General features: G+C 37.3%; 2 long non-coding RNA genes across 3 annotated transcripts; one reads left to right on the top strand and one right to left on the bottom strand.

The window, feature by feature from the left end:
* Positions 1-57045: 57045 nt before the first annotated feature.
* Positions 57046-118851, bottom strand: LOC137856913 (uncharacterized). 2 transcript variants are annotated; one of them, XR_011096870.1, is made up of 4 exons: positions 118769-118851; positions 87772-87854; positions 79347-79441; positions 57046-58919 (listed from the first exon to the last, which is right to left on the bottom strand). It is a non-coding gene; the product is annotated as an uncharacterized lncRNA (long non-coding RNA). The 2 variants fall into 2 exon arrangements; XR_011096869.1 differs by lacking the exon at positions 57046-58919 and adding an exon at positions 60927-62753.
* LOC137856914 (uncharacterized) lies at positions 68213-136277 on the top strand. The gene is made up of 4 exons (XR_011096871.1): positions 68213-68451; positions 69551-69634; positions 123785-123897; positions 135226-136277. It is a non-coding gene; the product is annotated as an uncharacterized lncRNA (long non-coding RNA).
* Positions 136278-144179: the final 7902 nt, after the last annotated feature.

The raw sequence follows: 144179 nt of genomic DNA, 5'->3' as shown, positions 1-144179 counted from the left end.
TTAAATAGAATTTAGCGTAATCATCTTTTTAAACCAATATTTTGAAATTGTTCTCTATTCTGTTTAGTAACATCACATGTCTCTGAAGGTGTGATTTATCAGGTGTATCCAGTACCATAAGGTCCTGATTTGAGAAATCCAAAGCCGTGAGATATTTGGGCAGATCTTAGCTGAGCCACTAACCTCTTTCAAGTCAAAAAAGAAACATCCTTTAGTGACATCACTTGTCAGAGCTCTTCTGTACTCAGTGAATAACATTTTGTGCATTTTACTGAAGACTATTCGCCCAGGAAATATCTTTGTCAGAATATCCTCTTCTCTGTATGTGCACAGATTTTCTCGGAGCTGACTATTGTTTAAATGTGGAACACTAAATGCAATGCAATTTAGAGCCCAGAAAGACATTGAACAGAATATGACTGAGGATTCTTGTGATGTAAGAAGCAGAGGCACCAGAATGATATATTACCAGTGCAAGCTTTAGACATAGACAAAATAGTTGCTTTTTCTCTTCCCAAGCAGAAAAAGCTGGGTGTTGGCTTTTCTGGAGCAGTGTGGCCCCATTCCTACACCTCTCTGCTCAGAGTATGCTGGAGGACAGAAACCAGTGGGGCAGGCAGAGTGGAGTTTCACTTTGGAAAGGGTGCAAAAAAATGACTTGTGAGGGGGGAAGGAAGCTGGAGAGAATGTTTGCTGAAAAGCAAAGGTACATAGATCTGCAGGGTGAGGAAATGAAGGGAAAAAAGATGAAGGAAGAATCCTGTGCTCTAAAATGTTCTGAGGAAGAGAAGGCTGCTGGGAGATGTGAACCTGAAAGAGGTGAAGAAAGAGGTGAAGAGAGTGATAAACCCTTGCTGGCACACACATACCTCTAAAACTTCCATAGCTCTCTACAGTAATTAGCACTATGTTATCAATTTCTAAAACTTTACTCAGGTACGACAACAAAATTACTTTTGCAGTCTGAACAGGAAGAAAACATGCTCTTTTGTCTGTTCATAGCCTGTACTATGAACAACCTGGGAACTCTGCTGCAGGTCAATGCCTCATTTCTCAGCCAACCCTCAGTGCACTCACAGAAGCAAAACAATACTTAGTGAATAAGGAAAAGTTCAGGAAGAGAAATCACTGCCAGAAGAATCTGAGAGGGAACAATCTGCAGTCCTCCAAAAGAAATACTGTGTGATTTTCTGTGTGGGAACATGCTTTCACCTCAAGTGCCTATATTCCCATCTAAATTCCTAAGATCTCACCCATGGATTTAAAGACATAGGCATTTATGTGATAAACAGAAGGATGTTTGTCTGATACAATGATAGATCAAATAACAGTTTCAGAACCCGATTTTATAATATTGCATTCACTGATGGATAAACTTTGAGGTATCGAACAATACAATAAAATAATTAAAGTCCAAATGGACTGAGATTAAGAAAAAGAAGATAGTAATTTGAGAGTCTTGTTTTCCATCTGCTCATACCAGAAGAATAAAAAGGGAAGGTAGGGATCATGTACACTAAACAGTCAAGCAAAGGGTCAACTTACTCATTTTAATGCATCTGAAATTAAAAAAAAAAAAAAAAAAAAAAAAAAAAAAAAAGTATGGATATATTCCTTTGTTTTTAAAACCAAAAAAAGGCAGATCTGTTTGAATAAATACCTGATAAGTAAAAATCTACTGTTTTTTGTTGTTGTTGTGTTTGTTTGTTTTTTATCAGATCAAATGTGGTTTTGCAAAGACATATCCAGTAGCAGTTAAAAATTTTTAAAGAGAGGGAAAAAATATATATATATATTTTTAGCCTAAAAATAATATTTTTACCCAGAACCTTGCATTTAGTTTAACAAAGCATCAAAAATTGTAAGAACAGATTTTTGGTGAGGACCTTTATATTTTGGTTATACATGGTAGAAAGCAGAAATGTTTGTTAGATTAGCAGAGGGAGTGCAATTTTACCTAAGAGCTTGGTAGTTTGTACATTAGGGGGGGGTTGATGTCCTAAGTTCTGAAGTAGCTTAGGGAGATAGTTTTTAACAGAGCCCATGGGACTTGAAAAACAGGGGGTCTTGAGATCAGAAACATGAAAATGGCTTTAAAAATATCAAATATTTACCATGAGATTTTATATATTTTTTTTTTCCTTTAAGCTCAAACAATGAAAATATTTAGAGTGGGTATATGCGTTATGATGATGACCCCAAACCTCCATTCTGGTAAAATTACATGAAGTTTAAATTTAAACTGAGTCTCCCTCTTTTGCAAAATTGCTCAGCACGAATCTAGCTGGGATAAGCAGTGTCTTATCACCAGTTTGACTTGAAATGGGAAAACATGTGAAAGGACCTAATTTTGCCACTCCTTAATAACGATGCAGTTTAGCTCTGTCAGCTGAAGAAGATATTCCAGTAAAACAGGATTAGTGAAAGGAAATTAGCATATTTTTTTTTCTATTAACACATTGCATTTTGGGTTAGACCCAAACAAACAGCAGAGCTCTTTCCCAATTGTCCTAGGTTGTACAGATTTGATGTTCATGGTTTTGAAACCAGACAAAGCAGTTTTAAAGTTCAGCATGCACTTTTTTCACTGTATCAAATATATTCATAAACTGAAAAGACTGTGAGAAATGCGCAAATTTAATGATATAATACTTTCCAGCAGCTTGAGGTCAAGAAGACAATGGACATAGTTGATATAAGTAGCTTCATTACTCTCTCATAGATGGCTGTTATCAGATATGGGTCTGATAATAATTATGAGATTTATCAAAGAGCAGATTGACATCCTAACAGTCATTATTTTCATTTCATGTTCGGCTGGGAGCCTCTGGAATACATATTGTTAACCTTTTTTTTTTTTTTTTTTCTTCTTTTTTTCCATCTCTCTCAACTCTATCCTCAAATTATTCAGCCCCTATGTATGCTTTTGTGGGAAAATCTTAACTTCATCTGTATAGCAGATGAGGCAGACAATTCTTTTGTGTGTGTGTGTGTGTTTTAACTGGTTTTAATCCAAACAAATCACACAATTATTATCTATCATCAGCAGTTGGGATGGAAGCTCAGAAAACAGATGCATACTATTAGTTTGTGTTACTTAGCATAAGCTGGGCAATGATCTAAAGTAAACCTTCTTATCATGAAAATAAATGTACTTTTCTGTTCTGCATAGCAGTAAGCACTATGTCTCTTCTTGAAACACTGCAAAGCATAAACCCAAGTGTGGGTTTGACAGAAACTCTATCACTTCTCTCCTGGGCCTCAGGTGGCTGAAATGAGTTTGGATTGTTTACCAGAATACAGTGTTTTTTTACAGTTACAGGGACATCTACTTTCTCAAGTACATCTCTGGTGTTGGTTGGAAGGCAATCTGGATTGTTTTTCCTTCTGCTATTTTTTCATTTGTACTAGACTTTACAGATAGGTGTACATGGCCCATAGTATAGATCATTTGTTAATGTAAGCCTCAAGTACCTGCTCCAGGCTAACAGGCCTCTATTTCCTCCAACATGACCACTATTTTCTCAATCATGTGCTGATTCTACCCTAAGGCTGAGTTAAAGCAAACAAATAAAAACTTATTTTTTACAACAGGGTAGGGATCTCTAGGTTTAGGCCAGAAGAGTGTACAACCTTCGTCTAAGACAAAATCCTCCTACCTAACATGGCTGGGGATGTTTTACTTCTGTAAAATAAATTTTATATCTGATAAAGAGTGTGGGATAGGTTGTTTGCTTTGGAATTTAAATTAGGAGTTTCTGTGAAGCCTGGGACTTTGCTTTATGAGTGTTCACTGAGGTTTACAAACCCATTCAGCAAAAGTCATGGCTGGTGAGTGAAACTGTGCCCCTCAGAGCTTCAACCCACTGCTGAGACATGAGGAGCTCTATGAGGCACACAGAAGCATTTAGTAGAAATGTTGCTGGTATTAATTACTAGAAGAAAACCAACTTGCATTTTTTAGGTTAGATCGTAAACCCTCCAGCTGCTGAACACATCTATAGGTATCTTCCTACTGCATTTATTTGCCTCCTAAAGTAGCACAATGCTGAGAAAATGGCAAGAATTAAAATGAAGTAAAGTAAATTCTTGCATCTGGATGGCAACTGAGAGTCCAGATAAATAAAGCCATGAAGAGTTTTTTAAAAATTCAGCTTCTGCGGTTGTTTATTCAGCAGCAGTTTAGGCACCAGGCAAACTAATTGTTTCTCTCTAATGCCTTAAATTAAACTACAGACATCAGTGACCTCAGGGTAAGGAATAGACTTTTACCAAACTTACAGACTCCAGAAGTGAATAGAATTCCTTGCTGCTGCTGTGAAGGAAGCTGTATGCCAGAGTGTCATGCTCAAGAGGAGTTTCAGGATGGGAGAGGAGGGGAGGAAAAAAAATGCTAAGAAAAATCCCTAAATAAGGATTAATTCTGGTTTATTAGAAGTAGGTTCAGAACAGAGAAAAAAGGGAAAAGAAGAGAAAGGAAGAGAGGAAAGGAAAGGAAAGGAAAGGAAAGGAAAGGAAAGGAAAGGAAAGGAAAGGAAAGGAAAGGAAAGGAAAGGAAAGGAAAGGAAAGGAAAGGAAAGGAAAGGAAAGGAAAGGAAAGGAAAGGAAAGGAAAGGAAAGGAAAGGAAAGGAAAGGAAAGGAAAGGAAAGGAAAGAAAGGAAAGGAAAGGAAAGGAAAGGAAAGGAAAGGAAAGGAAAGGAAAGGAAAGGAAAGGAAAGGAAAGGAAAGGAAAGGAAAGGAAAGGAAAGGAAAGGAAAGGAAAGGAAAGGAAAGGAAGGAAAGGAAAGGAAAGGAAAGGAAAGAAAAGAAAAGAAAAGAAAAGAAAAGAAAAGAAAGAAAAGAAAAGAAAAGAAAAGAAAAGAAAAGAAAAGAAAAGAAAAGAAAAGAAAAGAAAAGAAAAGAAAGAAAAGAAAAAGAGAGAAAAGTGGAAAGAATAAAAGTTTGTTAGAGATTCAGATCTGTCCTCTCACTCCCACCCTGCAGTGAATTTTTTAGTCCTTTCCATTCAGCTTTAAAGCAATACAAATGAAAAATCTATTCATTTTCACAAAGCAAAACTGTCTTCTTGCATCTCCAGTTATGGCTGATATATGTAGAAAAGGACACCAGAAACCCCGCTACTCGGCGAGGGGTAGAGTTTCTGGGTCTCCCCAGCGTGTCCCCATCCTCCTCCGATGAAAACGCAGGAGCAGCTGAGTGGGATCTGCTGCCTTTGTGCAAGTGAGGCTGAACATCTGCTTCAACCAGGCGGTTTCCTGTGTCGTCCTGCAAGCACTCTGTAAAAGAAGCCCCTAGAAAGGGAGTCAGGCCCAGATTCTAGATGGAAGATAAGATGCTTAGATAAGAGCATAACCTCCTTGTTTCTGCTGCCCGCTTGATGATCTTACATAAGGCTGATCCTCTCACTTAACAGTGATGAAAATTTCATCAACAAAAATTTGCTTTTGCTTTGCCAAGTCATGACAACCTCAATTAGAGCAGAGCTACAGAGGTTTTTGGGTGATTACATCAGTCCAACTGGATGTCCTCTTCTCCCTGTGATGGCTCTTTCTGTGACATTCTCTGGGTATTTGATCTTCCTATCTGGATTAGGGCAGCTGAGGAGTGAGAGGAAATACAGAGTAGCTAAAACATTTCAAAAGAATCTGCCCACAATCATGACTTTCATTCTTCGTTCATTTTTTAAGCTGTAAGTAAAACATGCTCTAAACCACATGGCAGTCAGATCCAATTTTGCTAGGTCTTTGTTGAAAGCTTGATAATTCTGATGAATGCAACAAAGAAAATGCATTATATAAAGCCTAACTTCCTCAGAAAGGTCTGCAGAGATGGTCAAGTGATCTTATTTTTCTTTTCCCTGCTATCAACAGTGTTTCCTTAATCTTTTCTTGTACTTAGATATTATGTTTTTTAGTTTATTTTAGAAGTTCCATTCCACAAATCATTTAACATTACTGAATATTTAGCTTTTAATCAACGGTTTATATGAGGGTCTAGTGAAATACTGACACATGGAACAGAAGGTAACAGAAGGATTTGAACCATTAATATTTCTTTCCTGCAAACAAACCAGGGAAATAATGATTTGTAATGAAAAATGAATGAAGTGATAGTCATCAACATATATTTTAATTTAGTGTTCATCTTTAAAATTGTAATTCTCTTAAAACTGAGTGAACCTCAAACTCACGAGAAGGTATAAATGGCAAATGAGAGAAAGAGAATGAAAGAGAGAAACTGAAGAAATTTGCTTTAGATATCTTTGCATTATTCTTGCTTTATTTTTCATTTTAGGTCTGCTTTCTTAGAGAGATGAAACTAATATGGTCAGCCTTATGTCTGTTCCTGCACAATAACCTTAAATTAAACAATTGAGAATTTCAAATAAATTTGAAAGATGAGGTGAAATTTGAAAGATAATTAAATCCCTACAACTTTTGTGAAAATTCACAAATAGCTAGGGGAAAAAAACACACAAGAAATGCCTCTAGTGAAGTAAATATGGATACAATTCAGCTATTACACCTTCTGTCAGCAACAATTAGCCAGCCAAAGAGTAGAAAAAAAATAGGCTCATCAGTCAGGGCATGTATGTTCATACTACTGCAGTTACTGCATTGTCACAGTACACAGGTGCATTTATTGCAGGTAGAACAAGGAACATTTTTAGAGTACAAGTGACATGCATTCATAAGAAAACAGGTTTTAGTAGTTCAGATGCTCGCAAAGTTAGTCTTCTGTCTTCACAACAGCACCTCTGAACATTCTTCTATGTTGATAGAAATTTAATTTTTCTTTTACCACAGTGCTTAGGTTTTCATTCGAGTCTCTGTGAGGAAAATAGCCATTTGTAAACTTGCATCCCCAAATCTGTGCTTCTGTTCTTACAGATAATTCTTTTTTTCCTAGATTTAATTGTAACATGAGTAGCTCTTATAAGCTCTTCTCATTGCAAAGCCAAATTAAAAAGTGCTGTGTCTTACAAATCATTTGTCACTGTAGACATCTGGATGGGGTAAAGAAAATCTAGTTATATAACCACATCTTCAGAAAATATTTTCCTCAGGCAAAGGTTTTTTGGAGCTCAGATCTGTACAAATCACAGTAACTGCAGTAGAAACCTGTACCCACTCTTAAGCTCCAGAGTTTGATGGACTTATATTTACAGTTATCTTACACAGTTGTTTGAAATAGCCATTGACTGGGCTAGGTGACTAATTAGGCTCATTTTAGATAAGTTAGAGAGGCTGAATGAAAAGCTGAGGTAATGGTTAAAGTATTAAAGAATGGGTCTTACAGTGAAAGGTTCAAGAAGCTCAGTCTGTTCCATTTATAAAAGGTTAAAGGACCTTTTGTTCACAATCAATCATTTCTTTACATAGGAAAAATAATAACAAATTACTTTAATCTTAAAAAAAAAAAAAGAGAGAGAGAGAGATAAAATGATCTAAAGGTTGAATATTGTAGTTATGTTACTGAGGTCAGAAATAAAGAATGTTTTTAATGATGAAATGATTAGTCACTTCACCAAAGACTACTGCTGAGGCACCAGATACTGACCTGCACCCAAATTAACAGAACCGCCTGACAGTCAGCTTTGTTGAACTCATGCAGTAAAACACTATAGGTTTAGCCTCACTTTATCAACAAATTCAAGAATATTATAAGACCTGAATTTAAACATTCACATTACCACTCTCTTCACAGGCTGTCCACAGGAATATTTTTGCATTCACTTTGGATTCACACTTTACAAAAGACACATAGCTGATCAACTAAAAGTTTTACCCTTACTTGCTTCTGTCAGATAATCACTAATTTATTCCCCCCACTCATTTTCCCAGCCTTCCATCCCCAGAGCAATAGAAGAACACCACAATAGTCTAGGAACTTCATGCATATCCACATCCTCTGTAGGTGAACTGTTACTACTTAAATTCCGTTTCCTGTCCTCATGAGCAAAAAGTGTAATAGTCTCCTGAACACTAGTTGGCTGAGACATAAAAGCCCAAAGGTGTGTCCACCTTATAATTCATTCAGTGTTTTTCTTTCTTTTTTTTTTTTTAAATGCATTGATGACCCCAAGTCAGACAACTGAAAAAAATAAAATAAAATAAAAAATCTGCTATTGCCTCTGCAAATTCACCTTCATGAGGAAAATAAAAGCTGGAATTAATGTGGTTGTTGCCTCTACACCTGGTCTCCTTTGAAAAAACCTTTGGGTTGATTGCTTATAGCTTCTAGACAAAATCTTTTCCCCTCATCCTAACCCTTGAGATATTCCTATATTTAGGAATAAATCCTGCTTGGCGAAGCATGGGTCCAGAACAGAAGGAAAGCAAGAAAGGACAGAAGCACCTCCCCTTCTTTCTGAAGGCAAAATACTCTAAATAGAAGACTCTAAGTGCAAGGAACAGGCTATAAGTAGTATTGCTGGTGGCTTCCTCTGGTCAAAATGAGATTGCTAGGGGACTGAGATCTTAGTTATTAGAAGCAGTACCTAAATTCTTAGACAGCATATATTTATTTTGCCATCATCAGGCATCTTTTCCATTCCCACTCCTGCCTCTACAGGTAAAAGACATGTTTCTGCAAGAACAATTCTGCTACAGGTATAAACATTTTGGCCTGCAGTCCCTTAAGCTTTTGCTACATAAAAAAATTCCCTGAGATGATGCAGAAAACCAGCACTACCGCTTTGCTCCTGCCACGAGCAGGATTAGGAAAAGGACACAATTTTCCCTAAGGGTTAATAATCATCCTACTGTATAGCTTATTTGTCCTTCTCTGAAGCTGCCATTGCTAGATAAGCAGAAGCAATAGCTTCTGTTTGCACTGAAATTCTGCACTTCTGTAGCCGTACAATATCAACAGCAACTGAGAGGCTGTGCAAGGCCCAGTGTGTACAAGCATGACCGTCTTCGTCCACTCTGCATCTCTCTTCAATCTCTTCTTTGTCTCCATTAAGGGAAATGTGTGTCCTGCAGCCAACATAACCTATAAAGCAACTTTTACTTTCAGTTTTTAAAACCAGAAGTCAAAGCCACGACCAACTCCCATTTTGAGTGTTTGTATCAAACAGAAATATTATACTAGACTGGAGGCTTGCATGTGTTTTTAAAGTCATAATGACTGCCATAATCACTGGCACTAGGCATCCTAATGTAGAATCATAGAATCACAAGAGTGCCTACAAAAAAAAAAAAAAAAGGGCAACAGATCTCTGGCTGTCCTCTACTTGTTAAGCCACCTACTTCCTCTATTAAAAGACAACCTACTTGCCTACTTCGTAATGCCTAATCAGCTCTGACCCCAAATCTTTTACAGTTTAAAGGTCCTATACCTGTAAAATGTGCTAGCCACCACCCTTCCTGATAAGAGCCCCCAGCCAGATGCTTGCCAGATGTCAGTCTCTCAGTACAATAAAAAGGACCCTGAATTACTCTACTTTCATTCTCTTTCATGAGCAAAAAAAAACAGAAAGAAATGTGTTTTATAGGTACAGAAGTCCAGCTGTGAGGAAGTGGCTATCAGTCTCCGACAATGCTGTTGAAGTTGAAAGACCAGCTTCCCTGTATAGCCAGGATAAGAAGGACTGGCCCAATGGAGAAATATTCCTACATGGTAGTTGGGAATGTGATGAGACAGCGCAGAAGGAGAATGGCACTCGCATACATCCAGGAAGGATACAGTTGCTCGTTAATGCACAGGAGCCATCTCTAGAATTTTTAGTCTTGCAATTAGGAATGAGTGAGTCCCCATGGAAATATTTAAAAAAAGAATTGAAACTGGTTTTAAAACTATGAATAACATACCTCTTGTCAGGCCCCTGAAGAATGATTTCTGTGTGTTTTTCTTCATAATCTAAAGTTACAAGCATAAATACATTATTTTTAGACTCTAGACTGTATTACAGATCCCACTATGGCGTAGGACTTGTGAAGGTTGGACCCCTAAAATGTCCAAAATATATTTTTTGTACTCCATGAAGTTTCACTAAAGCCACTCTGGTAGCGCAGGTAATGTCATGCTTGAATTTAAGGAGGTTTGATACTTTTTTTCCCAATGGTAAGTATGCATGATGTAATAGCTTAATGCTAAGTAAACTAAATGTGTCATCTTTTTCAATCAAGAGATTTTTAAGGTCATATATATATATTTTTATTTTTTTTCTGTTATATGTAACTTAAAGACTCTAACAAGAAAGTCTGCATTTCATTTGAGAAATCCTTCCTTCCTATAGCATGAACAGATGATGAGAATAAATTTCTGACAAATCTAGATTTCATTATATTCACATATTTAACACAAACATTGTTGACATTCTTCAGACTATCATATTAATTATTTGTAAAAGTTAGTAAATATTAAAAGTCCTCTTCTACAACTGTCTGTTAAGTTCAGAAAATCACATCTTAGAAAAAGAACAGGTTCATTTCTATCAGTTCTACACCTATTTAAAGACTGTCAAATGAGTTTCTAGAGAAATAGAAGAAATATTTTTGATTGTATTAATAAAGTAATTTCAAAGTGTAGACTTGATAAAGTATATTTCCATTTAAAATGCATTTGTGCCACAAGGTAAACTCAGGACGGGAAAAGATTTTATATTCCTGGTTTACTCACAGGTATAACTAAGGCTCTAATGCATCAATACAGAGCTTAGAAAATGCTTAATAGTGTCATGGATTTACTGCTCTGCTTACAGTCTGGCTTCAACCATGTTCACTTTTTCAAGGTCTTCATTCTCTGAGCATACGTACGAAGAGCAGACCTGTTTTGTTCAACTCAAGCAGGGCTTCTGCAGAGATAAAAACTACTATTAAATGTCTTAATGCACATAGTTTAAATGACAAAACCAAAAAACTCAGTTCAGCACAACTGTGTAAACTGATGTCCTTTATTAAAATACAGGCATGGGAGGACTCTGAAATGGGTAAAGACTAAATTAGTCTTCTCGCCAGATGAGTGATCCTTTCAAGTCTAGGTTTAAGTTCACCAGTGCCGCAATGGGAGTGAGCCATTCCTGTACAGTACCTCATCTAAAGACAGATAAATCTTCAGAGCTCTGCAGGGAGACCAGGTGCCATGGTATATTTTATCATCACTCTATAAACCATGCTCTGCGTCCATGCCTTTATAATGAGCACAAGGACATGAAGACGAAGAGCCTTGCTGCATATGCATCATGTAAATCTATCAGTTTCATTCCTAATTTTGAGCAATTCTGCTAAGGTCAGTCTGTGTATCAGCATCTCTGTCTTCCTCTGTGTTTACAGAGATTGAGAATGAGCTTTCTGTTGTCTGTTATGGAACACAGTATATTCAAATAAGTTTTTATCATCTGCTATGCTTTGCAATAGAAAAGCATTCTGCACCAGAAAAGGATCTCTCTTTCTCTCTTTCTCTCTCTCTCTCTCTTTCTTTCTTATGTTCATTCATTCTTTTGTTCTTTCTCTCTCTTTTATTCTCTCTCCCTCTCTCTCTTTCTTTCTCTTTCCTTCTTTCCTTCTTTCCTTCTTTATTTCCTTCTTTCCTTCCTCCTTTCCTCCTTCCTTTCCTCCTTCCTTCCTTCCTTCCTTCCTTCCTTCCTTCCTTCCTTCCTTTCTTCCTTCCTTCCTTCCTTCCTTCCTTCCTTCCTTCCTTCCTTCCTTCCTCCCTCCTTCCCTCCCTCCCTCCCTCCCTCCCTCTTTCTTTTTAAGTGGTAGAAAATGTTACATACTATATGTCAGAGCACAAAATGTCTAAATAACTCCTGAGCCTGAATATTGCCTCAGCCTTGTCTCTCCTTTACATGGCCCAATCCCAAATGTGATCCCAGACTGATCAGAGAGTGAGAAAATAGCTTACAAAGCAGAGGCATTAGCAGAAAGATACCAGGGAAGATGAGTTAACAAGTCAGTCTAATCTGAGAGGGAAAAGTCATAATGAAAAAGATACTATGCCTCTTTGAAAAGATGTGTCACCCTGCCTCCCGCACCAGGGCCGACAGCCTGCCGTACTCCACACCGTGTGCTCTGACACCACCTCCGACTGCTGCTGACATCCTTAATGTCAAAACTTTTTTAGACTGAATGTGGAAAGCAGTTGATAATTGGAGTTTCTATGAAACTAATGCTAAAAAAAAAAAAAAAAAAAAAAAAAAAAAAAACCTGCAGGAAAGATTGTTGTCAATATCCTTTTTTGTTTTTTATTTTCTTTCTTTTCTTTTTTTTTTTTAATGATTAATATTAGTAGTATGACTTGTATGACAGATGTTACCACAGCTCCCAGTCAGCTCCCAATTATAGCAGGCCAAATAGCATCATTTCATTCATGGGAGACTTAACAGTTATTGAGATAGAGAGAGAGAGAGAGAGAGAGAGAGAGAGAGAGAGAGAGAGAGAGATAGAAATAATCTCTCTCCCCACAGCTATTAGGATTTCTTTTCATTCCACATTTGACAAAAAATGATCCTTTTCAAAATCTCTCATGATAATCTCCTTGTGTTTGAAGACCCACACTTGGGTTTCCAGGGGCTTTGTTTGCAGCACCATGCTCAGGTACTGGGATGGATACTAGGACAGGGACATGAGCAGGGGCTGCTTCCCTAGGTACATAGCCCTGGATGGGGCCATAACCCCAGTAGCCCAGGCTGGCACCTCTGCAGCATCATTCTGAGCACTGTCAGGTTAGGGTAACCATATAAAAAGAACTGCATGAGGTACTTCTGCACCCAGAATTTAGATGCTAGCCATAGAAAGCTAAATCTAACTGCAAATCTCTAATCTAGACACTTTTCAAACTGTATGTGTATTTTTTTAAGGGATGTGTGGTGGGATGTCTCTTCCCTTTACATTTCTTTTAATGAGATAGATGAACACCAGAGACCTCGATAGAAACAGCTTCCTTAGGGTAGCAAGAAATCTTACACTGAAGCTACATTGTATTTTATTATCAGACACAAGATTTTAATTTATTTTACTGTTGCTTAAGTGCCCAGGGTCCCATTCTCAAGGGATTTACTTATTTATTCTAGTCAAGGATAACTGAATTCTTTGGTGGTATCTTTGCCCTGTGCCCCTCAGTTAAGTCAAGGTGTTTACTTTCCTTTGTTTGCTTGTGTATCAGCTGAATACTTTTTAATCTCCATCATCTTAGGGCTTTTTGTTCAAATCTTCCTGAAGTATGACTGTCTTCCTGCTATCTCTGTCAGGAAATAATGGCTACAAGGCCATGCAAGGTAGCCATGTTGAGAGACTTGGTAAGTGCTCTGCACCACTGCAAGGATAAAGCAGGCTGAAGGAAAACATCAGAGCAGGAAAGAAATGGCTCCTCACCCAGATTTAAAGGGGTGAGCAGCTGCCAAAGCCCAGATGGGCAGGATGCTTCTTGCCCTGGCCATGGTAATCCAACTCCTGGGAAAAGATAGGAGTCAGAAAGATGGGATAAAAGAGTCACGAGGATTTTAGGTGGAAAAAAGAACAGTATTTTGGATTCCATTCAAGAGATAAGTAGTACCAAAGCACATGACTGGACCCCCTTTGCTTTATCTGAAGTGGCAAGAAGAGACAGAGCCTTGAAAATAAGGAATAGTTTTGAGTAGGTGACAGCCTGAGTTAAGATCCGTTTGCTGATTATAATGAGCCTGTGAAGTACACCTAAAAGAGCCTTGAGTGTACTCCTTAGTTATATTGGCTCTCTGCAGTGATTATCTGTTTGTCATCTGTGTCTATTTTGGAAAATTATATTTTAGTTACTGCAAGTTAGTCAGCAGCTTGCACAATAAACAGCTAGTCACAATGAGAGTGTCAGACTCCTACTGGGTCCAGTTACAGAAATGTTTCCACCAACAGGATTTATAAATGAAGCACACAGAAATCCAGCCTTTTAAACACAGGTTTGTGGTAAGTCTGTTCAGTGCAGCAGTGGAAGGAGCAATTGTTTGGAAAAGGCTAAACAGAGAGTTGAACTGGACTTTTCTCAAAAACTGTTTGGATTCTGGAAGTCTGGGACAAGGGGGAGGTGGCAGGAGAGAGACCATCAGTTCAGGAACAACAGGAAGGATTAGTTTTGCATAACACTGCTTGAGGGAAAGAGCATAACAAAATAGCAGGGAGGTAGCAATACGATCCAGCGCTGTTTCCAGGGAAAGCAAGATCTGTATTTCTCTTCCATGTGCTCCCAGTACTTATCACCAGTACGGTTTTGATCCATGAATCAGTCTTTTAGGAACTGCTGCAATACAAATGAATCATTGCAATCTATTCTGGACAAAAGATGTCAATAAAATCCCTGTAATATTACTGTTATCTGCTTATTTTGGCCTGTCACATATTGCATTGACTACTTTAGAAGTGATTCATCCAATTCAGAAGCCAGTGGCACTAACTTGAGATTGAAGCATTTTCCAAGGACTGTGAGGAGATGGAGGAAGCAATACTGTGCCTATGTGTGCTCATGGACTCTAGATGAGGGAGAAAAATCCTACTGAAAATAGGTGACCTGAAATAATTTTCAAGCAGTCATTTTGTTAACATCCCTCAAAAGTGCAACGTCTTTCTTAAAGATTTCATCTGTGCCACATCCTGTTAATAACACATCTCATTACCACAATGGTAACAGCCACTTGATGCTCATTTAACAGAAATCTTTCAAAACAACAGTATTCAATTTTCACAGTTGGCTCTGTATGATACACGTTAGCAGCTTCTTAGCTCTGCTTTCTTAGCATAATTACATAATTTAGAATTAGTCACTTGTGTTGACCTTTAATATAATCAAGTATTCAACATTCATTTTAGATAGTTTTGTTGTTGTTGTTGTTGTTTGTTATCATTAGCAAACAGTGATCTGCCGTGAACATTTCTGCCACTGGCTGACAGTATCATAGTGGCCATGTAAGAGTCGAGGTGAGGTGCAACATCTGTACTAGTTATGCCCATCCTTTGAACGACCTGGGTTCTCACCAGCACTCACATCTGTTAAAGTCCAGTCTTATCCTCTGAAAGAAGTAGTTTTCATCCTTTCATCAGAAGCAGAATCGACATGTTTACAAACATAATGATTTTACATACAGCAGATGAAGAGATAAATTCGACCCTGGAATACGTCTTGCCAAGCTTCTGCAGTTACAGTTTGTATATATATGGAGGATGGTAAATCTGAGCTGTGCATATTGAAGTTCTTTTATCTCAAAAGTTTTCCACAGGCAGAAAGCACTCTGACCACCAAGAAAGTTGCCCCACATCTGTGATGGAATTCAGCAGCTGTTTGCATTTTTGTGCTTAGTTACCTGGCTGCACCCTCTTGGAAATCAAAAAGGTTGTTCTGGGGTAACAGAAAGCAGAATGTTGCCTGTAGCTTTTAGCTACTCCAATCCACAGTGCAAATATCCCACACACAGTGGTTTGAGAAAAACAGGAAGAAGCAAGATAAGCCAAAGCCTCGGTGACTGTAAAATACACCTTAGTAAGTCCCTAACTGATACTGCCTCTTATCAGATGAAATGCCTTAGTATTAATTCCCTTTAATTAAATTCATACTTGATTCTCTTTCGTGTATATTTAAAGGTACTCTTCACTGTGGTGTGGTGAACTGTGAGTTACAGAACTGCTTAGAGCTTTGAGATGGGCATTGAAATACGTGTTACAAAAACATGAATAGGGGTGTATGTATCTAAGTATACACAAACACATTTGCATCCATACAAACATATCGGCATCACATGCAATACAAGACTAGACACTGTGTAGATTTACTGACTGCTAATTTTACTCTCTCAGGACACTTTCTGTCTCTTTTAGTATTTAATGTGTTCTTTTATGGATGAGGTCAAATTGCATAATAGCTTGCTGATAAATTGTAAGGTGCTTGTGAGGAAGACAATCTTTACCAATAATTATCAACTTTTGACACACAGAAAATATTAAACGATCATGAGGCTAAGGAATGACATGACAATGCTGAAAGAACCATAGCAAAAGCAAAACACATACAAAATTTGGATTTCTTTTTTTATTCTTATTTCGTGCAGTGAGATTTTGTGAAGCATTGAATGTTTCTTTTTGTCTTCCAGTCACAATGTAACTTTGTCTTAAGAAAAAAAAAAAAAAAAAGGAAGATGCAGGAAATTTGTTTGCAGATCTGATACCTGTCACTGACAGATCAAAATGTGCTTAAGATCTTTTTATAAATATACTAAATATTTTTTTTAATGTGTGAAGGAATAATTATGTATTTTATCTTGTTAAGATGCATCCTATGCAAATAACACCACATGTAACAGCACACTATATTTTCCTGTTTGGTTGCTAAAGCAAGTGAGTTACAAAACTCACATTTTATTCATCCTCACCTTAGCAAGGTATGTTCTGTTGTCTAGATGGACTAGTGGTCCTGATCCTGGCAAATTTTCAGAGAACTATCATCTCTAGATCAAAATTTCTCAATGTACCATCTACTGCTACAACTACAAAAGTCTTGTTTAATGTTATTACAAGTAATAGAAAAGAAATTATACTACACATATTGCTGACCAGCAATATGATAAGCAAACCAATTCCACTTCTAATATCCTCCACAATGAGTCAGTGTTATGTAGAAAGGTTAATCATGGTTAAGCACTATTATTCTGTGGCCAGAAGACCATACTTATCCCCATCATTTGTGGCTGTTTTTAAAAGGGACTCTATGATGGTCCTGGCTAAAGCCTTATCATTGTGGTTTGTGGTCAGATGGGCCAGCTGGAGCACCGATCAGAATGTATTCTGGTGAGATTTCCTACAAAAAAAAAAAAAAAAAAAAAAAAAAAACAGTTAAACCAGCTGTTAAAGAAGCAAATAATTCCTAAGGTTAAAAAAAAAATAAAAAATATTTGTGAAAATAACACTGTCCCTGTTTGGGAATGGGAACAATCTGGATCAAATATGCAAAATATAAAAATATGATCCAACTCCATTATTCCTTAGCACACTATCAATTCACTGTGGCAAAGGAATAAATTAGAAATGTAAAATTAGAAATGTGCAGCCAGCCTACAACCCATCCTTTTTTTTTTTTTTTTTACAAAATACTTTTTTGTTCCAGAAAATGCCACTTTACAAAACTCATATCTTTCCTCAGTAGTTTATCAATTTCAGTAGAACTTCCACCAAAAAAAAAAAAAAAAAGAAGGTCTCAGGACCAAAAATGGGACTGTAAAACCTGCCTTACAGAAATGTAAGTATGAGATCTTTCACCTTGTGTATTGGTGCTGTGGATTGGAATTCCAAATGAGGGAATGCAGAAATTCATAATACAGATGTAGACAAAAGGTGAAGGGTGAAGTAACCATTACTAAAAAATCCCACAAATTCTTTAGTATTCACTCTGTTGAAATACAAAACCAAAATAAGTCGTCCCAACTTGAGATTCCAGTTTTCTAGTCATCTTTAGCATGCACCTCCCAGTAGAAATTTATCTTAATGCCAAACTGGTACTTTTGAGAAACCTGCCTGCATCCTGAAGAGGAACTTGCTTTCTCATTGTGCAGGCAATCAAGTCTGTACCTCAGCATCTGCAATTCAGCTTTCTAGAGGAATGCTGAAAAGTATTAGTCATCTTTGGTGGCTCTTACCAGGCTGGATATTTTAATTTTTTTGAGCTCGTAAACTTGCCTCATATTTAGGTGAACACAAATTGCAAAATAAATATATATAGAAACAAAGAGCTCCTGTCACCCTGACTTAGTGTAGTTTAAGTTATCGGAGGAACTTTCTCTGTGTGTGAATGTTCTGAAGGCACAGATTTTGGAGAACTGAGGCAATTTCTACCTATGAAGAAAGCTCATCCATTTTAGAAACCACTGGCGCTCATTCTGGAGAACTTCTGAAATAAATCAAGGCTTTCTGTAAGTCCATCAAAACAAACTGAAGCAGTAAGCACTGAATCAGATATTTCAGAACACCTATGTTCAACACTGAGGGCAGTCAAAGCGGTTTCAGGCAGCAGTGTATTCCCAGGGGCCAACATAGTTAAAAGAAAGCAAGTCTTACTGCCAGCATGCCCCAGTTGGGTGATTAGCAACCACATAGTCTGCTTTTGTGCTTATATCATTTCATCTCACAGCGCATTTTCTGAGGGTGCTGGTCAGTGTTTAATGTACACGGTGACACCTGGAAAACATTTCTTTTGCAGGGAGATAATTGTCTATAAATCCCAGCTAAATAGTAGGCAAAGAGATTTCTGATGAGTACCTAACAAATTATGTAAGGAATTCCTAGGACCATGTTTAAAAATTTGAAGACTAATGCATCTATACGTGTTTCACATGGCCAGACACTTTTCAGTGTAATAGTGAAACTCTGAAAATCTCATCTTTACCTGACAGAATTCAATACAACTCTGTAAGTGTTATGACTACCTTTTACAAAATATCTTGGGTATATTTGCTATATTCATACATATCTGTGAAGGAGAGAAGCATGTCTATGCTCCATAGAAATTATATTCTGTGAAGGAGAAGCAAGCCTTTTGTTTCAGCCTTGTGTAGGTATTGGCATGTAGCATCTGTGCTCTGGGAGAAGCCCTGAAGGAATGGTGATGCGACAGTGAGTCAGAGAATTCCCATCTCCTCTCTCATCTCCTAAGGGAGTCATTTGTTTTAGTTCTTTGCTGATTGCAATTAATTTGTCTCTTCCACCCACTTCCTGCCAACCTGCCTGCCCTTTACACAGAAATCTAAAGACTGGGCTCCCCATCCATTCCCACTGACTGCTACTCACCTGTGGATGTTCTCACATATGTGCCTGGCATCCTTTATGGGCAATGGCAGCAAAAGATGGTAGAGACTACCAGTGCAAATAAGAAAATAGGAGATGTTTATGACAAGAAAGGACATATTTTGCATTTAAAGAATCAGCACTCCAGATGCTCACATCAGCTCAATCAACAATACTTACAGAAAGTATCCTTTCATAGAAGGAAAGAAATGTCCCTAATGAGATGTTATTATACCCATTTTATAGATGTATTTCGGTTGCCTGAAATTCCAGGACACCTGAGTTTATATGAAAAATTACAGAGTTTAACAATTTGTCTCATCTTTTTCTTGGTTGGAAACGTAGATACAGTGCATGTAAAATAAAGGTGTAGTTGTTCACATGCAGTGTGGTGGTTCTTGATAGGTTACCTTTTGAAAAGCTGCCAAAGGACACAGAAATTTTGCCAAAGCTACTGATAATATTAGGTCCAGGAATCCTTAATCCCAGCCCCCTAATATTAACTACTACCTCATACTCCCTCTTGTGTTCATTCATACGTTGCTCATGGTTATGTAGGACAGAGATTTTTCCTGAAAAACTTCCAAAACTTCTGCATTTCAGTAAAATCAGAAGAGGTCACTCATTTATTAAAGGGAGTAAAATGACCCATCCCCAAACTCTTTGGTTAACTTTAGAATCATGGGAAAGTCAGTAAAAGGGCTGGTTCCCTACTTTTGGGCACAGCTAAGGAGACAATATAATAATGACTCTGGGGTCATTATAAGGATGGCATCCAAAAACTAAAAATACATGAATGACAGCACAGGAAGAGGATACGGTTTGCAAGGCTAACTTTTATTCTCTAAATTAGCACAGTAAAGGAAAGAGAATTCAGCATTTTAGGAAATTATTTATGAAATGTAGATGGGCCTTCAGTTGGGAATAGGGCTGGGCAAAATGTTAGTGGTTCTTTGTTCTTGCAGCTGGCCTGTCGAATTACACAGAGCCAGCACAGTAAATAATACTACTATTGTCTGCCTGTGTCAGAGACAGACAGAAGGTACATTTGGACTTGGTCCAAACACCACAAGGGCCACTCATAGCCACAGTGTCCAATTACTGCTTGCTTGACTATAAAATGCACTTTTTTGCTGAGCTAATTTAAGAATGGAAGCTTTTAATGGGGTTTGTTTTAAAAGGGGACTGCTGCTCTGGCTTTTGCCTGTAAAAAAAGTTATACACTGTACAGGAAGCATGAAATATATATACGGTGAAAATAATCAGAGTATGATAACATTTGAATAGCAATAACAACAGTGATAGCAATGTCAGTGCTTTGCAAATAAATAAATAAATAAATAAATAAATAAATAAATAAATATTGAGCCCTTCTTGAAAGAGCCCTATGCAAAACATTAAAAAAAAAAAAAAGCACTATCTAGAATGACGAAACAAGTGCAACCACCCTAGTTCTCTGCAGATGCACACATATTGCGTAACTTCTTTCAGTCTTTCAAAGAATAAGTGACCACAGATTTCACAGTCTTTGCACAGATACTTTTCTTCAAATTTCAGTTGCACTCATTTTTGCTCTCATTGCCAAATGGTTTGGAGATCAGTAAACTGTATGTTCCATTTTGCAAATGGCCAAAAATTATTTGTATTAGGAATAAAATATTTTAAATATATTTATAGAAGATTATTTCTACAGGAGAAAGATCCCATGAGATTAGTGATTCAGAAGCTCTCCGCTCCACAGAAAGTGCATATCAGGGCTTTGATTTTCTTTGCCTATCTATTAGCTAGAGATAAATTTAGGTCTCCTGTTTAGAGCAATCTGCCTACAGTGCACAAAAGATCAGTAGTTGTCAATGATCTATGAAGACTTACTGTGTTTCTCTCCTCTGCCATGCTGACAAGGTGTTAATTTCTTTCTTGGAATAGCAAGTAAAAAAAAAAAAAAAAAAAAAAAAAAAACAGCAAACTGATAAATTTAGGCAAAGCTCAGGCAAAGACCACATCACTTTTTAAGGCTTCTTGCTACCATCATGGGAGTTTTACAAGTCTTTCATAAGAATCAATAACAGAATATGATTATTCTCTAACTTTAAAATCTTGTTCCTTTCTGTGTTGGTTTTTTTTTGTTGTTGTTGTTTTTTTGTTTTTGTTTTTTTTTAATATATACACACTTGCATATGCACACATGCTATAAGTGGTCACAAAGGTATTTTCACTCTCAATTGGAGAAGGGTTTTAAAATATATGCCACAGGTACAGAAATGTTATCAATCAAAATGTTAAAGCCTTCATAAAGTTCTATGTAGGTGAGTTCATTCTCCTTCTCTTTTATCTATGGATGTCTTGCAGAGTACTTCATTTGGAGAAAGACCTAAAAGCCACACTGGGTAACAAGAAGGGATAAAAGGGTAAACCTGTCTGTTCATATTTGCCAGTCTTCAACATGGAGAACACAGCAAGCATTCTGTCAAGGAAAATGAGGATATTCTTTTTTGCTTCTTTGAATCCTCAAAAGATGCATCTTCTTTGTAATAGAAAAAAAGTATCTCAATACTTAAGTCAAAATAGCAAACTTTTCAAAGGCCAGAAACTTGGAGCTGGTCATGCGACTTGTGAATTGCATACTGTAGGTTTGTTTGATATGGCATAAAACAGAGAGAACCTGAAAAATTTCATCTTCAAAATGATGGATATGGACAGTCCTTTCTCCACAAAGCAACCTTCAATTATTAACAGCAGGACTTGTGCTGAGTAAAAAAAGTCTTCCCACTATCTAGAGTGAAGCTCCCTCCAACAGTCATGGTTGATTCTCTTTCTCTTATCTTATACAGAGACATTAATTCTTCCCTAGCACATAAAACTACTCACATAGAGAGAACTCTTCACCTACAGAGAAATATTCACATACACACTGTTAAAGTCAGGTTAAGGATGTCACTTTCCCAGATACACTCACATACAAAAACAGAGAGGTTCAGTGTTACAGCACCTGCTTGTTCCTTAATTCATGCTTTTGCAGGAAAACATATTGGTCTGTGGGTTACATAAGCTGACTTATAACACCAAGACATTTGTGGTGCTGTGAGTGAGCATGAAGACTAAGGATAGTATCCTCATAAATGAGGTTAAAGGAATTACTCCCATGCAACTAGCTGTGAATCCAGCCATTAGGATTATATGACAAGTTAGTTTGTCCTCATATTTTATTTATTTATGGGCTTAAGAAATAAAGGAAGATTTTTATTTATTTATTTATTTAGTCTGTGTTAATCTTTTTAATTAAATCTCAGGTGGAGCTCTTATTCTTTTCAGATACAATATTCAACAATTCCTGTGTATGGACTATCTAGTAATGTAAATACCACTCAATATATACCAAGTCCATGTTCTGTAATGTCAAGGACTATGGTACCACGGGGGCCCCTTAGTATGCAAATTATTGACACAATAGAACATAACAACTCTTTTGAAGTCCTTATGTTTTATTGTGTCAGAGTCTAGTTGAGGACTCTTTAATCTAAGGATTCTTGAGAAGATAAAATCTAATAGTTCCTCTGGAGCTATAAAGGTCTCTGATGTCATAGGCTATTTGGACACTCCTTATTACAGTATAAAGATTATTAATACACTGTGTATAATGACTTTGTGACTCCTTTGTGGTCTATTATGTCAATCTAGAGTTTTATAAGGCTAGTCAACACCATAGTATGTGAGTCTTCACCAGTCTTCACCACAAATTTAAAACCAAAAAAGCTTCCTCTTTCTTTCCCTTTGCCATCCACCTTGTATGGATACAGTAACATTTTGCTGGTCCATAGATTTAAAAGCAAAGAAATGTAAACATCATAATTGGAAAAAACAAACAAACAAACAATCAACAGATATAGCAAAGTGTATAAAGTAGTGTTTTCAAATACTTTACAAGAAATTTGAGTCAAACAGATTCACTTTGCATTTAGCTTTGAGAGACTGTGGTGGCCAAACATATTTCATCTGATGGTGTCAGTGGAAACTTGCCCAGTGTAACACTCTTCCCAGGCAAAGCAACTTCACTAATTCTTTTTATGGAAATTACTTGCAGTATTGTCCGGGTGTCCGTGTCTGTGCATGTCAACATGAATGTTTTACTACTATTAACTGCAAGTTTCCCTCCAGATCAGACACTGAGGAGAGTAATAACTAAAAAAGGAAAACCAAATACAGCAATTTGCATTTCACACTGATGATCTGCCTCAAAACCAGAAGCTCTGAACTCTGTTCCATCTCATAAGCTCTAGGAGCTCTTGCTGCGTTTCCCCAGTGAATCTGGAATTTGCATAGCTATGGAATCACAACCCTTGGCTTACCCTATCCTAAATCTCTTTGGGACTGATACTCAGCTGAGAGCCAGGATTACTAGGATTTAAATATATATAAAATGCGAAAGTGAGGAGGTGCAGCAATTTCTACAGCAGCTCTACGGAGTGAACTTTCATGATGTGTGACAACAGAGCCTCTGCCATTTCTCAGCTGGAGAGATATAGGGTACGATTTTTTCATGAGTCAATAAGTGGACCAGTATGTGTATAAAACTGTTTTGTTTGTTTGTTTTCTCTTTTCATTATTGTTGTCCTTTACTCAGCTTGCACTCTGAACATATACAATTTTAAAATTTTAATGTTTACAAAATATATTCAATTTTGTGCTGATTTTTTAATTGTTTTACCCAGGGTGAAGTCTAAAAACACACAGGCATTACTAAAAATTTATTATTTACATACTACCATGTGAACTCATTGTTCTCTGTGCTCCACAAACAGACAATCAAAAAGACAGTCTCAGAGATCAACAACAACAGGACAAAGAGAAGTGGTAATATTAGCCAGCAAGACAAGAGATACCTGGTATGCACCAGCACCTTCCTTGGCTTTATGTTTTCAGTAGACATTAAAGCAAGTGTCTTCAAGAAAAGATTTGAAAGAGCACTATGTGAACACCTGAAACACATTAACCAGGCAGGAAAGGCAGAAGGAAGGACATGTGTTCCACTTTAAATAGCAACTGATGGGCATGACTTTCTGGGCCAGGGACAACATCCCAAAAGAGAAACCCAGGAGGTTTTGGAAGTCATGAGAAAGAGCTTACATTTGACTGAGCATAGAGAAATTTATTGGCAGGATCCAAAGAAAGTGGGGACATGAACAGTGCATTCATTTCAAAAAACAATCTCCAAGAGTCATTTTACATGAATATTGGCCTTGCAAGATTATATTTGTCAAAGACAGAAACACATATGCTGCATTAAAACAGAGTGCAAAATAATAAGAACATCAATGAGAGCTTCATTGTGTGAATAGCAAGGAGCGGTAATAGTCTTAAGATATTATGAAAAAGTGTATGCAAGATTTGAACCAGATTTAAAAGATTTTACACAGATTTTAATGATTTAGTACAGCTAGAGAATGAGGTGGTCATTTCTTTTTCTGTGTAAGCCTTTTTTGTTTTGCAGAGTTTGGATAGGGTGCTAAACTGAGTCCTTTTTTTGTGACCTGCAAAGACAGCACTTTCAAACTGCTGAATCTTTGTGTAGTACTGAGAATCCAAGGTGACAGTTGCAGCTTCTTTTCAAGAAGAGCTGTGCACAGTTGCTTCGGGAAGCAAGGAGTGTGTGTGTCTATTGTGATTTCAAACTTAAGACACTTTTCAGCTGGTAGCTGAAGCACACCAGCAAACTACTGTCTTATCAATATACGATAGGAACTGTCAATGTCTTTTGCAAACATTCCTCAACATAACCCCTAAACCACTTCCACTTGTATTATATCCACTTAAATATGCACATTACATATATAAAAGCATTAGGAAGTTAGTGTTCAGTCACAGAGCAAAATTGTCTTATTATGAAGAAAATGAATAAAATCCCTTTGAATATTTTTCAAGCCATTTAGTGGCATTCATAGCACTGTATATTTGGAAAACTTCCAAAGCAGCAGCATGCACACACTGCATGTGCTTTAGTGTCAATATAATCCTTATTTCTTGTGCAAAGGTCAACAGATATCTTAATGTTGATAAAATTCAACATATATTATATGGATATATATTTAGGTTCTTACCTGCTCTATATGCTGGCTTTAAAAGTTTTCTAGTTTTTAAATATTACCAAATTTATGATGCATCACTGAAGTTAATGTCAGTTTTACCTGTCCCTTCTTTGTCAGTGAAGCAGCTGTCCTTGAGACCAGTTCTGTATAAACTCAAATTCTATCTGTTCATAAACTGTCAGAGCCATCAGAATCAGGACACTTATAAAATAAAATAAAATAAAATAAAATAAAATAAAATAAAATATAATAAAATAAAATAATAAAATAAAATAAAATAAAATAAAATAAAATAAAATAAAATAAAATAAATAATAAAATGAAATAAATTGTATCCTTCTTTCATGACCAGTTCCAGATAAATAGGTTCAGCATTTCTTCAAACTACTTAATTTTGGATTATGCAGATATTTTGATAATGGGTGGGAGGGGCTGGGGGGTGGGGGTTGTTTGTTTGTTTTCCCCCAGCAGGAATATACTTCATTTTTCAAGATCTCTAGATTCAGTGTGTGATAAACTTACATTTTCTATCATGAAAAATTATCCTCTGGTTGAGTTAACAACATTTGCTTCCTCTCAAGCTGTGCTTATTTTGATTAAAAGTATTTTTCAATGATAGACCAAGAACTAAAAGTGAACTTGTATAACCAATATATAATTCAGGTGATGCACAGAAGTTAAACTTGCAACTCTTTGTCCCTGAGATGAGGACGATTGTCTTTTAGTAGTTGTGTTTCAAGTTGTTTAGTATTTTCTGCTCTAATATTTAATTTCTTAGATTTAATCTGGGTGACATGGATCATGTCACTACTCAAGGTAATAACTTAAATGAAGGCTGGATGAACCAACAACACCCAAGACAAACCATTCCAATTCCTGGCTCCTTTCTTTTCTGCTCCTCCTTAACTTATAAGTAATAACACATGAGTGAAGGATATTTTGTATGTTTCCAGATCCGATACTCTAGAAAAAAATATTTCCATTTATATTTTCTAGTTTCTCATACAGAAAAAGAATATATAGAACTGATAGTCTAAATTATTTTCCATTCAAAACAGAGGCCGAACCTCTTCTAGACACCGAAGGACAGATTGTTGAAGACTCCACCACAGTCTTCAACATATCACCATAAATTCAATGGGTTGAGACATTATATGAGGTGCTCTCTCTGAATCAAACCTGTTTCTAATAATTTTAAACTAGCCATCTGAGACCTGAGAAATGATACCATAAAGATACACCCTTCTCTTTGGTAAGTGTAAAAGGCACTGGAGTCTAGATTTGGATAGTCCAAATTTGTGTACCCACTTTTTAGAAAATTGAACCAGATGAAAAAAGCTTCACTTCATACCTTGTGTGCAAGGTAAGGTCAATTCAAACCAATTAAAATCAAGCCTTGTGTGCTGCTTGAGGAGAGGAGAGGAGAGGAGAGGAGAGGAGAGGAGAGGAGAGGAGAGGAGAGGAGAGGAGAGGAGAGGAGAGGAGAGGAGAGGAGAGGAGAGGAGAGGAGAGGAGAGGAGAGGAGAGGAGAGGAGAGGAGAGGAGAGGAGAGGAGAGGAGAGGAGAGGAGAGGAGAGGAGAGGAGAGGAGAGGAGAGGAGAGGAGAGGAGAGGAGAGGAGAGGAGAGGAGAGGAGAGGAGAGGAGAGGAGAGGAGAGGAGAGGAGAGGAGAGGAGAGGAGAGGAGAGGAGAGGAGAGGAGAGGAGAGGAGAGGAGAGGAGAGGAGAGGAATACCCTGCAAAATCATACATTGCAGGAGGTGTGGCATAAATAAAAACGAATTATCAAGAAGTCTTCTTTTCCGGCAATGATGTTAGGAAGAACTTCTTTACTGAAAGGATTGTTAGACACTGGAACAGGCTGCCCAGGGAGGTGGTGGAGTCACCATCCCTGGAAGTCTTTAAAAAGACGTTTAGATGTAGAGCTTAGGGATATGGTTTAGGGATATGGGACTGTTAGTGTTAGGTTAGAGGCTGGACTCGATGATCTTGAGGTCTCTTCCAACCTAGAAATTCTGTGATTCTGTGATTCTGTGATAGCAAGTGGCCCAGAGGAGACCAACCAGTTAAAAGAAAACTGATAAAATAGTTTAATTGTATACAATCACCTACATCTTAAAATTAAACTTTTAAAATTAGTACACTGATGTGTTAATAAATAAATATAAATATTAATTAAATTAATTGTGGATAATTAAATTAGAATAAAATAATAGTCAAAGTAATAGAAGATATATGCAAGCAAATGAAAAACATCCATTCTTACCACATTAAAAATACTGCATTTGCAGGAACAAAACCCGCTAATGCTATGAAAACAAAAACTAATCTTTAAGAGAAGAAAAAGATACTGACTGTGTAGAGCAGTGCATGCACTGGAAGAATTAAACACGAATAAGGGTGCTGGCAGCTATAAGACTTCACAAATTTGTGGGAAAAGGCATGCTTTTATAACACTGCATGTTTAAAACAGAATATCAGGAACAAACAGAAAACATATCTCTTTTTTTTTTCTTTTTCTTTTTTTTTTATTGAAAACATCCCAGTGTTGTGGGCTTTTAACACCAATGAATATATTTTCATCAGGTAACCCATGAAATCAAGAAAAACATTAACAGTTTTCAATCAAATCTACTGTAGACACAAACTTATCCATAGAAGAATGACACAATAAAGCAACCACACAATACACAATTTTAGGGTTGAAGAAATGTAAACTTCTGAATCCTTAAATAAAACTTCAAAACTATAAAGTATCCCAGAGACACAGTTCTGCATGTGTTGTAGACTTTGGTAAATCATGTGGCAATGCAGTACTCTGTCCCTTCTTCACTGAACAAGGGTAGCAATACATAAATATTAGATTAAGAGAAAAAGACCCTCTGATATCTTGGAAAATAAAATTTAAAAAGGGGGGGGGTGGGCAAAATTGATATTGTGCAGCAACTTATTCAGTCTTTTAAAGTAAAGAAATATTCTTTCCTTTGTCAGTTTTGAATGCAATTATTCTTTTTTTTTTTTTTTTTATTTCAGCTGTGCCTTGGGGTCCTAAGTGAGATCAGATCCCCTTTGCAAACACAGTCAGAAAGTTCTTGTCTCAAAGATTTTTCAGTCTAAATAGACTATGCAAAGAACAGAGGCATTGTGGTGTGCTACAGCAGAGCTGCCAACAGATTTAAGGTTTCTGCCCCTATATTTGCAACTTTGACCAGGTTGTCTCAAGAATAATGTTCTCTCACATTGAACTGCAAATATACATGGCAGTATAATACTGAAATTTAATGTGAACCATGCCTCTGGTGAGAGCCCATATTCATACACATGAGCAACGTAAGTTTCACGTGGTCATAAGCATTTTCAATTTAGGAAAAAAAAAAATAGTGTTACAGGCTTTATCCTTTTAGCATTCAGCTGTTATAGCTTGTTTATAAAGCGGCTGCTGAATCTCAAAATGACACTTGGAGCTCAGAGTACCAGTAGCAAGCAAAGATTTGCTTGCAAATAAAGCCAATTGATTCCTACGGGGTTCTCTTTGAGCACTGTATAAGTCAGTCTTGTTATGTGGCAAAAAGTTTGCACATTTATTTACAAATGGTTAACTCCATAAGTTCACACTTGATCACAATGCAGTTTGAAGAGATCATAAATGTAAGTTTTCTTATAAGCCACAGCTATATCAGATAATTTTTCTTTTGTTCATAAAACACATGACAATGAGTGACAGATTTTTCAAATTTTGTACAGAAAATGCTTTATACATTATTAAGAACTAAATATCGACACTTCTCTCACTCTAGGGCCTGTGGCCTCACTGAAAAAAATCCTCAAGTTAAATTCAGTAGACTGTTTTTTTTGAATATGACTTTATATGAAGCAAATGTATTATAACCTAAATTTGTAGCAGTGCTTTACAATTAGTGTTATCCTTTCCATATTAGGAAGACTGGCAAGATGCATTTCTGTAAAGTATTTGTGTTACATTGTGCCTTAAGAACAAAGCCTATAAAGTTCTAAAAAGGACCAAAGGAAAGGATTTGCAAGCTGAGAAAATAGCCAATCAGCAATTAGAAAGTTAAAGGCTGAAAACACAAACTACATCGGGTGGCATACCTTGCAAGAAAAGCTTTTTTTTTTTTTTGACTTGCCTCCTTAGATTATTGGGTTTAATGAGGTGTCTTTGTTAGCCACAAAAATTTACTAGATTTCATTAAGGAAGTCCCAGAATAACCCAAAAACACAAAAAAGGGAAAGGCATATCTCTGTGCCTGAGCTGTGCACTGTCAGCTCCCACTGGTTCCAGGAGGTGCTCAGAATCAGGAAAAAGATAATCATCACCTTGCAGGAATGGGACTTTTCACTGGAATGCTGAGGCTGGCTCTCAAGGAGTCAAAATCTCCACCCAGGTTACTCCCTGAATTCAGCCTACAGCTTTATCTAGAACTGGTTATTCCAAACTCAGCACTGGAGGATAAAGCCTCCCTTTTTCTTATTTCCCCTATTAAGTACTCCTGTGTACTTTTCCCAGACTAAACAAGCAACCCTGACCTGCAGCCATTTACTCTAACACAAACAATTAACTTAAAGCATTTGTCCTAACATGAATTCTGGCTCCACAACAACCCAGCATTCCTATGGGAAACAGCCCAAATTAATAACAGCCTTCTTTCTGCAATACCTGGAGTGCCCTCTCTTAAAAGAAAAAGATAAGAACACTTTTTTTTTTTCTTTCATTTCTCTTTCTCCTTTGGATTAAATAATTGTTTTTAGACCTAGAATGGCCTCCTACAGAACACTTGTGATATCACTGTATTGAATACAGCCATCATTTATGTCCCTGTATCACATTGCTGTTTTCCCTAAGAAAACATGAGACTTAAGGTATTCATTTGATTTCCAATATAAGAACCCATTTCCACATGCTCTCACTTGTCATTACATTGTTTATGTGGACTCTATCCAAAAGAGATGTAAATGTGATGGGTTTGTTTCCCCCCACCTCCTTCAAAATTTGAGACAGGTCCTTTTGGCATTTCAAAGCACATCATAGCAGATGATAACAGCCATGTATTTGTTCCCATCATTTTAAAAACAATTTCAAAATTGTTCTATTTCTCTAAATAAGTCTGCTTGCCTAAACACATCAGTAGCATCTGCCAGGCCCCATGAGATGAGCACAAAGCCAATGTATCTCTGAGGTGCTGATGTTACTGAGAGAGGTCTTCTCCTTCTGAGCACTCCTTGGGTGCACATAAACTCACAGTTCAATTGTAGGCTCATGAACATTGCAGAAGCATGGGTGTCAGAGAAAATGGCTGATCTTCACTTCCCCACTGTAAGCTATAAACTCTCTGTCTTCCCATTAAAGCACATTATAAAACTACAGATATGAGAATCCTCTGCCTTCAGCTATCTTCAAATCCCTTAGTGCAGCATCAGCACTTTCTTCTTCTGTGCTTCTACTGAAAAATGATATGTCCTCTGCACTCACCACAGACAAATTCAGATTTGTACCATTCTTTTCCATCTCTTAGTAAAGCCTAGGAATGACCCTCAGCATGGGGTAATAAGAACAGGTAATTTCCTGCTTCTTAGTAGATAGAATATGCTTATCTTGCTGTTTTTATTCAGCTGCTGCCAATGAACCTCTTCTGGCTCTCAGTCTGTTGAGGTAAGGAGTGCTTAAAAGTCCAGGACATGATTGTGTGAACTTTAGACTGGATTATTCTTACTACTGCTCTGAGTTCTGCTGATTTCAAAACCTCACAATGGCCACATAACATGTGTTGAAGCTTTTACACCAATACCTGCCAGTGTGGTCCACCATGAATGGTGAAAAGAGCTGAGAAAGAACCCGGAGCTCCCCATTATGTGCTGGGATGTATGAAGGTTTCCTTTCCTGCAGAAGGCACCATTTGCCGTCATACTATCACTCAGCCATGACACAAAACATAGTGTCATAAAGGGCAAATCTCCCTCCTTAGGTGGAGGGCCAAGAACTAGACACTGGGGATGGGATCTGGGAGCAGTTCTTATTACCTGTACCTTCCTTCCAAGACCACAGATTAACAGGGAAGAGAACTCACTTGTGAACCAAGACCTCGTTGTTCAGGGTACGCAACACAGGCAATGAAATCTTTAACAATATGCATCAAGAAGGTTTAAAATGAGATGGTTTGCGTAACTCAGTCACAAAACAAATGGAAAAATTAGAAAATTAATCTTCAGTTCCTTGTTCAGAGTTACTTAGGTAAATTCCAGGAAACATCAGAGGTGTTTCTGGAGGTAAAAGTTTCCAGTTTGTCCATTTGTTGTAATTGCTACTGCTACAGAATTACAATAAAAATGTAAAATAATACGACTCCTTTGGTGGTGTTAATTCAGATGCCTGAGCTTCTAGAAAGTTTTTTCCTCATTTTCAAAAATCCCACTATACATACCCTATATAACACAGAATGTTTCCATATGCCAACTAAATACTGCTTTGCCAGACTTTGCTTTCGTGTCTCCTAATACCTTAATTTATCTATATAACCTTAAGTTTGCATTCCCATATATGTGTGTGTGTGTATATATATAGTTTTTTAATTCAACATATTAAAATCCTGCTCCAGGCTTCTCCTGTGATCATCCTCTTCCCATTTATCTTTCAGACAGCAATAAAAATATGTAAATATTAGCCACAAAAACTGTATTACTGTAATGTTAAGGATGTGACTAACACCCACAAAACGCCAGAGGTTTCAAAGTCAAGGCTGCATGTCGAGCCTGACTCTTTCAACACTCATGTTAAGTAAAATTCAATTAAAAAAGCTCTGATGAGTTGCAGATAAGATTATTTTACTACCACTATTACTTGTAATAGTTGAATTATGGGAATGCTAGTAACATTAGTAACGTCCATGTACCATCGATCAGAACCACAGCTTCAGCTGAAATGAAAACAGACTAGACTTGAGTGAAACTGCAAAAAATGAATAAGTAGCCATCACCCCATGTCTTTGTGATTCTACTGAGCACAGGGTCAGCAGAAAACAGCTTTTATTTCCACCAATTCAAAAACCTCAGAAAAACATAAGGATCAGTAGTGGATGGGTGAAAGCTAGCAACATCTTTTTCCAAACTGAGGGTTTGCACCACTAGGAGGTATTCACTGGACACGAAAACAGCGTTCATTTAATGGACAGGATAGCTTGATAGGGAAACTTCCCCAATACATTGTACTGAAGCTTTACATACAGGCAGTGAGAAGAAATTAGAAGCACCTGGACTCTTCTGCATGCACACCTGAGTGTTCATTTATACCCATGCAAAGTAAGCCCATATAAAAGGTCTTAATGCTAATAAGTGTGAGTGGTAAAGTGCAATACTCTATATAGCTATCTTATATGCTTTACAATATTAACTGATTAAGCCTCCACAGAACATTTGCAAGGATATGTTATTATCTGCAATTTACAAAGATGGTTTTAAGTGACTTGCCCAAGGCTGCAAAACTAGATTGGCTCAATCAAATATTCTATCCCAGACAGTATATGACAGTACCTTGCTGGGTAGAGTAGTGTAATGAGAAACAAAATTTTGCTATGCTCCTTTCTATTTTGAACCATCTCCAAAACCCTCTGTGGAAAATAATGGGATTGCTTAAGGAATGATGTGTAAGAAACTTTCCAGAAGAAAACTAAAGGAGAATCTTTCCCAAAACAGTAACATTTGAGGCTAGGTTGATAATTAAAATCTGATTTTCCAAAGTATGTTACAGATCTAGCAGCCCTATTACGGAATTTTGTTCAGGTTTAAGTAGGTGAGCAGAATTCTTCCTGATGAGGTGAGCCATATGAATTTTAATTTTCCTAAGTGGCTTATTGGTAGATTGAAAAACACACTTCCTTCTTCCCTGGAAAGCAACTGTAATCAACACAGAAAAATTGCTGAAAATATCTGTAGATAATTAAAAATATAAAGCTAGTGAAAATGCAATTGTTTCATTTACTCTTAAAGGAATTATCAATATAAGAGGTTAACACTTATCTGTTGTTTGCAATTTACTACAAACTGCCCTCTTCATTGGAGGGAAAGCTTTGCAGAATCAAGCTAAAGATAATAATTTATTGCTTTTTATCAGCCATCTTTGAAAATCAGGCCCCAAAGTCCTAATTAACTAACATTAGTGGTTTAGTACCTCTTGGAGCAAACAATATCAGATCTGAATTACAAATGGGTATACCTCTGCCCCAAACCTATGTTCGATCTCTGATAAAGAGTGAAGTTGTAAAGACAATAATGAATTAAATTAAGGTGTTTTCATTATAAAGTTCTCTTGTGCTATGAGTTCTTAGTGAGAAACAGACCCTTTCCTTTCCTTATCCTTTCCTTTCCTTTTCCTTCTTTCCTTTCCTTTCCTTTCCTTTCCTTCCTTTCCTTTCCTTTCCTTTCCTTTCCTTTCCTTTCCTTTCCTTTCCTTTCCTTTCCTTTCCTTTCCTTTCTTTCCTTTCCTTTCCTTTCCTTTCCTTTCCTTTCCTTTCCTTTCCTTTCCCCTTCTTTTTTCTTTTTTCTTTTTCTTTTTTCTTTTTTCTTTTTTCTTTTTTCTTTTTTCTTTTTTCTTTTTCTTTTTTTTTTCTTTTTTTCTTTTTTCTTTTTTCTTTTCTTTTCTTTTTTCTTTTCTTTTCCAATGTAAAAATGTACCAAAAAGCAAGGAAAATTGGATTTCAAGTAGTAATAATTATTCCTCTATAATCTTTATGTTACTTTTGATACTTGCACTGTGGAAACACTTCTAGTATAAAGGAAAGCTGAACAATGATATGTGAAGCAAACAACTAATTCAAAGCAGTCACATGGAAGTCTGTGTCTAAGAGTCAGCAAATTGTAGGCACTACTAGTTTCTGCTGTCAGATGCAGAGAATAGCAACATGTTCTTGAAAACTGCTTTATCTACAGAAGGAAAAGAGGCAGCAACACAGATTGGTCCATAGGTATAGCGTTCTGCCATTCTCTGCTACCCCTCCACCTAAGAAACCCCCCATTAGCTGAGCCCAATAGCCTTACAGGCAGAACAGTGACATACAGTCTCTATCTATCTACTTATAATTTGTTTATTTATTTTTCTACTGCCTCATTTTCAGCAGGAAAACTGGCATGCAAATTCTCATTTTGATAGGTGATTAACATTTAAATGTGGAGACATATGTAGTAGCAACCAGGTACGGACCAGTAGCTATGCAATCACTCATCTCACAAAAGAATATTATTACAAGAGGACTTCTTTTATCAGTGCTCAGATGATACAGCTATAGACCTGTAAGCTATATCAAACAGAAGAGTTATTCCATCAGTTAAAACAGTGTGTTAATTTGCCTTGAAATATAAACAAAATATATGAGGGAGGAGTCAGTTTGCAATGACTTCTTTTAAATTCCTTCCCCAACAATCCCACACAATGCACAGTTATTGGCATTGTAGTGGATTAATCTTGTCTGTTCTCAAACCACAATAAATATCTTGGTCATGACCTTAATGAAGTACATAGTTCTGATTTTGATCTTATATTAACTTTTCACAAATCAGGAGTTCCTTTTGTTTTAAGCTAGGATGTAGGGAGATCAGAGTCAGATATTTATCTAGAAATCTGTTATAGATCTCTCTGGGCATAATTCAACACTGCACAAAGATATACATGTTGTTGGGGGAGTGGGAGAGACGTTTTTGAGTTTTTTGTTGTTGTTGTTGTTGTTGTTGTTCTGGCAACCATTGTGGTCTCCTTCATAAAAGGTTGTGAGAGGACATAGATTCAGACATGCTGGAATGTAGTCTAATCTCTTCATTTTGATCTTTAGAAAATAGAGATGTCTTTATTTACTTTTCTTTTTTATATACATTGTCGTTCAAAATATAAATACTTTAAAAGAAGCAGAGAGAGGTTGGAAATCTACAAAAAAAAAAAAAGACATTGTTTTAATTGTCTAATCATCTCAACCTTTGGGAGAACAACCCTAACCCTTGGACAGATGCCAACAACTGCCATTTAGGTATTTACATATGTTTATCCTCTCAGTCAAATGTCTTTTATCTTAGGTTTGACATGGGAGTACAAATGTTCTGACCCCTACAAGCAGTTCTCAAACATTGGATAAAAGACTTCTTTTCCCCTTTTCTAAAAGGATGAACACATACTTTTACCCTCCCTAATTCTTCTTTACCAGTTCTGTTTACGTGTGTGACTAGAATTTCTCAAAGGCTGGACTTTGCAACTAGGCAAAGTTAACCCTCTACAAGTCTATCTGTAGTCTTCAACTATGCTTTTACTTTCAAAATCACATCATTGTGTTAATATTTCCATATATAATATACAAAACTTAGGTCCCTCTTTGGGGAAAATGGTTGTGAGATCTAGAAGTATATCTGGAAAGAAATTCCACATAAGTACATATCCAGGGGCTTTCTTCTTAAAAAATATAGTATATATAAATAAATCACTTTTGTTCACTGTGCCTGTCTTTTTCTGTCCACATGTAATTCAAGAGATAGTTAAGGCAGTAAAAAATAATTATCGGAAATGGCAGCCTTTGTGATCCCTCTATTCCCTGGCATAAAAACTGGATTTTTCTGCTTAGGTACACCACCTTGCCACTAAAAAAGCCATCATTTAAGTAAGTAAATAATCATAACTCTATTGTGGTTTTAAAGAACTCAGTGAATATCATGTTTCAGCAATCACTGATGTTTTCTTCAGGTTAGGTATGAAACACAGCAATAAAGTTATCTCTCAGCTTTATAGAACCCAAACTATTTGATGGTGTCTCTGTAAGATCAAATGGAAATTAAAATCTGCGGAGGAAGTTCAAATGAAGCTTCCAGCTAGAACTGCAACATAAAAAGCTCAAAGTTAATTGATAAACTCCAGGCAGAGAAAGAAGCCTCTAGGCTTGGCTTGGCTGTTCTCTCAAACTACAGTAGTTCCAATGACTGCTTGGCTTTAATCATACATCTAGTCGGAAGGAGGACCAGGAGGTCTACCTGAGCTCTGCACCTACAGGCTGCCTACAGAGCCTGACAGAAGGTAATTTTGGTAAGGTTTTCAGGGCTACCCTCTACAGTCAGTAGGTCTCACCTTTCTGTCTAGGGAGGAAAGAAAAATGTTTCTTACATTGGTAACATCAGTGCAAACTCTTTGCAAACTTTGCCAAAGTTTTCACAGGAAAATCTACTACAATTCACAATTTAATTTTCATAAACAATCAGCATGGAAATTTATTCCCAGATAAGATTTTTTTTAAATCAAGAATTTAGAGAATATGGTCCACAGCACAATAAACCTTCTTTTTTTTTTTTTTTTATTAGAAGGTCCTAGCAAGAAACTTAGCTGACAGAGTTCTTGATTTTTTTTGTTTTGTTTTGTTTTGTATTTTTTCCAACTCAAATGTTGCTCATGTAAATATATAAAAATTTTCATTTCTAATTTCATATTTACCATGATGTTGAAGATGTCAGTGACAAATGCTGGCCAGAAAAAAAAAAACATAAAATTGTTTTTTATGGTGGAAATGTGGTTTCTTACTACAAGATCCCATCAGTTGCACTGGCTATCTTTGAACTCAGAGAAAGCAAAAAGTGCAGTTAGCAGGGTATTCACCCTATACAAACCAGCGTCCTAGGATCTCTCTGTGGTCCAAAATAACATGAATTTTCATTTTCCTAGTTGAGAGTCACACTCCTCACCAGACCATGTGTCTGGTGAATAGAGTTCTCAGAAGAGTCTATACTCCAGCAATATGCTGGAGTTCAGTTTGTGGTGGTTTGGTGTTTTTCTGTCTGTGTGTGTGTTTGTGTGTAAGTACTGGTTTTATTTTTTTATTATTTTTTGAAAATTTTGCCAGGAGAGGAAAGTTAATTGAAATGTGGAGTTACTTCTGTCATTTAATAATTAGCAAGCACTCAGAAAATATATTATTCATTTTTTTAAAACATAAATAATTAAGATGTAATAATGACACTTTTATAATATTTCATTCTCTGTGAATACTCTCCAGGATTTCCTTACATGCTAAACCTACACTTGCTCCCAGCTAGTAAATGTCTTTTCTGCAACATTCACTTTAAGCAAATGGGGCAAAGGGATCTCAACTTCCTTCCCATTTAAATATCTGTAAGAACATCTTTAAGAGCTCCCCCTTCTCACCCCCCCCATACCTAGAAAATTAGTCCTTTTTAAGTATCCAGACTTTTAGGCATTCTTATTATGCAACTAGAATGAGTTACAACCAGAATGCATCTGAAAGTGTGGGGTTTTGTTTGTTTGTTTTTTTGTTTTGTTTTTATCATGTTTAAGCACGTAAGCATTACACACCTATAATTTTGGAAGCCCAGAGTTTAAGACTAATGAAATGGGTTATGACTAAAAGTGACAGGTCCATGTTTCAGTTAAAGACTCTGTAGTTTGTTTGGCTTATTTAGAAATTAATATTATATAAAGACACAGCTAGGCAGAATTCCAGGAAAGCATGTTCTCTTACTTTATGGTCAAAGATCCAAGTCCTGCAGACAGCAACTGCTGGGTAGAGTTCCGGCATGTTCCAGTCTCCTCTCTCTTCCACACATGTAAGGCCATTGAACCTGAAACTATGGCCTTCTTCATGCTGCAGTGGCAGCATGAATATACAGTGCTTCAGAGCAGTACAATAAAGCTACAGCATAAATGAAAATAATCCCAACCACTTAGTATTTTTTTTCCTGATTTAGACTGTTGTAAATACAAGGAAATCAGGCCTAGTTACTTTCTGGGAATATTTGTGGTTGTAAACCCTTTAGAATTTATTCTTCTCTTTTCTGATAGTATAAAGCAGAGTTAAAGCCAATGCAAATGTAATTTACATTAAGAAACTTTCCTCTGTCAGTCTTATGTAAGCATATATTAGCATAAATGGGAAGCACAAAAACTGCAAGTGCAAGCTTTACTGTACTATGTCATGAATCAACTGTATATTTTTGTTAAGTTCTCTTATTCTTAATTTAAAATAACTTTTTAGTATCTAAACTGAAACAAGTAAAATCAGTGGGTAGATTTGCCCACTAACCAAAGTGCTTGAAACTCTCCAGTGAATGCTGAAAAACACCAGTAAGGATTCATGAAAACTCCTCCAGAGGAAATAATAATAATAATAATAATAATAATAATAATAATAATAATAATAATAATAATAATGTTAGGAGAGGAGAGATTACAGGGTCTGCTGCTGCAAGGCACAAAGAGCCTAGGAAATCTGACAAGGACATGCCCAAGTTGAATCAGTGAACCATGAGTGTTAAGGTTAACAAGAACCAAAACCAGAGGATCAGACTGCCATGGCCAATAGCCAAATTAATGCCTTGCAGAAAACAACAAAAGGATGCAGAGGAAAAGTTTGCCAATAATCAACTGAATGATGACTGCAGTCTTGGTGAAGCTCTGTCTAGCCCAACCAAATGGATTGCTTCACTGATGCCAGCTACTTTATCAGGTATATCAGTAACCATATCAGTTGTAACATGTACAGAATTGCTGAGATCAACAGAAACCCAGCTCTTGGAAAGAGTTAAAACACATGATTAGACACAGGGCCAAAATCAAAGGGCCTTCTCCCATCCTACGGGTGGTGCTATCTCAAAGTATAATCTCACGCTGGGGTGGCATAATGTTATTTATCAACTAACTTGCCTATATTTGAGATGGGCAAGACAGAGACTTCTGTTTAGCATGCATTTAAATGCTGCCAAGCAAGAACTGTGGCCGTGACAACCGTCTTGTAAAGTTCTCAATAGGAAAACAAGAAAGGAATGAATCAATGAATATAAGGTGTGTGAATATGTGGACACATGGTGTAATATACCCCTGTCATAAACACTCAGCACTGAATGAGAGTAGGATCAGAGAGAAGAAACAAGAGGAGTTGTAGAAGTGGGTGATCTAAAGCTTTTACCCACTTTTCTACACCTGTGCTACCTCCTCAGCAAACTAATGGTCTACTAATGTGCTACCTCCCCAGCAACTAGTGGTCTACTAGTTAGTGATACATAAATATGCCAGCCACGACTGAGTTACAGAAAAGAACATAGTTCATTCTCCTCTTCTTCTGGTCTGATCTGCAGTGACAAAAGGGAAAGGAAACTGTAAGAAATCCTTTGCCTTCGCATGCTGCCATGAGATGTGCCTCATGTTACCAGTTATATTAACTTTACAGTCAGGTTCAGCACAAAGCTGTCAGAATATCTCTTTTAAAGGTGTGTGTTGAGAAATAAGTAGCAAGACTCCAAACCTTTCAACAACTCCTTCAGAATTTTGCCTGAAGAAGACAATGAGTGGAGTGGGCAAAGCTGAAAAATCCAAATGGTGAAAGGTATTAGTATAAACAGCACCTGCCTCACCAAAAAAGAGAAAGAGACAATAAAATATATAATAATAATAATAATAATAATAATAATAATAATAATAATAATAATAATAATAATAATAATAATAATAAACAACTTTAATTTTCAAAGTGCGTTGGCATATTGTGTAATTTGATGCCATAATAGGTCACCAAGTCAAATACCGTAACTGGATTTTTTTAAAGGGTTGTATGTTTCATGACAACTAGCAACATTTGAAGCTATCTGAACTAAAATAATGAGGATAATCAAATCTCATGCTTCAGTCTACAAAATGACCACCTATAGTAGTTGAACAAGGATTTTTCTTCCATGTGCTAAGTGCATAGTGGTTAGGTTGATTTATTTCCTTGCAAAGAGGAAGGTTTCCTTTTCCTCTGCCGCACTGGATATTTCCTGTGATGAGAAGAGGATACCAGCTCACTTTGCCAGGTATGCCAAAGATTATTTAGAAATCTAACTTGTAAGGAAAATCCACTGCATGTGAATTTAAGCTAATACATTTTTTCTTGCAAATTGGGTAGAATAAGAGAGCGTACACAGTTGGTTACAGCAAGTCAGCTGACAGGCACTAACTTGTTAAGCTGCCGTAATGCAATCATATATCACACTGTGCCTGTATCCTGAGGAGAAGTGGGACAAATAGCTGAGCATGCTAAGATGCCGTGAAGTAAAGCCAGTTTTTTGCTTTATAGGCTTTGTCTTTTTTTTTGTCTTTTTTTTTTTTTCTTTTTCCACACACTTTTTGGATTTTCACAGACTGCCTACAATGTACAAACAAGTGCTTTTGCCATTACTTTTTAAAAGCTAACTGCTATGTAATTTTGGAGTCTTCCTGTTCTTCTTCTCCATTTCTTCTTATAAAAATATACACAAACAAACACACTCTTATGAAAATAAATCCCAAATAGCTGTATATCTTTCTCTAAACTGTCTGATGAGGTGAATATTAAAACTCAGATGGAAATTCTCCTTTTGGTGAATTCTGCACAAGTGTTGGAAATTCTTTGCACACATGTCCACAACATCCACAGCTCCACTGACAGACCCAGGTAGGCTGAAAGAGCAATCAGGATACCATCTGTGTTTGGCAGAAGATTTCTAACCACTTTGCTGCTTTCTCTCTCTCATCTCCCTTAGTGTGAAGAGACGGAGGAACCCATGGAGATTCGGTGAGAATTTAAACAGAACATATTGAAGGCTGCACTGACAACTGTGGATTCAAAGCAGATGAAATATGAGTGCTGGAGCAGCAATGGTGCTATGGATTCAAAAGATATCTCAGAAGTGGCTAGCACAGACACCAGCTATAAGGGCTCAGCATGCTCTCCTTGTGCTCCCACATCCCCAGATCTACTTTTGTATGCAAGGTTTTACTGTTCATAGAAGCTTATTGCTGTTGATACTAACATGAGCAACTCCCTAAAGTACACTATGAAGCAAACATCATGTACCTTGAATGAAGAATGTTGAATTCATTCACTTTCTGAAAATATACATATTTCTCTACCTATTTTCATTTACCTTTAAAAAGGTGCCATCAATTTAAATAATACAGAATGTGTTTTTTTGTTTGTTTGTTTTTTTCTTTTTTGCCTGTTGTCTGTCATGCTAGTATCATGCACATATAATCCTCACATTTTCCATAGCTGTGCACGATTACTTTATTTTGCATAACTAAAAACTGGGTCGTGTTTTTGAGTTTCTTCTGGACAGACTTGATCTAGATGGACACAGATCCACTGTTGTCACTGGAATGATGATCTCTGATACCCCAGACATAAATGTAATACTCTACCTAGGAAAATACCTACAGAACTATAGAAAAGAGGATAAGGACAATAAACAGATGGAAAACCTTATCTTCTTTGTAGCTTTCTAGACGCAAACTTTTATGTCATGCCAGTAGGACATTGGTGTTGAATTCAAAATAGATATTTATTTTTTTAAGGGGGGTGGGGGGGAGGAGGAGGAGGAAGAACAAACTTATTTTTGTAATAGTGAATTACTTTTCAATACATCTGCCAGCCTCAGAGTATCATAGCATATGCAAGTTAACATTACTGCATTACTTGGCAAATATATGCACGTAGCTTGTATGTGTGGTGTTTTGCCAAGGCTTTTAGGGTTGAAGAAGACCAGAAATTTAAACAAAATGTCCTGCAACCCAAATCGGTCATGATATGTCCATTAATTTAGAGTCTTTTGAATTATATGATTCCATTTGTCGTTCTGTTGGGAAACGCATACAGTTTGTGTGATTATAGCTAGAAATGTGACTCTGTAAAAGGGGCCAGAAAATGGTAAGATCAAGCCAGTTCTTGTTCTGCTTCCTCAGCAAAAATGTCAAACTCTGATTGCAAAATTTTTATTGGGCGTTGTTTTCTTATTTATTTATTAAAATATTATAAGTCAAATTGAGATGGGCTGTAAAGAGATCAGCAAAGCTCACCAAACTAATAATAAAAAAGTCAAAAAATGTACTAGGGATGTGGCCTATCTAGCCCAAAGTAATGTTTTTCTTTCCAAATAATTATTTTAATAACCTGCAATATCAAAACTCCTTACTACCCTTAAGGTAGGAGGAGAGGGGTAAAAGACAGAGAACAGTTTTATTTTTGAGATACCTGCCTGAATTTGCAGAATGGATGACTTGAGAACATATCAGTTTGCTACAGTGCATAATTGATCCAGACATCTTAACACTTAGGATGCTGTTAAGTATTTTATAGGGAGTCAAAAAGATACAATACTGTCCCAAAGATGCTAATGTTTCCATGAAATGAGAAAACCAATCTGAAAATTACTGAAAGTAATAACAACCTTCCAAACATCATTTTCAGAGTTTTTTGTGTTGTTTTTTGTTGTTGTTGTGTTTTTATTTTCCTTCTGAGATAAATTAAAACACTATAGCCTGCTTACCTCATACTCATATTAAAAACAAAATTTTGAGGTTGCAGCATCCACAAGGCTGAACAGGTTTTAAACCCCATTCCATTTTAAATTTATTTATATATAGATGGGAGACTGTTTAATGATGTTGCACTTATTTGAAAAATTGGCCCAGAGTGCTATAATCAGAAATTACTGAGAACTAAGTACCTTTGAAAATCTGCTTTTTATTTAAGTACCTATGTGGGAGTTGAGCTTGTTAAAAATCATTTTGGTTGCTTAGCAGATGCAAAGGCCAAAAACTTCACTGAGATTTTACAAAATACACGCTATCAAAATTTCCCAAATTGGTGTCTTCGATTTTTTTTTTTTTTTTTTTTTAAGAACCCCTTACAAATCTTCCAAAATAAATGGAACGCCATTGTGAAATTAAGTTTATGTGCAACAAGTGTTTTTTTGTTTGTTTGTTTGCTTGTTTGTTTGTTTTTTGTTTCTTAAACTCCTCAGAGTCTAAGAAAAACACAAAAAGTATTTGGACTACATACTGAAACAGGTATAAAACAGAAGTTAGGAGTTAATGTTCTTGCAAAGGAAGAGATCAACTCTGAAATTCTGCAGAAATCAGCATATGTCAATGCATTCAATGATAACATGGCAAAAGGGGTAAATGCTGGGGTGATGAAATGTGCTATATGTAGATACATATAAAATGAAATGTTGAGAAAAACATTCTTACATACAATACTTTACTACTCAATGAATAAAGCTTGCATTTAAAATAGAAAATTCTATGAAAAATATCAGCTCGCTAGTTATTATGAAAGAAAATGAAGTATTCAGTATCTTTAGGAAGAGACTGGAGAACAAAAAGAAAACCTCATCATACCAGAGTATAAATCCAGGATTGGCCAATTCCTTGAGTTTTCAGGGTTCAGATTCCAACCCATAAAAATAATATGTTAAAATGGTAAAAGATTATGACACAAGTCAGAAGGATTTCAGCGTGGAATAGCTTTTCTATAGGAATGCCTGAGGATGTAAGAACTATTCTGCCTGGAAATTGGGTAACATAGGGAGGACAGGTAGAGGTTTACAAAATCCTAGTTGTCCTGGAGATGTTGGGTAATGATCAGCTATTTCCTATTATCTTCCTGTTCAAAGGACCTTTAAAGAAACCACCCTCTAAACAAACAGAAAGTATTTCCTTATGCAGCAGATAGCAGCTTTGTGGAGTTCCTTGCCAAAAAAGGCTGAAAAGCATTTACATGGGTTCAAGGGATAGAAGAAAGATCTGCCACCTACTAGACAGAGATCAGGCTCAGGAAATCCTTTAACATAAGAAGGATCTTAATTTGAACATAAGAGGATTCTTGAGGCATATGACAGTGGAAGATTATATATGTTTCCCATGTCTTATGGTATGTTCTTATATTTGCACTTACATCTACTGTTTGATAAAGCATACTGTGTTGAATAGACCCTTAGAATGACCCACTATGGATTTATTTTTTTATTTACAGTCTATTAATGCAACAAGTCTCTACTTAAGACACTCATGACTGGTCATTTAATGTATACAGTGTGATGCCCAGGAGAGTGTTGCAAAACCATATTTGTTGAGAGTTTTGTGAAATGTCTTGTGTCAGATACCAAAATGAAAGCAATTGCAGTATCGAGCTTTTGTTTAAGCATAATTTCTTTGAACATAATGGAAGAATACAGAAAAGAGTGAGAGGTGTCTATTGTTAATATAAAGCATACTTTATTGGAACTCCCATGGTTAGATACCGTAGCAGTACAATTCATCTCACAGACTATGATGGAAAGAGCTAATACACTATACAGAAGAACAATTAGTGAACTAACCAAAAGGTGTATATTACAATGTTTTTGTGCAAAACGTGGAACTTGGCACTTCACAGGGAGGTAAGAATGTCTCTTTGTATTTATTAGGTGCATTAAAAAAGTCAGTCTCAAAAAAAAAAATAGTTTTTTCTGTGACCAGTATAGTAGTCAATCAGACGGAATACAGCAGAAACATTTCTAAATAATATAGTTGTTTCTGAATAATTTCTCCAATTTACCCACTTTTCAATGAATTTCAGAATAGCTACCAAAGTTGAATAGCTATGGGTTTCATGTCATCCTTGTATTGATGCAATGGCAGCTGCATAATACTGCCTGGTGCTGCAATATGTAATTTAAATTAGTTCTTAAGAATTTACTAATATAACCCTTTGTTTAAGTTCATGGGCTAGCTTCACCCCTGATGGCAACCCAATGAAAGCACTGAATTTGAATAATGTTAACATTATGCGTTGATTTAAAGATGTTGACAGGATAGCATTTCTGACATCAAAATCACAGAAGTTGGAGAAAGAGTTCTGGAAATGTCAAAAATGGAGAACTGCCAGTGTTCATTGGATTAGCAGCATTTGCAAACCACTACCCGGCCAACAAGAGGCATTATGAAGAAATTTGTGATCAAAAGAAATCTCCTGGCTTAATCAGCTAAAATCCTATATGACTAATGGCAGAAGTTCTTTCTCATGCACTCAAAAATATTGATAGTTCCATGATTGAAAATAAGTTTGATTTTTTTTCATTTCATTCACATTGTGACTTGAACAATTCTGAATTGTAAGCAGGCTGGGACAACAATGATAGAGAGAGAAAATTAAATAAAATTCAACTTTGAAATATAAATAAATGTCTGAGCTAAGACACCTGAGAATGATATGGGAATGCCTTCTGCCTATTCCCTTGCCATCTCACAAACATGAGGTTACAGATTTACAAAGGAACTTGAAAAGTTTGAGGTTACATTTTCAGCTGTCTCTGATGTTGTTCAAGTTCAAAACTTCTCGCACTTCTCCCTTGTCCTCATTAGATCTCACTGATCTAGATAGCAAAAAAAAGTTATATTACCACACTTGAACACACTGGAAATTTGAATTAACCTTCCTTTGAAAAACAGTAGTAAAATTTAGAGAATACTCATCTTAAAAAAACACCAAATTATTAACGTTAACAAGGTTGCATCAATCTCCAAATACCATCGCATTTTCCCATAAATGATAATGTCTTACTTCATTTCATCATGTTGCTAAAGCATTCTGAACTTGGAATTAATTGTAATCTAGTTCCTTGTTAGCTCAGCATCAGTTACTGGAAAAAAGGGAAGGGAAGGGAAGGGAAGGGAAGGGAAGGGAAGGGAAGGGAAGGGAAGGGAAGGGAAGGGAAGGGAAGGGAAGGGAAGGGAAGGGAAGGGAAGGCAAGGCAAGGCAAGGCAAGGCAAGGCAAGGCAAGGCAAGGCAAGGCAAGGCAAGGCAAGGCAAGGCAAGGCAAGGATATTTTCAGTGCTGCAAAGTTGTGTTTTATCACAACTTTGTTGAAAGTGAGACAGTCATAACATACACAGAGATATAATGTATATATATGTGTTTGAATTGTCATAATATATATATTATATACATGTGTGTATTTGAATTGCCTCAGTGAGGAAGAATAACATGGTGTGCAGAGAAAAGGGAAGTAACAAACATGGTGGTTAACCCACACACTAAGAATACTCTGAGTGTTCTGGTTAATTACAGAGAAGCCAATTGTTTCATCTGAAAGATGGCTCATTATTTAAGTATATTCAGAAAATGGTTAATTAGTTTACTTAACCAACTGTACTTTTACTTCACCTTATTCTTTGTGTTCTGAATGATGTTAAACGTATTTTACTTAATCCATGCAATTTGATTCATTTCCCTTTAATTTTGTTACAAAGTATCAATGTGAATCATTGAAACATCTAACTACATATCTCTCTTTGGGGTGAAAAATAAGCAAAGGAAAGAAAAGTAATTTAATTTAGCCTTAATAAGCTGCAGACTGATGTTTACAATAAATCAGCCACTATTACCATCCTTAATAGTTGTGAATGAGACAGAGCAGATGTGGATACTTCTTTTCTCTTCTTTTTCTTATTCTTAGGGGCTGAATCTTACTTACATTCTTCTAAAATGAGCACATGTGTTACTCAAGCTGGTGTAGAACAGGACTATTTTATAAAATAAGTATCAAGGCCAACAGTCTTTTAGTTCTTCAGGTTTGTTTTCTTAAAAAGAAGATGGATGTTCAGTTTCCTTGCAACATTTAAACAGACGTGACAGTCTATAAACAGCAGGAAAAGTGAAGAAAAGATCCTTACAGGTTAAGTGTTTTCATTCAACTTGTGAGTAATATCCTTATACAATAAGACAGTTCCTTAGAACAGAATTGTAGCTATACAAACTCTATTGGTTTCATTTTACAAATCTATTTGTTCTTGATTTTCTGCATATATTGGAAATTAATAATAATAATAATAATAACAATAACAATAATAATAATAATAAAGGCTTTTCTGGAAAACCTTTCCAGAAAAATAAATAAATAAATAAATAATAAAATAAAAATCCAAGTAAGACAATAACAGTTAATACTCTGGTCATACTGCAGACACAGTTTGCATTAGCCAATGTGTCTGTACTGCAGGTGTCAGTCATGAAAAATATAGGAACTAAGTGAGGAAAAATTCTTTCTCAAAATTTCTTACTCTAACCAGCCTACGAATATTTAGAACTCACCTTATGTTTCTACAAGATTACTTCCTTAGTAGTTTTATCTCTGGAATTACACCCAGGATGAGATACACTCTCAGCATATTTTTAGAAAGTTTATGAGAGCTAAGAAAGGCAGAGAGGAGGAGTACACAGGAAAACCAAAAATATTTTATGCTTTTGCAAGCAATTAATTCCACAGTATAAATGTCTGAAAAGGGGCTGGATAGCAAACCTGCACGCTAATGCATACCAATATTTAAAAAATACACAATGTGCTTTTTTATCCAAGGATCTTTACAAAAATGAGTATTTGTTATTCCTCTTTAGAGATATTGTGTTTTGCTAAAGGTCACTCAGCAAGCTGAAACATGAGCAGAAGTGAGGTGTTCAGTCTCCTGTGTCTGTATCCTATCCACCACAAGGAATCATGGTCCTGCTAAGATGAACAACTATGAAGAGAGGCTTTTGTCTGATTAATCTTTTGTCCTGTCAGGTTCACGACACCCTTTGCAAAATTGTAGTTCAAGGTTTTCTGATGTTTACCTTACATATCATCACTTTCTTTTTTTTTTTTCCTGAGATTTTTATAACTCAGGCATGAAAAATTTGCTCCAGGGTGAAAGTTGGCATGAAAGCGTCTCCAGTCAGGAGCACAGGTTTTTTTTGTTGTTGTTGTTTTTGTTTTTTGTGTTGGTGTTTGTTTGTTTTCTAATTTATTTATTATTTATTTGTTATTATTGTTGTTATTTGGGGGTTTTCTTTGGTGAATACTAACTTTGGGGAAAAAAAAGAAAAAGTGAAAATATTACCAAGTGCAACAAGATCTTTTTTCTCAAAATATTACACAGGCAGAAATGTAATAAAAATGTCATGCCTTAATTCAAAATTAACCCATTCTTAGTCACTCTGTCCTCTTTTCCACCTGAGTTAAGTAGGATTGGAAGTAGGATTTATTTATTTTTTTATATAATGCTGTTAGTTTGTTTTTTGTTTGTTTGGTTGGTTGGTTTTGTTTTTAGTTGTTGCCTTTTGTCTATTTTTTTGTGTTTGTTTTTTGGTGGTTGTGTTTTTCTTTGTTTGTTTTAAAGTAGTCTACTGTGGTAAAACAGCAATGGCAGGAGAGCTGTGAGATCTTTTTACTCTAGTGAGTAAAGTCACTAGAACTCTCAGTTTACGATGATTTGGCTGAAGTTCTGCAAACAAGGACAAACATTCCACTTCCCTCAAATTAACAGTCAAGTTCACCTTCAAGTGGTGGGCCCCATCATAGCATTAAGGAGGGTACTAAAATTTGCCCTTGCTCCAAATTGGCTGTGGGTATCCCAGAGCATGACTGTGTATACTTGGGAAAGCTACTCAGCTCAGCCATGGGATATGTGCTTTGCCCAGGGTTGGGATAGAAATAAGTTCTATTCTGATTTAATATTTTGTGTGTTTTTCACTGGGTTGGTGCCCAAGCTGCCTCAAATTCACAACCATTATTACAAGTTTCAGATACTCTTTCCAAACCTCATACCCCACCTCTCTTGCAGACATGGTGTGAATGATAAGAGACAGGCTTCAGTTTTTCCATTGAGGGAAAGGGCCTTTTATTAAAGCTTCTAATATGGAAAATATCTTACATGCAATGCTTTAGATCACATATTAAACGTGCTTTATATGATTACTTACTCCATCAAGAAAAGTAAAGCACACACTATCAGAGGAAAAACCTGTACCTGTACCTTTCCTGTACCAAAGAGGTTAAAATCTGACCTTACACACTTGCAGTACTGGCAGCACATGATTGTCTTTTGGTCCACGTCTCAACTGCACAAGCAAGAAATATACTCCCACACTTTTTTACACACAAAAGGCATATTTTTCAATGTAACAAATGTATCTTTAAATAAACAGCTATCAGACTTCCAAATTCAGGACTTCATACAAGGGAAGTCTGGCTTCAATAATGATAATTTTGTAAAGAATTTTGGGTAATGTAAGGGAATATGGATATTTAGGACTTCAGGAGAATAGGGATTTGTATCCGCATTTCTGAGACATTTATTTTGCATTATGTTGTCCTATTCAACTGTTGTGTAGATTTAAGATTATGAAGGTACCCAATCCCCCCCAAAGTATTTTTTTTCCTCATAAAAATTATATTTCTGCCCTCAACGAGACGAAAGACAAATCTCTCTCTTAATTTTAGTGCCTTGAATAAGAGTTTAAAGATCTCCCATTTTTAAACTGTCTTTTGAAAGATCATGTGGTGACAGGCCACACCAAAATGCCTACAGGGAGAGCCAAATCTTCTACCTTTTCTTTGCCCAAAGATTACTGCTTTTCCTCATCTCGTCTTTCTTCATTCCAATGCCATAGGACTTATTCGTCCTTACTTTGTCACAATGGCTCTTGCAAATCCTTCCTGGGACCAGCGTTTGCCAAGTTAAAGTCTGTTTAATCACTGCTAGAGTACATACAGAGGGTAACTTGATATTTACAGGGCTGGAGCACCTTCCAGCGACAATTGGTTAAAACTGTATGATTGTATAGTGGTCTGAAAAAAGAGAAATAGTTTATTACAGATAAAAACATAGTAAGTTGTACAGTTTTAACTTTATAACCAGTGTTAGAGTTACAACAAAATTTCCAACTGTGAAAAGTTGCGAGGCAGGAAGGATATGTAGGCCCATAAGAGAGGAGAAATGGAAATTTTGATTTTAAGAGAGATCCTTATCCCTTTCCAAAGCTGGTAAAGTTATTACATTGTTAATTGGGACAGGTTTAGGGTAGCCAATAAGCATTTTGAGATCAGCTTCAGTGAAATAAGGATTCACCTAGGCCCTTATTCTTCTCAGCAGGGAGTTCTGTAGCTGCTCATGCTTTCACAGATTACAAAAACAAAGCTTTTTAATATGTGTATTTATCATCCTCAACATCAAGAAACAACATGAAAAAATCCTTGAGATGCTGATAGCTTTGCAGTGTAAAAGCTTACTGGCTTCTTTATATTTTTCTTGCCTAATAACTTTGGATAACTTCCTGTTTACTGTCAGCGCATCTAATGCATATGTCAGCCTGGTGCAGCACTGACATGATATATGCATTAGACCACACATTGATAGCAAAGAGAAAGTTACTTGATTCTGACAGGACAAGAAAATTACCCACAAGCAGTAAAATATGGGGTTGCCATGTGACTATGTTCTGCTTCAAAACCATGTATCACATGGTGATAACATAAGAATTAGGAAAATGTGAGAGATATTGGAACTGCAAAACCAGTTATCTGGTCCCTTTGCCTGTATGTGCCCTGCATTACCACACATAACCAGTTTAAGTCCACTTACATCCTGTTGAGCTACTGATTTTTATTTTATGTTACTGAGCATTGTTTTCCACCACAGTCAGCCTGATTGCTACACCCTTTGTGCATTGTCTTGTTTCCCTTGCAGCACTAGGTGACTGCACCTTTGATGCAATTACTTCTGTTTGCAATGGCTTTGCTGTTCACCTACCCACACACACCTTCTGGTCACAGTGCCTGCACTGCCTTAAATTTACTTGCCAGACTGAAAGAGGTAATACAGTCCAGAGGAAAAAAAAAGCAAGGTTGCAACAAATAACTTACTCTCAATAATAACAGTTTAGTGTCCTCCCCAGAAAAATGCAGGATTGCAGTGAATTGAGACTGAAATTCCTTGCAAAATTGTTGGGGTTTTAATTGGATCTGAAGTATCCAAATCACCAACTCAATGAAATTAAGGAAGAACAAAATCTATTAGCTACAAATAAAACAATACAGTTAAGGTATTCCACAAGGAATCCACTAGGCAAATTCTGGCATTTTATGTAGTTAATGTGAGGTACTGAAAAGTAAGTCGTTGGTTAAAAGTCCTGTACATGTATTTTTGCCTTTACTGTGATTTGCATAAATGCCGACTGTGCTACCTGAAAGCGTTCCTGTCCTGATTTATGGGTGTGTTTGTATTGCTCATATCATAAATCTTCTCCTCTAGGACACTTCTGTTCTGGTATTTATTGACCAAAGACAATTTGCGTTAAGAATGTTTTGAGATCTTGCCAGATATGCACTAGGGGATATTTGAGAAAGCATTCAGTACTCAAGTGAATGAATCTAGGCAAGTGTATGATCTCACTACCCAGATAAACATTTTGCCATAATATTTTAGTACCCTATTTTATTAAGAGAAACCTATGTCTCCATATGCATCTATTTACCATAGAGTCAATTCATTTAGGCCAAATCAAAATAAGTGCTGTAAGAAGATAATTTAGGCTACCAGCCTCAGGTTGGAGATTATAGTTCACTGAGAAAATCTTCAGCAGGGTCAGATCTTTTTCCACTAAATCTAGATTGAGCCTAAGTACCACCCCACACTGAAACAAAGTGCCCAGGCATGCCCTCTATGTCCTATTTCTATTTTAAGAATTTTGTTTAGAGATAACTTTTTTTTTTTTTTTTTTTTAACCAATTATTATTATCAAACCTGAAATTACCTGGAAAGCTTTGATTGAAATGGGCACTTTGCACTGCTTGTTGTTTCCTCAGAGTAAAGAGTTAATGAGCAAAATAAACAGTCCATACAAACACAGGGGGGAATTATGTTAATAGAAACCAAGGCACAGGGAGATTAAGGGATGCATGTGCAGGGGAAAGCAACTACGCAGCACTGGGTGGCACAGGAGCTCATTTCTCCATGCCTGTCCCATGGACGGCCCTCATCAGATGTTCCCTCCTGGGATTTGGGGAGGGAAGCCCAGTGCTGGAAGCATAAACCTCTGCTGTGCGGCCTCTTGTGGCTCAGTGGGGGCTGAAGCCCCCCTTTCCCTCAGGACTAGGCACCTTTCCTTTGGAAGGCAGAGAGAGAGAGGGCAAAGATTCCCTCTGCTGTCCCCTCCTGCCCACCCTGCCTCAGGCAGGGTCTTCCAGAGTCTGCTTAAGTCCCCCAGGGTAGCTCTGCCCACCCACTGCTCCATGCTGAAGTTCTCAGTCCCTCCTGCTAAAGCTGTTTCACTTTGCAAGAAACATTTAGAGATTCATTTGGCCAAAGAGAAAAAGCAAGACCGAGCATGAATCTTTATCCTGCTGGTTAGGGCACTCACCTGGAAGGGAGGAGACCTGGGCTCCAGTTTCTCATTTCAGTGAATGTTTATGTGGTTCATATCAAACAGCCATTGGATAAAATACTTAAGTAGTCATTAGAACAGGGACTGCAGCCCAGGTTTGCCCCCTCCCCTTCCAGGTGAGGGCCCCTAACCACCAGAGAGTCATGCTCAGTCTTGCTGTCTCCCTATCTCCCTATCTCCCTCTAATGAATCTGTAATTATTTGATGCAAAGTATAACAGCTTCCACAGCAAAGATGGGAGAGCACCCCTCCCTTGCTCCCCTCCCCCTATTTGCTGGGGAGATGGCAGAAGTGGGTTCAAAGGCTCTTGGGCAGAGCAGGAAACTACACTGAGGTCTCCCTGTCCCGGCTGGCAGTGGGAGAGGTGGCACTGCTCCTCCAGCGGCTGTGCTTTGAGTGAAGCTGTGAGGCATGCTCTGAGATCACCTGGCAGACCGAGCCCCTGAGGGGACCACACACAAAATAATACCTCATCTGTAGATCCCCATTCAGCCAGGCATGAATTAGGCGCTGAGCTACCCAGGACTAAGACGCTTTGTGGCAGGCCCAGCAGCAGAGCTGAAGGCACGGGGGCTTCTCCACAGTCAGGTGTGGGGGGCACTGGGATGGTGGCAGAGGAGCAGGGGTTGGAAGGGACTCTGCCAGGACAAAAGTGCCCACATCCTTGCCTGAAAGCAATCCCCAGTCATTTGCCAAAGACCACACAGGGAGACTGGGAAAGGAGCGAGACCTGAAGAACGATCTCCTGAGGCACAGCCTGGGCCGGGGCAGGCAGGCACCTCTTTGTTCTCAGGCACTCCTGTGCAGTCGCTCAAAGATTACCGGTAGCAAGAGTGGACAAGGCAAGCTGTTCATCACCCAAAAGATTGCATCTAGCAGCCACTGCTATTTCCAGTGGATATATGTAATTAGCAAAGCATTCAGTAGACACTCCTGAATGAAAAGCACAAGTAAAGCTGGTGAGTTCCTGGTGTAAAGATTGTGTTATCTTTCCAGAGGAAAACAATGTGTCTATGTGTAACCTTTTAACTCTTTTTCTTTTTCCTCCTCTCACTCTTATGCTGGATAATTATTTATTTTGTAGCTTAATTAGCTAATTATACATGTGTTATGGTGCTTTTAAGCAGAAAGTCACTTTGTTTAGTTGTTGGTGGCATGTGGCTTTTGTTCAGCTTCTGTGATGTCAGTTTATAACATAATCATCCTTACTTGCAGTGGTCTGAGGTGATGAAGTCTGTTGCTGATGCTAATATTTTAATTATCAGAGTAATGTTTGAAAAAGCACCATAACTGACAGGGAATGGCTTCACGTGGGTCGAGGGCAACCAATGAGTTTGCATAAGCCCCTGACTGCCTGTCTGTGAGGTGCAGTCACACTGCACTCTCTAGAAGAGTACATTTTGAAGCTTTACAGAAAGGACTAAAAGGCACTGACAAGAGTTCACCATATCCACTCATGAATTATTTTTTCTGGCAATCATTGTTTGTTTGTTTGTTTAATAAAATGTTTTTATTATTTTTATGTTTTTTTGTTTGTTTAAAAATATTTTGTTGTTGTTGTTGTTTTGCTTTGTTTTGTTTTGTTTTAAATAAAAGGACTTGAACTGGATCCCCATCCTATCAGCTCAGCAATAATGGGGTCTAGGCAGGACTGTTTTTTGGAAGGATATGCAAGTGGAAGCATATTGCAGGCAGCAGAGGCAGCTTACCTTGCAGCCTGCTACATCTTCACACAACAGCACAAGTTCTACCTGCCTTCAAATAAGCACTTGTAACTTACCCTTGTAAGTTCAGGCCAGATGCAGAAGGCTATTGCAAGGGTTAGTGACTCAATACCTTACCAAATGCCCATCCAAAAAGGCAGCTACAGTATGTATCAGTGGTTATTCTCCACACCTATCCAGCCCTTTAGTTTGTCTTATTCAGAGATATCCAGCATGGTGCCTTGTGCCAGCTCTAAACCCTGACAAATGTCTCTTGTTTGAATTCAGTTGTCAGACATAATGTATACAGTCACAGACCTGCAGTAACATTTATTCCTCCTTCTACTGAAAAGATGAGTAAGGATCTTAGGCTCATTTCACCAGTGGTAAATTCTAGCCATCTCAGTTAGGACACTAGTCTTCCCCAATTCCTTATCTAGTCAGCTGAGCTGCTCACAAGCACTATTCTGAATATGTGAATTAGGTTCTCCTGAGGATTGCCCTTTAAAAAGCCTATCTCATGCAACAGCTCTACAGCCACTATCTTACATTCCCTTTAACAGTGTTTAAAACTCTTTTTTATACTCACAGATTAATACTCTACACATTTCTATATGTTAATATGTTAAGAAACACACTTTCCTATGAATCTATTAATTTGTCCACCAGAAACTACTCTTGCTACCTAATGAGTACAGAAGGGAAAAAAGTATAGCTTTTGAATAAGTCCCTTAGAAACCATAACATGTACAACAGTTCCTACATGATCGGCTTTGAGACTGAAATGTTGCTTATGTTTTTAAGCTCACTGACAGTTTTATGATTTAAAGGCATTTTTTCTGCCTCTTTCCCACCCTCCCATTCACGTATTCTTCACGGTGGTGCCTGTGCAACAACACTCAGTAATAACCCTTTTCCCTAAGGGATCAAGGAAGGAAATTCGACAAGTCACTGCCTCTCCCCTTTTTTTTTCCTCTCTCTTTTTTTTTTTTTTTTTTCTGTGCGTGTGTGTGTGTTTGGTTTGGATGGTCTCTGAAATGGGCTGGAATGCAAATGGAAGATATTTGGCAGGTTGACATTTGTCTGCAAAGCTAGGCACTGAGCCAGAAGCATGGAGCAAGCTGGAGTGGGTTTACATAAAGTGGGAGCAATGGTGCCAGAGCACTCCAATACGTTTTCCCCTGAGACTCATAGGCAGCCCACTCAATACTTCATTAAGGGTGAAATCCAGCACTATTTGAAGGGCCTATGCACCAATTAAGTTCTCAAGGCCTCTGCACTGGTCTGAATTCCACCCAAAATAAGAACTCTTAGCTGAGGAAAAGATGCTATTACCCAGATTACTGTGTGCTCCTGTGAGGAAAAGACTGTTGGCATATGGTTGGAAGCAGCACAGTCCTTCTGTACAGTCCTTCATAGCTGCATCCTTGCAGCATATTTGGTGCAGACTCTTCTTTGTCCATGAACTTTTACAGTGGGAGAGAGTTCAGGAAAGCAAGAGGGCAGGATATCTCCAGGAAAGACCTTAGAATATGATCATTGTTAAAATGGGAATACAGGAGTCACTCCTACAGTGACGGGATGCAATGAATACAAGTAGAGGGCTGACTATGGTGACGTGGCTCAGAACAGCACCCCAGAATCATTTCTTCATCTATAGATATGATGCAAAAATACACGATAAAAGAAAATGGATGGCCATAATATGGCATTTACTACAGACAAGAATTATCTGCTCTCCCTTCAGTAGGCTGGAATATAGTTTCTACTAGAGAAGAGGTTAAACTAAATTGTTCTCTTTTCCTTTTTTTTTTTTTTCCCATATATATATGTGTATATATATATATAAGGCAAACAGGCATTTAGTAGCTCTTTATTGCAGTAGGCAGTTAGTCTTAGATGGAGGAAATCTTTCTATTAACAAGGTCATTGCCATTATTTTGCATGGGTTACATGAACGCTCATTTGTTTGCATGCAGTGCAGAGAACACTGCATATTTTAACTTCTAAACAATGGGGTGGCACAATGTCAAAGAGACACAGAGGGACAGGGGGAGCATGGCGAATGCTTGTAATGCCCCAGAGTCTTTTCACAGCAAAACAGTGATAATACAAGCTAATGGTTTCTGTAATATGAACCAGCATAAGGTCAGTTTAAGACTTTTTTTAGCTTCCATCAGAGGGCATCTGCTCCATAGATAAATCTCTTTACAAAGTGCATTAAATTGAAATGTAGAGTTGAGTACTGAATGCTGAAAATACGCTTTTCAATTAAAAACCTCTTCACACTACATAGAGATGCCAGAGAAGCTGAGTGCAGGGATAGGGATTCACCAAACAATTTGTGAGATCAACCCATCAATTGAATATTAGCCCCTTGATGCACATGCTTAACTCCCATTAGTGGCACTGGGAGTAACAAGACTGCACCAATGGAGAGAATCGACCTCATAGTCTTTACACAAATGCAGATGCTTCCCATTGAAATTAAGGTGCTTTTAAGAATGTGGGGTTAACAAAAATACAGTCTACACAATGCAAGTGAATCAAATGTTTACATTATATAATTGCTTTTGCCTGCTTTGACAAGGAAAATTAGCTCTGTAAAGTGCCAGTTCTAAAATGCATACTTGAATACACTTGATGAGCATAAGATCCCTGCACACCTAAGGCTAGATTGATAAAAAAACCTCACATATGCAATTGAGATAATTTTTTTTTCCCCTTGCAGTTGCTGTCAGGAGCCTGTGAATTGAGGCAGTAACTCTGTAATTTGCAAAAGTGTCAAATGAAAGGAAATATGCTTTAGCATGTGGGCAGGATACATCCAGCAACAGACTGATTGGAGAAGAGAATAGAAGTAGCCTTGCCGCAGGTCAGCAGTTGCATGGTCTTCAATCAGGACTTTGGATTTCAAGGTCAGAAAGAGTTATTGCTATCATCTAAGATACATTGCAGGACTTAGGTCTTTCTCAATTTAAATACTTGAAAACACACACAAAAAAATGTTTTCTTGTATGGAGAATCTACTGCAGAACATTATAATTACTCTCCCTATCCAAACAATAAACAAACAAATAGTCCCACAAAATATCATAGAATCATAGAATCATAGAATATCCTGAGTTGGAAGGGACCCTTAAGGATCATCAAGTCCAACTCTTGACACCGCACAGGTCTACCCAAAAGTTCAGACCATGTGACTAAGTGCACAGTCCAATCTCTTCTTAAATATGTACCTTTAAAAGTTTTCATCTAAATTTGTCAGCTTTTAAGAGCTGGATTTTAACATAACTTGGGTCTGCTGAACCAAAGAACTCCTCTCCTCATGAGAAATGATTGGGATTTATTATTATTATTATTATTATTATTATTATTATTATTATTATTATTATTATTATTATTATTATTATTATTATTACTGTTCTCTAGTCAACAGCAGAGGGAGAGAGAGGACATTCTTTTGCAAGGTGGGACACCCAAGTTCACTTCCCAGTTTTGCCTGAATTGGAGTAGTGGAATTTGGGTTACATTCCCACCACAAGCCAGTGGATCACACTGGAGGCCAGAGTAGACTCTAAGCTGAGCTAGTTGTGTCAGCTGATAAAGGCATTTTCCAGTGAAGGTTGGAAGATTTTCTACCTGGATGGCCTGTAAAGTTTGCATACAACTCATGTGAAGTTGTAGGTTAAGTGGACAGCAGTAGAATTGCACTCACCATCACAGGGTTTTGAAAGCAAGTAAAGTCAGGGAGAGGAAGTAGAGTCGTGAGCTCTATAATAGTTTTAGTATCAAGGCTAGGTTTCACAGTGAGGCAATGGCTTGTTTTCTAGGGCTGCCTACAAACACTGACACAAATGGTGCAAATTGCAAACAATGAGTGGGAGAAGTGTATGTACAACCTACTGTATTTTCTTCACAGGTTTTGTGTGTGCCTATTTCCTCCATGATGTTTTGTGAAAGCTCTCTCCAAGGTGCCACAACCTGATTATTATTTGTAGCTTTACTTGTAATGCAATTCCTCAGAAAGTAACAAAATGAGGAGAAAACAAAAACAAAGGCTAACAGGTCCCAGAACATCAGGAAACTGTATTATTTTTATGAATCAGAATGCAGGCTGAGCCAGATATCTTTCAAATCTGGGGGACTCATAGAGCCAAACACTGGTCTGACACACCTATGTAAACCCATTGCCCTCAGTGGGATCACACAAACATGTATAGAGAGACACAATCCATGGAAGGATTAATTAAGCAGATGGCTAAATTTTGGGGGTGTACTGTTTGCCTAGCACATTATAATTCTAGCAAATGGAATTTGTGTTACTTTTTTTATCAAGTTATGACCTGTATTTTCAAATGTGGGTGCTTACAGTTAGGAATTAAATAAGTGCCCTGTTTTCCAGAGACACTGAGTACTTAACAATTCCACTGCCTGTTCTGTTCTTGTTTTTTGTTGTTGTTTTGTTGTTGTTTTGTTTTCATTCATTTGTTTTTGTTTGTTTGTTTGTCAAAGTGCTTAAAATATTACTGGGTTCTGTAGAGATTTATGAAGCATCAGGGATCTGAAAGATCACTTCCTTAACCAAAACAGCTGTTTAAGGTTCATCTTCAGAGATACAATTAGGAGTTGATGAACTGGGTAACTTTCCCACTTACCACTTAGGTTCATGGAACAACAATGATGTAATATGCTGGTGGAAAGAAGAAGATCTACACCTTTACATTTGTCCTTCCAGAATCCCTCGTATTTTCCCTCCACTCTGATTATGTCTATTAACCTTATTGAAAGTCTTATGGTCACAGAGCACAGCACAAAACTCCAAGAAATCTGAAACTTACTTACAAAACTGAAGCTTAATAACAAAATACTGGTCGAAGGTTAACTCACATTTGACCGGTGTTTTGGACTAGATAGCCTCCTGATGTCCCTTCCAATCTACATTGTTTTTTTTTGATTCTAGTTAAATCATACACACTGTGGTTATGAAGATGATTGGGGGGAAAGTCAGAAATGTTTGCTGAATAATGACACCTCCTAAGCTACTAAGAATTTTTTTGCAAGCCCCGAGTAGACATTTAACTTTGTAAGGCCAAGAGAGTCAACCTAAGGGTACCCAAGGCCTCCAGAGAACTATTAATAAAAAAGTGAGATAGCTTAAATCATTCATAGGGGAAGGTGGGTAGGAAGAGGAGATGTGAGAAATCTTCCAAGTCATGGCTGTGGCAGCAAGAGCTTCTATCAAAGATGACATAAGACATTGATCAAGGCAAAACATACCAAAGCACAATGAGCTGAACTTCAAAGGTATCAATTGCTTTTGAGCTCGGAAGGGAAAACCTTGAGACCACTGCACTGGCCTGAAATCAAACTGGAAGAAAAATGCAGTAAGGAATGGTGAGTACTATCATTTATTAGTAGATTTATTATATATCATTTATTATATGTATCATTTATTAGTAGATGTAGATGACTGAAGAAAGTAAAGGTCACAGTGCTTCTCCAAAGTACTCAGCGGTATCTGAGGCCAGGACAACCAGCTCTGAAACATAAACCTCTGTATAGGAGAAACAAGGTTATTAAGATCTTCTGGATGCAGGTAAGTGTAGATAGAGAGCCAGCTGCAAGTGTTCAGATGGGCTCTTTGTTCCCATATACAGATATGATGGGGCAGTTCAGGTTATAAAAATATATGAAGTCAGCATCAAAGCATGAAGCTGGAAAAAGAGAGATTTGCAATGTGTTCACTACTCCATATGGTCACGTGAATTTAGGCTCCATGCTCAGTTTCCATGCTCCATGTTTATTCTACTTAATGTGATGTTTTTCGTTAATGGAAGGCCAATTCTCATTCATTTTATTTGAGTTAACAGAGATTGTTCTATTAACAGATGCAAAATATTGTGTGGCCTCATAAGTTAGCAGAAAAGAAATCAACAGCTCTATATTATGCCTTCCACAGCTTCTTCTAGAAAAACACCTGCTCCAGAACTGATGGTCATTACTGATGAGGGAAGGGAATCTCACAGATTTTCCTTCAGAAAGAAAACACAAATATTTGCCTTTGGGGAAAAAAAAAAAAAAATAAAGGTGATGTGAATGCTAGGATTTCCATAATTCTCTTTTCCATCAAGTATTTTACCATTCATACTGATAAGCTATGTTAACTGAATCTAAGCATGGTACCTAATATTTTTTTTCTTTTTGTATATTTCTACTCTATGAAACATTCTATTAACAGAGATGCAGCTTCTGTCTGAGAATCATATGACAATTAAAACACTACAGATCAGGTTTATACTTTTGAAATATATAAACTCAACCCTACATTAACCTAGAGCATTTACAAAGTCCTAGAAGTCATGGCAGGAATCAGACAGATGTAACCTGACTCCTCTTTACTTAGATTTCCATGGAAACCACTTTTCATTATTAGACCAGGTCCCAGATTCTTTTTTTTTTTTTCTTCCTAAGATACCAAGGTCAAACCATAATTAATGTTTAATCATCAGTACTGTTTTTATTTTTTAAATAAAAACACAATATTCCCTCTAGGAAAAAAAAAAAAAAAAAAGTAAGAGAGTAAGGAGAGTAAGATGTTGACTAACATATATTTAATACTTTCAGATCTAATAAAATAATGATAATTTTTGCTAGGCAATGTTATGCATGCTAAGTACCGTTACTGATCCAGTCCATGTTGAGACAGCTGACATGTCACAATTATTTCTATATCTAAGCATATTTGAAATTTAAACTCAGAAGAATTGGAAATATTAAGCATGCATAATCAAGGTTTAAATGTACAAGGAGTAAGTGGTGGAAGCATATATCTTCCCCCCCCCCCTCCAATAGTCTTATAGTATTCTTAAATAAATCTTTTACTCAATATATCTGTTTGGTGACACACAATTGATGAATATAGTAAAGTCCTATACACATTTGATTCATATATACATTTTTTTATCTTTCCCTTACAGGTAAGTAGTGCTGGTGTCCATCTTTTTATAATAATAATAATAATAATAATGATAATAATAATACAATAGACATCATTAAATCCACTTTTATTTTTTTGTGCTGGTTCAAAACATGGTTAGATATGCCTTCTAAAAGAGATAACTCAGTGACAAATATAAATAGGTTTGGCCTGTTCTCTTCTGAAGAATCAATTAAAAGTTTAATTAAACATACTGTAATCCAAGAGGGAAGATGTCATCTCTCTTCAAGGACTTAAGTGGGAATTTTTTGTTTGCTTCTTTTTCTCTTTATTAGAAATCTAACTTTCAGGGGCATCTGACTTTTAAAATAAGACATTTTCTTTGTCAGATTAAAAAAAAATGAAATACCATGAGGCAATGACAATATTGTCAATAGGTGTAAATTAGCTATGTTTATTTAAAGGTGATGCAGAAATATTAATTTATATCAATGGGGAATCTGACACAAACACTGTATACTTTATCTGGGAAACATTCTTGATTTTACAAGTTATTTAGTCTTATATGTAGTGTTTTACACAATTAACAGACTTGTTTCATACAGTAGATGCTGTTGTTTTTCTTATTGGAAAATGTATTGGTTGTCATTGTTTTGTCATATATTGAAATTCATCATAAGGAAAAAAACAGTATCTTGATATAAAGAAGTTTGCTTTATTTCTTTCACAGCTATAAAAGAATCCAACAGTGATAAGGTATTTGAAAACCACACTGTCCAAATAATATTAATATGCAGAGGTGGGAAATGAACATCAAGTTACTCAAAATCAACACTGTCCAGGCAGAAAGTTGCATCTCACAAAATAAATTACTTGTAAAACTAAATGTCTATATGAAATATTAAAGTTTAAAACCATTCTGTATTACCCATTTTAAATACAGTCACCCAACTTATGCTGCTTCTTCTCCAACCATATCTGAAAGTGAGCAGGCACACTGCATCAATCAAAAGAAGACTGCAGTGAGAAAAATAATCCCCCATCAAAGCAAAATACATAAATACATAAATAAGGCCAGTATTACATAAAATATCAGCAGTACTGAAAAGTATTTAAATGAGTGTTTAAAAACTTAGGGGTGTTTTTCTCTCCCTCCTTCTGCTTCCCCTCCATCACACACACACACACACACACACACACACACGCAGCCTGCGCTTGCTTTATTTGGCACCTAGAGTCTGGTATATTAGGCAAATATTTATGAACTTGACTTTAACCAAAATCCTGTTCACAGCTGCACCTGAGAGTTACTCCAGTCTTGGATTGGAGCAACTCTTGGGGATCAGCAAATTGTTTGCACAGCCACGGAGGGAGAATTAAAAATCTTGTTGAATCAGGATTAGCAGTCCACACGAGGAGGAGGAAGAGAGCTTATTTCCATAAGCTCTTCATCTCCCAGGCTGCTTCTCAACTCTCTGTGGCCTGCAGACATGTGTGACCCAAAAAAGAAAAGAGGAAGAAAAAAAGAAAAAGAAAACAAGGAAGACAGGAAAAAGAAAGGCGGGGGGCTGGGGGACACTTTTGCAATAAGTTATTCGCCTTATCTGCTGGGCAGGGTCCGAGCTAGCCTTCCTGCCCCTTCAGTGGGACTTATTACCACCTCCCACACTTGGAAATGCATACCAGTGTAAAGACAGATCCCAACAGTATGTCTAAGCCTTTGTTCCTGCCTCAAGCAACATTGCCAAGCAGGTTAAACTTTGTGGGGCCATGTTTATTTCTGCCTTCTGATTAATGGTAGCAGAGCTGTGTATGCTGTCTGAAGCATACATCACTCTCATCTGTCAAGCTGCCTACTTACCTATGCCTCCCAAAGTCTGGACAAGAGCATGCTCTCTAATCATTTGGGATCCATTAGCTGCTTGCTATTTGCATGCACATCAACAGTGTTTAAACCCACAACACAGTGCACAAATAGAGCACGCATCAGTGTCTTCCATGCTAGATGAATTGATAAAGCTGGATGGGGTTAACAGCCTTATATTTAGCCTTAGTCTGAAACTATGCAATAATTTACAGCTTCGTTAAATTTGTCGTACTGTGAACTCTCCTGAATATCCATGAAGAGAGGTTTCAAAGCAGCTGCAGTGAAAGACAGCTACCAGAGCAGGGACATGAACTTCATTTCCCCACTAAGAACAAAAAAAGTACCACATTGTCCCTTACTGAAAAGGGAGAACAATACCAAAGTCCAATCAAGGTATTCTGGAAAAAAAAAAAAAAAAAAAAAAAAAAGAGGTTGGGATGCTTGTAGAATCTCCATTACCCACTCAAACTCCTTCGTGACCACAGGCACCATTGGCACAGCCTCCTCTCTTGAGTGCAGCTATGATGTTTGAAGTGCACCAAGATTATTTCTAGACAAACCAAACCACAGCCAAACAGAAAGTATACATATGTAAGTTCTATTGATTATAAAAAATAAAAATAAAAATAAAAATAAAAATAAAAATAAAAATAAAAATAAAAATAAAAATAAAAATAAAAATAAAAATAAAAATAAATAAAAATAAAAATAAATAAAAAATAAAAAAAATAAAAAGAGGTATTATGCAGACAGAAAAAGAAAAGAAAAAAAAGCTGCATAGTTCTGCATAGCAGAGTCAGATTCAAAATGACTGGGGACGTCTATGTGAAACCAAACAGAAGCAAGCCCTTCTTTATACATATACATTTCCTCTATTTGTATTTGCTGTCCCAGGAGAGCCAAATGAACAATACTTTCAGTATTAATTGGAGGTTATATAGCTCAATCTCTAATATACAGTGTGCCCCAAACCATATCCTTCCCTGTGATAGTTTGTCTATCAGCAGGTCTTCTAATAGCTGCAATTAAGTAGAAACAAAAGCAGAAATCAATTTGTGAAGTGCTCGAAAGAAGAGAAAAATCACACATGTCCTAGCTATGTGGTCATTTCAATCAACCATCCTTTTAAGAAGCTACATTTGTGACTCAAACTGAAGTTTGAACAGCTCAGGTTTGTTGACTTTGGCAGTCTCGGTTGTATTCACTAGAGTAGCTTGAAATTTTTTAATGAAAAATGTGTGTGCAAATGTGGCCCATTTTCAAAACTTTCAAAACTTGATTTTTTTTTTTAATATTGCTAAAGCACATTAAGGTACTTATGATTTTAAAGACAGGGTTGATTTTTTGTTTGTTTGTTTGTTTTTCTTTTTTTCCTTTTGTACAAGCTTTTCTTTTCTCTCTCCTACCTCAGAGAAGCTGCTTTTGCTTGTTCCTACATTGCTCATTTGACATGATCTCTTCAATCACAGCCCCTACTGCTGCCAGCACTTACACATTGGAACTCCACTGGAAGGTCTTGTCTGTGACCATTTTAACCACTACTGAAATCTTACTGCTCCTAGACCGCCTCAGGGATGGAGATCCTTAAAGTCACTTAGGCAACCTTTCACACCTTCAACATTGCAATTGCTCAGCCAGGCTCTCTCACAGGTGACTGTGGCTGTGTTACACTTGCCTAAGCTACCACCCTCCTAGAACAGCATGAATCTGAGTGTTCCTACTGTTGCTTCCCCAAATCTGGTGGCTCCTACTAACAGGAGACATTAAGGCCCTTCTGGGAGGTCCTTGTGACATTTTGTCCTTTTACTTGGCATAAAACACCTGGTCTGCAAGAGGGATAGTAATCTCTCTCTCTCTTTTTTTTTTTTTTTAAATGTCTTTCACATCCCACATCTCCTAATTTCCTCCTGAAATTTCACTTCTTCAAACTTAGTAACCAACAACAAGCAACCTTCCCCATCACCCCTCCAGTTTCTTATCTGCCCTTCACAGTGAGAAAGGCAATGGGAATCACCTCTTCCCCTCATTCTCTGCAGAGTAACTTCAGTTTCCAACACCAGCATTTGCCTGCAGCTCAGGGAACCTCCACAGACTTGGTCACCCCTTCTCCAGCTTGCACAGCTGATGTTCCTCCAAACTCAACTACATTCAGCAAAGCAGCCAAGACTTGCTGTCAGTGTGTGAAATGAATCCTAAAAGACAATAAACCCCAAAGTTATTCAGCTGCCCATATTGTTTCCTTGGCAGTAGCACCAAGGTGACAAGGAGGTTGCTCTCCTAGTCACACCTGAAAGAGATAAATTGATGGATAATCCAGGGTGGGTAAGATCCACTTCCCAGAGATGTCTTCAGTACATTTTTGCAGATTTTTTTTTTTTTTTTGCTTTTGTTGTCTTTTAGACTGGTGCAGTGGCACATTGCATTAGTACAAACTGGTGCTGATGCTCAGAGGCTGTGCCCACTCTGTCAGGATTCAAAATATTACCACAATCTGCAAGTAAGCAATAAGATATGACAAGGAGTGTGATACTGTAACATAACAATGTACCTCGAGGGACACCTGTGAGGGAGGAGGTGAAACTGAGTGTATTCAACTGCCCAAGGTGTGATTTTTATCTCAAACTATAATGTAATAAGATGTGATAATAAAAAGGCACAAGACTGAAACAAACCATGTCTTTTTTAGAATGTCAACCTGTTTATGTGGCATACTGTAAAAAGAATGTTGTGCAGTTTCCTGCCTTCTAAACAGACTACTTATAAAATTACCTGATATAATTTACATCAACAAGTTTCTTTAAAAATAAAATAAAGCCATTAGCCTTGGTAGCCCTAGATTATAATTTCCTCATGTGGGTTCTTCAAAAACCCCTTAGAACCCCTTATGCACTCAAAACTGTTTTGCAGTTATCAAAGACATGCTAGAACTGGGCTCAGTCATTTGTCTCACTTTATATATCAGGGATATAGCAGCACCATAAAAGATATATAATATACAGTCAGTTCTCCCTTTTCCTAATAAGCCCTCTCCTCAATATTCCACAAGTGTGTTCCCAACACAGATACTACATAAGCTTCAAACCCTCTCACAGCATTAAAAAAAAAATTAAACTCATTTAAGCAAAACTAAAGCACAGTAACTTACAAACTCTTTGGGTATAATTTCAAGGGAAAGCATGCTCCATAATTTTAAGTTTTTATGTATCTACAACACAAACAATACGTACAAAATATTTTTAAAATATGGCACACCCAAAAGATGCTCTCAAAAGACTTAAAAGGTAGAATACTCATTCTGACCTGCTACCAAGCAACCTCAGCTCTCAGTGATTCCAGTCTCAGAAGAGGTGTCATGTTATTACATGATCAGGTCACTGAAGATCAGAATGCCTTGGACAACAGATGGTCACTCCTGCTATCAGAGGTCTCCTAACAAATCTCAGGGTTCTGTTCATGTTCAAATATTAATTCAAGATTTCTCAGTGTAATCAAATTGTATCTTAGAAAATATGCTCAAATCGAATAAATAAACATGATACTGACAATGTTAGAAATATCTGTACAGAACAAGCTTCATTTATGGACATTTTGTGTAGGCTGTATATAAACAAACCCTTTATTTCTGTTTTACCAATATGACAAGCCTTGGTATTTGTTTTTTCCAAAAGATGTCATTGACTGTGTTTCATGAAAAGAGGAGTCTCAATGATTTGGACAAATAAATTCCAGTTACCACCAAATGGAAAAAATACAATAAAATATACAATAAAATAAAGTAAAATAAAATAGATAAAATAATAAAATAAAATAAATAAAATAAATATAAAATACACCCACAACTAACCAAACAAAAAGCTTAGAGATCAAACTGAAGTATAGTAAATAACTACTGTAGGCCTTGCTATGATTATATGCACTACTTATTTAAGCATTGAGATCCCATTGAATTGAAAATCTCAGCTCCACAAATATCTGTTCCTGTTATTAGCCATCCCTCAAGCCATTTTTTAAGCATGTGCATAAATGTAACCCCATGAACAGTTAAGACCCATTTATCTCAGTCAGAGCACTCACAGCCATAAAGTTCGCAATGGTGTCTTGCATTGGGGCTGTAGTTAATTCATCTTGCTAGTATTTAATGATTCTGGCCTATGTAGTTTACATGACTGACTCTTCAGCTCAGCAGGAGAGAATCTACTGTTCTTATTTGTGCTCTTCACAAACTTCAACATGAAATACTCCCCTTGCTCTCTAGCTCAAGTAAATCTTGGTGTACCTGCACCAAGTAAAACTTTATTTCTCCATTTTTCTTTCACTTGCAGGGAGGGAGCCTGTTTTCATGACTCACAAGTTCAGCAAAGCAGGATTATATCAGTCCTTAGATGGGAGACCTACCTGGGGAAAAGCAGGCAGAAAGTGTGTCTTGGTGAAAGGTACCATTACTTCAAGACAATACTAAAGTTGTGTTTCCACCTGGCACCACTTCTGTCAGTTGATTGTGGTATAGGACATGTCAAAAGGAGAAATGAAACGGAGGTTTCAGCTATTTTCCACCATCAAAAACCTCATAGAAATTTTCACAATAACATCTCCATTGTTATGTCTGGTTTCAAATTGGGATAATTGCATTCTGCCTACCTCAATTTCTTTTCTGGGGTACATTTGGATAAACTAACACTTTTTTGCTGCCAGAATTCAAATGCTGTTTAGGGGTGCAATCCACTTTTAAATAATTATAGTTCTCCTCTCCAGAGCGAGGTTCGTGTCAATTCAGATACTGCAAAGGTAAATATTAGAACAGTACATATAAATAAATAAAGGAATTTCAGGAGTGGTTGAAGTTAATCCTATACACACACTCCCACACAAGCACATGACCCTTCAAAATGAGAGGCAGTATATGAGACACTACGTTGTAAGACATTGCAATGTTATTATGCTTTGTATGAAGGATGCTATATAAAATATTAATGCATTTCATTAAAATGACTCTTAATGTCAATATGTAGTGTGACTGCACCATGATTTCTTACGTTAGTAGGTGCTTTACTAGAAGTTATAACTTTACATTATTCAACCACAATAGTCTCTGTAGTAAATGTATTGCCTCTGTTATCAACTTACTTATGCCCCATGAAAACCATTGCTATGGTGATGAGTATTTTATGTTACAGTATTCACCTAATTATAAAACTGTTTTCTAGCAGAGGCACTAACGTTATTTTCAACAGCAAAATCCATTTTCAAAATTAAAATATATGCAAATAATTGAGCCATAACCTTCAGCAAACATTATTTTTGATTGATAATTAATTCTGCGTATTAAAAACATTGAAGTAAATGTAAAAGTTATTGCAATGGGTGTTTAAGAGGGCTTATTTTTGTAACACTATGGAAAAGTGTACCTTTGTTATTTGCTGACGGACTACATGTTGTTAAAGTGGAAAAGTTACAATAGAAATAAAATTATCCTATTTCTATGTGAAGCATAAGATCGTGCAAAAGAAAAATGCAAGGTCTAGGTTTATTAAGCATTTATTTGTAAATAGAATCATCCCTTGAAAAATGACATATTTAGTTCTCTGATTTTATTGCCACTTCCATGGAGCTCAGTGTTTTTCTTCAAATCATTATGATTATTATACTCGGTCTGAGAATTTGATAGCTACTGTTTCAAAACTTGATCACAAATGTTTCAGGATATATATCAGATTGTACAGAAGAGATGAATAAGATTCAGACTACAATAATGTAGGAAGATTTTTAAAAAAGAAAAAAAAAAGTGAAAAAGTGAAGAAAAATGTTCTTGCCAGTAAGTAAAATCAGTCAAAACAGAATCGAGAATCTGGAGTTAAATTAGTGTTATGAAATTTTTAATGGAATGCTAAAACACACACACACACACACACAAAACCACCACCAACAAAAAATCAACCCTTCTAGGAGAGGAAGCAATATTGGTTGAATCCTATATAAAAAACTGTCAGTAGGAAAGCAACAAGACTAACAGTAATACAACTGATAGTGAGATGGCTAAACACGTAATACCAGAAATGCCTGAATGAAAAAGAATGGAACATCATTAGATAAGAAAGGGTAAGAACAATGTGTGTAATGTTGTGCTTTATTTTTATTTATTAAGTGGGAAAAAGACAGAGCATCTGATATAATTTAATATCTACTATTATAATGAATGTGGTAGTGATATTTAAAGTTATCTGAAAGTCTCTTTTATTTCACTACTTCTTAGTTTGTTTTTCTTTTCCTCTCATTTGTAAGTGCGTTTTAATATTGCACCTTTCATTTTGTACAGTATTTTTGAGATGCATGTTTATAAGAAAAGCTGCAACATATCAATCAAGTAATAGAGAGTATTGTACTGACGATTATTCAAACAGCATCATCTGTTATTAGCCTGTGCTTCCTGTAGGTTAAGCAGGGTTTCAGTTTAATAAATCATTTAGACATAATCTTAACTTTAAGCATGTGCTGAAGTCTGTCTGCAGTCATCCAAATATTTAGGCATATGCTTTAATTGGAATGAAGTGTGCATGGAGGTTTAAGCAGATGCTTTGCTGAACTGAGTCACAGATCCCAAAACTGTGAGCCTGATCCTTGGTCTGTTGAAGGCTTTCAACTCTGCTGGATGTTAGTTCTTTTATTATGTGCAAAGCTGTCCAGGAAGGATGAGATACTGACCCCAAAATGAATAACAGTACATTCAGCCAATGTTTTTGCTCATGCCTGCTTTGAATAGAAATAGGATAAAATTAATGTATAAAATCTGCCATATTTTGGGAAAAAGTAAAAAAGGTCAAAACTAGGAGGACCTGCATTTGGACATTGTACCAGTTTCTGTATTTTGTCTGAACATTACTGGTGTCAGTTTATGATAGGTAAGGACTAATTCCAGACTGCTTTGTTTTCTATTTACTTAGGATTTTTATCCAATGTGTTGTATTTCTGAAGCACAAATACTGGCATTTGCATCATTTCTTTAGGAAACAGAGGTTGGAAGGAACTCATGTAATGATGTCCAGTCTACTGTGAATGGAAACAGCCAGGTCACATAAGCCTGTTAATAAATTTATCAAACTGTTGGTTTAAACATGTTATTATTTTTTTCCTTCATTGCCCCTACTGCTCCAGAACTTCAGTCTTCTGCTAGTTATAAATCTTCTCATTTCTGTCCTAGATGTGTTTACAACCAGTTTTTACCCACTTGATCTTATGCCAACACTGTCTTGGATTTTAACCCCTCTCTAGTTGAAGAAACAAGGTAAGAATTTTTAAAGGAGACAAAGGGATCGAAAATGTGAAAATATGTTATATTGACAATATGTTATATTGACACTTGTAAGAATTTAGAAAACAGAATAATCCTGCATCCTGACTTTTGGGAACACTGCAATTTTTGCTAGGACCCATTGAAATATAAAGCAAATATGGTTTTACCATTGTCTTGAAAAATATATTGAGAAGTCTTGAGCACGCTGGCAAGAACAAGAAAACAACCGAGAATTTACCCAAAGAATTAATTGCACTTAAACCAAGAGGCAACTTTGACACCTTTCTGGTCTGCTTAACAGTTACTTTGAAAAGCCACTGGTCAGAACACCCTCTCTGGTGGTACAATTTGGTTCTGAAAGTCAGAAAACTAAGGAAATCATGCTCCAAAATCTTCAAGGTTTCTGGATTACACCACTTTAAGCCTATATATACAAAAGGGTTCTGTGTGGACAAATTCTATCTTACCTGGTCACTTAACAGGGATTCTCAACTGCACCATCCATTGGTCTTATCCCAAGCCTGTAGCTCTCCTGCCTTATAGTGTCAGCAAGAATTCACAGAAAAAAAAGTACAGAAGTTCAGTTCAGTTCCTGGTAGAAAAGGAAATATTGTCCAAAAGAGAAGGGTGAACACATTACCTTCATATGATCATCTCTCTTTTGGTCACAGAAACATACAAACATACATGTATTCCTACATATATAGATAATTATAGATAATTTTCAATACACTACATATGTAGTAATAGCAGATTTTTGTTTAAGACAATGAAAATGTATAATGAATTTTCAAGATATGTAAAGGAATACAGTATTGTAAATGTTTCCTTAAATTGTAACTCAGATTTATAGGTTTTGATTTAAAAAATATAAATCTTGTAGAAAGATTAAGACCTTTGAAAAATAAAGTAAAAGAAAGCCTCAGAAAACTTGAACACTGGTGGGAGAGAGTGGCATAAAAACTGAAATATTTGCATTTCACTGGTCCTGTACCAAAACAAATAAGGTCATGAAGAAAGACAATACAACAAGGCAGCTTGAGACACTCACTAAGAACTTTGCCTTTTTGGACTACCAATACTATTGCTTCCTGTAAGTGAAGATTTAATGTTGGAAATACATCCAATTTTGTTGGAGTAAGGATCATAGGACACAACTGTTCCAAACGTTTAAAGCCTCTGACAGGACATTACAAATCTCTAACAATATCTTCCAGATAAATAAGCTTGTCATATTGAACTCTTATCCTCCTTTTCAGGCTGACAATGAATCATGTAAAGTTAGTTCTACTTTCAAAGCATAGGGAATAAACTAAAAATATCCCATAAATATTAAGAATTAAAAATGCTAGTGCCCAATCCTATTGATTTCACTTAGAGTTGAGGGCACTCAGCACCTTGCAGGAGGCTCTTGCAGCATCAGACGATCAGGCCCTTATGCAAAAGGAAATCTTTCATTGATTGCTCTTAACTATAAGCAGTGTCATTTCAGAGGAAATAGCACAGAATGTCAAATACATTACACTTTAGGCCCACTCTTGCAAACATTTATGCACAGGGGAGCATTTACACAGGTGAGCCGATTTGGTGCAGTCTGCCAGGCACCGGGAGCTCCTCTCACCTAACTGCCCATGGAGAACTGGGCTGCCAATAGACAGATTTTCTCCACTTCCTCATTTTTCATTCCAAGGCACTTTGAAGCACATGAACTGGATGCACAGTTACTCCCTTACAAGCAATCTCATAAATGATTCCTCCAACTCACTTTCTAAGTCATTTTATGCACTTACTTTCCCTTTATTAGCATGAACTTTCCAGTGCACCCAGCACCTGTCCCTTTAATATAGCACACAGGGTTCTTTCCCTCCATACTGTACGTTATCCTCATTAACACATATCAGTCAAAAGCACTGTTAATTAAACTGGCAAGATGATTACACACGCCTCCATGTGCCCCCTCAGAGCATCCGCTTGCCAAGATTTTTTCCTCCCTCATCTAAAGTGGGTGGAGAAGGCCTTGAGTAAACCAGAAACTAATTCTCAAAAAAAATATCCCAGTGCATTGTTCTTTTTGAGCAAAATGGCTTACACATCATCACCACCGTCCCAAATAAATACATGCAACACTGACACCAGTCTGTAAAACTAACACATGCATATCTGATCCATACAATGCATACAATGACATTTCCTTTCAAAGCTCCTTTCCAAATAGAAGACTCAATGCATTGACCTTCAAATCTGGATTAATGGGGACATCATAAATAATTGATTAAAGCAGGGCAAAACCCAACAGGTTAGGTGTGGCTGGGGTGTTTATTTTTCTTTTTATTTTTAAATCTGAATGACTTCCCAGATTTTCTATTCACTTCCACTTGTTTGTGACATTCCTGATAGGAAATTCATTGGCTTCCAGCAAACATTTCCACAGCATTTCAAAAGTTATAACCATTTTTGCCACATTGCCACAGAACTCTTAAGAGAGTTTGCAATTCTGTAATGTGCTTTGGATCAAGCTCTCTTCAAGAATACTATTGGAATGACAGGGCTGGAGGGTACAGCAGTGTAGTATAAATAAAGGGAGGCAGTGGTGATCCCTGAAGCAAAGATAATGTACTTTTCTAGTACACAGACAGGCCTGATAGCTGCAACATAAGCCATCCAACCATCTTGCTAGCAGAATACAATTCTAAGAAGCTGTAAGAAAAACTGTCTTGCAAGGAAGGAGGTGAATTTACAGAAACCCACCACTGAGGTTAAAAATATTTACTCCATAATAGAATATGAATACTCAAGCTCCTGGCAAATAGGACTGGAACTCAGCTGACCACTAATAACTTATTCTCCGACACAAGAGATGTCCTTGAATACTAAAGAAACAAATTAGATGTAGATCAGGATAGTAAAGTGTCTTCCTTATGCCTTGAGAATTTTTCACCTGAATTTTATCTTCCCGTCCTGTATTAGAACAAATCAAAGTTTTGAAAATGTTTTTGAGCTGATGCAAAATTAAGAAAAAGGGAAGAACAAAAGAGAATTAGCTGAAATGATTTTGCAGTGTTTAGTTCCAAATTGTCCCTTGGAAGCCAAAAATTTACCATAAGTTGAATATATGCTTCCAGCTTAATATATCTAGAGAGATACATATACATACACACACACATATATTTGATTTCATTTCTTTTTCTCTTAGGAAATTGTCAAAAAATACCATCTTCAAAAAATATTTCTTAGTTTCAGTAGACTGTATTTTCCATTAGAAATGGTCTTTTTTTTTTTTTTTTTTTTTTCAAGCGGACCATACATAGGTCAGTAAATGTTCATTTCTTCTCTTTGAACTTCAGACTTCAGGCTGAAGAGAACAAGACTTTTTATATGACATAAACCAGTATTCTCATCCAAAATGCCAACATACACAGTCCAGAAGCATCCTGCGTGCTGGTACAGATGCTAATAGCAGTGCTTTTGAATCTGAGGTTGCACTGTGACAGACTTTCAGCAACTGTAAATAACTGATTATCAATTTTAAATGGAAAATATTCATTAAAATATTTTCTACTTTAAAGCATTATTAAAATTAAATTGTTAATTTATTATTTAAAACATTGCATTCTGTTAACTTAATTTCAAATTTGGTTGCTAGCACTACTTGGTAGCTATGTTCCAAGCTCTGAAATGAAACCACCTTTGATTAATCCAGTTTCAGTAGGAGAGAAGAGAAATGCTATGTGCCCATAGAGACATACACGCACACTCACACACTGATAGTATAGGGCTTCATCATATTCAAAGAAGGTAAAGGAAAACTTCCCACAAGATAGATTAGAGCTTTGCATCAGTGCATAATTTACAGCTTGAATTTTTTTGGTACTTTAAACCTAGATGCCTGATTCAAAGGCTTAGTTACTGAGGACACTTTCTCAAAGTGACCTTGGGTTATTTTTGGAGTGCAGGCAGAGTTTGCTAACCATTGCTTCCAGTACTGTCCTTGAAGTTCCAGTCTTGATATTTTCAGCCTATTTGCAAGCAGTAAGCATACACTGAAACCACTGCTGGACCTGATTCCATCCACTTTGAAGTCAATAGCAATTTTTACATTGAGTTTCAATAGACACCTATGATGGAAAGGGGGGCTGATGTTGCAGTTCAGTTAGCACTGCCACTTGTTGCAGTATCTGAGTTAAAATTCAACAACTGAACTCTATTCTCCTATATGAACCCCTCACATCTTGTCTGAAAAATTGAATGTTACATATATTATTCTATGGACCACTGAAGATCCACACAATTGGCAGAAAAGCATATAGATGTCGCTAGTATCATTTTTTAATGCATTTTAAGAACTTGGAATGAAAGGAGTGAGAAACCAAGAATACATTCGGGTTCTCTATGTTATCAAAAATTAAATTTGTTCTCTAATTGTGTTTTTGCAGAAGTCAAAATTAGGCATTAAACATTATTTAGAAAAGAATATTAATCCAAATCTGTCATTCTTTCTTTTTTCCTGCCACTACAAATGTTCACATTTTTACATGTTTTTTCTCTAGTTAAGCAAACACAATACTTGTCCACACAGCAGAATTTTTTAGTTGTTGGGATTTCTTTTATAGTTAACATTTAAGAAAGTGAGTGAGTTTCAAGAGTACCTAAAAATATCTGTATTTGTTCCTGTACTTATTAGCCTCAATAATACGCATGTAAATATTAACTGGTTCTATAAATGGACAAATAATATATTCCCCAATTATCCCCAATATGAGTACAAAGTACAAGTAAATTTATTCAGATGTGTCTATGTATCTAAAAAAAAGCGTATGATATTGATTAGCTATTATTTGATAATAGACTGAGGCTTCTGCTCTTTGGAGGAATAAAGCATAGAGGAATAAAATAATCCATATGCCAGGGAAGTTTTCAAAAATATCTTCAGTTCAGTTTTGTGTTTGCACGTTGCAAGGACAAAAAGATATGTCCTTCGGGAAGATCTTTATGATTTTGGTCAGAATGTGTTATCAGGAGCAAGAAAAAGCAAACTCCAAAGTTGAATAGCTCTTGCTTCCTCAACAGTTAATTCTAGAATTAACTAGAATTTTGCTACAAGCAATCTTCATAGTGACTTCCCTAATGTTTAAGCATGCCTGGGCTTTATTTTACTTTGTTATTGTTTAATACATAAACGTTTCTACTTATGATGTTGTAAGAAATACTCTGCTGTGTCCAGACAAAGCATACTTTCACAGGATACCACCAAAACCATTTAGAAACTCCTGGCATTTAAAGTTTGGATGGAAACACAGATCTGAACTGCCCAACTGTTTATACAGTACTCACTAGTAATCAAAATACTTTCTCTGGCTGAAGGTATCCTCCTTCAAATGGACTGCATTGTGACACATCAGTATACAGCACTCATACAACAGTATTGTAATTTTTACTCATATGGAGTGACCCATTGTATCTCTGCATTTACATCTCAGCCTGTATATATGCAACCTGCTGGTCATGAGGAAGATAATTAAAGAAAGTGACGCACTAAAAAATTAAATGCCTACGTTGATGAAATATCTTTGTGCCTATTACAAAAGGAACCAATTCTGGTCATGTACAATGAGTAGAAAAATCAGCTTGCTGAGGACAACTTAAGGCTTGGGTGAACGCTCCTAGAAGTGATCCAGCGAATAATGAATATACCGGAATTAGAGAGTAACTGATCTCTGCTTTATAAATCCTTTATAAATCTCTAAGTTTAATGTCCATGTCACACAACAACTCAGGAGTATAGGAGAGGTGATAGAGTGCTCACACCATTGAGATAGAATCATAGAAGATTTTTGGGTTGGAAGGAACTTTAAATCATCTAGTTATAACACCCTTGACATGTGGAACACCTTCCACTACACCAGGTTGAGGAACACCACTTGTTACTGATCATTGGATTTTGAGCCATTGACAACTCTTTGAAAGTGACCATCCACCCAATGAGTGGTCCATCCAAAAAATCCATTTCTCTCCAATTTAGAGACAGGAATGTAATGGTGGACAGTGTCAAATGCTTTATACAGGTACAGGTAGATGATGTCAGTTGCTCTTCCACTATCCACCAATGCTGTAACCGCATTGTAGGCCACCAGATTTGTCAGGCATGATCTACCCTTAGTGAAGCCATGCTGACCGTTACTAACCACCTCCTTATTTTCTATGTGCCTTAGAAAAGTTTCCAGAAGGATCTTCTCCATGATCATGCCAGACACAGAGGTGAGACTGACTGGTCTGTAGTTCCCTGTGTCTTTCTTTTTTCCCTTTCTAAATACGGCAGCAATGTTTCCCCTCTTCCAGTCAGTAGGAAGATGGCAGTCACCAGACTGCCATGACTTCTCAAATATGATGGAGAGTGGCTTATCAACTACATCTGCCAATTCCCTCAGTACCTGTGGATATATTTCATCAGGTCCCATGGACTTGTGCACCCTCAGGTTCCTTCGATGGTTTCAGATCTGATCTTCTCCTACAGTTGGCAGTTCATTGTTCTCTCAGTCCCTTCCTTTGGCTTCTGAGGTCCAGGCTATGTGAGTCCCAAGCTGATGCAAACAGATATATCTCCCTTCTATGGGTATTTTAAACAAGATATCCTGTTTTTTATTTCATTTTATTTTTCTGACCCAAGCGTGCAGAAGAAACCCCTCTGATTATCACCAGTAGGTGATGGTTATGTTAGTACTGACTACATTTGACTATATTTGATTGTTGGTAATACACCACAGTGTCAAAACACATAACAAGAACAGGAAAAACAAGCTAAACTATGTAGTGGTAGCCTGTGGGAAGCAATGGAAGCAGCAGGTTTGATATAAACCCAGATCCAACTGAAAGTGATTTATAGTTCCCTGAAGTATACTGCAGGAGGTGTAAGTCAGCCTGACCAATTAGTCTTCCCTCAAAATCTACCATAAATGTGTTTACATGATGGCAAAAGCCTCTAATTTTTTCTGAATTACAGTTGGGAAAAAACAAAGGGGGAGGGAGAGTAGGGAAAGAGAGGAGGGGGAAGAAGATAGAAAAGGAAATGTAATAATCACACCCAACAGGAACATTCCAATGACTTCCATGGGAAAGCACACTGGAAAGTAGTTTTGGAAACATGACAGAGGGATATGAAGGGACTTCAGGCATATAGGCCATATCTACCATCTGCTAGATTTTCCATTTTTACAGGGCTTGAAAAAGGCACTCGCCCACTTGCAGTAATGAGTGAGAAAGTCTCTGAAGAGTGCAGGAAGCAGCAGAGTGAACTTTACAAGACTGTGACTATTTCCTTGAAATGTTCAGAGGCTACTCTGAAGACAGCTCAAGTTTAGGTTGGTAGAAGAGACTTCCCACCACTCTATGAATTTCATGTTACTAGTAGAAAAGTGACTGTGCAAATAAGCCAACAGATGGAGTTTAAGTAAGAGTACTTTTCATTCTTTTTTCTGGAGCGTCTGGTCCTAAGTGATTTAATGACAGGACACTAGAATTACTGGGTCACTACTCTGATTTATTTCAGCAGTCACGTTAATCCAAGCAGTTTGAAGACTTATTAATATGACAGTCACTGTGATAGCAACTGTGTTCAGGTTCTGAGTGAGCCAGCAGCAAACTAAATGTTTCTAGAGACACAGGTTAAGTTGAATCCCATCGGTGTAAAAAGGTAATAGGATAAAAGCACTTTTCTCTTGCTTTTAATAAATCTGAAAAACTCCTGCAATATTGGTCATACACCCTAAGCCAGAATTTAGTGAGAAAATTGTACCATTTGAAGAGAGAAAAAGATATACACCATTTTCTTCCCCAACTAATTTTTATTCGGGCACTGAGTAAACAGTGCCAAACAAGAACTGTGTGATACCTTCCCTATAATAATAGTACAGAGGGGGAGGGAAAGCATAGGGGCCAAAAGAGGTTTCTCATAGAACTGGTAATCTGTAATGCAGATTACCAGTTAAGAATACTAATTTTCTTTGATCTTTCCATTAAGGATCAGTTGACAGTCAGTTGGCTGACTATATTTAAACTATACAGACTGTGCTCTCCAAGTATGTATGATCTTTTCAGCCACAGTCAGGCACATGATTTGAACAGTGAATGTAACTAACCATTGGAAAATGGGAGATGGAGCTGATTTTCCATCACATGAAATTCTTCCATTAGTGTAGTCAGTATTTCCCCTGCCTCCTCCTCTGTTAAAAAATAAAAATAAAAAAAAAATAAAATTAAAAAAAAAAAGATGCAGGTTTTGATGCAGAATAATCCTTTGGTGAAATATTCTGTCTTTTGTAAGATCTTAACGGTTCTTCTGGTCTTGCAGCCCAAGCCCTGTCTTGCACACTAAATTACTTACTAAAAGGTATGTTGAGGTCTACCAAGCTGTATAAGAAGTGCCTCTCATACTCTTGTGTCCCATTTTATGGCCAATTATTTGGTACATGTATTAAAACTGAAAAGGACAGGTGCATAGTCAGTCCAAAAGGAATACATCAAAATAGAATGGTTGGAAATTCACCAAAATTTTATGAAACACACACAGCTTTCATAAATATTCAGAAAAGCGTGAATTTTGACCCCTGCAAGACTTGAACTCATCAGCGTTGTTGGTTCTTCCTATGTACTTCATCCATATTGAAGAGAAATGGGAAATTGCACAATCCCACCATGTTGTTCAATAAGTAGAAATATTGTCATTCTCTACCAGTCTTCAAGTAAAGTTTCTTATTCTATGTTCTCCTGACTCTAAGAATGGTTCTTACAATTCTTAAAAACAAAAGTAATGCAATGTCATCACGCTGAATTAATTTCTATGTCCTCTGCAATTTAAATGGCTGAACCACATCCAGTACACTGGCTAGGAAAAGTCACTCCTTAGCGAACCTGCCAAGTCTCAGTCCTATGCATTTATCTGTTATGAAGACAGAGGCATCTATAGACACTGATTTTTTTTCTCCAGTGTATGCACACAGACAATTTTACTATAGAGTGACTAATATCTCTGGATCATTAAAATATTTTTCAGTCAGTATATTTATAACTATAACTAAATTTCTGCATTAAATTATATTGAGTTGCTCCAGAAAGCAGCCTAGCAGTTTCATGACAGACAGAAATAAAAGGCAATGAAATTATGCTGATTTTTAAACATAATTTTCCAGTAGTTTAAGAAGAATAAGTTTTTCATTTAAAAAAGCCAGCAGGATCAGCAGGCAACTAAGTTCTGTTTTAGTTGAAAATCAGTGGGAGGGAATATAAAGCCTTTTTTTTTTTTTTTTTTTTTTTTTTGTAAACGGAACTGGAGCAGCAGCAAAGCTAACAAGTTGTAATCAGCCAAGATTTTTTTTAACATATCGCAAAAGAGGTACTTTTTAAAAATCCATAGCGCCCTAGTGCAATACTACATAGCACATTTGCTTCAAGTAGTTATTCTTGCAGTAGAAAGTATAAAGAAATAAATATCTCAGGGAAGATAGAAAATAGGATTGTTATAGCCATATGCAAGTATAATTTAGGTTGTTAGCTTATATTTGTAAAACCTTTAATAACCAACTACCTTATGGCGTACTCCTTCCAAAATTTAAAATAAAATAAAATAAAATAAAATAAAATAAAATAAAATAAAATAAAATAAAATAAAATAAAATAAAATATATCCTTCTGATGATATGTAAATACTCACCAGCCTAATGTCAGGAAAACAACCAAAAATCCTTCCAGCTCTCAGCTCAGCATTTCTCAGTAGCGTGGAAGTAGTGAAGTGGACTTTTCAGCTTACTACAAAGGTTAAAAAAACAGATCAATGGTAAACCAACTGTAAGAGAGAGCTCTGGAGAAATCATTACTAAAGATTGTCCTCCTAACCTCCCTTCCACAAATGCCTCCGCTGACTTTACTGGGCTTTGGATCACACCCAGAGTGATTTGTTTCCCATTGCTCTGTTAGCTGAAGAGACAAAATCTCTCGAACAGGCAAATCCTTGGTCACTAGGACTCTGAGGACTAATGCCAGTAGAGTAAACTATCCAGAAACTTGCTGTCTGCCAGGACACATCCAATGAATAGCTACGTTCAAGCAGATAGCAAAATTTTGTGCTGAACATTTGGTTCAATTTCCAAATGGTTTCAAGGGCCTACAGAACTTTATATTTTAAAGGAATTAGAAGCTACACTAACAAGCATCAGAAACTGAAAGGGTGGTTGTCATAGAGTAAGGCTTCAGGCTTTGCTGTTTGCCGGACTGTACAATCTTTGTAAAGACTTGGATTTTTATATGCTGTTTAAAAGGTTAACAAATCTGCTATGCTATAAATGAACACCTCTCCTGAAAAGACTTTGTCCCTTTCTATCACAACAATTTTAAAGTAATACATATATATATGTAAAACATCAGTATAAGGGGAAAGTTACATATACGGTCACAAAACAAATGGCTAGATATTTCTATGTGTATTTAAAATATATATTGGATGAAAACAAATTGTAGGATGAAACCTTTTCCTAACAGAGGAAGGTAAGAACCAGGAAAAATGAAAAGCCTTCATTGATATTTTATCAGTAAAATTAAAGGGCTAAAAAAACACAAATAAGTTACAAGATAATGAATAATTGTTTCAGTCTCTTTTATAAATCCCTTGGAAAACCTATTTATAAGGTTTAACTTTGGGTTATATTTCATATTACTTACAGCAGTATCCATGGTACAAAAGTGGGAGGTTCCTGAAAGATGCCCGATTTGCATACAGCAGCATGATACAAACACACTAAATGGTTGTCACATTCTGCTTCATTCCATTATTGGCAGTACTATGATATCACTGGTCAGATTCTGATCAAGACCAGAGTTTTAGCATCTCTGTCTCCTTCTGGAAAAACTGACCATCTTCTTGCACAACCTTCACATATCCAAAACTATTTGATCTAGATTATGCATTTCTGTTCAGGTCCTTCTGACCACACTTTTTGCTCTGTTCCCAAATTTGTCTGTGCTGAAATATGACCTGGCTTTTTGGGGCATCACCTGTACAGTTTAGAACACAATTTCTTTCTTAGGAAAAGCAAGATTATCAAAGATATCTATTGTTAAGTTTCAGTCGCAGAGAGGTCAAGAAGCAGACAGATGACCTCCAGATTTTGATGTTTAATTGACTGCAGCTGTTCTATAGTCTGGAGAATAATTGGCATGTAAAAGAGCATTAAACTATGGGTACTCTGACTCCCTCACCCTGACAATAGCATTTCACATCATTAAGGTGGAAGAATGACCTGCATGGCTGACCAAACCAAACCTCAGGTCACTTTAATAATTAAAAAGACAGGTAAGATCAATAACAGCAAACTGTAGCACTTCATAACACAATAGCTGGTAACATGTAGCATAAGTGGCAGTAATAACCCCATATTTATTAAGGGTTGGTGAGATTAGAAAGAACAAGAAAAAACAGAGTGAAGTGCAATTGCACACATTTGTTTTCCAGTCATCAATATTTAGCTTGTTATGGAATTTCAGTGACTCATTGATTGAATGTGTAGATGTGTAATCAGCACACAGATTTTATTTAAACATTGATCTTTCAGTCAAAAGCCCCATAGCCCATCTCCCTGAGAATTTCTGGCTTGTAAAGGCAAGGCAAGTAGTGCCATAACTACCGATAGACTGTGCTCTTTTCTATTCTGCTCACAGGTAATTACTCCACAGACATTGAGACTTCTTGCCAAGCAATGTATTGCCAGGATATCCAAAAGCAAAATGGGAATCTAGTACTCAAGTGGCAATAGTAGGTATGCCTCTACTTCTGAAAAACAAAACAAAACAAAACAAAACAAAAAAAAAAAAAAAAACAGTTCAAAACACAAAACCTTTTTCAGATTATTAACTACTGGACCTTTATTAGCTGTGAACCGCTTTTCTACTTCAAGTGTCATGCAGTCACCTGATCATGGACACAGTGATGTGTTCATAAAAAACTTACCAAAAATCAACTGGTCTTTCTTGATAATGTAAAAAATGCAGTCATCCTAATAGAATGGAAGGCATCTCTTATGACATAATTGGGTTTAAAAATAAATCCAAATTTAAAATCTCTTAAGGAAGTTTTTTTTTAATTTTAAAATGAAATAACTTATAAGTAATAAAAATGACTATACTGAAAATGTTTAGAAGATAGAAGATATTAAAAAATTTCTTCTTTTAAAATGTATTATAAATATCTTCTTCTAAAAAACAGAAGATATTAAAAGAGCAAACACAAATTTTACATTCCTGACATTTGGCTATTCAACGTATACATCCACTGGTTATGCATATCATTTCATCCACAACATTTGGCATAGATTCCACTACTGTGGTTATTCTGATTTAAACCATCTTCTCTCCTGTGCTTGTAGAAGGTAAGTCAGAATTGCGCTCAGCAATGCCAAGAAAGTAGAGTCACTAGGAGGGCCAGGAACCTGCTTGTTTTCGGCAAAGAATTCCACCTGTTACCCTGATCTTATATTCTGTGTTTAGCCTGCTGGAGTTGTCATGACAATAACCTCTTGCCATCAATTTAACCTTGGTTTTAAGTTGCTTGTTGTTGAGCAAAAAAAAAAAAAAAAAAAAAAATCATTGTAGGCCTGTAAATGATACCCCTCAAACTTTAGCCTTTGTTGGCTGACAGACCTCTTGAAACACAGAACACAGCAAAACTGCATCAAGATTAGAGAGCCGAAGTGGTGATAACTTTCAGCCTTATTATCTTAATAAACTTTCTGTACTTGATTAGGCTGGATAAAGAAGATATAGATCAGTCATGATAGCTGGAAAACTACAGATAAGCTGGTCATCCTTTCAAGATAAAAATGCCCATCTGTTCTAAGATTGTAATCAAGAACCCTGTGCTGATATTTAGTCTATTCTTACATGGCCTCTAGCTAATTAAATACTAAGATGAAATCCACTGTTAATGCTTTTTCTTTTCATTTAACTCACTTTATTGTATCTCGTCCCTGCCCTGAAAATATCACAGCATACTAAAAACCTTATGGAAGGTTACAAAAGCCACTTACACCTCATCGTCTCATACAGTGGAAGGGCTAACGCATAGCAAGGTTTATAACTCACTGTTCTTCAGTGAGAACAAGAAATATGTCTGTACTGCAAATCCAAATTCAGGGGAATTCATACTTCAGAGGGTTGTATCTAACATACAAAATTTTATCTTTTTTTTATTTTTTTTTTCTAGTACTGCTCTTAATATTCCCAATGTGGATTCTTTTCTGTTTTACTTTGTAGGGCTTTGCTTTAGAAATATAGGGGTTGGAGGTTTTGTTTGTTTATTTGCAAAGTTGTAAAAGACAGATTAGCATTACATTACTCATCCAGGAGTGCGAATGAATAAGAGTTAGGACTGAAAAGGACTAGGTGTGGAGGTGATTCTCTGCCAACCTTCTCTACGTTGCACAGATATATTTGAACGGATTATGGAAAAGGACCATAATCCAACCTTTCCTGAGGTTGCTGGTAGTACAGTATTGCTGACCCTCAGTTCTTCTGTCACAGGGTTACTTCTGAATACAGCTGGATATATAATTATTTCCCTGTTATTCTCTTAGAATACAAATTGTATAAATTTTATAATTGATTATCTAAAGTGACTTCTAAACTTGAAGCACACAAAGCTGTTTATAGTCTATGTACCTGTGGTGGTTTTATTCATCTGGGCAGCAGAGCTCCACAACTGCTCTCTCACTCCCCCTCCTCAAAGGGAAAGAGGGAGAAAATACAATAAAAAGCGCTCAAGAGCTGAGATAAGGACAGGGAGATCACTCAACAACAATCATCCAGGTCAAAACAGACTCAGCATTGGGAGATTAATGTCATTTATTGTCTATTAATAACAAGCTAAAACTGTGAGAAACTAAAAGCAAACTAAAAACACCTCTTTCCCCCACCCCCCCATCCATCTTCTTCCACCTCCTTCCCCGAGCAGTGCTGGAGATCAGAGAATGGGGGCTGCGGTTATTCCCTAATGCTTCATCTCCGCTGCTCCTTCAGGGTCACTCTCAGCCACTGTTCCATGTGGGGTCCCTCCCATGGAATGCCATCCTTCCCAAACTGATCCTGCAGGGGCTACCCACAGGCAGCAGCTCCTCAAGAACTGCTCCCACATGGCTCCGCACCATGGGGTCCATCCCCCAGGAGCAAACTGCTCCAGCACAGGTTCCACACAGGCAGCTGCTCCCCCCAGACCCCCTGCTCCTGCGTGGGCTCCTCTCCACAGGCTGCAGCTCTGGCCTGGGGCCTGCTCCTGCGGGGGCTCTCCATGGGCCACAGCCTCCTCCAGGCCACATGCACCTGCTCCACCAGGGGCTCCTCCACGGGCTGCAGCATGGAGATCGGCTCCGTGTGGGACCCATAGGCTGCAGGGGAACAGCCTGCTCCATCAGGGGCCTTTCTTTGGGCCGCAGAGGAACGTGTGCTGCATGACTACAGCACCTCCTGCCCTCCTTTTGCACTTACCTTGGGGTCTGCGAGGCTGGTTCTCACTCCTCTCTCTCCCAGCGCTGTTGTGCAGAAGTTTTTGTTTTGTTTTGTTTTGTTTCCCCTTTCTTAAATCTTCTCTCAGAGGTGCCAACAACACCACTTACTGGCTTGGCTCCAGCTAGTGGCCAGTTCCTTTGGAGCCAGCTGAAATTAGCCCTTATCTAACACGGGGCAGCTTCTGGATTCTTCTCACAGAGGTCACCCCTGTGGCCCCCTACTACTAAAACCTTGCCACATAAATTCAATACAGTACCTCTATTTGATCTGTTGGTATCTATGTTGTGTGTTGAACTCAGAAATATTATGAGGTATATATTTATTATATAAAATATTATGAATTTTTCTCTTTACAGTCTATATTCATGCAAGAGCTCAGTGTTACCTGTTTAACCATCTATTAATAGATCACTACAGGCCCACATTTTTAACCTTAAAATATTTGGTCGACATGTCAGTTCCATGTTCCAATAAAGAGATTAAAACCTCATTTTTTCTGTAAGAGAAAACTGAAATTGAAACATGTATTCTATATCACTTACATTGTTTACTTATGTTGTCACTACTACCTCTGCTGCTAGTACAAATTCCACTTCATTGTATGCTACCATCTATTTCTGGATTACCCTCTGATTTTGCTGTCTGATGGTTTTGTCAAGGCTACCCTGAGTGATCAAGCACCTCTGGTCTTGTACATGTAATGTTCTGGCTCTTCTAGTTTCTCTGTTGCAAACATAATGTTTATTAATTCCTCTCTTCAAAATTACACTGAGACCTTAAGCATTTGCTCCACAAGGTTTGTTTCAACCACTAATGTCATCATGAACAAATTTTATATCCATTTTATCACCCCCACATTACAGTTGTTTATCAGGTCACACTTTCAAACAGCTGTCTCTACCATGTATTCCAACTTAACTTCTAGCTGTGCTTAACTACACGATTTCTCTCTCTCTCTTTCTCAGTTCCTGTGGCCTTTATTTATCTTAGCCCCTGCTATGCCAGGTGTTCTCCCCACATTAGTTCCAGACCTTCTAGGCATACATGTTTCTGTGTCCCCATCATCCTTTCAGGAGGAGAAATAAAAAGGGAAAAAAAAAAAAAAAAGCAATTTCCATGCAAGCCTTTGTACCCTATTTTATCTTAGCCCTACAGGCAAGCAGACTTCTAATATAGCTTTAGGAGCTTCTTGCATGCACCTTCTCTCAAGAACTTCTCCTGCTCCCTCAGCAGTGAACCCAAGCCCAAGATAAGCCTGCCTGCTTTGTTCACTCCTGATTTCCCCCACTGTGTATTTTCTTTCACGCTTCTTTTCTTCTTGTACCAATTTTACTTCTAATTTTAATCCACTGTCTCAAACCCACCAACAAATTTCACACACTTCAGATTAATTCATTAGTATCTGTGCAAGCATACTAACATAAATTTATCTTAAAACATCAGAACTGTCTACATAATAGAAACCTTAGACATTTATGAGTTCTAATACAGCATTTATTATCACATCATTCATGAGGTTTATCTTGACAGAAAAAAAGAATGAAGTAATGACCATACATCATTGTAAATTGCTGTGGTTTGGTAGAGCTAGATTTTATAAGTATCATGAAGTACACATGGAAACAGAAGATTCTGGCAGAATATGGCAATATTTCAAGTGCATAAAAGATGATTAGCAAATTGCACTGCCAGTTGTGTTCAGTTGCCACTGAGCAACTTAGTTGATTTCAGGCAGTGGGTTTTAGGTCAGATATCAGAGCACAGAAGACAATGGGACCAGCTATTTCTATTTCTTTGTATATTGAATCACTCTCATTGTTGTTCTGGGATCAGTGTAGAAATATTCCTCCATGGACTTTTCTTCTGCAGAGATCAAAGTCCATCCCTTCTTTCCTAAACATGCTCACAGACAGCTCTTTTCCATTGCCTGACAAAAGCCATCACTGGCACCAGTGCCAAGCATTTGTGAGTAATCCTGTCTGCAGATACCCAATGTACAAATTCATACTTCTGCTTTTTATAAACACTGCTTCAGCTACACCATATGAGCACAAGAAATTAGTTTCAGTGTAAGAGTGGGTGTTGTTCAGTTGGGCATACATTCACCAAATTTTTTGAAGATTAGATTTAACTTCATCTTTACTTTTCTAACATTTTTCTTGAGGAGCGTGGTGGACAGAGGGAAGACAGAGTGGGGACAAATTGTTCTCAACCTACAATTAGGACCCACAGGAAAAAAATAGGCTGTCCTATGTAACTTAATATTTGCTTCCCACAAATAAATTCAAATGCACTGGAAAGATGCAGATGACATGCCACTTTCATTCATCTTAAGGTGTCAAGTCAGACAACTCCATGCCTGCTGATGAAACTTTTATCTCACAAACAGCCTCTCTATTATTTCTTGAATGTCTTAGTCTGATTTATTTTTTAATGCAGATTCTTCTTGGGTGTCTTTTGTTCGTTTGTGGGCTTTTTTATCACAGCCTACCCTTAGTGTGAATAGTTTCTACAGAAACTGTAGTTTCTACAGAATGCCTTCTTCTTGCAATCTTTATACGTATGCTTTCTTTGCAAAGGTCTAAAGCAATTCTGGGTGCTTTAGTAAAAGTAGCAAGCAAGACTCCAGTCTCAAAAAGCTTTCAACTTCATAGGACAGATGATAAAATGAAAAATTGTACTGGCAATAAGACCGAACTGACTAGAGAAAGACCACAGCAAAAGCATTGCCATTTCAGTAAAGTACCTAGTTACATACTTATCTGTGAGCATAAGCTCCAGTGTTTTGACACACATGTTGTTCAGCTATTCAGTTCAGACATGCAACTTTTAGACACTAGCATGGATCCTTTACTAAGCAGTCACAGAAATTTTAAAGGGTTTTGGAGAATTCTCTTCACCAAGAGAACTGGTGATAGAAATTGAGTGTAAACACTGATCTCTTGATTTCTCTCATCTAATTTCAATTTTGCAATGCTGGAGTTTAATAATATGTCTGTCTAGATTTCTCTGTAACAGGTGAGAGAGAGGGGCGGTTCAGAGGGAAATTCATCATCTTGTAAGGCCGCATGTGCAGAGATTGTTTAAATGAATCACCTTTTAGAGCTTATAGGCTCTCCGCTGATTTTAAAAAAAAAGCTCAGAAGATATCTAACTTTTCACTGCTAAAGTAATCCTTTATGTATGACTCATATGATACGTGCACATCTTCTAGAACCTAAGGAAAGTACACTGACACCTGTCCTGAAACTTCATTCTGTCTATCCCCACACAATTCACTAGAAGTTTTTCTGCTAATAGCCTCAACTCTAGTTAGAAATAATAGGAAAAGAACAAACATTCTCAAAAGCTATTTGCATATACAAATTAACAGTACAAATTTTTCTTTCAAGACTTGCACACAAAGAAGGACATTATTATTCTTATTGAATGATGGTGCTGTGGGTTAATATTTACTATAACTATATGTGTTAGTTTTCATTCACGTGGTGTCAAATTGTTACTCCTTGTAATGCTCTAAGTGATGGGCACTGTGAAAGTGTGCTGCTCCTTGAATGAGTGCACAAGGCACACGAAGGGCACATCACCTGAATGATCTGATGATATCAAGGTCCACCTCCTGCCTGGGTCCCATTGGCTCTGGGAGAGCTTCTGAGGATATTCCCATCAACTGTAAACAGAACAAGGTCATGTACAGGGTATGCAAAGCAGAGGAATCCTTGCACAAAGAATACAGTCCCTCTTTAGGTTTTAGAAAAACAGATTACTTTTAAATGATGAAATAGCAAAATCGTGGCTAATGAAAGAAAAATAGAGTAATGTAGGAATATGAGATACAAGGCACAGAGACACTTGCAAAGAATGAGGTGTCAGGCCTGGTATTACAAGGACAATACAGAGGGCAAGTAGAAAGACATTACAATAGACAAGTGTAAGCCATAAGGGTGTTTTTAGATACCAGAATGTAGAAGCTAATCAAAGGTTTTTTCTTACCAGAGCAGACTTCAGCCCTGCCTAGTCTATTGTGCTACAGCTGTCAGTGCCCAACTGTAAGATGATTAAGTCCTTTATAATTTTAGCCACTGTGCACTTTTTTTTTTTTTTGACAGAAGGTAAAATTTCTTCCTGACCATTGCTGGTACTATAATCAGTTTATGTCCTCAAACTTATGATTTGATTATACTTATTATCTTGGCTTTCGTAGCTATAAAAATGTTATTAGTGATCATAAAAGTATCTGCCCCTTTTTACTCAAGTCAAATTATTTTACTTGGCTACCTCCTGTGGCAATGTAGTAAGCAGGTCAAATATATAGTGCATATCCAAGCTTGTGCAAAACTTTATGGTCCACAAATGAGGCTTAAAATTTTACAAATCTCATGAGAGCAAGGCTTCCAGTGATTTGATAAGCAGTTCCTGCTCATTTGAGGATTATTAAGGTAGTGCAAGAATGTTTCATGATGCTGTAGTTATTTCACTGTCAGGTTTGGGTGAAACCTTGAGATACTGAGGTAGGTCATGTGTTTGTTTAAACTACTGGAGGGTAAATCCCCCCACCCCCCAAAAAAAATCAAACTATCCTCAAGCAACTTTGATAACACTCTTCATTTTACAAGCCTGCAGATATAAAGGCATGTTGTAGTTGTGGGCAAACGCTGCTCCTGACAATGCATGGGGTGAACTCACTGACTTGGGCCACTGTGGGTGTCAGACTAGGCACCCCAAACCTGAATTTCACTGGCACTTGCAGCCCTCCTGGCTATAGAAATTTCTGCAGAGCTACAGGAAGTGTCTCCCATTTGGACTGAGAAAAAAAATAAAACCTGACAGAGGAACTGAAATATCAAAACAAGACTTCTATGGGGCGACTGAGAAGGTATCCTCCTGGCATGCCCGAGCCCCAGCTGAGGCTGCACAGGGGCTGGCAGGGAAGGGTTAAACAAAGCGACAGAGGAGAATTAATGGTCAGTGTCAGAAGCATCCAAGAGGCCAACACCCCGCTGGGCATAAACTTGACCTTGCACCAACCCCGGCTGCTGTTGAGCCCTGGGAGTCACGGCCGGGTCTGAGGCGAAGTAAGGCGACCCGGGGGCGCCAAGCTGCTGTGGCAGTGACCTCCGGCTATGATGGATCGACCGGCATCTCTGCACGCTCCACTAGGGCTGTGGTCGCCGGTGAAAGATGTATTGATTACACATTAGTCTGTGAGGACAGGCTGGCATCGCTGGCTCCGGAGCAACACAGACCTACTCTCACACGTTATTAGGTTTGGCATAACTTTAAGAGGACACAAAAGATGGTTTTATTTTACCTGGCAGCCATGACATTCACTGATATAAAGGATATAATCACAGAAACTGAGTAAGATATTAATGTGGAATTTTGTACAATAACTCTGGGAGCTCCAGGCTGGAAATATATACGCTGCTTTCTAACATGTCACCATTTAATTTAGCATCTGAAACACTCTATCCATGCATATTTTCTCAATTTCTGTCAGCTGAAACTCTGAAATAAGGGAATTAAAAAATTCTGAGTACAGTGACCAAAAATACCAGAAAGAAACAAGATTTTTAACTGCTAGTTAACTTTGCCTTATGTTTATGCAAAACAAGAGGGTTTTTTGAATTAAAAAAAAAAAAATGCATGGACAAAAGGAGCTTAATTATCCCTTTTCTGTAATGTTTATTGTGACTCTGCTTTATTTACATATTTCCTTTCAATTATGAAGCCATTAGTTAAGAAAAACTTGTTAAGCATCTACAGAATTGAATGTGGGTGAATGTTAACAATGACAGTCTTCTGCATACTTGCTGAGTTCCAGAAAAAAAAAAAAATGTGGGTTTGGAAATAAAATATATGATCTCTGTTCCAAATCATAACTCCCTTGGCATCAATTTAGGTCTTAATATCAGCCTGAACTCCTACATGATTTTAGAGAAACACCATTTAGGTGAAAAATCATTTAAGAAATTGCCATCATTATTTCAGAATAGCAACAAACATCATTCATGCTGTTTACTTTATCACTCAGTACTCTGTGCGGCTTGTCAGTGCTGGCCAAGGCAAGGAAAACATTTAGTTAAAGAAAGAGAAAAGTCAATTTTTGAAACTTTGTAAAGGCACACAAACAGCACAGATGCCTGTAGAGCTTCTGGTCGTGGCTGGTCAAACTGTGGCTCTTGGGCTGCACCCACCTGTGAGAGGTTGGAATGCATGTCCTGTGCCTCCATAGCACCACACTCAACAGCCCACTGCTCTAGCCAGGGCAGAACAACATGTGTGCCCCGCCTTGTCTCACCTTAAAAACACCTTCCCACAGCTAGAAGCTGGTTTCTAAGCTTACTGTGCTGGGAGACACAGATCTGGCTCCCAGCCATATGGGAAGTTTGGACTGCAGCCAACAGGGTCAGATCAGGCACCCTCAAATAAAGATCCTTACAGGGCACAGAATGAGCAGGGGTATCTTTTCTGCAGCTTATTTTTGTTCTGTTTCTCATGTGATATGATATGCAGGAACCATTTAGAGGAGGGCAAAATAATGCAAGTTAGATAAAAAATATTCTGATCAGATTCTGTTCTACCTTACAGTCACTCACAGTGATTTAGTGAAAACAGCAAATAAAGAACCAGATTTGCAGAAAGTTTGAATTATAGCTAATTGTGTTAAGTTAATTTTGGTCTTATTGAGCCTGTAGCACATTTTATTGATTGTAAACAGAGTAAATTTAAAAGCTAAACCATAAAAGCCTCAAGTCTACAGAAAGAAACATGATATGTATGCTTACTAGCAGCAAAAATACTGTGCTAATGACACAGGGGCCTGAGATGGTATTGTTCAGAGATGGTGAGATGTTTGCTTTTGGCTGAATAACACATCTGAACTACATCATCAGCAAATGCTAAGAGAAATCTGGATTTGCTGGAAGGAGCATCCAGTTGTGTCTCATAAGGATCTAAGTCACAATAGCATTAGCATGAAGGAAAGGCTCCCCACACTCTGATCCTTCTCAGTGTGGGAGTTAATAACTGTAGCCTGTTCTTGAATAAGAAATCTCATGATTGACTCCAAGTTTCCTACATGTTTCAAAGCAACGATTCACTTAAAGGTTATTATTTATTCAAAACCCATTTTTGTTTTGTGCTTATGACATAACTCTAACACTACAAGGAGAAAGCTCATCTTCATCCTGATGATAACTTTTGCAGAGACTAAACTTGTGGGAACCCATCAATTTCAATAGGTAACCCAATCGGCACTGAATCTGATCATATGGAGTACACAGAGATGACAATTATATGACTGAGAATGAGCTAATCACATTCAGACTGCAACAGATAAACTGGCCTAATGGATCACAGGCTGATTTGAGAGCTATTGATAACATTGAGCATGCTACACTGTGCAAAATAAAAGGAAAGTAGGAATCACTTCTCCCAGTACATACAATAACTTTAATCCTTGTAAAACAGACACATTAAAGTGTTATCAACCACTTCTATTTAGGGCATTATATACCACATAAGTGGAATATATGCCAAAATTTCAAAAATAATAACAATGTCTGGCGACACTAATTTTTAATTTAAAAAATAATAATCACAATGGCTCTCAACAAAAAAAAAAAAGGGACTTATGCAAACATGGAAACTGACAATGTATTTTGTATAATATCTGGTTATGCACTAAACTTTTGTTTCATTCTTGTGTTGTGATCTACCACCTTGTTTCAGACAAATGGCACAAAAAATCTCATCTACTGGTGGAAATGTTATTTTTCTGAGACAAAGGAAAAGTTCCTCTTCTGAGGTCCAAGATTGTTGTACCACACACACAGCAACAATCTACCTAGGTCATTTCTCTTGTTGGTGGGAGAATGGAACATATTTGTGAATGCTTGCACTGAAGCAAAACAAATTGAAATGATACTGCAACGATCAAGCTAACAGCACCACAAAACTCAGATTTCAATGGAAGTTTCCCCTTGTAAAAATGGGAAACACATATGAAAGGCATAATATAAATGAGAACCTCCCCCAGCCTCCAAAAAGTAAATATACTACAGCAAGCAATAACAAACCAAGCCGATGTCTATCCCTCAATTCTACTGGAGCTCCAAAACAGGAAAAATAGTTCGATGTAAATTTCTCCGTGTGAATCAGAAACCATGCTAAAAATTGCCAATGTACAGAAATCAGCAAGCAGGCACTGACTTCAGTGTTCACACTGAGCCATGCTGAGAAGCACACAGTCTAACCCTGCACAACAGAGAAATTTCCCAGGTAGCATTTCCTGTTGTCTCACACATGGGACACGTGCAGGGTACCCATCTGAACATAAAATAGAAAATAAAATAAAATAAAATAAAATAAAATAAAATAAACACAACATGATCAATCCTAGCAAGCCAGTCTGAGCTCAAGAAAAATGAGGAAAAGATGCCTAGGGAAATTTGCATGTCCAACTACCAGATGCACTGAGCTGAAAATGAAATTCCCAGTGGAATTCTGCAAAGGCAAGCAAAGTGTGACCCATCTGCCCCCAGTTTGCAAGCATGACTTTGACCTGAATCAGAGCTGGTTAGATCTTTCTGCTGTCTGTATTTTTATAATGTTTTAAAGAAAACTCCTCAAGGCCTTAGATGTCAACAAACAGTCCAGATATTTAACAGGTTCTTCCACAATGTCTGTCATGCTAGATTGCAACATATGACAATTAGCCACAAATGGCCGTAATTAATATATATATAAGCACGCATTATAATATATATTTATATATAACCCAAGAACGAAATGCCCAAATGCCCAGTCTCCCACACCTTGTATCCACATTGTTACATTATCAAGTGATTTTAGGAATACATCAGAAGTACAGACTAATTAGGAATGAATACTTTTTTATTATGCTTTATTTATAAATTTGTTTATAATAATGTAGAAGTTTTAAACAAGTTCCTAGTCACAGGTGAAAAAGAAGCTCTGAGAGATGGAGGGGTTTTGGAGAGTGAACAAGTGAATTATGTCCATAGAGGACAGAGGCATACTGCCTTTAGTAATGCTGAGGGAACAGCAGTCAGAAATATTTTCAAACAAGACCATGCTCTCCATGGTACCAGGATGCTGAGACTGAGTCGAAATCAAGGCTAAAAATAAATAAAATAAATAAAATAAAATAAAATAAAAATACAACACAACTTTTTATTTTAATTTTTTCTTGACAAATAACTACGCAGTGTGAGGAAACTTCTATTTGCAGGTTACAAACATAAAAGTTTCTGTTAGAGTACAACCGAGAGCTCCGTATTTAACTCCTTCAGATGTTAAGTGTTGTTCTCATCCTTTAAAATATAAATGTCAGTAGCTAACCTGAAGGCTATCTATAAATCAAACCTGCACTGTATAAAAACTGTTACTTGTGTCCTAATGGGTCAACCAGAAGAGATGCCCTCTCTAAAAGAGCTGGATACCATATTCCCCTTTCATTGATCGAGGTTTCAACTCTGGGTGCTTGAGTTTATGACAAAAGAGTTCACAACACTGCTGGCAGGAAGTCGATAGTTTGATAGATACCCTTTGCAGTTGGTCCTGTCTCTAGCACTTTAACCATGCTTTCACTCTGACAGTTATTACTGCTGCAATAAATTCTTCAGTAAAACAAATAGGCTCTCTGAAAATGTATTAGCCCAGGCACACTATTTTACTTAATATAACTACAAGTCTTAAACAGGTAACTGCCACAGTAAATAGGCCAATATATTTAGAAAGAACTGTGTGTGTGTGCTTACAGTAAGTTACCTAAAGTTCTCTTCAGATCAGGTTGCACGGTATTTATTACACCTTCAGGTTATACTTTTAAAATTCACAAAGTAACTGACAGTAGCAAACGCTTTAAAAATATATTTTATATAATGCTGTAAGAATTCTCCCACAGCTTTCAAAATTGCATGGGTGAATTCGAAGCCTACAGTGTCCCCTAGACCCTTCTGTGCTGTTGAAATATAGTCTGCATTTTACTCTTGTTTGACCTTAATTTCTGCTTATCTCACAGGAAATCTCAATGCTATTACCATTTTCGTACAGAATGTTTAATAGTGAATAGCAGCAGGTTCTGTCTGAATTGGGTGGTGAAACAGATTGGGTCAGGAAGGCCTCACTGGGGTCCATCAGAAGCAGAAATTCACTGGCATACTCTGTTTAGTAATGTTACACCATCTCGTTTAGCAATGTTAGTCCCAAAGAAAATTTCTGTACAGTTTGGAATCCAGTTCTCATCAGGTCATTGCATAGGTTCATCCAAATTGTTTTGTGCATTTCCATTAACAATGAGCAAAATGAGAGAGTTTTCTTTACTGTATTTTTGGTTTTCTTCTATGTTGTCAGGTTTCATGTTTTTCTGTGTGCATTAATTAGGCGTTTTCACTAGACATGAGGACAAGATTAATATCAAAGGTAAATTATTAACTTCTATCCATATTCACTTCACCTACCCCACTTTCACAGAGAAACTGTCTACATACAGAACCCTTCAGCACTCCTTTCTACATCCAGAGACTTTGTGTCACTTAGGCAAGATGTCTTGAGACATCTATCCTTCAAGATTAAATGCATCCCTTCTGAGTGGCAGTTGCCACAATTGAAGTAAGCATTTACTGCTAGTGCTCAGCCATGCAGCTAACTGCTCTGTAGCTGGCTGTGGCCTCTTGAGGTGTAGGACATTCATGGGGGAACACTGGTAATTTTGTTTTACCCTGCAGGCATGCAGTTTCTGGCTACATTGTGAGGAAATATCGTTGAGTCCATGCTGAGATTGCTGTGCCTGCTGCTCAGAGCTCTCATGAAATGAACTGAAAGGATAAGAGCTCTCTTGACCTTTAAAGTCTACTTATTTGGGGTGATAGATCTCCCAGACATTTGCAAAATAATAATAATAATAATTAAAAAATAAATAAATAAAATCTTAAGACCATTAAACAACAAGTAAGGATAGGGTGGAAAAAAAAAAAAAAAAAGTGATCAAAATTCCAGCTACTAAGACAGAGAGAAAATCTGTGTTTTAGCAAAAGCATAAGTGAGTTGGGAAATAAACTTCATTTCCAGTATTTTATCAATAAAAGCTCTTAAGGATCTCCTTCTCATTCTATACCTTTCCCATCAAAAAGTTACATTCTTTTCATTTTTTTTAATCCCCATTCTGTTTTTTCAGACCTGCCCCCTCTTCTTAACAGGGATCAAAATCAGCCAAAACATTGGCTTGGTAGTGTAAGCAAGTGAAATGATGCAGAAAAACACAGATCCAGTCAAGATCAGGCATAATCCCTGGGACAATATGACCAGAAATAAAGACAAATTATTATAAATTATTATAAACAAAAAAATATATATTTAAAAATCTCTCAATGTCCAGGGTTCAATCTGTTAATCAGATGCAGGCTGGCTAAATGGTTTCCTAAGAACAATCTTAATTTCCCAAACACTGCTTCCCCTCTGTATCATCAATACTTTGTCATTCCCCCACACCCCACATCTCTGCAAAGATAGGCATGATCCACCTCCCATGCAGTTAACTCCTTATATACCAAAGCAGAAGAATGTTTAGCCAGTTTAAACACTTCTGCATCTGTGCAGTGACTCAAACCCTGAAATTATTTAATTAATTATTTATTTGTGAACTTTTTGAAAGAGATGTGCATGTAAGAAGTTCTTTGAGAATGTAATGCACAGGTCCAGCTGGTTGAACATCTTGTTGCTCTTAAGAGAGATGCACAGTGAGGAACAAAAGGATATGGTCCTGGAGGGAGAGGAAACAGTGTGTGCTTTTTTGTTTGTTTTCCTTGTTTGTTTGTTTGTTTTTGTTTTTAATATATCAAACAATAAAATCTGCAACAGTGACATGGAAAGGTCTACAACACTAATATATTTCTTTTTTTTTTCTAACAGCAGCATTTACACATTTACAGTTACTGTATTTCACAAGTGGTAATCCATTTGGATTCAGCAAGGTAGGATTTGTCTTTTTCAATCTTGGCATAGGACAGTACAGACCTGAACAGAACTACAAATATTTTGCCCCCTTTTATGTTTACATAAATAATGCTACTGTTTCTCACAGTCTGTAAAACGCACACTGCCATGACAGAGTACGTCAAACAGAAAGAGTAGAAAGCACAGTGGAAATCCATTTTATAATAATAAACTGGTTGAGTCAGGGATAATCACGCTTTGGTTCTTTGGTAGGACCAAAGACCTATCAGATAATCCAGTGGGCACAAGTCTTCTTGAAATCATTAGGTTCCCCCTTCCTCATTCTCAGCTCTGAATTATTCCAAAGGGAGGAAGAATGACACATAACAGAACCTGGTTAAGAAATCACACAGAGAATAGAAATTATAGACTCCACCAGGGGAGAAGAAAATAAAAATGCCTGATAGCACTGAACTAAGAAAAAGGATTTTCTCTAGTCAAGCTCAAGGTCAAGACCCATAGTAAAGGTTTGTCCCACTCTAGAACTGGTGATTCTTAAACCCGTGAACCTGTAGCAGAATTAGAGGAAGACTGGAACAATCTCCACTGCCCCAAAACAGCATTTTTGAAGAATAAGCTCCTGTGCAACCTATGATGCTGTCTTCTGGTGTTAAAAAAAAAAAAAAAAAAAAAAAAAAGGGGGGGGGGTGTAACCTAGAATAGTGCCAAAAACATTTGTTCCATAGCAAGGGAAGGAATGTGACTGTACAAAGAGGAAAGGGTATCTGAATCACCCCATGATTTCAACTTGGAAAAAAAAAAAAAAAAAAAAAAATCTAGCCATTACCAGATGGCTAAGGAAGACAAACAGCAGGGCAAACAAACATACATGATAGTTCCAGCTAATACTTTCCCAGACACCAACTGTTGTCAACATGGGGACTTTCAGAGCTGGATGTGGTTTCTACATATTTAGCAATCTTCAAAGGATGTCTCTTCCATAAACTTGTCCAGTCTCTCTTGAACCCGTCTCTATTTTTGCTATTTAGGAAAAGAAAAGAAGAACAAAGGACAACTGTTCGTATGCCTAAGACTGGGACAAAGGCAATCTGGGTTTGACTTTGCATTCTTCCTCCAGTTTACCTGTAGTTTTGATGTGGAGATCCAAATTCACCTCACTGAAATCGGGACAACAATAACCCTATAATCCCTTCATAGCATACTAGTGAGAGAAATCTGTTGTCAAAACTGGTTTGGACCTTGAAGATGACTGCAGGCCATAAACCGCCATATAACCTTCAGAAGAACTCCTAGAAGTTCTCTTCCATCTCTATACACATAGACTACCCATCAGACAGGCATCTATAAAAGACCAATACATTACTCTCATTTCAACTGCATGCTGAAATCACTGTGCCAGCAAGCTATGGCAAGCTGTGATTCAAGGGATTCAGACAAATTGACTGGGGAAGCAGAAAACCTCAGAAGAACTCCAGTTAAAGGCAAAAGGGCAACTTCCCAGCGCAGGTGAACAGTAATGACACCTACTCCAAGGCTGAGGACAGACCACATTATGGTAGCTCCAGACACATCTCAGCCCCTCACTAGAGCACCGATACACTGGTTCGCACTTTTGTCTCCAGAGAAGAGGGTACCTACTACCACACACAACAGTGTGGGCAACAGGAATTTGAACTGAAGGGATGCAGTAAGGAGAGAGTGTGCTTTGCTTATCCATCACTAAAAATGGAAGACTAAGTCTTCAGTAATGCTGCCATTATTTTTCTTGTCTTCTTATACAAGAGGTGTATAATCCTCCAAGATTTAGACATGGCTTTAATTTTGCATGTTGATATTAAGTTCCTTGGAAGTGTGTACTGTGTGTATGAGAAAGTATGAGTAGTCTTACATTTCCATCTAATACCATGCAAGATCTGCACCTTAGAGTGTGAGGCCTTTTGGACCAATTCTATAATTTGTTTTTCCATATTCATTTTGCTTGAAACAATGGATTCCTAATGTTTATCACAATTGCTACAATATATCAAAAGAATGATACTGCATCCAAGAGACTTTTAGCTGCAAAGTAATGGCACTGGAAATTCAATCATATCGTATGAATGGATATATTCTTCACAAAATGGCCGTTGTTTCCTTAACTAGCTCCCCCCCCCAAAAAAAAAAAAAAAAAACAACTTCATAACACAGAGCAATACTTGGTTATTCTTTTCATAATAACCCTTCTTTGCTTAGGGTACAAACTTGAAGCTGTTCCTGATGGATTCAATCTTAAGGGCTTGATATATAGGTTTAGTATTTTCCTTATTCAACTCTGTTTATTCATACATGCAGAGCCAAGTTGGAAGAAGACAAGAGGACAACTACTGAACTGATTTTCCTGTCACTACTTCCTCTTGTTCTTGTCTGCATCTTGTCCTTCTTGCAGAAGGCCCATACTCCCCTCCATGCACTTGCCCAGGCTTGCTAGAAGGAAACAAGCTTTGCTGTTCACATCAAACATCAGCCTATTGATTTTTCTTTTATTTCTACAAAGATTTCTATATTCACAGCACTTAGCTGAAGAAAACCGGACCTTGGCTCTTTCCCTAGCCACACTGGACACATATTTGCTGACATGTCTTTTCAATTAGACTACCCAGAGCTGCACAGAAACAGGAAACCACTCTCAACCTCAAACCAATCCAGACACCGGAAACCAGGGATAGACAGAAGCAAGCTGCAGCTTCATTAACAACAGTCAGAGCAGAAAAAAGCAGTACTTGCAGGACAACCGACCGTCTGTTGATATATGCTGTACTGAAAGGAATAAGCCCATCATTTATCCTTCTCACTTTGCTGTCTTAAGATTTGTTTCAACACACACAGGTAGCATTAGCCAACTGTGAGCTAAGACTATGTCTTTACTGAAGTCGCATGCAGTGAAAAGTTTATTGCAATGAAGGGATGTGCAAACCCCTTCAGATTCTCCTAGCCATGTAGCCAGGACATTAGGGAACTCTGTGTGGAAAAAAGATATCCTGACACCAAGGAATATACAGCTGTGGCTGGGCAGCTGTAAAATAAACTAGAATGTCTCATACCTAAGTTCACGTAAAAGTAGCAGGGAACACATTACATTGTCTTCTGGTATGTAAGTATATGCTGTGAGATGAACAGAAATATTTGGGGAAAAATCTTTAATGGGTTCTTCAGTCCAGAAACTGAAGTTGGCATTGTAACACTTCAAGATACTTCTTTTTTAAATAATGTTCACTTGCAAGCTAACAAACCACCTTATTAAAAAAAAAAAAAAAAAATACCAAAATCACTACACTGCTCTTTGCTGAAACAATATTTTTAGAGGAAAAGAAAATATTTATGTATGTAAAAATAAAATAAAATAAAAATATAAAATAAAATAAATAAAATAATAAAATAAAATAATAAAATAATGAAATAATTAGTGTTCCTGGTGGACTGTAGATCTGGCAAGATGACTGTGTTGAAGTCTAAAAACAACAGATGTCAGTGATGATACCACAAAGTAACAGAGCATGAGAAACAAGTTTCTAAAGAAAAGCAAAATCTACATAATGGGAATAATATCATCAGTAACAACATCCTTACAGTTGACATTCTTCACACCCACTGCAAAAGAGCGTCATTTATCAAGATATCAGGAGTGTCACAGCACAGCTAGCCCCTGTCTTTGGCTCTGGGATCTGGATGTCTGATCCCTGATTGCCTTTCCAGTTATGCTGCTCTGCAAGATAAAAATCAACTATTCTCTTACTGACAAACATCCAGTCAAACAATCAAATATTTTTCTACTTGTAAAGCAATGAATGCTATCCTTTGCTTGCTGATAGGTGCTCTTTTGTAAAGTAATACAAACCTGGTACCGAAAGCAGAGAAGGTTGAAAGAATATCCTTTTCTTCAATGTCAGCCATCAATTCCGTGACACACCCTATACGAGACACTGAAAATAGCACACATATCTCCCAGAAGCCTCCACCATTCTGCGATAAGAATTTCTCTGTCATCAGCAGCTATAGGGAGTTTTAGCTGTTCCACAGGACCTGGATCTAGGCCTAATTTCATCATTTGGATCAAGATCTCACAGGTATTAGAGATTAGAGACCATTCATAAGGACCACATTTTTTCTGAGATACGTAGTCAGACTGGCATCTAGTGGGATTTTGAAATGTGCCCAGGAGCCTAACAATTTCTGACACCCCCCCTTCATTGTTGATCGACAGTTTTTGGTGGCTAAAAACTTCCAGGCAAGCACGTGGTTTTGATTTGTAGTCAATCTTCTGCTAGCAGAGCAATTCTAAACTAAAGATTCAGTTCTTGTTTCTCCCTTGACTTATTTTTTTATTTGAAGAAAAAAAAAAAGGCTGGTTTGCACTTGGACAGAGCTAGGAGTGGCAGCTGAATGTGGTAAACAGGAGACAAATGCATCAACTAGCAGGGTGGGTTTTTTTTTAGAAACTTCAAGTATCACTTGCAAGAAGATTTGGCACAACATGTTTTTATACAAGTACCACGTGTTGGACAGTTCGGTGCAAATATGTTCTCAGCAGACATACAGAGTGACACTAAAATGCTTTACTTCTCATTTCATTAGGAAAGTAGCCCTCTAGATAACATGATAGCACTGATGTTGTTGATTATCTGACACCAGAATTTTAATTTCCATAAAAACTTTTATTGAGATGACCTGTGTCAAAGAATGACATAAAATCCTATTGGTTATCACTGGTTCAGTGAAGAGACTTAGCCTGCAGGTGTGTCAATTTTGTTGAGTTTAAGTAAAAATGTTGAGTATTTTGATGACGGTTCATCTACAGAAGCAAATCAAATAGGAAAGGGGGAACATGTTCGTAACTAGAAGCACGTTTAGATCAGAATATAGATGTTAGGCACATATACAGATAGAAGAAATATGTAATGTGAAAATTGATGCTAAGTCCTTTATTCAATTAAACATCTTTCAATTGCCAAGAGACAATTCATAGGATGCTTATGTTGAGGAATAAATGCAGTAAAATAGTTTTATTTTCATTTTATATTTATTCATAACACTTAAAGTTGCTTTTGATTAGAAAAAAAGTTCATTCAATGTTTTTTTTTTTAAAGTACCAGTTTGTGTTTGCGTCTCTTGATGTGGGATGTTATATTAAATTATTCATTTTTACAGAATTGAAATTAATTATTGTGTATGAAATCCCAAACACATATGGTCACAGCGTTGGTTAGATCTGCCTCCTGCTATGCTTTAGAGATTCAAATTTGGAGGTAGCATGTTATTTTCCATGCCAAGACCACCTATGGTTTTCAAGATATAAGTATCTGAAAATTAGCATTTTCACACTGAGCACTTGTTCCAGCTTCAGTATACATTGACGACTACCATCTTGTAACTACATGTACTAGAAAGGATGTTAGCAATCTATAAATGTAATTTAAGTTCTGAAATTCACTGACTGACTGCATTTTCTACATCTACCTTTAGTACTATGTAACATCAATCTCTTCTTTTGAAATCCCTCAGAATGTCTCTTGACTGATAGCAGTGATTGGCATTAATTAATTTCAAGGGTCAGTTGTGAATGATTGGTTTGTCATGGTCAAGGGCTGAATTATATACGATCAGGAGAGCGTGCTGAAATGGTCAGTCATTCAGTGAAAATCAAAGAACATAAGTTCAGATGGAAAAAAAATCATGACTCTGTTTATGAATGCAGCCAAGCTACTTTACATCTGAAATTAAGGGGTTTTGAAAAAATTATATTTCTTTCTGCAAATGTCAGGGAAAGACCTACTCAGAAGATTCAGAAAACCTATTATTTATTATCTCTCTATATATAGGAAAATCAGATTGATTCATGTTACTATATAACAACTTTTTATTTCTTAACTCTTCATTAATACATCTGTAAAATATTCTATCAAAATTTAGGAAAGGAGAGAGATTCCAGTCTAACAGCAAAAGATAACGATCACTGCTTTTTACTTTTTTTTTTTCTCTTTTTTTCTTTTTAATGCTTGCTTATGTTGATTCAACTTTGCACTCTGTTTTGTTTCTCCTTCAGTGTGTAACTAAAATGGAAGTGAAAAGCAAATAATAGAGTCAGGGGAACAATACCTTCTTCCAAGAAAGGAAGAATCACCCATGATTTTTTTGTTAACTTACATACTGATAAAAATCAACGTTGAAAGCATTCTAAACAAACACATCAATGAATGTTCATTGCTTGAAGCTTTTGTAATAGTATAGTAAATATCTAATCTCCTACGTCAGCACCTAAGGAACATATGGAGTAGCCATATTGGGGAATATCATTGTAGAGAAGTATTTAGAAACCTGCTAGATATTGATAGCAAAAATGGTAACCCAGTTTACTCACCCTAGCATCTGAATTGATGGTGGTGCAAGCTAACAAGTATTCAGTAAAAACATAAATATATATTTTTAAACATAGTTATGGAATTTTCTTATTTCATGAACCTCTTGAGTTTTCCAGGCATAGAAAGATATAACAATATTTATCAATCTATATAAGCACTCGGTTCATTACCAGAGAATATCATTTAGTGCAATATTAAATGTTTAATATATAGCTATCATACATGGACCAAGCATCAGACCAAAAATCAAACTGGGTAAATTAATTCTCTACAACTCTTTTGTATTCAAATTAGAATATATTTCTAAGAAAACTAAAGCCATGACAGTACAGAAAGTCTTGATATTCCAGTCATCTGGAATAGTACATTATTTGTTCTCGTTGAATCATAAACATGAAAGATGGCAGACAGAAAATAAGATTAAAATTTATTTTAGAAGATGAAACTAAACCTTTGGCAGACAATAACAGACTGATGGGCTAGAATATACTTTGGTCTAGACATCTTGGCTAAATATTTCAGGGCTTCTCAGGGCAGTAGCTCAATAGACAGGAAATATTTATTTTAGTGACTTGAGATTTAACTGTAAACTAAGGTGTAAAATATATACCTGTTATTTCCAACCAATCCACTGGAAACATAGAAAGCAGGCAGAGATGAAAAGATGGAGTGCAGCTGTGCAGAAGGAACATACAAACCATAGTTATGGACAATCCCATTAAGTACACTCCCAGAGCTAACTGTGCAAATTAACACAGTCTACATCTCTATGGGTTCATCAGCAGAACTGTAAAAGCAGGACTAGTTGATGAAAGAGTAATCATTTTCATCAAATGTAATAGTCTGTCATACATGAGCATGCTAGCTTATGAAATACAGAAGGGAAGAAAAGAAAGAAAATCCATCATGAGTGTTCTGCTCAGAAAAAAAAAAAAAAGGCTATTTTGCATCTGGTACATATCATCTAATCACTCAGGCAGATAGATCCACAGTACCAGCCAAGCATCACTGGCAGTAGGCATCACTACTTTTTGGCATTGTGCTGTGACTTTATGAACTCCATTAACAATACATCCCAGGATCCAGAGCTCGCCACTGCAGCTGCAGGAAACATATTATGGTGGCAGTAAGGACTGGAAGACCAGGAACTAGGGAACATGACTGTGTAGAGCACGCACATCAGAAAGCAGCACCAGTTCTGCTTCCTGTCAGCAACACAGTTACCTTACCAGGTTACTTTGCACTTGTACCATTACCAAAAACACCACGGAGAAACAAGGATTAAAGATAAAGTTGCTTGGCTCCAGTAATTTTTATTTATTTATTTATTTATTTAATCAAGAGGACTTGGGCAGCTATTTAGCTATTTGTAAGAGCTTTTTCAGGATCATGAAAGATGTGACTATGGATCTACTGAGGTAAAGTGATTTTTCACAGTTCATTATTAATACTGAACTCATCACTACTGGCTGCCCTGATATTATTCAAATTATTATGATATCAGTGCTTTCTTTTCAGATGTAGATGAAAAATTCAAGAGGATTCCAATTTACAAATCCCACTAATCTCTATTTAAATGGGCTTTGTTTGTTTAATAGCAATTCTAGCCTTCATTGTTTCTGAGAAAACTCTGAAGATAAGGTCTAAATGCAGTCTAAGTCTAAAATCAAGTCTAAAACCAAATCTAAAACAAAGTATCTTGTTGACTATAAGACAGTCTTATAAATTTGGAACTTTGGGGCATAGTAATGCCACCACTAACTTATCACAGAGATTAGAGTAGTCCAGTGAAGTGCAAAATTTCTCAATGCATCTCTCTCAAGAAGCCAAAAGAATGGGGCTTCTGACAGTGAGTGGCACATCAGTGTTCTCAGGAATGCCATGGTACGCATATCTAGCATTGTTTGTAAATAAATAAATAATCACTATAAGTATGCTTAATGCCAGCTCTTCCCATCTGCTCCTCAAATCTAACAAGATCCAATTTCTTAAAGTTGTCGAGGCAAAAGTGGACCTTCTGTATTTGTAAACTAAAAGGGAAATTAATTGATTTCATTTCATTAAATTGTAGTTTTAAATTAGGTCTTTTTTGTTGTTGTTTTAAAAACATAGGGACCATTGTCATTGTAACAGTGTCATAGTACAATATTATTAATGCAATAGCACCTAAAGTCCTAGCCATGCTAGGTTCTTAAACAGGCTAGGTTCTGTACTAATATAATACTTCCAATCTGTGTATGGAAACCATGCCATCAGTAATCCCACACATGTAGAATATTCAAAAAATTCTGTTAAAGACTTAAAGGTGAACAGTAATGCTAGCAAATACTAAATGAAGAGAATTTGTAATATTGATTGCAAATCATCTTGGCCATCAGTGATAAACCAAGTAAAGAAAAACTAAAATAAGCAGCGCTTTGTCCATAATAAAGAACTTGCTTTCAAAAAATGTTTGGATATCATCCACTGCCATGACATCACATTAGACAATTTTACTCTTGATAGCTCTTAAATATGATCTAACAACTAAAACTGACAGTAAAGTTACTGCAGAATGATCTGGTGTCCTTTAAAATGTACAGGAATGCTTCCACTGCCTTTAACGGAGGCCTTAAAGCAAGGAAGATTTGATCAAAACACAGGAAAGTTAAAAGTTAGGCTTGCTAAACAGTTAAAGGTAAATACTAAGGCTTATGAGAAACCCTGGTGATGGACATATTAAAAATATCTCAAACGGAGATACATAAATAGGCTGTAGATGAGTAACGAGGTCACGTGGCATCAGTCCTCAGGTGATGCTGTTAGGAGACAGCTGGTGCCTGGAAGCATGTACTGGCTCATATGTTTTTAGTTGTGCGTTTGTTTCTTTTTGTTTTTTGGTGTTTTGTTTTTCAGGAAATTTGGTGTATTTCCAAACATTGGTGGAAAGCAGAAACAGAGAGAGTAGGCCAACTATCCACACTTCTTGTCTGATCCCTTAATATTAGGATTAACTACAATTACCAATTAGGATTAATTATGCTTACCAATATGATTACAATTATTATTATTAATTTGGTATGTGTACATGGACATAAGTTTACCAAGGAAAGTACACTTTCCGCTACAGTAGATATATCCCTGATCTTTTTTCCTTTCCTCAAGAGAAGATAACCCAGCTTCAGAGACTCACGATACTAGAGAAGCAGTTTAATAAAACAGCAAGCTCTGCAGGAAGAATGATCAGACATTAGGTAGTGATCAAACTAATGATCACACAATGCAGGTAAGTGCAGAACTATCAGTACACAGCTGACGCAAGTGTTGCAAAGAGTCTAGCCATCACTCTGTATATTTGGGGGAAGAAAAAGAGAAAAAAAAAAAGAAAAGAAAAAATAATATAGATGGTGCAGACCAGTGCTACCATATCAGCAAACTTAGGGGGTGACAGCCTGTGTTGAAAAGTAAAATAACCTACAATTTGCTCTGTTAGTACTTTGTCAGCCAAATAGAGAGCAGAGTGTGCAGACAGTTTCTAATTCCAATACCAGCAGGTTATGGCTAGCAATCAGTCAGGAAAAGACCAGGGTTGAGTCTACCTTCCTTTACCCGGGTTACTACAGTTCCAGGACAGGGAATATGAACTTGTATTAGAAATGATTTTATTGGAACTTTTTCCTTCTGTATTTTTATAGTGATTGTGCTGCCTTGAATAAAATAGTCTGTTTATTAATATGCTTACTAAAAGGAAGATTTCTCCTAACATGCAATGTACAGTCATTGGGCCCTTAGTATATTTTCTATGATTTTTATATTATTACTACCTTCAATGTACTGTGCATTATAAGTTTGGGTTTGTTTGCTTTTAAATCATGACCAACTGACTTTCATTTTCTGATGAGAAGAGCTTTAAAAGAAGAAGAGGAGGAAAATTTTGTCTTAAAACCTTCAGTGGCCAAACTAGACTATAAACTTAAAATGAAAGAAATCTCTTGCAACTCTTAAAGGCATCCATATTTTCTCCACATTCAAGAAAAGATGCAAACTATTTCTGTGGACACTGACAGCATATCCTAACAGATAACAACAATAACCAAACTGCCTGAGTGCATATGCTGCCAATAGGACCCAGGTTTATTACCATCTGTGAGTACTACCGCTGGGATTCAGCACAATCATTTGGATGTTAAACTGCGCTAGATTTGCTTGTTGAAAACTGGTACTCACAATAGAATCATAGAACAGTTTGGGTTGGAAAGAACCTAAGGTCATTATTAGGTCATCTCATTCTAAACTGCTGCCATGGGCAGAGACACCTCCCACCAGACCAGGTTGCTCAAAGCCCCGTCCTGCTTGGCCTTAAATACTTCCAGGGCATCCACAGTTTCTCTGGGCAACTTATTCCAATGCCTCACCACCCTCACAGTAAATAATTTCTTTCTAATATCTAGTCTAAACCTACCATTTTTGTTGGTTGGTGTTTGTTTTGTTTAAAGCCATTATTCCTTATCCTATCACTCCACTCCCTAACAAAGAGTCCCTCCCCAGCTCTTCTGTAGCCCCCATTAGGTACTGAAAGGCCACTATAAGGTCTCACCAGAGCATTCTCTTCTCCATCAACCCCAACTCCCTCAGCCTGTCTTCATAAGACAGATGCTGCAGCCCTTTGATCATCCTTGTGGCCCTTGTCTGGGCTCATTTTAATATGCCCATGTCCTTCTTGCACTGGGGGCCCATACCTGAATGCAATACTCTAGGTGGGGTCTCACAAGAGCAAGCAGAGGGGTAGACAATCACCTCCTTCACCCTGCTGGCCATGCTGCTTTTGATGCAGTGAAGAATATGGATGGCTTTCTGGGCTGCAAGCACACATTGCTGGCTCATGTCGAGCTTCTCATCAACCAACACTCCGATGTGGTCCTTCTCCTCAAGGCTGTTTTTAATCCACTCTCCCCTCAGCCTGTATTTGTGCTTGGGATTGCCCTGGCCCAGATGCAGCGCCGTGCATTTGGCCTTGTTGAATCTCATGAGGTTTGCACAGGCCTACCTCTCAGTCCCGTTCATGTACCTCTGGATGACATCCCTTCCCTCCAGTGTGTCAGAAAAAAATAAGTAAAAGCTCTAATTGGCGAACTATGAATGTATTATAGTTCTAGTTATGTTGGTTCCCTGCCATCTAAAAAATACCATTATTTTAAAGTTCTATAAGAAGGTAGAAAAAAATGGAGAAACAATGCAAGAGATTAATGGATCATTTTAAGCATTTAATAAGAATGAGGGTACATTTTGGATACAGGTCATAAAACTGGCTCAAGACTGACAACAATGTGTAATGACTGTGCAAAGGAATCCCCATTATCAACCTAATAGGCAGGAAAAGATAGATTAGGATGGCACAGTGTTCACATGTGGCCTCTTGGGGATCGTTTCTTAAATGAATTCTTAACATGCAATGCTGTAAAAAGATGATTTGTTGAGACTCGAGGACAATTCCTTTCTCAGATATTTCAATGGTTTTAGCATAGCTGATGACATTTTCTCCTTAGGTTGTGTACCAGAAAAAAAACACTAGGAATATATTAAATGGTACAAGAGCGTAGTTTAACAAATTGAGCATTCTACACTGTATTCATCAAACTTCATATACTGCAGGGCAAAAATATATATTGCGTTAAAGCTTTGAGAATCACAAAGAGAAATGTTGAGAAGAGAAATGTTGAGAAAGAGAAACTGTTGTTCCCTATTGGATCCATTGGACCTACAAGAATCAGAATCATAAAATTCGGCTGTGAACTCATGACTGGAACCAGTCTCCTTAAATCCCAATGGCAGCCATTAATCATGTGAAAATCCATAGTGCATTTTGTCCATATTAAAATATGGGGGCTTTACATGGAGAACCAATGACAGACACTGAAGACATTATATTAAATTACAGATTTGGATAAGTTTTCCTAGTATTGAAAAAAAATCCTTCTATCCATATCTGCCAAAAGAGTAACAAAAAGCACACCATATCTAATATCTATTAATGAGGGCTTTTCACTGAAGGAAAAGGATAGCAGGTTTCTAAGCCACCTTTCCTTATGCAGGAATGTATAGCAGAACATAAAGTTGTTAATTCCTGTCAAGGTATGGGAAACAATGGACAGAAAAAAAATTCTTTTGTATTAATTCCTCTATGAAAAGGTCAATAATTACCTGTCCCACCATTGGCACAGAGAATTAAAATATTTAGAAGAAACCATTCTTATGTAACCACACATTTATCCTCTTCATAATGACTGTCTACTGAGTTTCTTTGCCTTCATCACCCAGTGACTTTGAGCCTTCAGTGATGAATTTCTACCTAGTCTGACATACTTGTAACAACCTAGTTCAAGATAGGAGTCCAAATGTTAATTCAGTTTCATAAGTGTTTTTTGAAAATCAGCACCCGATTAGATACTAGTTCTCCATAGAGAGAATTCCTCACGTAGCTTTGTACCAGATATTGTTGTCCCCTGGGCAACTAACAGGTCAAAAAAAAAAAAAAAAAAGATCAGTAGGAAGCCAAAGTGACAGAAATCTTTTGAGAGGGAGCTAAAGATACTGCTGCAAAAGGTGTTATAGGAGGCCCAAAGAATTTTGCAGTGGGTAAATTAGGCAGCACTTTGACACACTACATACATCTGTAAGGAACCAGGCTCCATTAATTGTGCTGCTAGCAGAACTTTTATTTTTCTTTTTGTTAAATAGAAGGAGCAGCCTTTTATGTACACAAGTAAGGATGCGAAGAGACCTCCAAAACATTTTTTCTTCAGTATGACAGCAAACTGTTATACTTGTAACTTAGCTGAACTGGGATGCATTATACAGGGGATCAGAATTTGGTGTTGTATATATGATGCTCTGAGTCAAAGTCAGCTAATGTCAATGGGGCCCCATCTGCTGCCTTCAGCAGACTTTGAATCAGGCTCGTTGCATACTGATAAAGGTAAAGCAGAAGGGGGCCTTGAATTCTCATTCTGATTTATGCTGAGTAATTGAATACAAATATAAAGACAATATAAATAACTTCAGAAAGGTCACTTGGCTAGTGAGGCTAGGAAATAAATTTAGAAGCCTTAGGTACATGCTTAGACTATCAGAGAAAATACTTCATCTGAACATATAATTATTTTATCATTTTTTCTTTTTATTTATTTTTTTTTTTCTTTCCTAGAATACTAAGCATCATTCAGAATCAGGTTTTTCTTTGTTTTATTATTTTTTTTTCTCCCATTCTTAATGTAGTAAATCAATAGGGCTTTTCAGCTCTTCTCTTAAGGCCCAATCCTACTATTGATCTCAACTCAAAGATCCCATTTTACTTCAGTAAGTCTCAAATATATACAGACAGCCAGACTTAGCCTTAATAAGTTTCTGTATCAGCATCATACATGATATATGCAAGTTTATGTACAGATCTGAGAATAGCGCAGCAGCACAACTGCTAGATACACCAAATACAAGAGTGCTGCTTATCATTGTGACCCACTAAATGTTCTTTGGCAGTAACACATGAACCAGTCTGCCAGATAGTTTAAGGAATAGGGTGCTTAAGTGTGGATATCATGTACAGAGTGAAGAGAGAGTTAAACGTGTGTTTTCTTTGACTTAGATGTTTGTCTTCTGAGAGTCATGAGGTTTTCTCCAATCTGGACAGTTCATCCATTTTGGTCCTGTATATGCTTGAAGATGATCTATTGCCCCATTCTCAAACCCAAATCCTACATATGTAGAAATCTACTTTGTACTTCCTGACCTGAGATAAAGAAAGTTTTGAGGTAAACCATTCTCAGGCTCCTGAATGGTTTAAGCAATCTGCAGGTTGTATCAAAAGAAACTGATGTGTCCTCCCCTCCCTCCAGATATCCTGAGATGGTAAAATAGTAATAAAGCTTTCAAATACCATTTTAAAGTTGTGTTTGCCTTTTAGTCTCTAAGCCTCTTGAACACACAGGGGTTATAAGTAAACCTAGTCATAACTTAGGAAAGGGAGAATCTGACCAGAAAAATACGAAAGTTGGGATTGCTGAATATTCATGTAGCCTGAAGATGAAGTTTATAATCTGTCAGGAGAGCTGGCAAGACAGGCAAGTCTACTTGCACCAAGGCCATCACATCAGCTGTAGAAGCATCAGATCTATCCTACAGAACTTGTAAAAGAGGAGTAGTGCCAGAAGCACAATAACAGCAGAGTCCTAAGGCTAACTTACCCTGCTGAAAAGGATGCACTGGGACTCCAGGGCAACTAGTCTACATATAGATTGGGTTATTTATATTGATTAAATACCCACTTTACAATGGAGAAGCTGTAGTAAACAAATTCATGAATGAAAGCTATACAGGAAGGCAGTAGTGATCTTGGACCAGGCCAAAGCAAATTTTCCAGTTTCTATTCCAGTGTTCTAACTACTAGACAGTCACTCACCTATTCAGGTTTATATAGTATTCTGTGCTGCTTACAGCAATGAAATCCAAGCATGTATTACTAGCAGAACTACAGCTTAATGATCCTACCCTCAATAGGGAAATGTTTGAAATGCAAGTCCCCAGTCTTGTTCACAAATTTAATGTTAGCCATATGACAGTCCTGTCTATGAAATGGCACTTTCAAGATTAAAGCTAAGAATGTTTGTTTACAAGATTTACTCATGACTTTGCAACCAATACAGATCACCTACAAAGTCCAAGAGCCAATTTAGACCATCATTCTTTCTATCCCACCTGCAGAGAACTTGTTCTTATATGTCAAAATGCACAATGCACATGTAAATGGTCCCTGATTGAAATAATGTATGAAATTATTACTAAAAGATTTTTGTGCAGACAGTGCACACTCTTAGAAGGAACACAGCTTTTTATTATCCCACCAAATTCATTTTACCTGACACTATGTTTCTGGACACTTAGCAATTGGCCGGGACAGAATCTGAAAGTCTTCTGAGGAAGGAATCTACTGCTTGGGTCTGGGGTTGTTCACAGTGCACTGTAGAAAGGAGAGTTGCTTTGCTTGACTGCACTTCTTGTGCCATGCACAGAAAAGTTACAGCACATCCAAGATCACTGGGGAAGGACAAGTGAAGCAACCATGGGAATCTAGTGACTTATTTGCCCTGCCCCTTAAGGTATAAATTGTTTGGTTAAAGGAAAAGGTGAAATTTTCTAAGAGCTGCAAAGAACTGGGAAACTGTTCCTGGGGGCAAATGAAAGCAGTAGGGAGAGAAGAGATGGTGTTTGGGGCTGGACAGGAAATGGAAGGAATCCATGATACTTAGTCAGGAGCCAAAACAGTTTTTGGCAGAAAAGTGTCTTATTTCTACTGTATGTTCTGTAATTAAAATGGATCACGAAAACAGAAATAACTACTGTTATTTCTGAAATACTAATACTACTTCACCTAACTCATTCACATTTGTGGCACAGCAAAGAAGGCAAAGGTGATGTTATAGACTCAATTTATATGAATGCATCTCATTTTAATTGTCTATAATGGATGTAAAAAGAACAGCATGCAAACTGGGATAAAAGTCACCACCACGTTACATTCTGTTGTTCTGTTTCACCTTATCTACTTACAAATCCAAATAACCCAACTATCCAAGTCTTTTTAAACCATTGTATTTCACCAGTGTGTAAAGGAATGGGGATAGAAACCTATGCAGACTCCTCAGGGAATAAAGCTCATTCTGTTTCGGCTAATTAAAGTATCATTTTCAATGTAAGTGATTATTTATATTACAGCACTTCACAAATGCAAACATATTTACCTCCTTAACAGCTCAGTGACATAGGCAGTGTTCAGTCAAGTTCAGCATTACCCTCAGTACTTATATGGAGGGTGAACTTGATCACTTCCCTCCACCTTATATGTGGAAAAACTAAAGAAAAAACAAGTGGCTGCACTGGAAGGAAAGCTGCAATAAAACAGAAGCAAGTAGTTTTTCCCTTTATCCTCCTCTTTACAATGAGCTGCTTTTCTCTCATTCCTGCTTTGTTAGAGCAATATTAAAGGTTTAATACCATAACCCTGGCTCACCCGAGAAGTCCTTCTGCAAGCAGAAGCATCCCATGAGTTTTGTGAAATTAGTGAGTGCTGCTATATGATGGGACTTTTACAAAAGGTCCCCAGGTGGAAGTTGCTCCAGTGCAACTGGTGGAAATCCTTTATGCCATTTTCCATGTTATCGAAAACCATCTGTGAAATTAAGATTTGGAACCCACAACACTAGTTGGTATTAGAAGCTCCCCACAATACTTCAGGCTCCGTCTTGTACTCTGCTCTCATGTATTCTGCTCACCTTGTGTTCAGCTCTGGTGAGGCCACACCTTGAGTACTGTGTTCAGCTTTGGACCCCTCAGCACAAGAAGGGCATTGAGGCCCTGGAACATGTCCAGAGAGGGGCTACTAAGGTGGTAAAGGACCTGGAACAAGTCCTGTGAGGAGCAGCTAAGGGAACTGGGGTTATTTATTCTGCAGAAGAAGAGGCTCAGGGGAGACCTTATTGCTCTCTACAGCTACATGAAAGGAAGCAGTGAGGAGTTGGTGGTCAGCCTCTTTTCACAGGTAACTAGTGATAGGACTAGAGGGAATGTCCTGAAGTTGTGCCGGAGGAGGTTCAGGTTAGAAATTAGGAGACATTTCTTCTCAGAAATAGTCAGGCATTGGAACAGGTTACCCAGGGAGGCGGTAGAGTCACCGTTTCTGGGGTGTTTAAAGAAAAGTTGGATGTGGTGCTTAGGGACATGGTTTAGTTAGTGGGTGATATTGGTGGTAGGGTGATGGTTGGATCAGATGGTCTTGGATGTCTGTTCTAATCCTAATGATTCTATGGTCTTACATAGTGCACTGATTCTTACCTATAATGGCACACTCACTGCTTGCTATAACACGCATCCAAAATCATTTGCTCTGTTCTTTGGGATTCCATCCTCTCATATGGTTGGGCCAGTACACTATGAACTCTTCAATGTATATATTTCAGTAAAATATCCTGTTTCTGTAAATGAAGAATACTTGTTTTCTCCATCATAGATGTGCAGGCATGCCTCACTAACAATTACTGAGGGTCATAGGCAAACAAATTTCTACACCTACTGTACATAGTAATTGTCATGAGAAATTATCTTCACAGCCTTCTAAGCTTCCCATTTGCAAACAATGAACTGCCTGATAATTCTATAGTTTACAATGCATACACATTAGCCTGGCATATACACAGCAGAACTTTCCAATAGAAGTCAGCATTGATCATCAAAAGTTTATTCCATACTTCATAGCTGGGAATAAAATGCTTGGCATATTTTTACAAACAAAATAGTCATTTTCAGTGCTTCTGGCTGTATATTATTCCTGACTAAATGGACATGCTGCAAGCCTCCTACATTCTAGCATATGGCTTTCTTACATGCTTCAGAAAGAGAAATTAAACACTCATTAATAGTCTCTATAGTGCTAAATCAAGAAGAGATTTGGGAGTATTATATCTCATAATATGGTTGCTTCAAGAGACGCCTCTTTAAAAAAAACAGAATATTTTTACATTCAGAAGTATTTTCTTCCCATTTCTTGTAATCCTTTAATATCGCAGACGTGCACTTGATCATGCTGTTTCCCACACAGCAAAGCATGTTTGTCTACTGCTAAATGCTAATGCATTTCATGTACACAATACCTGTCCTGCCAAGTTGTCTTTTTCCACGCATGCTGTAAGAACATTTTTAATACAACATTTTTTCATTGAAAACACTTTCAAACATGTATGCTAACCAAAAAAAAAAAAAAAAACACACACTTCTGCTTTGGACTAAACTTGATTTTAAATAACAAGCAGCACTATTAAACTTACTTCCCTCCGCTGGCACATGTGCACACACACACAGCAACATAGTTCCTTTTCCTCTGAGTATCTCATGTCCCCAGTAGCCTTTTAATGCTTAAGGCTAAAATGCTAAAATACTGAAAACAGGTGTACCTTGACCCTCTGAAGATATGATAGGATCTGACTGGATCAAAGGCCAAGGTCACTTGAGTCATGAGATTGGCTGAGTGATATTATTTTTGTCATGGTTCCAAACTGTTGAGAGGTAGGACTCCAGTTCTGGCACATGAGAATCAAATGATATGATAGTCTAGTTATTAAATATGACAGATAGAAAAAGCTGTATGTTGCAAAGCTACTCTGTGATTAGTACCCTATATTTTACAATGTCACTGTTCTGAATACTGTAATACTTCCAAGACTTTTTCAAGAACCAAGGCTTTTGAATTTAAAAACAAACAGTAAAAGAAAATACAGATGAAATCTGGTAAGAGCTCAGCTCTGTAAAATTTCACAGCTTATTTTCCCAAATGGCATTCTAGTTCAGAAATTCAACTCTAAAACTAGTTCTCTACTACCAGTTTTCCTTAGGACCACCTTTGCACACTGATAGTTGAATAAACTGCTGTGAAGCATCAGAGGAAAGCAAACAAGAAAAGTCACCTGTCACCTCATTTTCATTTTATGCTTGCATGTAAATGCAGCGTTTTAAATCCAGCTCTATTTCCTTACAGGAAACCTATCCTGAGAATTAGGGAGGAACACCACCAACAATAAGAATAGCCATCTCACCCAAGTATTTCAAGCACCATCCTTTTAATACAATCAAATGTAGAGTAGCTGAATGTTTAGCATAGCATATCATAACTTAAACGGTTTATCAGTTCACACATCTGTAAACTGGATATGCGCTTCTCTCCCTGATGCTTTGCAAATGCTTTTTTAAAATGTTTTGAGATCCACTGATGAAAGACATTCTAGTAGTATGCTGTATCATCTACATGGGCATCTTCAGTGCCTACTTGCATTTTGAATACAGTTTCTTTAGGAGACCTGAAACCCTAATTAAATCAAAAGATTTCTTGTGGGCTGAGGGATTGTACAGTATTAGATAAGTTAGCAACAAATCCATCAAGTAGTCTGGGGGGGGGGAAGGTGGGTTTGGAAATAAAATGCAATCAGGTAATCTTACAATCAACAGATAAAAGCTAAATAGAAACATATTACATAGCCTGTAACTATAAAATAGGCTAACATTGCATTATTTCCAAGACATAACTGCTGCATACAGTCAAAACAAAGAACCCTGAGAAATGCAGTGAAAATGGTAGAGGAACAGAGAACTTGCATTTAAAACTTCGAATTTTCTATTGTTTCTTCTTAGAGAAAGAATGATTGCTTGTTACAGGTAATAAAAATGATCACATTAAGACATGTCTGCACAGGCAACTCTAGGTACCATGCTCAAGACCGGAGCTGGGAGGAATGACTGTTTCTGTTTTGAGTAGAAGTGGGCCCCCTGGTCTCTAAGAATGTGTGCATGATGTATAATAGATACCTGTCTGATATAATTAATTATATTTTTCCTAAATTTAACATTGCCTGAAGGGTAAAATCATTTTGCTTGGTGAAATCCCTCATGCCACACAAAGTCTGTGCAAAAGCCAGATTTAATTGCTGTGATAAAACCACAAGAAAGACCAGGTTTGCATTAAATCTATAACCACATCTAGTGAAGAATAGCTTTAATCACCTTTGAAATGGTGACCACAAAATAATTAAAGGGAAAGTGTTCTCATTAGTAATTATCCCAGAATATCAAATCTCAGTTTATCATAAGTCCAATTTAAAATGGCTTGGCATGGTTTTAATTTTTTCTTCTATTTCTGAGGTTATGAATCTCCTAGAATTACTTCCATGAGGGTGGGAATAAAATTAAGTTTGCCCCATGCCATTTCATAATCCACTGTCGTGCTCTACTTCCTCTGCCAGTGCTGGTCACAGTGAAGATATCAGGTAACAACAGTGACTTCTCATTGGCACCTTTGCCATGCGCACATTCAAGACAAACTGAAAAATGAAATTTCATTGTTCTTACTGAAGACACTAATGCTGGTGTTGCTCTGCAATATTACCTTCTTGCTCCTATCACTAGCTACTTCCTGTTGAAGGAGTTTCTGTGGATGTGGTGGCAAGTATTTTTGTCTTGCAGATATGCTTCCAATGCAAAAGGTAAACAGAGTCTAAACTGAATCTAAGCAGTAACTTCCTTTAATTTGTGTGTGTAAATCAGCTCTGCAACAGTTTTTGATTTTGTTTGTTTTTTCAAACAGCATGCAGGACCACCCCTATTCTGCAGAATCAAAGCACAGTACTGATTCTAGGCTTTGACGAGTCACCTGTGTTATGAACTGGCCCTGATCAAAGACCAGGGCAGAGAGCAAATCCTCCTGCTGCTCACATTGTTTCCTCTGTCTGACCTGTTTAACAAACCTAATACATACCACATTTTATTAGGCTCAGCATTTGCCTGCTTGTAAAGAAAATGAATTTGGAATACTATTCAAGACCCTCAGATAGACATAGCAGCACAACGTGGCATGTGTAGTAGCATAAGTTTGATTCTTTTACAGGAAATATTTCCCTGTTTCCTTTTGCTCCTCCTTTCCTCTTTACACACCTAAGCAATTTTGCCAGGAGGGGAGATTCTGGTCTGGTCTGAACTGCTGCCTATGAAATTTCAGACAGCTTGATTTTTGGCTTGGCAAAGTTTGGTGGGGGTCGCTTTCAATATTAGACTTGTAATGAAAGGCTTATTGTAACCTTATCTATGTTATGTGGAAGAGATCAGCATCATTCAATCATAGAAAAAAGGCAGAAGGCTTCTTTCTTTAAATGTAATTTAGTTTTCCTTTCCCCCAAGTCTCATTGTGGGTTCACTGAGCTATGCTCCCCTTCAGGCAGAAATGGAAACCAGAGGAGTTGCATTCTTTCAGTCCTATTCTGACAGCGAGTGTGGCTGCATCAAGCTTAGCAGCTAAAGCCATGCCCATTACTCTGTAGTGCAGCTGTGCAGAACTTGGCTTTTTTGGATCAGTGTTTTTATAGAGACTTTCCTGAAAATTTCACTAGGTTTGTTGCTGCTGAATGGCACTTTGAGACCAAAAAAATGCACAAAAAAATGCCAAAAAAACTCAGTGAAAAGACTTGCATTTCATCTGGTTTTGTGTTGAAATTGCATGATGTGTTGAAATTTCATCATACTATGATGTTTGCATGATATAGAGGAATAAAAATTATTTGAACCTGGCCCAGGTTTGCACTGAAACATTCATGAACCATAGCAAAACTTTCAAGTGATGTAAAGTGAGATTTGAGTTTGTAATGAAACCAGGCCATTTTACATGGATTCAGGTTTCATAATGTAGGTCTCTTACAGCTGTACTCTCAAAGGAACATATTCCTATCTCAAGATGGGATTTACATACTGTATGTAACTCCCCACATATCCCAGCAAGATTATTACTTTCTTATATAGCTGTAAATCCTAGAGCTTTATGTTATGTCAAGGGAAAGGATAATCAGCTCACGAAGGGCCAAATCCTACCCCCTGAACAGGCATGTCAGGGCCCAAGAGGTAAAAGAAACTCTGTTCTTTGAGGAGGTAGATTAGCAAGGTACGCCCTCCACTGCAGCACAGAAGACACTCAGCTCACACCAGACAAAATGCAGTCAGCCCCTACATACAGAGCATCACATCACTTGGTGCCCACACCAAACAGGTCAGGCACGTCAAATGGTCTCTGACACAAATTATTCTTTTTCCTAGACACAGTTCCCTTACCTAAAATTCAGAGGATACTGTCCAGCTAACATGGGTAATGTTAAATTATGATGAGGCTAAACAGAAAGCATCTGGTTCTCAGCTCCACTTCTATTCCATAGCATTAAGTGGGAGGAAAAAAAATCAAAACAGAATAAAAGTTATAGGCCTGCACCCTATCTGATATTATTGAGACCAGAACAGGGCTTTTTTTCTTTCAGAAATTGAATACTCTTTACTACTACTTTCCTAACATCATCAAACAGCCTCATGAAGAACCCAAGCCTCTGCATCCCTCATTATCTACCTATTTAATTCCCCTAATTTGGCATCCCTCCTGTCCTGACCACACACAGACACTCTGAATTAATAGTATCTATTGACACACCAACAAAAAGAGGGAAGACAGAATCTCAACATTTTGAACATCATCACTCTGAGAAGAAAATCAGCCAGGAAGGATGCCCCATTTCAAAGGCCACAAACAAGAAACTTCCCTCCTCATCAGCAGCCCTCATGTAAGAATGGCTTGTTTCTACCCAACTTAAGTAGTACTCACATCAGGAAAGCACCAGAGAGCAGGACCTTGTTCAGACCTGATCTCAAATACTAGACTCAGCTTCCTTCCTATCTCATCCTCCTTGCCAAACCAGAGCCCTCCCAACACACCCCTTTTATGCTGTGCATGGAGGGGTGTGTATAGGAAGCAATTAACTCCCCACAGCTGGCCTTATTTCTACAGGATGGAGTGACAACTGTGGTCCCTTTTCTAGCCAGCTTAAGGATTAACCCCTTCTTCCCTACCTGTGTCTTAAGAGGATGTACGCACCCTTGCACAGCTTTGAATTTATTTCATAGCTGACTTTCATCAGCAGTCCCACATCTGAATGACAATGGGCTATCCAGCTTTAAACAAAACACAATATCAAAAGCAGATTAAAAACTGAGTTCTGTGTTTACACTCAGTATCATAGACCTCGTCCAAGCAAATATAATCATGTCCAGTAGAGATTATCCAAAAGCATGGGGAGGGAAGTCAGAACCATATAGAAAAATCTCCTTTCATTCATGCAAGTGATTAATACATAATTGAATGCTAATATTACAAATAATGATACATGGCACTTATATAGCACCTGCCATCTGAGGATCTCAGCACTTTGCAAAAAGCTACAAAATCTCACACATGCTAACAACATGGCTTATGATCTTTTCAGCCTAACCTTTCAAAACTTTACATGCCATATGAGCGTGTTAAAACCAGGAAATGAATATGCCTGTGACTTCACAGAATTAGACATGCTTTTAGTTTGAAATCTGGTGCAAATATGTGCCCACCCTACATGAAGCTGGCCCCAGAGAAGCTACAGTTAGGATATTATTGGAGTGAGGTATATATGTGTGTGTGTGTGTGTGTGTGTGTGTGCTTGTGTGTGAGAGAGCATGTGTGCATACAAATTTAATTATTATCTGAGTTTTCATTCACTTAGGGTGTGTCTTGGTTCAAGGAAAGAGAGAGAACTTGTAATAAAATTAAAAAAATAAAATTAAATTAAAAAAAAAAAATGGCCAGATTTGACAGAAAAGTCATTAATTTACCCTTGAAGAAGTCTCTACCACAGGTGCTTACATAAAGCCCAGCCAGATGTAAAATCTAGATCAGAAGTTAAATTTCCTCCTGCAGGTATGCTGGCAAATGCACTCACTGCAAAGAGCCCCACACATGTACACCTGATTGGTGACCGTGAGGAGTGGTGGGTGAATGATGAAGGTACATAAAATAAAGGCTAACAGACTCAACCCATGTGCTTGGCAGATACATAAAAGTGTGTGGATTGTCATTATGTTCTAGATTTGGAGAATGCAACAGCAGTTCCTTTCCAGAGGCATCGAATATTAAATGGGTCAGACCTGGTCCCCAGCTTCTCTATGAACTTGAAAGAACTGAATGGGGATGGTAACGGCTTGTGGACATGGCACCAACTTAAGAACCTGGGAGGCTGGGACTTATTTGTTGTATGGCCATTGATCCAGTCTGTCACCTCAGTTAAATAATTTAACTCTATAATTCTGCTTTTTTTCCATGTCAGGGTAAATTCTCTCTAGTTTTTAAAATCGAGTAGGATTTTTTAAGGCATTGTTTAGTTCCATTAGTTTCTAATTCTCTGTGAGATTTTCTGTGTCTGTGTGATACAGGGAGACCCAACTACGTGAGCACAATGGCTCTGCATGAATCTCTTAATTGTTCTTGGCATAACCAGTATTATTGATTGGGTATCATCCTGGATGAGGCCTCAAAAACCTATTGTAATTTTAATATGCCTTAATATCAATATTACGAAGTACTACTGAGTACAGTAACCCATTAACTGAAACTTTTTTTTTCAGATCTATGTATCTCAAGAAAAAATTCTTTTAAGGATAAGAGGGGACAATTTTTCTCTCATTCTTTCTCTCCTTTCTTTCCTTCCCTCTTTCCTTCTGAGAACTGTACTTCCCCATCTTTCTTCTTGAGACATTCAGTCCTCTCCACACTAAGAACTTAAGTGAGGAATCTGTCTAAAGCACCTATTCCTCAAAGCCAGCCTACCCAATCAGGAACCAGAAATAAAACCATGTGAAACAGGTGAATAGTCATGCACAAGGAATGACTTAAAGCAAATAATCATAATGTTCAAATTACAGATAATTCATAGGGTACAGTTTATTGACAAAAATAACTCAGCAGACAATTACAAATAATGAACAAATTTGGGGAAATCACAATCAGCTTGTATGCATTACATTTACAGAAGAGCAGAATCTGCTGGATGAATTATTTGTTATGAAGAGTTCAACCAGCACCACTATTTACTTCATAGAGTAACTAAATCCAAAGAGCACACAGTGGAAACCACTGCAGAATGGAAGTATTTACATATTATCTATGCTTGAAGTGTGCAATGGAAGTTGGAGAGAATACACAGCTCAAAAGCCATGCTAATCATCCTGGAAATCATGATGTAAAATTAGCATGCAATCAGTATAAAATGGCAAGCAAATAAATGCAGACACGTGACAAACTGGGACAGAAAAGTCCAGATCGGTATCGAACTTTCCCACTGATTACATTTATTTCACAGATAGGGGAATGAAATGAGGTTGTTACTGTTATTGCAGGGCATAGACCAGAATTTCAAACTCATTTGACTTACACGCACAGAAAAGCTTCCTAATTTCCACCCTGTAGATATGGACTGATGTTTGCAGGTTTGTACTAGAATTTAATGGATTATGAGGTGTTTGGAGCTTGTTATGCAAAAATCTGTGAACTGTCTTCTTGAAATTTTGTAAATTAGCAAAACTGGAATATAATTGAATTTCACAGCAATTCTATTATAGTTTTGGTTCTTCCAGAAGACAAGGCAAGAAACTGAGAATGACGCACATGTACTGGAAGGAACAAAGGCTCAGTGCCCTGCTCTGGGCTAATGTCTTCTGGCTGCATTTTGGGATCTTTCTTTGAAGGCATTTGTATTGACTAATCTCAGCTATGGGATATTTTTGTAAAAGTACACCTTTAATATTAGAGCATTCAATTCTGACCTATCTTAGGCCAAATTTTAGACCAGAGAATATTTATTAGCTTCATGATTCTAAACACATTTACAATGTTCAACGGCTTTAAATAAGGAATTTGTCATGAATGATATCTTCTCTCAATTTCACAGTCCCTATTATGGACTCTATTTATAAACCTTTGTGGAAAAACATTGTTAAGGCAATATTCAAGAAGGGAGCTTAAAATGATCATATGTTATTCTGGTAAAGGTAATAAATTTTCTTGTTCTCTGTTCTCTTCCCTCTTTCCTCCCCTTGTTTTGAGTCAGACCAGCCGCCCCCTCCCCAAAAAAAAAAAAAAAAAAAAAAAAAAAAAAAAAGTTTTAGGAGGCAGTTTGGGATCAATCCCTTTTTAATAGGGTTGTTCTTATCATACCAGAACGTTAATGTATTTTTGTTGTTTTCTTTATTTGAATGTTGGCCGTCATTTCAGACTGCATGCTCTGCTGCACAAAACATGAATTCAGCCTGTAAGTTGCAGAAGTGTACCAGATTTGATCTTGACCAAAAAATCAAGTTTCCTAATCGTTCTATACCCTGAGCATTTCTAATATTCCCTAGTATGCCATATGGCACTGGAATTTGCCTCAGTGGGAGTTTGGGCAGTAGAAAAATCCTGGGTGAGGCTACATGAAGCTACAAACACCATTTGAAAACTAAAGTTGTCTCGCCACTCTGACCAGAAAGTCTCCACAAACCACTAATAAATGTACTCCAGACCACAGTCGGGGAAAGGCTGAGATAGACAAATCATTTAATAACCAGAACATGCTCTTCATTCACAGTGCTTTCTTTAAAGGGGAATGAAAAAGGGGCACAGTGTCTGACAAAGTATTTCCTTTAGGCAATACAATACTTACTTTTAATTTATAATCCAGTTTACTTGGCAAAAATGACTTTGCCTTCTCATCTCACTGCTATGCACTTTGCTGGGAGCCAGCTGGTCACCACTTTCTGCCCTAGAGGTAGCTGCTTTTCGCTGGTGCTTTATATTGTTGTGAAGTGCTTAGGGATTTACAAGATGGAAGACACTATAAATGTGAGAAATTGTGGAGCTCGTTAAAGTTATTACGAAACTTCCACTTTGTATTAGTCAGATCTTTTCACAGCCACTTTACCACTGAAGTCATCAAAATGTCATCCGTCCTTTCTACTAGAAGAGGGCTCATCAGATTCATTTAAATGGCATTAGCTATCCCCAAATCTCGTACAATTTGGACGATTGAGAACTGTTCCCAATTAATCCTTAGTTTTGTAAAAATAAAATGGGTTTACACTCTGCAAATTTCAAACTATGTGTAGTTTGAACTCTTCCTTAACTTTGGTTAGGCAGACAAATGCAAGTATCCCATCTGAAAAAAAAAAAAAAGAAAAAAGAAAAAAGAAAAGTTGTTAGACAAACACAAATCTTATTTATATCTACTTGTATACCAAAACTCTACTTGTAGTAAGAGTAGTTCTTGCATGTGGCAAATCATGAATGGAGAAGAGATCTCATTTACAGCTTAGGACATCATAGACACAAACAAACATGCATGTACACAAATACACAAATCTTCATCAATTTAGGTTAGTACAAATGGTCCTGCAAGGAAACAAAGAAGTAACTAATTCATTGTGTGAGCAGCCTGGTTGTTAGCAGCTTTACAGAGAGAGACTGCAGCTTAACTAAAACATTGTTGAAGTGGAAAAAAAAAAAAAAAAAAAACAAACCAAAACAAAACAAACAACAACAACAAAAAAAAAACAATTATGGCATTCAGTTATTCTATTAAGTGAAATTAACTATTCTTGTTCTTTGAAAAGAACAAGATAAAGCACAGGATCCAAATAATGTCAGCAGCAATGAATTCTGAAGAAAAGCTGTCTAGACTTCTATTTTCGTTTTCAAATTTGAGCGGTTGGGTTTTGTGTGCCTGTATGTTTGCTCCTTTGAATTCTCAGGGTGGTCATGTTAATATGTTTGCCCCGGCAGGTAAAGTGAAGTCTGGATCAAGGTGTGGCATTCTCGCTTTGATGTCGGCTGTCATGCTCGACTGCCTCTGGATCTCTTTGGCTGCCATCAAGTCTGTTGTCGTGGGAGACCAGGTAAACCAGGGCTGTTCTGCTGTTTGGCACAACTCAAAGGAGTTAGTTCAGATCTGCTGTGAGGTATTGTGGTCCTTACCAGCTAAATATGCAAGGACAACATAACTTGTAACAAACCTTTAACTAAGAAGGCATTGATTCTCACTGGATGTTTAGCAGAGGCCGTAGTTTGTTAGTGCCATACGAATTATAGAGGAGTTTGTTTTGGTCTTGTGAAGGGGAGCCATACAATGGAAAGGACATAGTGGAACAAGATAAATAGTGAGTTGGCATGTAGACAGTTAGAGAACAATTCACAAAAACAGTATAGAAGAAAGGTGGTGTGTAGAGGTAAAATGAGGCATTCTTCAAGTGGGATTTGCTGGACAAGGAAAGAGTACACTTAAATAGCAGTATTTTCCCAACTTTTCAATTTGTACAAACACTAATAACTACTATAATCTGTCTGCAAAGCATGATGAAAAACAGAATGAGCAATTTAAAAGGAAGAATCCAATGCTAGATTTTCCTTCATCACACAGAGGTCTGTTTCAAAGGGAAGCTCAGTATGTACAGTCTATTATTTATTAGTATGACTAATTCGAGGAACTCCCATGGTTCACATGAGGAAGTTCTTCCCTGCTTATCTCAACATTCTGTAGTATAAAGCCTTTCATGCATGTTGTCCTCAAATGTCAGAAATGTTTTCATTTGAAAAAGAGGGTAGAAAAAAAGTGGACTGATCCCAGAAGCTGAATCATCACACTCTATTTCTAAGATGATGCTATGATGTAAGCTGTAACAGCTCATGGCAGTGCTGAAAACTGGAGATTTTAAATATTAAATATTTTAATAGAAATGTAAAAGCTTTTGTTTGGAAAAGACTCTAACTCTATTGCTGATCTTATTTTCTAATATTCACCCAGGCTGGTAAATGGTCTCAAATTCATAGAAAGCTTAGAGTAACAACTGAATGAACATGGGACCTCTGAATTTGATCTATTTGATATTGAACAAAGAGTATGAAGATAGAAAAACAGCCATTAGCTTCAAGCTTTTCTGAAACTGAATACCAGAACAATGCTCATGCATTTCTTCTAGTCTTTTAAAGTTACCACATTGAGACAAAGATACAGCTAGGGTCAAAAACATCCTGTCAAGGCCACCTTAAACTGAAGTGAGCACATTAATACAATGTCAATAACTTCTGAGGATTTGTGGAGAACTATGAGCAGACACATACAATCTGAACAAGCTGAACTATTGGAAGTCATCTTGCTGCATGGCTTTTTTGACAGCATAATGAACAATGCCACTGTCATCACAATAAACCCTACAATTTGAAAACAAGACTGAAAACACTGCAAACACCAGTGAATTTGTGAATAACTTCCGAGGCTAAACAAGATAAACTAAGGAAAACTAAGCCTGGCCTTAAAGTCCTCCACATGGAAGCTCCCACAATTCCTTGTCATCTCACACCCCTTCCTGTAGCACCTATGTTTTCACCTTCTCCTACTCCGTGGCCCATACAGCCTGGAATGCCATTTACTCATTTTATGTTTACTCATTTACAATCACAAGAGAGATTTAATCAGTTTTTCAAGAAACTACAAAGGTAACGGGGGGAGGGGGCGGGGCGAGGGGGGCCAGCAGGTTCATCAGGAATAGCCTTAGACACACTGTTCAAAAGAACATTAATATGTAGACAAATATGAAGATGTAAGCAATCAATTTCTAACATTATGGAGAGAGAATAAGACAGACCATAGACTTAGGAATTGCTTGGCCAGCAGCAGAAGCTTCTAGGAAATGATCCCAAGCTTCAGCATAAGATGAGAAAACATTACAAACATTACAGAACACCACAAATCACTGTATCACCAGTTTAGTCATTTGTTATTTGATGCATATTTGGAGTAGAGTGCCAGGACCTCTTAGGTCAGTTTCAGCCACAAGATCTGTGGAGTTATTTCTGTGCCCAGCTCAGTTTCAGTTTTTCAGTTCTGGAAGTCCATAAGTAATCTTTTTTTTTTTTTTTTCTTTCTTTTTTTTTTTTTTTTTTTCCCTTGTGGACTGTAAGTGTTCATTATTTTATCAATGTTAACAATGGAATATATGAGTAAAATTTCCAGAGGCATCTAAGTCACTTAAGGACAATAAATCCCATTGGCTTTGGATTCTAAGTCAATTAGATGCATTTGAAAATTTTACCTTTTATCTGCATGCTTCATTAGTCAGATTTATTAACCAATCATTTAGGAAAGAAGGGGCCAGACCAAAAGGATCCCCAAAGTGTAAAATTTACAACACTGCTATCTATCCTCACCAATTGCCCAAGTTTAATTCTCTGATTTAATTCATTAATTAAAGAATATGCTAATTGACTGAAAAACTCAGAGTTTTCTCTCTGAGTTCTCCCCTGTTGAGAAAAATGGATCCAAGTTCCTAGCAAAATATACATATCAAACATAAGACCACTGAAATTCTTTTCAGTTCTACGCTCCTGTTAGCATAGAAGGACTTTTCTCTGTTTTTCACCAAATTTGTTCACCAAAATTTTCCTAAGAAATGGGATTTTCTTAGCTTGTACTTTGCATCAGTTCTCTGGCACATTCCATTCCATTGTAAATAATTTCATCCCAAATACTCCACCCTCAGTTATTCTCCACTCTTTTAGTTCCCCTCATTTTGCTTCATCTCTATGCCCTAGTCCTACCTCAGATAATTCCCCTCTGTTTTTGCCAAGATGGACCAAATGGACAAAAAGCCTAAAGGACTTAGAAAAGCATCTCTGCAGAGCAGAAGGTTTGTGTTTCACTGTAATTTCTTTTTTCCTTACTGCTGACATCTCTGCAGGTAGCTTTTTTGCCTCTGGGCAATAGGGTCATTGGTTCATACTACAGCAAAGGGGGAAGGCTGCAGAACTTCCTTTCCTCTTGGCCCAACACGGCATGTGTTCTATGCCCTGTATTTCTCCACTGTTCCCATCTGCTACATAAACATTTAATAGCCCACAACTGTGTTGAAAAGCTGATAAATTCTGACACATTGGCCCATTTTCTCACTTAAGCCTACAGTATGAAATAGTATATGGCCTTCTCAGCAGGAGAATATATTCAGGTCCCATCCCTGTTTTTTCAATGCTTTTCAGTATAAACTCTCAGATTCAGAGCTGAATACCATACAGCAACTATTGACCTCACACTCATGATAAAAAAGAAATCAAAACCCCTAAACAGTGCTGGGATTATTGGTCTGTGAATATTTCTGTCTATTTACAGTAGATCAGAATTAGTAAGAGAGATAGAATGGAGGTTTTATATCATCAATTTAACATTAATTACCTAAATCTCTTTGAGGATATGTAACAAAAAGCCCCCGACATTTGTGTCACAAAGATTATTATAACATATTGCCAAGTCATAGCCTTGCTGCTCTGGTAGATAGAATTCAAATTCAAATCCAGGCTAAAGATGCTACAGCTGTCACCCTTGCCCAGCAAAGCCCTCTTAGGTTAAAAAGTTAGCCATCCTCCTGCCTGCCTACACCAAATCAGTCCTGATCCCTGGAGATTACTAATCCTGATTTCTCTGCACATAGTTGACAGGAAGAATAAAGCTATTGTGTCTTCCTAATAATTCAGGTTAATCACATATTTATAAAAGAAAATTAGGAAAAAGTGATTAACTCCTTACAGTTCAACTATTGATATTATAGAGTTAAAAATAAAGAGGCAGCTGGAATAGTTTAAAATGTGTTTAAATTTTAACACAGTGTTATAAAATAATAAATGTTTAAATAACTACATTTTGGATTAGCCTAGTTGCCCAATATTGTACCACAGTCACCAAGGAAACATCAGATGATGTTGACAGACGCTTTCATTTTGGGCACACTCATTCGACCTAATAGTGCAGATATAACTCATGGCAGGTCCAGTTCAGAGGTCCACTCTTTAGAGGAAAAGGTTTCAGTAACCATTTGAAATAAAAAATCCATGTATAGTATGGCTGGAATCCCTGCATGTTAGTAATGATTTCCATCCTTATTTTTGTATGTATTATAGAGCTACAAATCCCAGAATGATTCTGGATCCAGTGCGCTAGATCTGGATCCAACACACAGTAAAGAAATAGCTACTACTCATGAGTGTTTGCAATCACTAGCAGTTTGGTATTCAAAGACTTAAAAGTAGACTTAAAAAATGACAAACCAGAAAAGCCTCCAGAAAGCACCATGCAGTCAGCCATCCCATCACACCATAGGTTTAGGCAGAAGCTGTTCCTCTATCCCTGTATTCATGGTATTTCCCTCATCTCCCTCAGAAGTGTTGACTCACTCCTGACTTTCTCAAGTTCCCATTCGAGGAGAGGCTGAGCAGTGCTTGGTGCCATCAGTATGTAACAAAGTCACTGGCACACAGCACCTTTCAAGCAAAAAAAAACTATATCAGCAATTGGGCCCCATGGCACATAAGGTCCTCTAGGAACAGAGCAGGAAATGGTATATTTAAAGAGAGCAATATGCTGGAAGAAAATGAATTACTGAATCCACCCTCATATTGTCCTGTCCCCAACAGCAAGCAATTTAAAACAGTGTCTTCTCTGCAGTAGCACCTTTAAAAATAAAGTGATATGCATATTTTTGTTGTTGAAAATCTTTACTTTTATCAGGCACCAGACACCATGAATATTGTCAAAAACTAGTAACTTTTGGATTCTGCTCCATATACTGACAATCTGTTCAGGCATCCAGGAAAGGAATGGTGAAAATTTTACTAATGTTTTGAATATTAACCTTTAAGCTCAGTCAAAAAATAAAATGAAAGTACAATCTTTCTATGGAGATCCAGCTATATTTCAAGCACTTCCTTCCCTTTGACCAAATTCCACATTTAATTCATCTTCCAAACTGTTATTTAGGAGGGGGTAAAAGCAAGAAAGAAAGACAGCCAAACAGGCTAAACAGGCCAAACAGTGGGATATCAAAAATCATGGTCCTCTTAGCTGAGGCTTAGCACACAAGCAGCCTGTTACCAAGTGTAGCATGTATATGACGAAGGAACTGCATGTTCAAATCCCTGCTCTCCTTGACTTTGCTTTTCATGATCAACATTTAATAAATCTCCATACAAAATGATTCAGAGCTTGGACCATAATGTTCCAATACAACAAATTATTCAAAACTTCTCCATGTCATAATGGATGAGCAAAATGTGTTAATACCTTAAAATATACAGAAAATATCTGTTTTCCAGACAACCTCATTTCAGAATAAGATCTGCAATACTCAATTTCATGTTTTCAATTTATCATTGGCCAGTATTTTCTTATGAGGAGAACAGGAGGTTTTAAGAGGTTATAGCTGAATTAGGATATAATTTATCTAGTAAAAACAGTGTATTTCTAATGATTGTTTAAACCATAGTGAAAAGAAACAGGTACAGCTCTAATGCATTTAGCCAGCTGAAGTAAATCTCATTTGTTTATCCTAACCAGTTAAGGGGTTAAAAATGGTTCAGGACTATATTTGCCTCTTATTCTGACACTGTATGAAGAATTGATTGTTTCTTTCATTTTGCCTTTTTCAGTCATCCTGGAAGACTGTGAATTCATCTGTGAATGTTTTTCTCCTAGTCCTCTCTCTTCTTTTATATGATTCATTCTGAATGCTCGTTACCCACCCATTGAGTTGTTTGGTTGTGGACATTCCCACATTCCCAAAGAAAATAAAAGAGATTCCAATATAAAATAGTAAAACCAGAAGTTTAAAATGACCTTTTGGTTTCAATGAGCAGGAGAAGAAAGTGAGTGGAGAGGAAAAAAAGCTCATGTTTACAAACATTTATCTTCAATTATTAACTATTTATGGAGGGAAATAGACACAGATACATGATTGGCAAATTGACTTATGTTTAAATAATGTGTCTAAAGTTTGACTGAGCACAGAAGTTCATCTTTAAATAAACAAATGGTACCATAATGTTATAGTCATTAAATATAAACAAGCAGCGGTTGTGGTACCCGCCTGCCACAGTAAAGTTGCACAGAAGCATCTGAGTTTCCTTGTCTTTCAGTAAACTGTGAAGAGGTTTCTATAAGGGAAAGCCACTGAAATGCAATGTGCTTACAGTTTTCCTCTCATTGCATCTCTTCACTCAATAGCCAAGCCTGCTGCTGAACTGTGGTTGCTGGGAATAGAAATAGAGAAGCGTTTCCTAATGTTGCCAGCACAAATAGGTAACTTGAGCTCTCCCTCCAAATACTTCAGCTTTTCTGCTTTCATTGTAGAATCATGTTTAACATGTCTTGGATACAATACCCCATTTGAGGTGCAGGAGAGAGACAGAAACAGGCAGATAACCAGGGAGTTTTGTTTGGCTGATTTGCTGGGTCTATATCTGTTGCTGAGCCCATTATCACTGTGTGAACTTCCAGCCACTGTCCATCTGTCTGGTCTCCATCTCTCACAGTAGCTCAGCTGCACTGCCAAGCTTCTCATCCCTGTTTTGTTGCAATAGGGGCTAACAGTTTCTCATCCTCACAACAGAATTTTCTATTTCTTGTTTTTGTTTGTTTTGTTTTGTTCTTTGTGGTGGTTTTTTTTTGGGGGGAAGTGTTTTTGTGAAGTCAGAATATTATGATGGTGCATCCAAATCTGAAGAGGTGAGAGGGAATTGGTAACTGCAATGAAAAAAAATACTCTAGAAAAAGAACTTATTTTTTTCTGTCACTAAAATGCTGTTAGGGAAAGCTGTATACATTCTCCATAGGATATGTTACTTGCACACTTGGAAATGTAAGACTCAGGAAAGAAGTCATTGCTCCTCTTCTTCAAATCTCCTTTCCCCCTACCTGTGCATCTCCTAAATCTTACTCCGGTGGCAAATATCTTTAGCCTTTCTGAAGGGCACAGCTGTAGCTGCTTGCAGTGAGAGGGACTGCTTGGTGGTCACTGTAATACAAGGAGCACTCAGTAGAGTAGGACTGTGAGCCCAGACTCAGTATTTAAATCAGACATAAAGCAGATTCCAGAGTCAAAGTCTCCTTCTTGCCAGCCACTCTGAAAAGTAGGTTTGTGTTCTCAATAGGGTGGAGCTCTCCATCCATGGTTTTAAATTGTATATGCACCAGAGAAGCAGTTTGTTTCTTGTCTCCCCCTTTTCGACTCGTGAAATGCATGTTTACCACTTCATGAAAATCATGTTAAGCAGTACATTTGGAAAAAAAAAATAAGAAGAATCTGTCAGTGGTGATTGAAACAAAAAGACATTCTCCACTGGGGCAAGCAAAGTACCTCAGGTAAGTAGCCTCTGCCCATCCGTCCATGACTGGATAGCACATCCAAGCTGTCCATTTCACAGCGTGCAACAGGTCACACCAATCATTCCTCTACACTTTGTGAAATTATCTCTGCAAATGTGAAATGAGAGTGAAATGCTACCAACTCATTACCTACCGGCTTGTGTCCATGTCAATCCATTACTTTGTTCTGGGCAATGGTAAATGATTTGGAAAGAGGCGAATCCATAAGGAATTAGACCTTAGGCATTTTAAAAACTTATCAGACCACATTACAAACAATGGTGTGTGCTATGGAAAGCATTTTTAGCTTGGGGAATGCAGATGAGAAAACATAGGGATCGAGCAATTAAAAGCCTTGATTCCCCCCTCCCACCTCCAGCATATGGCAGAAAATTGGACCAGAATCAAGCAATGTCTCTCTGCAGTGGAGTCTGACTTCTGACCTCTAAGACAATGGAGTCACAAGCTATCCTGAGACTTGATTGAGAAGCCACTTCAACATTTCCATAAGTCATTCTGCCATTGCAGATCTGTCACAATTTTGTCATAAAGTTTGCAGAATTCTGTTGACATTGTGTCATCTCAATAAATGCAAAGGGAAAAAAAATGAGTCGGGGCAGGTGCGAGCACAGATTTCAAGTCTAATGCGTGGGCTGCTGCATGTCTTCTGACATAATCTAGGCTCTCATACTTGATGTTTTTCTGGAGCCGTGGTGAACTCTTCCATCCTTTAAAGCGATCAACCTCATTTGACTAATTTGAGAAAAAAAAAAGAGAAAAAAAAAAAAAGAAAAAAGAAAGAAAAACACTTCACTTTCCTTCTCAGAGCATCCTTGGCCAAGTTGGATCTTTAAAAAAAGTAACTTAATGATTTGGGGCCTGATTGTCATTTATATGAAGGTCACTTCACACTGATCTGGCTGTGTAAACGGGCCATAAGTTATTTCTACACCCACTTGAAAGACCTCTTACGCTTGCCAGAATGATGTAAAATGGCCTCAATGTAAGTGAGAATTCAGGCTCATATTTTTAAAGCACTATCCCTTTAGGGAGATGCGTCAGTCAAGCACATTATATTCCACTAATTATCTTAATGGAAGCCTACGGTTTGCAGAAGGCAAACAAAATGGCCACTGACAGCACTACAAAAAAAAAACACTCAGGACATGCAAGTCTCACAGCAGAAGGTCCCAGAGCCTCCAGTGTACTTAAATAATTTCCTAGCTTTAACATCTGACCAGTTCTGTTGTCTATTCAAGTGATTAAGCTCATTGAGAATTTGAAGCCTTTTAACATGAAAAGGTGCAATGCACCAAGATGTAGGAGATCTGTTAGTATGAAGCATGGTCAGATATTCCCGTTGCTTCAGCCTTACTTACTATTTTTCTCATGTGCTCATTTTAGCTGTAATGGGAAGATATTTGTGCAACCAACCCTGCTTGCATATGAGTTTCAAATTAACATGGGGAGCCTACACCTGAGAGGGTGTTCATGATCTTCTGAATGCTTGCATGTTGGTGCTGTGTGACTGAATTTGCACACACGACTTATCAATTATGGTAGTAGCCTATGATTGCTTAATACAGACTAGTCTGAAATGGGCTAATGAATAGGCAAAAAAGAAGAAAAAGTTTTGGAGGCTCTGGAACCGGTGAGATTTCACATCAGTATCACCAAATTTAATATTGATTATTATGATTATTTATATTTATTTTATCTCTCAGTCATCCACCTGGTAGTATTTGAAGAGATTTTTTAATATTCTTTGTAAAAGTTGCATATGTGGCCTGGATTCTTTGTATGGGAAACAGGATAAGGCAACTTAGGAGGGTGCTACAAGGGGCAAGAAATTAGAAGATAGTTTGTTTAAGTAGAGTTTTTTGGCTTTATTACATTTAATTTCACTCTAACCCCCTCTAAAAAAAAGAGTGTGAAGGGGTTAGAAAAATAGAGCTTAAACTGATAGAAAGAATTATGTGAAACATGATTTGAGCCCAGTCCAGACTTCAGCTTTGTGGACCCTAGGAGAGCTAACACATTCAGATCCCCAGGCAGATGCCTCCCAAATCTCCATCACTAATCCCCAAGAAGCCTTCTGTTATTCTCTCATCTCCATCAGGCTGAGACAAACCTTCTCACCTCTGTGTAGCTCCCAAAGTAGGCAAAACCAAATTGTCTAACTTTTGGATAGAAATGGCAAAAACAAAATCTTTACTAACTAGTTTTAATCAGTGTCTACTAATTTCAAGTGTACATCATTTCAATGATATGATATTTAATAAAAATATTCCATTTTACACCACTGTACTATGACTTTTAAAACTAAATGTTTCTATAAAAAGATACGGCCCAAAAGCTAATTTTTCCTCCCATACATGCATCTCAACCATTATGCATTTGACCTTTATTCGCCTCATTCTTAATTTAAGATCTCTTATTTATCTCCCTAACCAGTGGGCTTGTATAAATCAGATCTCATTCCCTTCAAAGTAATTATCAACCAGAGAGTTGTTAATTTCATTTTGGATCTATTTATGTGCAAAACATGAAAAACAAAAGGCCCACGTTACCACACCTCCAAACTGTGAGCGTTAATATTTTGGAATATATACAGATACTCCTTTAAGATAAGATGGGGAGCTGCCTGATAACTGACAATTTTCAAGTGACAGCTTTTCATCCTGTGACTCTTGAGACTTTATATGCCCATGAGATGAACAGGGCTAGCACGAGGCTTCTGGGCAAACCAAGCCCTGGCAGCCCCAGGGCTTCAGGTGACCCTAGGAACATTCCCAGCCCTGCTTGCCAGTGCAGAAGTGGATCACATCAGTTTCAACATGTAATCAACATCCAGCATCTCCCATCAACCCTGATCTCAGCCATGTGGTCCTTACCTTAAGGTTCTCAGCTCAGAGGTATGGCTTGTAAAATGCAGGTAACAGGGTTGGGAAGTTGAAAGAACTATGTCTTCATCCTACCAGAGAACCATTCTTCATCAGATCTTCTGTGCAGGGATGTGGATTGCCTTGTCCAGACATAACAGGCATGAAGGTCCAGAAGCCAAAAAATTTCTTCCTAACATCTAATCCAAACAACAGTAGGAAGACAGGAACTATCATGAATAACATGATGACAGCACACACTGAGCATCCGACATCATCAGAAAGGCATATTCTTCCAATTCTGTTGTGCACTGAAAGTCTAAAACCAATTACAATGCCGAAAGGTTGCTTTTAGATTTGAACAGGAACAAATGTTGGAGTGAAGTTCTCTGCCTACATTTATGAGGACAAAAGTTGTATTTCTGCTCTGGGATAATAGCTGGGTTTTCAGTTCAAAGGCCTGAGGTTGGTATGTAGGAATTTCACTAACCCCAGAAAAATGTAACTAAGGAACAGGTTATCTTTTCTCCCCTTTTTATTGAAAGTCTACAGTTACAGCAGGCACAGACTTTCACCCATCAGTGAGTTTCCCAAACTGAAGTTGTTTTATTTAGACATCATCCAGGCACCCTCCTGCCAAAGTCATACTCTTGTATCAAGAATATGAGAGTTTTGACTGAGAAAAGGATCTAAGTTAAAAGCATCAAGTAAGGCAAGTACTTGAACCAGCAGTATGTTTTGTTAACAAACACATTGAATGTTCAAATGGCTGGCATATACACACTGAAGTTCTACCTTCTATTTCCCAGCTCCTGGAAGATGGACTGGTACCTCAATTAGTTCTCCTCTTTGATATCCCCCTGACATTTTCTGGAATGATCAAGAAATTCCATGTCTAAATGACAAGTGAGGGAAAAGAATTCAAGAGCTAATCAGGAAGAAAGCATGATACCAATAATACAAGAACTGAAGGCAGCTGACCAGTGTCTGGGCAGAATGCCTGGAAGAAGTGTAATAGATAGGTCTGGTACTACTCAGCAACACAGATTTCATTGGTCTCATGTGCCATTAGGCACTGCACAATCAAGTTTCTGTCATGTCTGGAAAGGGCACAGCAGGCTTCTGTTCTTCTGACCTCTGTTTTGTTTTCCTTTCCACAGACACAAATGAAGAAGGGAACAGAAAATATCAATGCAGGGAATGCCTGTTGTTTATGAAGCAAGTCAGCACAGCCCGGAATTATGAGAAAAACTGAAGAAAGCAAGATGGAGTGGAAAACTTATAGCTCATGTTTCAGGATAACACCAATGTCACTCTTTCCTCCTCATCCCAAGCAGCACCACAAAAGTGACTCCAGCTGGCCCTGCTCAGAGACAGAACTTCTGGAAGCAGCAAACATCACTGGTCACTTTTTACATTTAAATATATTGGAACCAAAACAAGAGACATTTTTTTAAATGTTGAAGTGGAAGTATGACATCACCTTCAGATTTTCCTTTTGTCTGAGAAGTCCCAAGAGCAAATCTTGGTCCTCTTCTTGGGATACAGAGGCAGATCTGCTCATCCAGCTTTTGTCCTAGTTTTTTAGGGTATACTTCAGAGGTATAACTGTCTCCTCATATCTTCATTTCTGCAACTCTTTTTTTGGGACTCCAAATCAGCTTATTCCAAGGAAATGGAGGTCTGATTCTTCTGACAGTTTTTCTGTTTGGCTCAATCTACCCACTGCTGCTAGCCCTGTTATTATATCCAATGCTGTTACCCATCAACCATCCAAAATAACCACCCTCCCACAAACACACCATTCCAGATTCACTTATTGCCATGACTCAATCATCTCCAGCTCCAAAAGTTGTTTTTGTCATGAGGTTTATTGAATCAAATAAGTTACTCCACTCTTGCTAATATCCGTAACTTCACCTGTTATAGTTCAGACTAAGGGGGATCTGTCTCTCTGAACAAACAGAAACCTAGCACAGAAAGTCAGATTCTAGAGCTCTGCTACTTATTGAGGAGCTAAGACCATCATCTAGCTAGAAATTAGAGGCAGAAAAAAAAAAAAAAAAAGAAAAAAAGAAAAAAAAAGAAAAAAAAACAGAATGAAATAAAATTAGTGCTGACCATAGCAAATTCTGATGCCAACAAAAAAGAATGAACAAGGCATACGCTCATCCTTTCCTAAGTATCTAGCATAACTACAGATAGGACAGGATCTAGCATAACTACAGATAGGATAGGATAGGATAGGATAGGATAGGATAGGATAGGATAGGATAGGATGGGATGGGATGGGATGGGATGGGATGGGATGGGATGGGATGGGATGGGATGGGATGGGATAGGATGGGATGGGATGGGATGGGATGGGATGGGATGGGACGGGACGGGACGGGACGGGACGGGACGGGACGGGACGGGTTTGGTAGCCTATTCAACCCACTTATTGATACCATAATACCCACGAACTTGGCAATATTTCTGCGGGTAATTAAACAAGGTGTAAAATTACTTCTTTATTTCATAAAGGTTAGACATAGGTGGACAAAGGTAAGTTAATTCTAATATTGGCAGCTGGGTTGCACATGCTATGCACACACACATGCCCAAAAAATCCTCATTATTAAATCACAAAGCAATTAAAAAATTAAAAATTTCATAAGACCCCACATAAAAGAAATACAAGTGTTTAATGATGGATTATAAAGTGAAAGTGAGAAAAAAGTAAAAGCTCAGCTGTCTCAGGGGCTTCCCTTGCAGCCTGTGATACTGATTTCTGTCTTCACCCTCACACAATCCGCAAGAGCTAATAAATTCCTGGCTCCCCTGCCTGGGAGCCAAGGCCGATTAATATCTGCCTACCTTGTTACCTAATTCATTATGGAATAGCAGTTAATTTGATTTGATATTATTTTAATAAAATTCTGTAATATATTAGATTGTTTCAGGCTATCAAAATAATTTTCCAATTATTACGGTTACTCAAGCAAGTCTTTTTTTCCCTTCATGAGCGGCAGTTGGTCTGACTCAGAATACATTAGCTCCTACAGCTTCATCCTGGCCAGAGGAATACGAAGTATATGCATGATTACACCAGAAATGTTATTGCCAGTAATGTGAGCCTGCAGATCAAGGCACAGAGTCCAGATTGATGTGCAGTTACAGATCCCCATGACGTCATGACATTGGTGATTACCCTTCTACAAATGAGTTAATGCATTAATACACATATATAGTTGCACACATACACACATACATATGTGCATGCATGCATGCATAGTAATCTCTGTTATTTTCTGTCTCCTGATACCAGTCTTTGAGGGGCAGCATTACATGAAGGCAGTGTGGCATAGATGTCACATCTCATAGGAACTGGTGTTTCTTGCTCCTTGCCTGGGCAGTGCTGGTCAGTCCAGCAGGAGAGGGTGGATGAATTTTGTAAGCAGCATGAGTTTCCCATTTTTATTTGTTTTTGTTGTTGTTATTGTTGTCATCACTTTTGGCCACCTCAACTAATAGCGATCATCTCTTCTTAGGAAGTGTCAGGCTGCACTTTTCTCTTGGTTAAAACAAATGTCTAAGAGCCAAAGAAAAGAGAAGACATGGGTTGAACTTGATTGAAATAGGAAAAGGCAGCCTAGACAGAAGAGCAGGTGCAAACACAGCCATTGCATTTGCAGATGCACTGAATGTCACAGTATTTCTGCCTGGGTACATGAGAGCATCTTCTTCATATGCTTCTGGGGTTGAGAGTGTGGCATACCTGAACACTCTCATGGCTTACTACTAGTTCCCCAAGACTGGGAAGGCATTTGCCATCATCTTCACTAGGGGTGGAACTGTTTCTGCATTAGTAATTTCACATAGCGCATGCAACATAAATACAATTGATTAGCTGCTCTATCTCTCCCTTTCCACAATACCTTCCCCAAAGGGCTTCTCTTCACATGAATATATAAAACATCTCCAATGCTATGCTGTAAGTCAGGAGAGGGTCCTGAATTTTAAATAGTGGAAGAAGATGTTGTTTGGTCCTCAGAAATAAGAACTGACAGGACCACTTGCATCTCTCTCAAATCATCATTCCAGTGAATACCTTGACACCTTACCTATACTTCTGAAGCAATCTCTGACCCTGCTGGGGTCCATCCCATGAGAATGTTAAAATTCCCCAAAGATTTTTATTTGGTCGTTCTGTCCTACCATTTCTTCTTCTGGACTGAAAAAGTTCAAGCACCTGAGTTTAAGCTGCTGATCATTTTTAAATGCTGGTTTTTTTTGCCTTATACAGTACATCACAATTCCTTTTTCATATTCTGCCTCCACAAGTGGTTATTCCCATTCCATTCAGCTATTTTAGAAGAGTGCTGGATGACCCATGGGATGTATGTCAAATATGATTTACAACCTTTTTCATGCTTCGGCAGAACTCAGCAGAAGCATAAATGGATCAGAACATACCCTACATATGTGAAGAAATACAACTTCTTTTTGTTTTAGTATTTGTAAATTGTGTTATTACTTCCTTTGCTTAGCTATCATTAGGTACATGAAATAGCACTGTTAATAGCAGGGTGTTGCAACAACACTTATTGTGGAAAGAGTTTATTATTACAAGTAAATTGTATGCAACCTGCCAAGTGAAAGCACTATCATATCAAACATAGAGGTTAGTGTAATTTTTCTTTCTGTGCATCAGTGTTTCTTAACTCGCATTCACATTTGGTTGGGTTTAAATTGTTGAGACAGAAACGATATTGTCTACCAAAAGGATATTAGTGAAAGATGAAGGGATGGTGCAGATGCCTAGCATAAGGTTATTTTTCACTCTACTACTTGACAGTAAGAATTTCTCTGAGTTTTCCTTTCAAAATTATTTCATTTTTTCCACAAATTGCATTTTTTCTACAAATTACATTTTTTTCAAATCCTTATAGGATAAAATATAACATATTGTTGCTCATCACTAAAATCACATACACAAAGGACTGTTGGAGGCATTCACTGTTTTAAAGAGACATATTTCCATAAAGAAGCTACCTGTGTAATATTTGATGACTAGAAAGCTCAGCTGATAATCTGTCTCTCACACCAATTTTTAGTCCTAGAATATGCATGCCTTTTTACATTACTAATAATTTTAAAATGTTTTAAATGTAACTATCACATTTTAAAAATAGGCAAAAGACTTACAAAGAATCCTGACTTTATCTTTTGAAAGAAAAGTCCATCATTAATCATAACTGAAGTTTTTCAGTCACTCAGTATTAGTGATGCTGAAGTGAATTAACTAAAAGGCTTTCATGCTTCTTGATCTTAGATCCCATGCCTGAAACTCTCATTCATTCAAGTCATCCTTACTCACGTAAGTTGCCCTATTGAAGTCAATGTAGCTCAGCATGTAAGTAGGGTTTGAAGAGAGGTCTTTGGTATATAAAAGCAGGAAACAGAGTTGGTTCTCATGATTCTTGCATAGAAACTGGTAGGTTTACATTCTTTTCAACATCTCTAATGCATAATCAGCTAAAATGATTTTAGATCCTAGAAATTGCTACAAGATGGTTATAAATTCTTTGTGTGGACAACTTTTCCATTTGGTGGTAAAACTGGAAGGCCTTATCACTCTTTTATAACTTTCTATATAATTTTTATGAACGCAAACATAAGGCATCAAAGACTGCAGGCTGAAAACTTCTCTGTGATCCAAACCAAGTGGCAATATTAAGTCCTGAAAAAGTTACGAATCACATCTGGTTTATGGTCTGCATAGAAGACTTGGCCTGAGAACATAGCACAGGAGTAGATTGATGCAGAGTAAGGCTTAAATTTAATAATCAAGCTTGGTTACTGAATACAGCTATAAAGATAGATGAAATGAAAAGTTTGTATTACATGTCTCCACTCATCACATAACAAAAGAACATAAAATAAGGAGATGTTTTAAGACAAAAAGCATGGTCTGCACTGAAAGGACATCAGATGTAAACAATATGGGATTAGACTTTATTACAAACAATACTCAAGGAAGTTTGTGATGTCCACTGCCTGATAATGGGAGAGGGACCTGAGAACCTTAGGCCCACACTTCCATCACTTCTGTTTGTGCTTCTCTTTACACAAGTGACTGTAGGTCACAAAATCTTTTGTTATTCAATTGCAGATGGAGGGCTCTGCCAGGATATTAGCATTGCCAAAGCTCTGTTCTCCACCCTTCTTCCCCTCTCCCTTCCCTTCACTACACCTCTCTTGTTCTTGGGTAGTCCTTTCTTCTGGCCAGGAGAGTTGTTTTGATAATGCTGTACTCATCTCACCCTCCTCTGAGTCTTACAATACAAGCTGTTTTGGATGGCATACAGCAGAAAAGAACATTTTATTGAAAATTTGCATACTGTGCTATTATAATAACTCTTATTATATACATTGTTTGGTTATTCATCCACATATTCTACAAGTAACAGAACAAAGCCAAGGAACAGCTATAGGCTCTCCCAAATGTAGCTTTAGTCATGGAAGCTGGGACATGAGCCTGATAGAAGTGAAAATCATGGAAGTGATATAGCCCTAGGGAAATGTTCTCACAATAACTGATGACAACCCAAACAGATAGTATTTAATGTGCTTTTGTTCCATGGCTGGACTTCTGAATTGCCCCGTGAAAAACTGTGGCCACAGTGAAGATTTATCTTTATAGGTATCTACCTTAAATATGTACATGATCCCCCACTTCAGTGCCTCAGCCTCTTGCTTTCTTTGACACATTAATGTTCCAGCATCCTCTTGGAACTGCTGGTCCCATTTAACAGCTGAAGAGTTGAGGCACAACTGCTCAGAGTTGTTGAAGGCCTATGGGTGTCCTGACTTTTCAATTGTCTCTACATATAAACTGCAAAGTATATCCAAAGGATATCCCCTTACTAATGGGTTCCTTTGCCCTTTAACTACTGTTAAATTTAGCACACAGACACATATACACGCACACACACACAAAAAAAAAATACATACAGTTCATACTATACTATATATAGTTTATACTATATATATAGTTATTTATAGTTTACAATGTGCAATATAGTTCAGGCTGTTCAGAACTAAGTCCTCCTTATCATATGCAGTGGGTTGGAAAAATGTTTTAGATGTTGTTGCCCAGTATTTCTCCTAAATAAACATCAGATTATCTCTCTGGTTTTTAATAAGCACATCACAGTCATTTTCTATAAGTAACTTTCCTTCTAGAATACATTTTCAGAGTATACAGACTGTTTCTCTTTTTTGTTGTTGTTATTGTTGTGTGTTTTTTTGTTGTTGTTTTGTTTGATTTTGTTGAAGACTTCCAATAAATGCCTATGTAAAGGAGGAACAAAGCTCTGAGAAGGTCAGTCTATATGAAGAAAGCTTCATTTAGTATAGTGATGAATGTCTACTTTTTCTATAGAACAACAGATATAATCAGCATCCCGATTAAGAAGAATGTCAAATAAAGGGCAGAATGCATGGAGAAAAAATACAAAATAACAGAATGTATGTTAATCAGTGCACAAATGTTACCGGACTTCTGAAAAACAGAAGCAGTCTCTGGGTTCAGGGGCCTCAGCATCCTCACTCTACAGCTATGCAAGTAAAGATACTTGTCTATGGAAATAAATACAATGTATTCCTCTTCCACTTACTGGGGCATAAATCATAGGTAATGACGAAAGTACTAGAGAAAAAAAGTGTAAAATTATGTAACTATTATAAAGACTGAATTAGATTTTCTCTCATGCTAAATTCTGAATTCTTAGATATATGTTCTTAAAGAAATATATCTGATTATCTCTGATTATCTAAGCATATCACAGCTCTGGTCTGAGGCCTCAGTTTTTATAATACTTGCATGAGTATAGAACATATATACTTTACTGACTACAGAGGAAAATGTAACAAAAGCTGTTTTAAGGATTCAGAGAGAAAGGATGAATGAAGGTTAGACGTACTGCTGTAGGTTCAAAGAAATGAAACAGACTATGCACTCTGCCTTAGTCTTCTTGTGCAACTTTTGATGAGACATTTAATGTTTAAGCTTTACAACTGTAACACAGGGGAAATACCATTTCTCACTTTCACAGAGGTGGTCAGAGGATGGACACATTAAAATAATGACCTGCTTAGATCCAACTGCAAGAGTCCTACAGAACCAGTAGCACATGCAGCAGTTTGCCCTCCTAGTCACCAGAAAAGGAGAGTCAATGATCCTAGAAGTGATCAGTTGCACAAGAGACATAAAAGTGAGGTAATTAAGAATCATTGGGTAGAACAGTGATGAAGTTTGAGTAATTGCATTCTCCCTACTTAAAAAATAACTCCCTGAAGCTTCAGTTGGATCTAGGATTTCTTTTTATTTTTCATTTGAAGACAGCAGGTGTTGTGCTATATTGCTGTGCATTGTTAACAAGTTGCCATGTTTCTCCTTAGCAGTGGATTTGCAAAGCAATTCCCTTTGGTATTTAAAACACTTTGTGTCTCTCTGAGGTGAAAGAATATATAGATATAAAATCAGCCATACCTGGAAAGGCTTCCTTTCTTAGTAGCGCAGTGAAGGATTTAAGTGGTTAGAGCAGGTTTTGAAGGTAGGGAGCTGTAGGACATGGACATTCATAGGTTCCTGAGGGCAGTCTCGGGCCCAGTGGTATAACCATACATATCAGTTACTGTCCCCACGATTCCCTTCATGGGACAGATGATCATACAAATTCATCACTGTCCATATCAGTGAGTTAACTCAGGCTGCATTTGGCAATAATGTAAGTTAGTATTGTTGCATTTGCCCTCTGGTCAATGATTTTTTTTCTGTAGTTTTTTTCTGTCAGCCTGGACACATGAGAAGCAATTCTCAAAAGAAACAAAAATAAATGATCTGGGGAGAAAAGCATTTCTGGGGAGAAATGTTTAAAGCCATTTTGGCCATCTGTAAAGTAGACGTGTCTAAGGTTTGAGCTTTCCCAGAGGCCTCACAACTTCTTTGTCCCTCTTAGCACATGGAGAATCCTATAATACTGATACAAACAGAGTTATTGCTTTTATTCTAGACTTATCCCTCCTACTTTTTGGGCACAAACTGAGATGAAGCAAAGTAGACGTATTAGAATGAGAAAAGCTACAAAAGTGATCAAGGAGCACTTCTCCTGTGAAGACAGGCTGAGGGAGTAGGGGTTGATCAACCTCATCAAGAGAAGGCTCCAGAAAGACCTTACAGTGGCCTTCCAGAACCAAAAGGGAGCCTACAGAAAAGCTGGGGAGGGACTCTTTGTCAGGTAGTGTAATGACAGGGGGTAATGTTTTTAAACTAAAAGAGGGTGGGTTTAGATTAGATATTGGGAATAAATTCTTCACTGTGAGAGTGGTGAGGCACTGGAATGGGTTGCCCAGAGAAGCTGTGGATGCCCCATCCTTGGAAGTGTTCAAGGCGAAGCTTTGAGCAACCTAGTCTACTGGGAGGTGTCCCTGCCCACAGCAGGGAGGCTGGAATTAGATGATCTTTAAATTCTCTTTCAACCCAAATTGTTTTATGATTTTATAAAATTCCTAGCTTCCTACAGGATAGGATGAACTCAGTAGAGAGTAAAGAGCAGGACTGCCAAACCTAACCAAGAGATCCTTCATCATACTGGTCCCATTAAATAGTCAAATGGGAAGATAATAGTGAGTTCTCAAGATAAGTGGATGGGTAAGTAACCTTTTACTTTTTCTTAAAACCTCCAGAAAATGCTGGGAATTAATCTTCTTGCATAGCAAAGTTTTGCTGCTCTGTTTTTCAGTTGAGATTTTCAGTGAAAACTTGCTCTATGTCATAATTTCAATTTCCTGTGAACTTTTTTTTTCCATTCAAAATATGATTATATAAACATGTTAGAGTCACTTCACCTCTGTACAGAAGTCAACATAATTTGCATAGCAGATGTGGTTGTTGAAAGAAAATGTACGAAAAGGAAACATGTTCATCATTTTTACATTAAACTCAAATCACAAATTCAGAAAAGCAAAGAAAAAAGAAACAGGATAAAGGTCTGACACACCTGTAGCATTCAAAAATTAGATTTCTTGCTAGTCTACTCTAGCCTCCAACTCCTAAACCCACTTA

This window comes from Anas acuta, chromosome 5 (assembly GCF_963932015.1).
Source record: "Anas acuta chromosome 5, bAnaAcu1.1, whole genome shotgun sequence".
Classification (NCBI taxonomy): Eukaryota; Metazoa; Chordata; class Aves; order Anseriformes; family Anatidae; genus Anas; species Anas acuta.
This window is presented reverse-complemented; position numbering and strand designations above follow the sequence as displayed.